The 144,179-nt window shown below is 32.1% G+C and overlaps 9 protein-coding genes and 1 long non-coding RNA gene across 19 annotated transcripts; 5 read left to right on the top strand and 5 right to left on the bottom strand.

Annotated features, from left to right (window-relative positions):
* Positions 1-49,200: 49,200 nt before the first annotated feature.
* Positions 49,201-50,858, bottom strand: LOC139905840 (uncharacterized). Its single transcript, XR_011780920.1, has 3 exons — positions 50,169-50,858; positions 49,976-50,115; positions 49,201-49,913 (listed from the first exon to the last, which is right to left on the bottom strand). It is a non-coding gene; the product is annotated as an uncharacterized lncRNA (long non-coding RNA).
* A 4,382-nt stretch (positions 50,859-55,240) lies between these two features.
* LOC121120338 (endoprotease bli-4) lies at positions 55,241-59,211 on the top strand. Its single transcript, XM_040715190.2, has 2 exons — positions 55,241-55,453; positions 55,525-59,211. The coding sequence occupies exons 1-2, from the start codon at positions 55,383-55,385 to the stop codon at positions 56,933-56,935; spliced, it is 1,482 nt and encodes a 493-aa protein (XP_040571124.1). The 5' UTR covers positions 55,241-55,382; the 3' UTR covers positions 56,936-59,211.
* Positions 56,916-111,163, bottom strand: rg (A kinase anchor protein rugose). 9 transcript variants are annotated; one of them, XR_011780503.1, is made up of 21 exons: positions 110,663-111,163; positions 108,728-109,278; positions 108,417-108,663; positions 108,214-108,360; positions 107,803-108,140; positions 107,298-107,734; positions 106,884-107,217; positions 106,630-106,820; positions 104,699-106,554; positions 103,715-104,630; positions 102,981-103,090; positions 101,710-102,302; positions 100,877-101,627; positions 69,204-69,321; positions 67,937-68,755; positions 63,067-63,251; positions 61,441-61,675; positions 60,092-60,622; positions 59,675-60,023; positions 59,039-59,601; positions 56,916-57,407 (listed from the first exon to the last, which is right to left on the bottom strand). XR_011780503.1 is itself a non-coding variant. In XM_071889021.1 (21 exons), the coding sequence occupies exons 1-21, from the start codon at positions 110,759-110,761 to the stop codon at positions 59,511-59,513; spliced, it is 8,844 nt and encodes a 2,947-aa protein (XP_071745122.1). In that variant the 5' UTR covers positions 110,762-111,163; the 3' UTR covers positions 56,916-59,510. The 9 variants fall into 9 exon arrangements, 7 of the variants coding, with proteins under 7 accessions (XP_071745122.1, XP_071745124.1, XP_040571118.1 ...); XR_011780502.1 differs by having other exon boundaries at positions 59,058-59,601; XM_071889021.1 differs by having other exon boundaries at positions 56,916-59,601; positions 100,877-101,013; positions 101,068-101,627.
* On the top strand, positions 82,144-85,211 carry LOC121120341 (protein mab-21). Its single transcript, XM_040715192.2, has one exon. It carries the CDS (start codon positions 83,491-83,493, stop codon positions 84,586-84,588), a length of 1,098 nt encoding a protein of 365 aa, XP_040571126.1. The 5' UTR covers positions 82,144-83,490; the 3' UTR covers positions 84,589-85,211.
* Positions 111,164-111,308: 145 nt separating the features above from the next.
* On the top strand, positions 111,309-113,839 carry LOC121120340 (septin-2). The gene is made up of 5 exons (XM_040715191.2): positions 111,309-111,994; positions 112,086-112,379; positions 112,436-113,062; positions 113,139-113,306; positions 113,368-113,839. Exons 1-5 carry the CDS (start codon positions 111,977-111,979, stop codon positions 113,551-113,553), a joined length of 1,293 nt encoding a protein of 430 aa, XP_040571125.1. The 5' UTR covers positions 111,309-111,976; the 3' UTR covers positions 113,554-113,839.
* Positions 113,840-113,845: 6 nt separating this feature from the next.
* On the top strand, positions 113,846-116,261 carry LOC121120342 (rab-like protein 2A). The gene is made up of 4 exons (XM_040715193.2): positions 113,846-114,096; positions 114,811-115,112; positions 115,171-115,268; positions 115,323-116,261. Exons 1-4 carry the CDS (start codon positions 113,873-113,875, stop codon positions 115,413-115,415), a joined length of 717 nt encoding a protein of 238 aa, XP_040571127.1. The 5' UTR covers positions 113,846-113,872; the 3' UTR covers positions 115,416-116,261.
* LOC121120337 (anoctamin-1) lies at positions 116,255-121,359 on the bottom strand. 2 transcript variants are annotated; one of them, XM_040715189.2, is made up of 7 exons: positions 120,078-121,359; positions 119,338-119,918; positions 118,432-119,274; positions 118,105-118,310; positions 117,506-118,043; positions 116,698-116,781; positions 116,255-116,532 (listed from the first exon to the last, which is right to left on the bottom strand). In XM_040715189.2, the coding sequence occupies exons 1-6, from the start codon at positions 120,629-120,631 to the stop codon at positions 116,750-116,752; spliced, it is 2,754 nt and encodes a 917-aa protein (XP_040571123.1). In that variant the 5' UTR covers positions 120,632-121,359; the 3' UTR covers positions 116,255-116,532; positions 116,698-116,749. The 2 variants fall into 2 exon arrangements, with proteins under 2 accessions (XP_040571123.1, XP_040571122.1); XM_040715188.2 differs by lacking the exons at positions 116,255-116,532; positions 116,698-116,781 and having other exon boundaries at positions 117,119-118,043.
* A 3,334-nt stretch (positions 121,360-124,693) lies between these two features.
* LOC121120333 (NACHT and WD repeat domain-containing protein 2) lies at positions 124,694-130,610 on the top strand. Its single transcript, XM_040715181.2, has 3 exons — positions 124,694-124,962; positions 125,316-129,224; positions 129,658-130,610. Exons 1-3 carry the CDS (start codon positions 124,771-124,773, stop codon positions 130,477-130,479), a joined length of 4,923 nt encoding a protein of 1,640 aa, XP_040571115.2. The 5' UTR covers positions 124,694-124,770; the 3' UTR covers positions 130,480-130,610.
* On the bottom strand, positions 130,587-132,120 carry Hs6st (heparan sulfate 6-O-sulfotransferase). The gene is made up of 2 exons (XM_040715182.2): positions 131,339-132,120; positions 130,587-131,269 (listed from the first exon to the last, which is right to left on the bottom strand). The coding sequence occupies exons 1-2, from the start codon at positions 131,932-131,934 to the stop codon at positions 130,660-130,662; spliced, it is 1,206 nt and encodes a 401-aa protein (XP_040571116.1). The 5' UTR covers positions 131,935-132,120; the 3' UTR covers positions 130,587-130,659.
* Positions 132,121-137,399: 5,279 nt separating this feature from the next.
* On the bottom strand, positions 137,400-138,176 carry LOC121120887 (von Willebrand factor C and EGF domain-containing protein). Its single transcript, XM_040715786.2, has 2 exons — positions 137,933-138,176; positions 137,400-137,878 (listed from the first exon to the last, which is right to left on the bottom strand). Exons 1-2 carry the CDS (start codon positions 137,939-137,941, stop codon positions 137,507-137,509), a joined length of 381 nt encoding a protein of 126 aa, XP_040571720.1. The 5' UTR covers positions 137,942-138,176; the 3' UTR covers positions 137,400-137,506.
* Positions 138,177-144,179: the final 6,003 nt, after the last annotated feature.

Genomic DNA, 144,179 nt, shown 5'->3' with positions numbered 1-144,179 from the left:
GATATTTTGGCCGTACATAATAACGATTTATAAAATTTATAAATTTAATGTTCCTTTTATTGTTGAGATAGATGAGATAAATAGAGTTGTACTGATTAAGTATAAGTAAACATTATTGTAATATAATTACTCAATTTGACCAAGAAAATGTATTTCAAGTCCATATAAATAATGTATATTCAAGGACTTTGACTAGATTTGGCATATGAGTAAAAAATTAGCAGTATCAGGGTATTTTAACTCGTCAACAAATATAAAATCATTTTCTACAGTATTAGTTCTCTTCATCGAAACATATGTATCAATTTCCTTTTTAAACAATATAGTATGTATGAGACAAGTTTCAAACATATATAGAAGATCCTATAGAAATAAAAGCATTATTCGCCACTCATTATCCTCATCTCATATCAAGAGCATGGATATTCATCTATAAAATCAAGTTAATGATGAATACATCAAGTCAGACATTAACTCTGATCTCACAAAGATGCTTATTGGATGTAATATACCCTTATCCATTGATAATCATCTACGTTGAAAAAATTTATGTAGAAATACACGGGTAAACCCATCCCTTCCTGAGCAATCATCATTAAATTAATGGAGGATGTTGGTAATGATGTCATTTATGGAAATACCCCCATTGTAAATTGTGAAGTTGAGATCATTTTCAGCATGTTATGAGTAATCCACACCAAATGATGATCAAAGTTATCAGTAAAAAGTATAAACTATTTACTAATTTCGAAATGGAACTCCGAATTTTGTACCATCTAACAGTAAGTTTGTTTTTTTTTTTTTTTTTTTTTTTAATTTAACCATAAAATATGATTCTATTTTAGCTAAAAATATCAAGAATTATGATACACAGCTCATTAATGGAAAAAATAAGTGCTTAAATGGTCACAACAGCGGAGGTAGTAGCTTTGGATGGTTCGTAACTAGTTTGTCTGACACTCATTTCTTCACTTAAAGACTTGGGTATGATCATTATGATCATCGGTAGAGATATATCTATCCTGTGCACAATTGTATATAGCAACTTCCACATAAGGAAAAGGGGGTGATGATCTTTTTGATGAAACTCCACGTCTGGCCTGTGTTTTGCAACTTAACGTTTTGACATATTTAACTGAATTCCGATGTCAGACCAAGAAAATATTATTTGGATCAATCTATTATTTCAATATTCTGTATTTATAATTTATTGTTATTATTAGTTATATGATTACAATTGTTTAATTTTGTATATTTAACATAAATGTATTATGGTTTATTTTTTAGTATGTAGATTATATTAAATTTAAGCTTTCTTTTTTAAACTTGGAACTACAAATATATTTTGAAATGCTGTACATTGCCGTTCCATTAGTTATTATTCTGAGAATATGGTTCATAATAAATTACAATTTCATGGAGTGTGACGTTTTCAAATCTACTGTAACGGATAAAAAACGTCTAAGTCAATTATACGTAGCATATCTTCATTAAACATTTTGCTAATAAATAAATTTACTTTCGTTATACCCTCAAATATCATAATACAGCAGGCAGCTGATAATCCCATCAGTATTTTAAGCAATGATACCATAAGTCTTCCCCCCCCCCTTCTCCTTGCACGCATTTTTCTTTACAGGATTATCAACTTTGCGTGTTAGTCGTTATACTATTAAATTTATTGATTGAGTTCACACATAATTATGAAGTAATAATTAAGAATAATATATTTTTTCAGTTTTTAAAACTAAATATCCCTAAAAAAATTATTATAGAAGGAAATTATTTATTCTTAGAAAAAATAAAAAAATACATAAATTACTTCAAAACTTGCAATGAAACTAAATTAGAATAGGATAAAGATTTCATATTTAATTACTTTAAAAGTTAACAAACAAAATGTGTCATCTTTCTTATTTTCCTTGCTAATTTATTTTTTTATACGGCTCTTATTTAATTTCGAATTTATTCGACTACTTATATTTTTTTATAACTTCAGAAAGTTCATTAGGGTATTTACTTTCAATCATTCTTATCAGTCTATCCATAACAAATAGTAATTTATTACTTATTACTATTAAACAATGACTAAGCAATATATTATTATCCACTCTGACGTCACAAAAACAAGCCTTCTATTTATGTTGACTCAGAGCCCTATAAGAAGAGATCCTTGTGACAGATATCATTTGACCTAAAAAAGATCTTAATACAATAAATGAATACTAAAAAAATAATTTTATTAAGCTTAATTATTATGAAAAAATGGAATAATTACTTTAATAATAATTTCTTTAACTTACTTAATTTTGCATACACATTCTTCGTCTTCCGAAAGTAGAAGAAGCTATTTTCTTTTCTTTGATAATCGCAATTTGTATTCGTAAATGTATGTGCATAACTTAAACACAGTAAAAAATAGAATTTTATGACATTTGGCGATATTTATAGACTACTTCATTAATTACAACTTAACAAAAATAGTTGATTCAAATAATCAACGTTTAAATCACTGATAGAAAAGAAAGACTCAGAATAATCGACAAATAAATAGTGTCAATTTATTAAGAATTAAATCATTTTGTCTTTGAGCCCTAGAAGTTGTTTGATTAGAAGGGATCCTTATAGAAGGTGTGTTTTGTTTTTACAATAGTTTTTTTGTGGATAATTTGTTTTATAATTATGTAATATGGTTTAATATTTGTATGTAAATTGATTATTTAATTATAAATCTTTTAGTCTTAATTCATTTTGTCATTCGTTGTTCAATTGGATTTTTATAGAATTCGTATACTACTGAAGTAAGGAGGCCGTGAGTACCATATTATATGTATATCGTCCCAGATGGTGGAAATGATCCATTATTACCTTAACATAATTGAGCCTCATTCATCAAAATTAGATGCATAATTATATTTTTATTTCGAGAGACAGAGTCCTTTGTGAAGTAGGTTTTTTACTTGTTTCATTTGTGGCAGGTGCAAGATTTAAGGACGCCTCAATTCTTCACAAAAGAGAGATTATGGATATGTTATGACATTAAATAATGTACGAAAATAATGTTGGAGGTTACGACATAGAAAATATACATAAGAAGATTGACTACTTCTCCTCTTGACTGGCCTGTCATATATGAAAAATTGTTGACCTGGCTCGATTTGTTGGGGCAAGAGGAATTATTTTGAAACTACGTGCTTTAATAATCTATTGAGTATTTTACTATCGTGGAACAAGGCAAAATGGTTCGAAGTTGCTGTATAATAAAATGAAGTTATCGCCATGGCTCAAACTAGGTAAAGTTAAACCAAATTTTATTTCATCGAATTGTACAAGATCCTCAATAAAGAGTTGAATGGCTACGGGCAATTCACTCTGAAAATTTTTAGCCATCACTACATACACACCTATTAGTGTTCCGAACATTTTAATGAGTCGTACTTTGCTCCTGATTGTGTTGTACAAAATCATTATCTCAAAGAAGGAACTATTCTGTCAATGTTCCCAGAGATTCCAGATAGACCCTGTTCTCCTAGTCCAAAAAGACGCCTACTTCTTATTCTTAATGGTAATTTAATGTTATGTAAAGTAATATAATTGTCTATGTATGTATATTTTTATATATATATGGGTTACTCCACGTCAAGTGAACACACTTTTTTGCAATTTACGGCGTGATCATCACTGATTTTGATGACTTTTGGTGAGCTAGCTTTTCTCATATGAATAAGAGAGTTTGGGAAATATTAGGGTTCTCAGACTCACATGGGCCGTTCTAGGCCTCCTCAAAGTTGGACCTAATCCGTTGGACCGGTGTTGTTTTGAAGGCCATAATTCCATTCTTAGTAGCTCGATTTAAAAGATATATATCAAAAGATGCACAAGAATCAATTTAACTTACATTTAATCAGAATCTTATTTTAATCCAAAATAAAAGTTCGAGGCTCTGATGCAGCCTTCAAAATGTATATATGCGAACTCGTATACATGTGTACCATCAAGTGTCGGTCGGGCTTTCAGGAAGCATTTTTTCGTGAAATATTTTCACATAAGGGAAAGGATGTGTATAAAGATGCAGATTTTATTATTGATACGATACATTTGAAAGAAGCTGTCGAGTATGACAAGAATTTGGGCCGTGATTTTGGATTTGTTGATTACGGCGGACAATTGATTTGGGGTACGGGGAAGAGAAAGCAAACGAGGGTTTGATTTATATGCTTGTTGGTTATCAAGCTTATTGGAAACTACCAATCACTTATTTTCTTTGCGAGGGCATACAATCAGGTGTGAGCGCTGGAATAATACATGAATGCATTTTACGTGCATTTGAAGTTAGTATCACGGTCCGATCTCTTACAATGGATGGATCAAGAGTTAATATTTCTACTTTTTCTTCGCTTGGAGTTAATATTTTAACGAAGTCTATTCATGAGTAGTCGATGACTTTTTCTCATCCACATGAGGATTGCAAAAGTAATGTAGTTGCTATAGTCGATGTGCCTTATTGCTTTAAAAAATATCCATGGTGCTTTGGCACACTTCAACGAACTCCATTGGCCTGGGAGAGGAGCTTGATAATCAAACTCCATGAACTTCAAATTGAACACGGTCTTCGTTTGGGAAATAAATTAACTGAGAAGCACATCAAATTTCATGAGAATAAAATGAAAGTTTATTTAGTATTGTAAGCTATAGCAAGCCAACGTGAATTCCTGGATTTCAAACAGATCATACACTCGCTACAGCTGATTTTATTCTTCTTCATGATAATGTGTTTGACATTCTCCACAGTCGCTCAATGAAGGCTCCAAGGAATAAAAAGGGACTGAATAAGAAACACTTTCATTTTGCAGAAAGTATTTTTAATTATTTTGAAAATTTATACGAAAATCTCTTTGATCCAAGTGGGATGAAAGCAACACTTTCAATGAGAAAAACAGGCCCTTTTGGCATTCTTGGGGATACCAAATATATTCGTTTTTTATCTCCAATCTGAATTCAATTGAACTCTCGTACCTAGCACATGTGAACATTGCTAGGATCATTTGGAAATTTGGTTCTATGCTCTGAGATAACACAATGGATGGAGTTATAATTCAGACAATTCAGAAGTGCATATCGATCTCTAAATAATTCATGGAACATATTGTCGGAAATTCTTCTTCTTCTAACTGTACCGCTCTTAATGAAACTGCTCAATGAAATGTATCGTATAAGTCGCCCAATTAAATGACCTACTTGTAAGTTAGCACTTATACATTGGGAGGGAAATCCCTGCAAAGAATAATTGTTATTTCTTTTCAAAATTTATGTTGTTTTTTCTAAGATGAGTGATAAAGGACAAAGTTATCCTTCCGGAACTATGTGCCAATCACTCGGGGAAAATATTTCGACGCTATCAACATCTTGCATTTAACAAAATGTTCTTGACATTGTTGCAAAAGATTTTTTTGGCCTGAAACACTTTTCCCTTTACCAAATCATATAAAGTTAGATATTTCAGAAGCTGCAATAGGAGCAGCAGATAATCAAAATGAAGTGTTACTCATCTCTTCATAAAACTATATTTAAATGTACGCCTTAAGAGCTTTTTGAAAGAGTTTGGAAGCATTTAAAAACGTTCTGAGAACAATATTCACCGTTTAAGAAAATTCTCCAATATATAAAATAATTAGCTTTGGATTATTATTTAGGTATTTTAGAATGTTAAAATATAGTAAAATTATATATTATTAAATAATATTTTCTAATTATAAATATATTCTAAAGTTGATTATCAAAATATGTGTCGTATTCTCTAGAAAATTACAGGTTGAAATAGCATATATTACATATAAAAACATATATTAAGAAATTGCTACAATATTAAAAAGAATTGCTTTCAATTGAAACATTCACAAAAAATGTATAAAATAAACTCATCAAACCAATAGGATTTCCAATTGACGGTTTAGATTGTATTTTGTTCATAAATTAGTAAGATCAAAGCATCTTGCTCAGCAAATCCTATTTGCTGTTCTGATTCAGCTCTTAAAGTTTGCCCTTAATTAATTTATAACAATTTTATGTTCTTCTGAATTAATATTTAATGGATTCGTAATTGGCGAATCTCCTTTATAAATTACTAATTTAATACAAGCTTTTACTGTTAAAGGTTGCCCTTACTGAGCTAGGGACAATATTTACTGCAATATACTGGAATACTGTTTACCAGTTCTTTAAAGAGTCAATACGCTTTTGAGCATTGTTTGGATTTAGCGTTCATTTTAAAAGTTTTTTCAATTTGTATTCACCCTGACTTTATCAAAGAGAAATGAGGAATAAAAGTATCCTTTAACAATTGAAAAATGATTAGACTTCAAATAAAAAATATGCTCATAAAAGTACACACATGATATACAAATAAAGGTATCATCGAAAGATTAAAGAAAAACAACGAAAAATAACCAGGAATTAGTTATTAAATCTATTTCAATCTACATTTTTCATGTTTGAAGATTAAAAAATTGGTGACTTCTATAAGGTTTTTAGTGTTTTTAAAGTTTAAAATATATAATATTCTTTGTTAAATTAACAAAAAAAGATAAACTATATGCATACATTTATAAAAGTCTTCAAAAATCCCAATAAATTTATTTCTAGACAAACAAAAAAATATTGTCTACATGTTCTCTTCTTTCATTGACGTCATTAATTGCATCATCATTCATTTTACTACATAAAATTGAAAATTTCCCAATAAATCTTGATTTAACTCCATCAAATGGCTTTTTTAATAAAAAAATACTGTTTGTTGTCAATGATAAGTATATTTGAATTTAATTTAATGTAGTATGTCTTAAAAATAGCTTGATTTGTAGAATATTTTTTTCTATTATTGATTAGGGACGAGAAAAGTAAGAAAATTAGAATAAAATGTCTCCTAATTTCTATTTAATATTTAATCTTTATCTAAAACTTCCGGTAGTAACCGTCATTGACAAATTTCCCCCCACAAAATTTAGAAAATAACTACCCACGAAATCTTCAATATTGTCAGGCTTGGAAATTGAACGTAAAAACGAAAAGTGTTCACTCTATCCGGAAACGATTTCCGAAAAAAAAATTGAACGGCGTTCATTTTGACTTATTGTCCATAAGACTATTTTCTTCAAAGATTACTACACCTTTATTTCTTAATTATTGGTATAACTATAATAATTATCTTTGATGATGGCTAAAATATAGTTTATTTGGTCTAATTTGTTTCAATCGGTTGCATCGTTTAATTGCACCATTCACAGGAAAATAAGTCATGTAAAAATAGCCTTCAAAATTACTAATAAATTGTAATGAATTACATAAAAGGTAGTAATTTCAACCCGACATTAGCACTTTTAATCTTCATTACTATATTGTCATGTTAGAAAACTACATTAAGTCAAGAATGGTTGCCTAAACTGTCTTATTAGTTATAAAGGAGTCTTATTTTTATATCTAAGATAAGTAATTAAGTTTTAAAATTTGATTGCATGGACTAACTTTTCTTTTTTTAGATAAACATGAAATAAATGAAAGTACGATTCTCAAAGCTGTTCGTAATAAGATTGGAAGAAGAGATGGATTTTATTATAATATTTTTTTTATTAGTATATTTAGTGTCTAATTTTATGATTTTGACATTTTCTTTATTATTAATAATTATTTAGATCTCATCGGTAGAGATTTTTCTATCCTATGCACAATATATATATAGCAACTTACACATGAGGAAAAGGGGGGTGATTATCTTTTTGATTAAACTCCACGTCTGGTTCGTGTTTTGCAACCTAAGGTTATGACATATTTAACTGAATTCCGATGTCAGAACAAGAAAATATTATTTGGATCGATCTACTATTTCAATATCCCGTATTTATAATTTATTGTTTTTATTAGTTATATGATTCTAATTGTTTAATTTTGTATATTTATTATAAATCTATTATGGTTTATTTTTTAGTATGTAGATTATGTTAAATTTAAGCTTTCTTTTTTAAACTTGGAACTACAAATATATTTCGAAATGATGTACATTGCCGTTTCATTAGTTATTATTCTGAGAATATGGTTCATAATGAATTACAATTTTATGGAGTGTGACGTTTTCAAATCTACTGTAACGGCTAAAAAACGTCTAAATCAATTATACGTAGTATATCTTCATTAAACATTTTGCTAATAAATACTTTCGGTATACCCTCAAAAATCAAAAAAAAAAAGAATAAAGCAGGCAGTTGATAATTACATCAGTATTTCAAACAATGGTACCATAGTCCATAAGTCTTTGACTAGGCTTGGCAATTAAATAGCGACCAGACCACAGTTTTATGGGTGCAACTTTGCCAAATTATAATGCCGGACAAATTGAGCACGGCCTGAAAGTGGGTTAGGTTCGGGGTCACTTTTTTTTTCTTCAAGCCCATTATGACCCCCCTGAATGAATGGTACACTTAGTATTTGCCTATATTGTCTATGCCATGGGTCAAACTTTCCAGTAAATAAGATAACTCAAAAAAAAATATGTCGGCTCTTGAAAATGAATTGGGGGTTGCCTTCAATAATAGTACTAATATATTATTATAGTATATTGCGAAACAAAAGGGGATTTATATATTAATGAGTATTTTTAGGTTGGACTTTTTATACTTGATAAATCTTACATAAAAAAACATAAATTCAAAAATGAAGGGAAAAAAGTGAACGGGAACACGCTTGAGTATTACTCGCCATTTTTCAAGAGCACACGCACACGTAGTTACTCAATACATAGATGTTCTCTCCTGTGAGTGATGAGTACTTTAGCTTTATATTCATACAAACTTTATTTTATTAAAATAGATATAGAAACAAGGTATTTAACGCTGTAATAACATTTGCTTAAATGATATCAGTGCCTTATGCAATAAAAATAGACAATAGAGGGATAGATTTTTGAAAGAAAGTATGTTTTTATTCCTCCATTTGTTGCTTCCATTTTGACATCCCATAATTCACGATTTTCCTTAAAATTAAATGAAAAAGGGTTATTATTGTTATAAAACTGGGTAATTTAGACCCCCAAAATGCTCTACATCAACGTTGCTGACGTTGCATGAAAACGCTCTGTCATAACAAGACTCTTGGATATTTAAATCAGTTCATTGACCACGTGACGATATTAGTATAATGACGTCACACAAAAAAATATTTTCTCCACATTAAACTGTACTTTTTTTTAATGTTTGGTGTAGGTGGCTTCTACTTGAAGCATTGTGGTTTTAATTCAGATATTTCAAACTGTTTGGACTGGTTATACGTGAGAAATACAAGCTGTGGTGTGAGGTTGAGGATTGGAAATGCCTGAGTCTTTATGTCACTTATATTAATAAAGATTTGAACACTAGAGCTATGTGAATTGAATAACAACTACCCTAATTCAATTATCCTACAGAGCCTTCAAACAAAGGGGAATGACTGCATTGTGCTGCATTTAATGTATTGAATCAAAATAGTCTATAAATGTGTCAAAATATTATAAAATTATATAAAGATAAGAGAATAATCTTCATTAATTACAAATTACTTTATACTGTCCTACCGAGCTTTCGAAGGAGGGAACCTGTCGTGAGAATCCCCAAGGACGTGTTCCTTAGCCTTTATTTCCAAGATCTGTAAATAAAATCAATTAAGAAGGAGGAGCCAAACCCATAGGTTAATGGTATGCAACTAATTGAATCTGAGGTCCTTTGTTTGCAAAAAGCATCAATTAGATTTTTATAGTCTATTTAATTACAGGTGGGGAAGTGAATTAAACTCATAAATCTGCTACTTTTATAGCAGTTCATGGCATATTAGGTATCTATTATATTTAGGTAGAAAGGTAGGGTTCTAAATGCTTTATCGACCTATTTTAACCCTATCTATAATATTGTAAATGTGTTAGTTCTTACCCATTGCAGAATGGGTAAAAATTACATACTACCTATGTACATTGGATTTTTTAATGGTTTTGAAAAAAAATTGAAAAATTTAGTTTTTCTGAAAAAAAAAATGAAAATTTAAATATTTCTGAAAAAAAAATGAAAAATTTAATTTAATTTATGTAGGTAGTTAATTTAGTTATAATTTCCAAGCTCCGAGTTATTTATTTTTATCCATTTCAAGCACTATTCCCACACGAATGCTTCCCATAATTCAATGTATGCATACCTGTATTTGCTGGTCAATTATGAGTTAAATATGTTCTACATTTATGCAATTTTGGAGATACAAAAGAACCTGCAATTGTATGCAAAAGGTCAGATACAATAAGGGCTCCTTATGAAGGAAGTAGAAAGTAATCATATCATCTACACTCTTTTCTAACTATGTACTTTGTAAATATATGTATGCACTTAATACTAAATTGTTTGATTATACAAATGTTGGTAATTTTGGCATTCATGGATAAATTAGAAAAATATGGAAAATCTATATTAATAAGGTAAAATTTTGTTTGTCTGCTCGGTTGCCTAAAAAAGAACTCATTTTCAACAACAAGCGTGTATAGCTGTAGCCTCATAAATAAAAAAAAAGAGTAAATCTATTTAAGGCTGTAAATCCTTAGCATTTTTTGAGTGATATTGTTTCGTTTGTTCCTTAAATTTGTCATATTCGAGTTGCATTGATTAAGTATAAGTAAACATTATTGTATGTACTATCTGACCTAGGAATATTCTTGAAAGTCTACATATATTAAGTATATTTCCTACTCTAAGTTCCCACGAGCACGTTTTCCATCGAGCTATGTCACTCCATTGAGATGTTTTGTTGCTGTTGGTAACATAAAAAAAATTATTTTTATTAGCTCAAGTTAATATCATTTTTGAGGAAGAACATCTCAGTACTGAGTAACTACTAATGAGTATGCTCAAAAAAATTTAGAGTTATACGAAGGATTTCCTGATGTGTTATTTTATCATTACAGCAAAGCGTATCTGTTCATCGACGTCTAATAACTCTGATCAATGCCGGTTACTACCTCAAGACATGTCTACGTCCTTCACACTTCACACTCAATCCTTTTAATATTTATGCAAATGGACATCACGTATTATAATTAGACAATTCATTTCATAATTATTCTGGTGTTGGTTTATGCACATTATTTTTTTTTTTTGTGTGTGTGTGTGTAAGAAAAGAAAAGAAAAAAACTAAGTCATAAACGTGATCATTTGATTTCTATAAATGTCATTCATAAAAAGTATGTATATATGACGAAATCTATTAATTTTTTCCTGAAGAGCAAAAACGTGTATCTACATAAATAAAAATGCATAAAAAACCGATAAATAAGCAGTATAGAATTATTTGTGAGATTTAGCACATCAAGGGCCATAGAATTATGTACAAATACTTATTTTTATATTTGATGAATGTCTTGACCCTTTTTGTAGTAAATTTATACATTTATGAACATAAGTTTACTTTCTCAGTATATATATATATTGTATATAGAATGTACATTTGTTTGAATTGTGGCCAAAACCACCTCACCCGGGATCAAGGCTTTGAAAAGTCGATACCAAATAAAAGTCAAGACATTAAGTAGGGAAAATGAACAAATTAAATTTAAATTTTAACCTATTTTTCTAGTGACTAATCTTGGTAGTATTTCGGTTAAGAAAAAAAAATTAATATTACTTTTTCACATATGAATGCCCCTTTTATAAATTTATTTTCAAAGTAATGAGAAGAAGCTTGCAAATATTTTAATTATTAAAGACTTTTTACGCTTAAAGAAATAGTTATATAACATTTTAAATTAATAAAGTACAGTTTTAAGGTCATAAAAAGGGTAAACTTCTTATAAACAAAAATTAGCATTAGGGTGTAAAATTTTTAGGGTGACCTTTTAATTCAATCTTTAGTTGTAATTAATGAAAAAATTGTGTATGTTAAGTTTCAGCCTTCAAAGACTGGTATTGACCTCCATAGCCACTTGGAAATAACTTTTTAACGATATTTTCGATTTGTAAAGGGATTCAGAAGGTCCCTTCAATTTTAAAGTTATCTTGATGAATTTCAAAAGTGTCATTAAAGATCCTTTTTTCAAGTGATCCACAACTTTATGAATAATAATCCTTATTGTAGTCAAAAGAAATACTTTGGATACTAAAACGATCACTGTGATTAGTAACATCCACAAAAATGTTTGATACAATAAATTAGTACTTAGAATCAAAAAACTTTATCTTGATTTGAAAACAACTTTGGTCTTGTTCTTGACATCAAGACCAACATACAACTAATAAACTGAGATGTCAATACTAAGGTAACACCAAGACTTCAAGGGTCTAGACAGACCAGGGAATCCAACCTTTTAATATAATACGCTGCATCGCCACTTGAAATATTTTAATGGACCAGAGAACCTATTAAATTTCATGAAAAATGCCTTCATAAAACAAAACTATTAAATACATATTCATTTAATTAAGCCCAAATATAATGAAGGGTAAATCTTATTTTTCAAAGCCAATCGGGGGGGGCTACGCTGTATATTTTGATGGAATCAATTCTTTTTTTAAAGAAATGCTGAAAAAAAAATCTCATTTAATTTTATCTCCTCAGAAGAATAATTTTCAAAAGTTCCTTTATTTTCAAAATATTTTTCCATATTTGAACGTATTATGCACGTTGTACGTGTTTTGATGATATTGTGACAATTTTGCTACAAAATAATACATGGATCGAGAATAAGGAATGGGCGGCAATTAAACATTAAGCGCGACACAATGTAGCCCTCGGAACACGGGTTGGACGTCCCTGTTCTATGCCAACCCCAATCTCAAGTCCACAATTGGCTCTCAAATAAAGATATATGTACACTATTTTTCCGAAATTTAACACATACGATACATTCTCAAAAGGAAATACATTTCCACTTGAAATCTCGGATGTAATTATTTAATAATATAAGTTTCCTTTATGTAATTCATTCACTGAAAAGTTGCACAGATACATATGAAGGATTAACTTGAAATAAGGGTATTAACGATTTATTCTGAAATTTCGAAGAAAAAAAAAATAGTTTCCCGGAAAGTTACAGAAAATGAGAAACCCTAGTCCATATATAAATATATATTAATAAACCTTTCTTGATGTAGGAGACACACTTTGATTTTTGAATGAGCTGCAGCACAGATGTTTACGAATATGTAATTTCAGATCACGACTTGGTCATTCCTTTGGTGGAAATGGCATATACCTACATATATGATATAAGTATAACATGTCAGCTTTACAATGGATCATAAAATCTCTAGGAGAATAAATGCGCTAATATTGATCGTGATATTTTTTTTATTTTCATTTTTCTTTTTTTGATGCAAGGAAGCTTTAGGCCTGAGCCGTTTATTGAATAGAATAAAAGGCAATTTAACGAAAGAATGAGCAGTTAGTAAGAAAGAAAAAAATATTGTAGGTATGCACATAGACCTGTCGTGTCTATTATTATACATAATTTGAAGAGGCTTGATTCAAATTACTAACAATGTACACTCTACATACAAAATATATTAAGTATATCATGGATCAAATAACGTTATCAAAAAAAGAGAAATTTCAATTATCATTCATGGAAAGGATAGCATCAATTGATTTGAGTCTACCGGGCCGTGCAAAATTATTTACCAATGATGTAAATATACGTTTTAAGAGGTTTTGTGGTAACCAATCTGATTGTTTCGTATTTTCACTGTTCAAATAAACAAAAATCCTTCCTGCGAGAGCGTAACAACTTCCACACGTAAGACCATGTCCAATCAGGAAACAAAGAGGATCGAAATTGCAGCCCTTCTCCGAGCGGGAGTGCCTCATAACAACATTAAGGAACAGGTTGGGGCCTCGTTGAAGACAATTTTCAACGTTTCCAATCGCTTGGAGGCTGGGGGTGATCTCAAGCATTCCCCTGGGGCTGCCAGGAAGCCCACTGTCTCAACAAGGCAAGTAAAGGCAGTGTTCAAGAGGACTCCCAACAGGTACATTGCCGACATGCCCAGAAAGATGGGAACGTCGACATCAACTGTTTCAAGGGCATTGAAAAGGGCTGGAAGAAAGTCCCTGAGGTGTACTGAACGTCCTCTGCTAACTGAACGTCAGCGAGAAGTCAGACTTGAGCGTGCCAAGAAAATCTTGAATGATATCAAGAGCTCATCTGGACGCATCATCATTTTTTCAGATGAGAAAACTTTTACGGTCAATCCTGTTTTCAACAGGCAAAATGACCGTGTTGTGAGCTTTGGAGATGTGCAAGATAAGCACCGCTATGTGGCAAACAACAAAGCACCCTGCTTCGGTGAAGATGTTGGGTCTCGTGGCCTCCAACGGGAAGGCCATGAAGCCAAGGTCCTTCCGTGGATCAAATCCATAGTCGGCATCTCCCCTTGGGTTTTTCAACAAGATGGAGCACCCGCCCATGCTTCCAAGAAAGCTCAGGAGTGGCTCAAGGACAACATGAACTTTTGGCCAAGGACTACTGTCCCCCTCAGAGCCCAGATATGAGCCCAATAGGCTTCTCTATCTAGGCGCACGTGGAGACCAAGGCCTGCAAAAAACGACACAAGAACATAAATGCTTTAAAGGCTGCTGTCAACAAGGCATAGGCCTCCATGCACGCCGATTACATCTAGCAAGTCTATGGCAGCTTCAGACATCGCCTGACCAGTGTCATTGAGTCAAATGGTGGCTACAATGATTAAATTTGATCACAAACTACTTTATTATTCTAAAAATGTATGAATAAATTGTTTCTCAAGTCATTCGAAATGTCATTATTGTCCGCGATATGTTCTGAACAAAAATCGGTAAATAATTCTGCACGCCCCGGTAATATTCCCAATATCAGCAGGGCTAAATCAAACAAGCTTCCAGTAATAGAGCCAAAAGCAAAAGGTATTGCAAATGTCCACCGTGTCCGCGTTGTCACCCTTCCCAACTGTTGGAGTATTCCGTATTTAACACGGCTTTACCACACAACCACAAGAATTACATGGTATTTTGGTTTTAGCTCTGAATTTTATTACCTAGTTTTCTCATATCACCTTCTTGGACGCTGATTAGTTGAATTTTAATTAGCTCTTTTTAAGCTGTGAACAAGTTTCAACAATTATTGAATCACAATTCCAGTAAAAAAGAATTGGCTAAATACTAACTTATCTTGGAGAAGCTTCTGAGTTAGAACAGGGGCGTATAAAGATATTTATATTACTATTACAATTTTTTTTTTTTTTTAATTAAAAAAAAAGTTCAAAAATTAAATTTCCAGCGCACTTTTAATATTGACGTCATGGTTATGTGTTTGTTCAAAATCAGTTTTTCTTCCCCAGCAGTGTGTACCTTATATCAAATTAAAAATTATAGCAATAGTGACGTCATAGACTATGAGTAGTTGTGTGTTTTGTCAAAATCTGCCTGTCTTGCCCAGCACTCGGTACAATACATCAGATTGAAAATTCTAGCAATCCCGATTACATGATGGTATAAACTTGTATTTCTATTAACCTTGGTAAAAGGCAAAAAATTCCTTAATTTGGGAGGGACTACAGTCCCTCCACCCACACCCTTGGGACGCCCCTGTAGAATAAAGGTGACGAAGTGGTAATTGCGGGGAATTGATCATCGCTTAAGAAGTGCTAGTTTGAATTATATCTATTATCGCTCAAAACCCTAATAAGGGGCAAAATAGGGTCTGATAATTTTAAAAAATACAAGTAAATAGGAGTTGTTAACGTTTTGATGTTACCATTGTGAGAGAAATCCAGAGCGTGCAACATCAGCATCCCGATTGTATTATTTTTTGTCAGCTTTTGATCTCTCTGTTTTTACTTTTATTATTGTTCTGAACGTTTATTTATTGAACAAGGCGAATTAAACCTTTCAAATGGGTGAAAACGCTTACCTCTACCTATAAAATAGTTTAATAGTTGAGAAGAATGAGAACATTAGATTATTATCACAATAGTACCATTTCAGGCTGTTCTATCTTTCTGTCTTCGTATGGAAGGTTGAGAGATATAATGCCCTAGAATATATCCACAAAAGAAAAATTAGGATATATGTGTGTAGATTGTAAATATGTATTTTGTTAAAATCTAAATGTCAACTATCACAACTTTTATGCAAGTCATGCAAAAATATGCACAATAAAGGATTTGCAAAAATTCACAGAACCAATTTGTATTTATACATGCATGTTTTATATTATTAATTATCATGGTAATTAATTAATATTGAAAGAAGGAAGATACATCTCTGTGGTTGTAAATGGTAGTTGCCAGGGCACTGTAAAAGTTGTCAACACCTCAAACCTCTTATTTCTCATAACCACGAGTTGTTCTAACTTCTACATTATGTGTGGTGTTTGATTCTTATTTCAAATGTGAATTATGTGTGTATCATGAATTATCTACCTACAAAAATAGCTTTTACTAAGGACATAGTTCATGTGGAAGAAGCGTTTGTAAAAAAAAGACAATGCAATTCATTGGGGCTGTATCTTTAGAAACAGTGTTTTAAGTAATTTTACAGATAATCATTCCATGTTAGATGTACTTATTGTCGACTTTGACTCGAGTCCGTATTTTGAAGACTTGAGACTTAACTTGGAATACTACGAATAAATACTTTATTGGTTTTAAGACCGTTTTTTAACAAGCTTTCTACCAAAAAAAAATTACTGGATATAAATTACTTCTTAGAGCTAAAAAATCAATTTGATTCAAAATAACTAGCAAAATATTAAGGATAATGATACTACTTTTGAGTTTGAATATAATATATAGCTGAAATTTAATGACACATAAATCCGACTTGAGTACAAATTGTATATATTTTAAGTCATGCGTATACATGCAAATAATATGATAATGGAAGAGGGTGCTTTTTTGTAGTTGTTACTTGAAAAGTTGTTTTATTTTATCTTACAAAGCTGTTATTTTAATTTTTGAAATGACAACATATAAGCATAAAGTAATCCCTAGTGCGTGAAAAATCTGGATTTGTTGTAGTTTTATAAGTGTAAGTCCTTGTTGGTCACACTGAGGATCGACATAAGATCAATTTCTACCTATCTCCTTCCTAAATGCACAGTAGGGTTTGTGTATTTGTTCTTCATCTCATAGCTGTTCACAGCTAATTTAATAAAACATCAGGACAGCAATGCTGTTGTTCATCAAACATTATTCAAATTGTCAGAGTTACCACGTTAATTTTAGTTTTTTTGCATACTGACAAATCATTTTATTTTTATCTAGCTCTGAATCAGTCATGATTGGTCTGACCATATTTAATTTTCGAAAAAGAGGACAGGTTTTAGAAGTGTATAAAAGCAGAGAATGAAATATTAGTGATTTTGTTACTTTTTTTATAATTGATTATTATCTTGATTTTTTGAAGTACTCTTCTATTTGAAGAATATCTTAATTGGAGATCGGAATATAAGCGCATCATTAGTAAGGTTTGAGAAAATATGTAAACGATAAATATAATTCAAAAAGAAATTAGGAAGATACACTTAGTCCCCCCCATGGAAACTGAATACAAATTCCAAAATGCATATCTATTCTTCCAACTCAGTCTCGGCGAACAAAAAGAATGGAACAGATACTGTGAGGAAATGAAATCATCCATTTCATGGACTCCTTCAATTCATGCTTAGTTTCTTCTCTCTCTGGTTTGTAACTCTATCCAAGGGCCGTATGGAGTATTTCCAATACAGAGTCGAATCTCGAATTTGTTCACTTTGGAAATGAGTAGAATCTGAAGTCTACAGCGTCATAGACTTAAAAGTGACTCGAATTCGAGTCTTTTACGTAATTGATTCAATTATATATTGGCTAAGGAATTATATTCTTTAATTATGACTGTATTTTCCATTTGAGTTTGTATCTCATTTATCCAATATAAATCATTATATGAATCCCTGAGAGCTAGTTAATACTACTAGCCTCTCCCTTTGGCCCACAAAAACAACCTATAATACGTAATTATATAAGTATGTACCTACGTCAAATTGTTATTTTCCTTTCTTCAGATATCATTTCAAATATGGCCTGAAGGTAGTTAAGTAGTTAAAACATAGAGACTCACGATATTAAATTATATCAAATTAAATGAACTCATCATGGATTAATTATATTGATTTATGTGGCATTTGTTTACGTATTAGTTATTACATATATGTATATAAAGTAACAAAGTGATTAAGCACGCCTTTTAGCTTAAGGAGATTCCCTTAGCTATGCGAAAACTTTTCCTCTGTAGGATGTCCCTTTTGATATACCAACCACAGAGCATATACATAGAGAAGTCTAGTAAGACGATATTGTGACTAATGTTGATAGTGGCTCCCTTGTGTGCCAGTGTGTATAACTAATCTTATGAACAATCACAATGATGATATAAAGTATGACCTAAAATGATTATTATTATTGCAAATTTCTATGACATGATGTTAATATGAGACAACTTCCGAATGCTTATAATTTTTAGTTTCTCTTGGCTCTTTTTGATAATGTCGTTTAGCTCGTCATTTATACATTTGACTTTAAGGTGCAGCAAAGTACGGAGATTATTTAGAACTAACTTTTCACAAACGTAGTCCTGGCAAAATGTTGGAGGCCATATATATATATATAGTTAAGAATAGTGATTTTGAGGAGCTTAAAAATTCAATTGTATGATAAGTGATGGAAGGAGTACAAGTTGCTCTCAAATGAAATGTTCTTAACATATTTTGTCATGTCAGGTCCTGCACAGAAAAGGGTTGATGATTCTGTATTCTATCTTTTCAGGCACAAGAACATTTCACTGGAATTCCATATCAGTTGTAAACAGAGTTAGTTTTGTGCCTAGGTAACTGTATGCCGCTCAAGAAGCAACATCTAACTTGTTGAGATGGGCAATTCTATGCAAATTTCAAACCTAACCATGAAAAAATAAATTTGCCTTATTAATAACTAAATCTACATAAAATGTATCATCAAGGTCTATTCTTTTAAGTACAAAATACATTTGATCACAATATTCATGAAAAAACATGCATTTCTCACTAGAAGAATGAGATACAATACTCCATAACATTTTTTTAGCAAATATTGACATTAAACATGCATTTTGAAAGCAATATCAACAAAACTTTCCAATAAAAGCTACCTTATATAAAGATGCCATTTTTTTTTATAAATTATTTCTGAGAGTTAGGGACGTTATTTGTCGACACAGATATATTTATATAAGATGAAGCATTCTAAAATTTCTGTATTTATAAATAAATTTACAAATAGATAGAAATGTTACTTTATGGAATGTATCTTATGAATGGAGTAAAGAGCTAATAATGATTATTTCTTTTTCTTCTTTTCGAGGTGGAACAGTCGACGGTGTGGGAGGCACGGTGAATCCGGCTGTCAGCATGGCTGAGTTCAGCCAAAAGTAACAACTGCTGCCGATTTTTCCAGAGTCACTGAAAAGAGATGTCCAAACATCACATTCGAAGATGTAACTCCTGAGGAGACTAAGAGCTTCACAGACAAACAAGAGCTGGAGGGCTAATGGGAAGATGTGCCCACCCTTCATGCCACACAAGGAGTGCATATATATAATGCATAGTGATCAGGCATCATACCTACATAATTTTCTCTCTTCAACCACCAGAACCACGAAAAGACGACACAGGAACCGAAATTCAGTTCCTACGAAAAAATGAGATGTTGTTGGTTCCATTAATTTTTATTTTCACATTTAAAATATGATTATATGTTGTTAATAATTTATTTAATATGAATTTAATATGCTTTAAGGTCTAGATTTTTAGCATGTAAAAAAAAAAATCAATAAATAACACCAAATAATAAATTCATAAATGAGAGTGAGATAATATGTGTGGATATATGTATTTGGTTGATAGTTGTGTGTGTGATATAACTGTGTGATTTTGCAGGAAGGAATGAAAAGATAAGCATATATTGGATATGTGCATAGTCACTTACCATCAGCTCTCTCCAGAACTCTCTTTACCAACTGAACAGAAATAAGTACATCGAACATATTGGGAATTGCATTAGGTATCAAAAAATTTAAGGAAAACTAATAGTAATCAACCGTAGCTATAATTTTTTTGATGGGTCTTCTCTTGTTTTTCTTATTCATACCTTAACGGGTATAGTATGCAAATAAGATGTTTCCCCCTTTATATAGTCCCAGATCAGGAAAAAAATGGTTTGCAAGGTTTAGGAACACTTTAATGTAGGTACAAGATGGGCCTTCTATCCAATCAATTAGTAAAAACTCACAAAATCTCAAAATGTAAGTACTAAAGTCGAAATTTCGGTCAAAAACTACTCCGTCACTATCCAATAAATATAGGAAATCAATTAAATTTTAAAAAATTATGTTAATTATTGCCCTCAAATCTAAACTTTGTGGAATTATTTAACATATTTACCTATAGTAAAGATCGCTTCAAATATATTAGAATACAATTGGTTTTCAGTTGATTCTCTGCCCTAACTTAGCAAGGGTATGTATGATCCGAGATATTTAAAATAAGAAAAGGTTGTCTTCTCATTGTAACTAGCCATTTTTTTAATGTACAAGAAGTTTTCTTGGAGATATATTTGCCTTAGATTGAAGGAAAAAAAATCAGCCAGCACTTTTGTACTTGTTATCCATTTTTCAATAAAGACTTTTGTCATTTCAAAAGAACAAAAATAAATTTATATAAGTATTTTTATTATTTCTCATAACTCATAATCTGTTTCATTAGTTTCATAGTCACTTTCATTTTTAGGATGAGGAAAATAATTAATTGATTGTCCAAAAATAATAATAATTTTTATCAACTTTATTATTCAATGTATTCTCAAAGTAATTTAATTCAATCTTTGAACTCTCAGGGAGGCTATTTCATACAAAGTATCATTTCCTTGTGATACCTTTAAACTTTGCTTTGACCTTATATTTTTCACTTTTCATCATGTTTTCTCCCATAATTATTGTTTCAAATCCTCTGAGATACTAGCCCCTCATATCAGCTGAGAAGTTGTTAAACAGAGTTGGGTTGAGATAACCTTGTAAGTGTTTCTTTTTTGAACACACACTTCATCATTAGATGCCTACCTATTCAAATATCTATGTTTGTAATGCATAATAAATAGACATGATATGTTCTACCTAACACTTAACCTATTTTCAATATCTACATATTTACGTGTGAGTGATTGACTTCAATACCAAACATAATTACTTTTGTGAAGAGGCTATAATTATGGACTCTAAAAAAAGGATACAAATACATAAATAGGAAGTAATTTTTTTTTTTTTCTATGATAACTGCACATTAGGACAAAGGAAAATTACAAAGTAGATACATATTTAATAAAAAAAGTGTTCTTCTCGCCGCATTGGTAGTGGAGAGTCTTATTTATTATATAATACGAAATTGGGATCCTTGGAGCGATAGTTGATTAAATATGGAGCATTTTTCCGTAACGTCAATAATGCTGATTTCAGCCATCTTGATAGATAAATATATATATATATAACAACAAAACCTTTCTTTATTAACACTATGGAAAATATATTTACTATAACGAATATTTGATATGCTCGATTTTTATTTTTTTATGTTAGTACACTCGCCACGAACATATATTTACTGTTTCAGCTGTATAATATGTTTGTGAGAGGCATAACAGTTAGAAATATTTTGCGTGTTGTGCAGTTTTTTCCTATTAAAAAACATGGATCAAAGAATTTACATCAAATTTTGTGTAAAAAATGAAAGTATGTTCTCCAAAACATTTGAAATGTTGAGAATGACATACGGTGAAACTGTTTGAGTAAAAAAGAAAATATTTACCAGTGGTACAAACTCTTTCAAGATGGCCGGGAAGATACCAATGACGAGCCTCAATCTAAATACACATCAACAATATATGAAAACCGTGGCGTCAAGGGTTCATACCATATGGTGTTAAGGTCAATCCAGAGTATTATCTTGAAGTTAAGTGCCGCTTGCAAGAAGTAACGAAGAAAATGTACAGAGTTGTGGAAAAACAATTCATGGTTTTTGCTGGACGATAATGGATCTCCTCACTCATTTTACAGAAAAAAACCTGAACAGCTTTAGTACGCCACATTGTTTGAATGTAGTAAGAGCTTGATTTTAAAAAAAATGGCATGATGAGCCAGGCAGTACTTTAGTGGCTAAAGCGCTACCTAAATTAACTTTAGCTACACACGCTCGATGATAAAATTGAGTCCTCAACTCATATTTTGTATTGTAAAGTAGTATAAAAAATGAGTTGGCCTAAACAGCTGCAAGATATACATTGAACATTTATACTTTTTCTTAATATGGCATCAAGTTCGATGCTACATCCAGAACGCCTACATCATTTCCAATAATATGACTACATAATTATGTCATGGATGAAAAATAAATGTACGGATTATAAAAATGAAAACTTTACTTTAGTAATATAGATTTAAAAACATATATATTTACTTAATATATTAAGGATTTTTTATTTTTTTATTTACAACAAAGAAAGGGGACCGTTATTCTTTCAGAGGGAATACTTAAGAATGAACAAAATTGAAAAATGAGGACGTGCACAAACCATTTTCCTTTTCTATTCGCTAAACTGATTATTTTTCTACAAAAATCACATCACTTATTATGATATTGAGTTCTACTAATATTATCTGATGGAAATTTCTGGACATTAATTATTACTTTTAAGAGTTTGCTCCGTCACATTTATAAAATATAAACTACAACCCTAGAATTTAATTATTATTGAAACCAAAAAAATATTTTGCAACGTGTAGTTTGTTTCCTTTTACGTACATAGATTAGAACTTTTAATCAAAGGCTTAATAAAAGATAAAAATACGTCAATTACTACCAGACTTGGAAATGAGTGGTGTTTACTTACCGGGTCTAACGAAATAATTGAAACACTTTTGTTAGCAGATAATGTTATAATTTTGTGATTGTAAAATAAACATTGATAAATCAGCTAAATGCCAATTCTCTATCCTTGTTTACAAGAAAAACAAAGCTTGTTACATTAAAATTAACAGCAAGAGAGACAATTCTGTAAAATTAATAATTTTAACCGATGCAGGATTGACAATATGTCAGACAGCTTGGGATCCCTAGGTGGAGGGTCCACAAAACTAAAATGTCTATCGATTCCAGTAACAGCCTTGACAGAAAAACTAGAGGCAGTCACACCACCAAGGTTGACTCCAAGAACATCAAAAGGCAATGGAGGTCGTACGAAGAAGTCCAAGGAACGCCATGCTGAATACTTTGGCATGTCAGCCATAGCATTTTCCAAGGCCGTGAAGAAGAAGGGCAGGAAGAGCCTTGTGATAAAGAAGGAGCCATTGTTCACCTTTTGAAAAAAGCAGGAATATATCCTTCGTTGCAAGGTACTCCTGAAGGACTTAAAGTCATCCCCTAGTGGGCATGTCATCATCTCCACGATGAAAAATCATGAACTGAGGATCCAGTATTTAATCACAAAAAGTATACCTTCATTTCGTTTGGAACCACGAGTAAGAGGTGTATATCATCATTCTGACCAAACATCTAGCTTCAATGATGAGTCTTGGCTTTGTGGTCTCCTCTGGAATTGTCATGCCTATCATCTGATTCTGATGGGGTATCGACTATGTGGTAAAGATCAAGTCCGATCATCTTCTTTGTATCAATGAGAAGTTACCTGAGGAGATGATCATCAACAGCTGTAGGGCCTTCAGGAAACACATGGAGGCTATCATCAAGGTTGACGGAGCTTGCATTGATGATGGAGATGGAGGACGACCATGGAAAGATTTATCAGAAAGCTAAACAAATGAACGAAACATAATTAAAACAAATTAAATAAGGCTAAGTGATTCAATTATTTCATTAGACCGGGTAATAGTAGTTTATTTACATACCTGATAATAGTATTTCTACCTTGCATTTATTATTGTTTGTAAGTAGTTTGTAAATTAGTTTGTTCATTAAGACAACTTTGTACATCTGCGCCATCTTGAAGATATTTATGTTTTTGTTTTGTTTTTGTAGTTTCCTCAAGCCCTCTAGGATATGAACTTAAAGGATTTACTTTTTTGTTGACTTGTGTTTGAATATCGCGCCCTTTTTATTACTGTTCCTTATTCCTTTATTATAAATGGAGAATTTAGACAATTCCACCCCTATAGTAATGTCCCATTGTTTTTGGGCTTTTTTTCTTGAGGGTACTTGGTGGATCCCACTCTGAATAAACATTACATTCATACTGCTTACTCACTGTCTTCTAAAATATTATTTTTTTTTATTAACATGATGGGCCGGATCAAAAATTTATAAATGAACTTATGTTTTAAATTTGGGTGGGAAAAATGGTCGTTAAAAAATAGGTACGTTCTTTTCATAATGTATAAATAATATTGTTAACCCTCTTTTTTTTTTAATTTAAAAAATATACAATTAAAATAAAAATGGGTTGTAGGATGGTCGAGCTCTACTTAACATATTCAATACTTTTTTTAATTAATTATGTAAGGATTTTAAGACAATGTTATGTTAATTCATGATTTGACCCTTTTGTGAAGAATGTTCTCATTAACTAATGGTTGTTGGGTTTCTTTACCCTTCTTTTCTTTAAATAAGGTGGGGATCTCTGATAAGATCCTCATTAAATACGCATATAAATCAGAATAAAGAAACACGAAGATGTAATATAATGGACCAATTCATTTTAAATGGATGAAATTATTGAGTTGAATACCTGAATCTCTCTTTTGTAGTAAATAAATTGTTTAACACATTTTATCTTCAATTTTTATCACGTTCCGTTGTTAACTTTATTGTATCTCACAGCCTTTTCTCTAAAGGTAAAAGGGAAAAAGGCCCAAAATTAGTTGTTAGAGGGTAGCAAATTCTTCTCAACTAAAGAATTATATATCAATTCTTGATCACAGCTTAACTAAAGCTAATTCAAATAATCAAATTCTACTACACTCTTGAGGGGGAAAGAAGTGAAAAACCTGACACAAAATACAATGAAAATTTCAATACAATCAAAAACCTTTTCAAAGTCGACCTGAATTTATGTGTCAAATTTGTTTCCAAGTTTTCCATTATATTTTCCGAAAAATGGATCAGATAATGTAAAATTTCCTAAGGGAAAAGAGTAAAAATCCGCCCAACAATATCAACACAACCTGGTGCTTTTTTGCCTTTCATTTTTTTGGTAATGTAGAATTCTATCAATTTTTCTTGATTACTTTTCATGATCATCTTCTGAATCCTCAAGTATTCTAAAGCAGTACATTTAATAATGTGATCTAGCATTAAACTTACTTGAGGGGATGAATGAAAAGGATGAAATCCATCTAATAAATTTATTTTTAGTATTTCCCTGAATTTTTCTCCATTTAGAATGTAATTTGGGATTTTAAAATACCTGGGTTTGTAACAAACTTGAAATTTAAGTTTCACCTTATGATAATCTATAGATTTGATAGACCAAACCCCACAATCACAAAAAATTACATTCTGCTTCATATGCCCTTCTCAGATTTTTTAACATTGATTGGTTGAATTTCGTATTAACTCTTGATTAGCTTTGAACAATTCCGAACATTTAATATTGAATAACAGTTCCGAAGTGTGGAATAACTGGTTTTGGGCCTTTTTATATTCCTTTTTGAAAAAAGTTGCAACTGGAAATAAAAGTAACGACGTCATTAATTGAAGTAGGTGCTGCATTATTTTAGAGCGGTAAATTCAAACTTTGTAATAAGAGCCAATCATAGTTTATTTATTTTTAAAAGGAAAAGAGGCAATAGCTAATAAAATGAAAATATAAGGAAAAATTGTGTCCTGCCAATGCAATAATAAAAACGTGAATTTGAGAGTGATTTAAGGACGTATACCTATAGCAAGGTAGCACTCCTCTTTCCATTACTCAAATTTTCTAGGTTCAAATATATATTCAGTAGAAGTCGTTATATAACTAGATATATGATTAAATGTGCTTGTTGTGTCAAGAAACATTCCTGTGAAGTCATTAAAAGGAATTCCATAAATAAAAACACTGAAGTTAAACCATTGATGTGAGTTAAATGCATTCGGTTCGTTGTTTTGTCCCCCGTATAGACTCCATTTCCTGTATCTAGTTATATCTTTCATTGAGGAACCCATGATGGTTATAATAATTCATTCAGTTCATTAACGCATTTAATTAAGTCATGTAAATGTTAATTAATGAGGCATGTAACCCACAGTGTGTTATTTAAATAAGGGATTGTGTTCATGAAATAACCATATTCGTAAAACGGAACAATATATATATTAATAATTCTTCATAACCTCGCATTTCTTTTAAGATTTATAATCATAGTTATTGATGTAAACTATTTAATTTTTTAGCTGGACTGTTTTTCGGAATTGGTTATTTAAAAATGAACTTTCCTTTACTTAGCACTTGTCATTACCCTTTTATAAGTGAGAAATGAACTTCCTCTCGTAAATAGATTCAATTATATTCAAAACCTGATTGAGCATTCGTGAATGCTCTTAAAAGACCTTGAAGATTTGTTGTCGATTAAACTCAGAGTAGAAAATTGGGGATCGTAATTGGAGTAACTCTTGTCAATGCCCTTGTTTATTTCCTTCTCCTCCCTGTCACAGCTGATTGTAGCTGATCACCTCTAAAACATTCTTCAAATTGTCAGAGTTACCATAATGACATTCGATTTCTTTTTTTAACATGCCCATTATACACACAATTTTCATCACTAATCATAGTCTTCTTCCGGGAAGAGATGTAACTGTAGGCGTGTAGTCAATAAGCATATTTAATTCCATGATGAATTGATCATTAGATTCCAAAGACAAGTGTTTTATGCTCAACAAAATATATGTATATGCATGATATAACATCAATTCTTTTGTTGGCAATGGATACTTTGTTTTGGCACGAGTCATCCCCATTGGTGGGGGTAAGTGGAAAGGGTAGAAGGCAAACAAACGAACGGAAAGATTTATTCAAGGGTCACGAAAACAAGAAAAAAAGGAGGATTCGTGACCTCTTTGATAAATTAGAGTTTGTTTCCTTCAAGATTGATTATGAAGCATGAAATCAAATCATTTTAATTTTTTTTTTTTTGGGGTGGAGGGGGGATATTTATCAGTGAATACATACATATACATATATGATGTACAATATTAGTTTTGTGCAAATAAGAGGTTGCGTGGTGCTGGTATACAATAAAATCAATTTAAAAAAATATTTTGTGACCAATATTTTTTCTTCTTTTTTGTATATTTATGTATCTGACATGGTCCTTGGACTACACAAGAAGAAAAAGAAATAGAACAAGAGAAAATTCGTTGTATACATTATATACCTAATCTTTTCAATTGTACCATGAATGAATAAATTAATATTACATTTTTAAAAGCATTTTTTATTCATAAAATCTATTTAACTTTAGATTTTAATTTTAAGAGAATGCTAGATCGTTGTATTGATCCAGCTTGAAAAACAGTTATCTGGACTATGAAATTGGAGAATATATTATTTTCACATAAGTTCACGTAGAATCTCAAGGAGAGATACAAAGATAAAGGCTACCAAAAAAGTTAGCCCGGATTAGAGTTATCCTACATATAAACCCAAGACACCTCTAAAATTGAATTCTTAGAAATATGAAATGGAGATGAGTGGACTTAGTTACTCCATCAGAAATGTTATACATATAGGCATAGAAGTTTTATTTCTAAGCAATCTATAAGAAGACATTTGGAAAAATCAATGTATTATGAGAAAAGATCTGAGATACAAACCAGCATTGTGTAATCGAACTTCCACGGATAATTAAAAAGATTCGAGGGATTTTTCGGATATTAAAAAGCTTGTAGTATTGCTTAATACTTAACCTTAGTTATAAAAAAATATATTGTTAATATCGAAAATAGCATTTCGAATTATCTTAACCTTACAAGTCATTATTTTTATTGTATATCGCAACTTTTACTATGGAAAGACTGACAGATGACAACAAAGTACTTAAAAAGTAGCCTTGTACCCGTTCACTCTTTTTCTCTTCATTTTAGAACTTTTATTTATTCATTTAATATTTATCTAGTATAAAAAGTCCATCGTAAAAAAATACTTATTAATATATCAAGCCTTTTTTGTTTTGTAATACATAAAAAATGAGCCTCAAGGGTGTAGCTTTCTAAGAGAAAAACAGGCAATCCTAGGGGACCTAAAATGATACTCTCAATTTTTATAAAATGGTATCCAATTTCTTCTGATTATTTTTTTTTATAGTCTCAAAATAGAGGCAGTACTTTTATTCAACAAAACCTCCAATTTATTTTCAACAGCCTCCCTCCTTTTCAAAAATATCTGAAATGAGATATTTTTTCTGAGTTACCTTATTTACAGGAAAGGTTGACCCGTGGCATAGACAACATAGGCAAATGATAAGTGTGCCGTTCATTCAGGATATGCTATAATGTATGCGAAGAAGAAAAAAAATGACCCCGAAACTAACTTGTTCTTTTCCAACATTATAGTTGTGCCAAGTTGCACCCATAAAATTAGGTCTGGTTGGTCCTTAATTGTCAAGCCTGGTTGTTTCTCATTTTTTTTATTTTCTGCCTGATTTTTTTTTCGGAGAGGCCTCTGATTGGTTTTAAATTGCATTGTTTATTTTTTGTAAACTCCTCCATTGAGTTTATCTCTGATAAACTCACTGTGGTCTTGTTTGCCTATACGGTTAACCTCTCCAGACAGGTGGGTTCTGTTTTCATTATTACTATTTATTGTTAGAGACTTTGTATAAGACTTTGGGGTGGAGGGGAGGGGAGAGTGCTTGCCGTGTGAGAGGATAAAATTAGTCCCGAATCACTTGTCTATATATACAGCTTCAACCTGACTTGAATGGACCAGTTAATAACTGCATTTGTTAGTATGAACATAATAAGGGTATATCAACGGTATACACTATACATGTATTCGTGCAATTTTAATATTCTTATTTTGTAACACTTGACTAAAGTTTTCTTTTTGTACATAGTGCAATTGAATATTTTGCATTGGCTATGGATATAACATTTTTTAATTATTTATTAATTATTAGAATAGAATAAATGTCTAAGGTAATTAATATATTTCCCTTTGTGTAATAGTATAATATTAAATATACAGATTATTGCCTAATATTTTGTATAGGGCACCAAATTGATGCGGATCGGCCCTCTTCAATTGCATGGTTTATCTTAATACCATATAAAGGAAATTTAAATACAAGAAGAAAGAGTCGGAGAAGCATCAAACGTCATCCATTCTCATTTTTTTGATTTTTCACTGGCTTTGCATGAGGCCCATAAATGAGTAACTAAGTCGAACTAACTGAAGATAAAGCTATAAAATCGTCTATAATTAAGTACTCAAAGACTGGCAACAGCGAATTATAATTCAAGACAAATGGTTTGAATTTAATATCGCAATAATACATCCTCCACGGCTAGCTAGGCCCATTCATCAAGCTGTGGTTGCTACCGACCCTTAAAAACATATGCATTATTTAATCATTATTGTTGGGAAACTTCCCAAATATATGACAGTTTGATTTCATAGTGTTTTAAAGCTTCAGTAAATTAATTAACTTGGATTAAACTTCACAATGAGCGTGGGAAGATATTCGTTTACTCTAATTTCCTACACCAAAATCTGTGATTTACTAAAATAGGATATTTCAATAAAACAACACAACATTCTTAAACATCAAGAAAATTGAATTAAATTTTCAGGAATTACAGAATACACAGTATTCTCCAAAAGTTGATATTTTTATATCAGTAATGGAAACCTTTTATGAACAATAAGAAAATGAACGTCAAAATTGACGCCATCCATATTTTTCCCCGTTCATCGTTTGTTCTTTGAACGAATAAAAGACGTTCGGAGTTACAGTCATTCCTTTTTTGAAAAAGAATTGTCCAAGATTTATTAAAGTTAAAAACCATAATATTCATAATCTCAACAGAATTATGTCCTATAATAATTTCCAATATAGGAAAAATGTCCATGAGAGAGGTTTGGCAATAGAATAAAGTATCAAGGACTTGGTAAGTAGGAAATTATATGTAAATGCACACGAATGTTCATACCTATTAAAAATAGACAATCTAAAAAAGTCTTTTTAATCAGATAATAGTTATTTTCCCAGTTGATCATTTGGATTCAAGGGTCAAAAGGTATTTTTCAAATGGAATCTAATGCATATTTCCTTAAATGTATGTATACTATATAGTTTTTGATAAAAGAGTATAATATGTAAATTGATATAAAAGAAAGGGTTAAATAAGATGTAGGCACATTATGTACATATTTAATGCATCATAAATTTCATTGATTTACTGAAACACGTTATCATTTAACTTTGTATTACTGCATATTAAGAAAAAAAGGGATGTCTTATTTTAGGGGCAGCCTTCTCTAAAGACTCTCTAGCAGCAGTTTATGGGCTATGATAATCATTTTTTATTTATTAAAATACTTACCTACGCAATGACATAGCACTGGGAGTCTTTGATTATGTAGCAAGTCATTTAAAGAATTGAAATGAAAGTTTTTTTTAGATGTAGATAGAAATATTACTTTTTCAATGTCATCAAAGTAATTATTGACCAAGTCCTAGAAAAAAGGACCTAGAAGGTCAAAAAAAGATTCCACGTTATTTTCTTAAAAACCCATGGAAGTTGGATTATGAGACGTTCACAAACCACATGGCTACTTAAGGAGAAGAATAAAACCTAAAACCATTTCTATCTTAAGGATAAGACCGATCCACTTTCGGATCCGGGTCGGAATTGATCTTTAGACGAAAATATTTGAGTAAATTTTGGGTGCCTTAACTTTCCAATCCCGATCTGAAACCAAAGTAGACAAAAAGTTGTTGCGATCTTTATGATGAGCACTTTATCGAAGTTCTAACTAAAATAAAATTGGATCTGGATTAAGGTTACATATTTACTCATTACTAATGCTGAAACATTGTAAATCCTGTTCAGATTGAAATGGCAATAAGAGCACGAACCCCAATGTTCTTAAATTAAGAGCATAAATATTAGTTAATATTATAATTATTGTTTCAATAATATTGGAAAAAATATGCGATGCAAACTGTTAATGTAGATGTCGCTCCAAGTATTAATCAAGATAAATAGAGTTACTGCGTTTGTTATAGATTATATCTTTTTTTTAAACCAGGATTTAGTAAATAAGTAATACTATAAGGTTTTTAAGACCAGAAAAATCCTTTGAATCTTTTTTAAGATCGTAAAAGTTCGTGTACCTGTTTATTTATAGGTCAATACAAATTTGACGATACTACTGTACAGGGGCGTCCACAGGATTATATTGGGGGGTTACAGCATAAATTAATCGAATGACCAAACCCTGATCCCCCCCATAACCTTTTTTTTATACAGAAAAGAATCATAATTTTTTCCTTTAAAAACCTTTTTTTCAAGAAAAATATTTAAACTGATTTGGGAGGGAACCCCTTCAGTCCCTCTCCCGAGGAGACACCCCTGCTGCGCACAAGTAATCCGGATCCAAGATCTGTATTATTTATATTATGCAATAATATAAGCTTTTTAAGATCCGGAAAATCCCATAAACTCGAGCGTTTAAGGATCTTAAGAAAAATCCATAAACGCTCGGGTACCCTAACCCAGTTTGGGTTTTCGATAATTTTGAATAAAAAAAGTTTACCTTAATCCGTACTTCGAATCCAGGTCCAAGATCCGTCCGATCCTACGTTTATCCTCTTTAAGGAGAGGGAGGTTAACTTAAAACCACGTAGTCATGAATAATATGCGAGATGCAATAAATGACGTCATAGGAACACTGTGAATAGCTTAGGTTTAAAAATGCTTCTTAATTATACAAAAAACATTTTAAAAAAGTTTCAATAGTTTTTGAAAATATTTACAGGCCCTAAAGCTTCGAAAGTTTTCGTGAGTTTTTAAGAAAATACTCAGTTTTTTTCTTAAAAACTCACCATATACTTCAAATTAAAGCTTTTTTGAAAAAACAATAAATTAAGCTTACTAAATTTAAAATAAAATATATTTTATAATTATTTCAACAAAAATAATATTTGTATGTTCCAAATAACGTCAATTGAAGTTGATTGAAATTTAGCTCTTGACCCTTTTTTTTATTTCTGTAGCATATTACAACCCAACTGTGGATCTGATAAAAATTAAAATTTGCAATTACCTTTATATCACATTAAATTCTTAATTTTTCGTAAGCATTGCCTTGCCGACTTTTTAAATGACCTTTTTACAGAAATTGACCTTTTTAATTCAATTTTAAAACATTCCATTATACAAATGGTGTCTTCAAGCAAATGGTTGAAGTTTTTGCCTCAATTATTTTTGCCGGTATTAGAACTTATAGTGTTAAAAAACATTTCTTTATTTTACTAAATATGTATGCACTCTTTGCTCAATTTAGTACTCGCCCATAGTTTATTTGATGCATCATCAAGGGAAAAGAATAAAAATGTATCCTAAGGACTCTTTATTGTGTGTACCATGTTGGAGAAGGGTGACCCAGTTCTTATCGTTGGTTTTACGTGTTAAAATTGAATTAAACAAGTCAATTTCCGTGAAAAGTCATTAAAAAGTCACTAAGACAATGGTTATTAAAAATTTAAATTTTTTCGCTGAATTTAATGTGATTTAATTTTGCAAATTTTCATTTTTATCAGATCAACAGTAATTTAGTAAGCTTCAATTTCAACTATTGATATTTTCTAACCAAATAATCCGTTTTTTCTTTTAAAATGTGACTTTTCTAAACTTTTGGGCCATTGAGCAACCTCTAAATATTTGTGAAAACTATTGAAACTTTTTTTAATAGTTTTTTTATAATTAGAAACCATTTTATAACCTAAATCAAAATCAAAATCATCTTTATTTGGAAAAGTAAATGACTTTTCTAAAAAAATTGATTTTGTTGTCGTTCCCAGGAACAGGGTACAAAAATTTGCAAAAAGAAAAACAATCCTCCTTTTTCTTTCCAAAAAAAGAGTGATCTTGTCTAAAAAGAGTAACTTAAGGAATAAAAGAAATATTTTTTCCCAAAAAAACTTTGTTTCAGGAAAAAAGTTCAATTTGAAAATAAAAAAACACAGAATTGTAGGTGGGGTATATGAATTACCCCTTAAAGTACTATTTGATGTTACTTTAATAGGACAACAACGACAAAAATTCAATCTTATGATAATAAAAAATTAATATTAGTTTACAACAAAGTATAATTTTCTATAGAAATGATGTTTTCACCATAAAAGGGTGCAAGATTTTGCACGCAAGTTTTAAAATCATTTTTTGAAATTACACTTATAAAAACTAAAAGTAAATAAACATTATGGTAATTTAATGTTCTTTTTTTTAAATGAACATTAATGTAGCGAAATAAAAACATTTGTTTTTAAGTTAAAAATAGGTTCCTGTGATTTGTATTTTAAAAATATAAATTAATTGTCGGATCTTTTCATATTTTTATACCACGAAACCTTTATTTAATTCATACTCTTCATCATTAAGTGCTGGTTTAGACACGGAATTCTAGATACATGCAAGAATCACGTTTTATTTTTCCTTTTTTTCCTTACAGTTCATAGTTCACTTTTTCAGTTTGTTATATTTTTCTTATACGTAACATCGAAATTTGGTATTGTTCATCGAGTCGTTTTTATAATTTGGATTGAATCCTTGATTATTCACTCCGTATGACGGAATATTCTAATAATCGTAAAGCCAATATAGTCGAGGCTGGAATTAAAGGAAGCTAGTAAGAAAATTGATGTAATTTGATTAAACTGACTCCATAATAATAATTACTTTTTTGAACGATTATTACATTAATGATAATAATTAATTGAAGAGAGAATTATTTTGTCGTAGTTATATAATATATATACCTAATGAATTTGAAATCATGTTTCATATATTTTTTCATAATGCCAGCCTGCTGTTGTGTACCAAATTGTCACAGTGGATATAAAATGCACCAAAGGACCCTACTGTGTCTCTACTCTCTTTCCGTCAAGATGAATGCTTAAAAAGTGCCTGGCTTTGAGCGATTCCTAGGCTAGCTGGCGGAGTTTAGGCACCATCTAAGAATTCCCGAGTTTGCTCTCTTAATTTTCAACACGACAATTTTGTTACAGAAAGTCGAAATAAGCTCCGGAATAGTCGAAAAAAGCAGTTAAAATCGGTAAATATCAATCTCGAGAATCGATATTTGAAACCTTTTTCTATTCCGACACTTTTCCCAAATATTCCTAAGTACACCTAAGTCACAAACACGAGAGAACAACTAAAAAACCACTTCATTAGCAAGACTTGCAGCTGGAAATCTCAATATTCTTCAAAATGAAGAAACTTTTAGGAAAATGGACTCTGTGGGCGACTTTGATGATTTATGTTTAAAAGTTACTAGTGAAATACTTCCGGCTAATATCTATTATAGAAAAAAAGATAATTGTATTCAATTTAATAGCTTGGAAGGCTCACAACTCTGAAGAGAAGATTACTTCTATTAGTAAGCTTCAAAATATATTAGCTTATATGAAAACTCTTAATTCTCCGTCAATGCAAGATACCATTTGTAATGGCTTGAATGATTTTAATAACCTAATTAAAAATTTGTCATCGGATCTTGACTCACTTCAGCGAAAAAAAATGATATTTATGTATATGTGAACAGCTCAATCTGCTTAAATCTCCTGCAACCCTTACACGTTATTCACAAGGCTTTTTGGGATCATCCCTCGTTTGGCAATACACGAGACCTCCACTATATCGCCAGATGTCCATACAGTATGTCAAAAAAATTGATGGTGTTATTCAAAATATCCGTTTTATAAAATAAATAAAAAATATTTTTGGTCGGAATAAAATGAAATTTGGTTGATACAATCATTAGGCCATATTGAATTTTTCTGATGCAATAACTTTTGATGATTGCATCATAAATCAGTATAAAAGGGCTCAGAAAACACCACAGGATGTTAGTTGAAATTCAATACTACGAAATGGTGAGAGAGCACACTTTGGAGACTAGGACCAAGGCTATTGGCATGATAGAGCGTGGATCGAGCCATAGAGACGTTTCTCAAAGATTACAGATTCCTCTCAGGACCATTAAGAACTTGTGTAAGAGAATGAATGATGGACAACCCCTTGCAAATCAGAAGGGTCAAGAAAGGAAGAAAAAAATTAGTAAAGTTCCCAAACTGGTGATTTCAAAATCTTTGACCAAAAAGAGGCAATCCGCAAGGAAACTTGCTGCAAGATTGACTTCAAAGGGTTATCCACTATTCAAGTCATCTGTCCACAACTACCTGAGGCACTCTTTGAATGCTTTGCCATACAAACCTCGTCTGTACCCCAAACCTTCAGAAAACCAAAGGAAGGCCCGGCTTCAATTCTGTCGTGAGCGAAAACACTTGACTGCAGATGACTGGAAATGTATCCTCTTCAGTTATGAAAGTCCATTTGAGCTATTTCATGTCCCAAATCCCTAAACAGATGGGGTTTGGGTAAGAGATAAGGGAGATGCGGAACCCACTCCAACTGTGAAATTTCCTCTGAAAATTCAGGTTTGGGACGTTATCAGCCATCACGCAGTGTCAGATCTTCACCTGATTCCACGAAACCAAACTGTGACGGCCGAGTACTACGTAATGGAGATCCTCAGCAAGTCCCTAATGTCATCTTTACCTCGTACTGAAGAAACTGGACCTCCTTTGAAGAGAAAAATGTTGTCTGCCACATCACAAAACAAAAGACACATTGACAAAAGGCACAAAAGTGGTGTTCACACAACTTAGATTCTTTCTAGGGCAAATGCACATGGACTGCCAACAGTCCTGATTTGTCTCCCATTGAACATTTGTGAGCCTTGGTCCAGAGGGAACTCAATGCAAATGCGCCAGTAACTTCAGAGGATGAATTTTAAAAAAATTGACAAAAGCTTGGGTAAAAATGTCTCCAGATACTTTGAATAATCTGTATGAAGGGATGCCAAAACGCATAAAAAATGTATTAATCTTAAAGGTCGTCATAAGCTTAATGTAAATAAAGTTTTTACCCCAAAAAAATCACTTGTTTAGGTTATTTCATGATTTTTTTTTTTAAATCGCCATTTATTTTTCACCTTAATCACCTTAATAAACTGTCTTCTTCATTTACAATCAATGTGGGGTTATCATTTTCATCAAGAGAGTACTTGTCTACAATATATAAATAATTACCAGATGTCCAGAAGAAAATTGTTCTCTTAGTGGATTAAGTATATACTGCTCAAAGAGTCGAGTTTTTTGGAGGAAAATTGACGGGACAGGAAGGAGGTAAAATAACAAAAATTCTACTGGTATTCATGATAAAATCAATATGTTCAAATTATCGAGGCACTGTCACACTTTATCAAATTGTTACCCTCAACTCAGAAACGCTATATGATTTAATACAACAAACGCTCTGAGCTTTTTAAAATCGGATTTAATGTTATAGCTATTTCGATGGGCAATGCAAGTCCCAATAGGAAATGTTATTTAAACAAATTCTATTTAGGATCTTGGAAAACAAGTATACCAAATCCAACAGCTCCAGATTTTCCTCTCTTTGATAGTACCGACAATTTCAAAAACTTGTATAACTGTTTCCAAAGGAGAAAAATATTGATATGTCCTAATTTCGGTGAATTTGACCTCTCATCTCCAAATTTTCAACACGTCATTGACCCGTATGAGATGGGAAAACATAAGTCCGTCAAAATCGATCACAAGTTAACCTCAAAATCAGTATGTCCGACACCTATTGAAAAAAAAAAACGTTTTACTGGCTGGCAGCATTTTCCATGGGAGTACCATTGCTGCCCTGGAAAAGAACCGGAAACTTTCTCCCCATTGTAAGAACTTATTGAAACCTCGTCAATTGCAAAACACCTTCAGCGGGGATTAGAAAAAGAGATACTTATAAAGATCTGCTTAGTTCAGGACATGAAAATTTGGAGTATCTTGCGAAGTTTAATACCTGGGTGAAGCTTTGGCAGGAGGAAGCAGAAAATCGCAAAATGAGGCTCACAATAGAAACGTTCACTGCCGTAATACAGTCTACTAGTGCAGCATTAAGCCTTCCGAAATACCTCTTAACAAAGTGTAACTTTAAATACGTTCTTCTTGGGCAAGTACAGAGCGATTTTATTGAATCAAGGTTTACCTGGTACCCTCATCTCTCTGGAGCCAACTATTATGTTTCTGTTAGATGCTGAGAAGAAAATATGAATACTTTCACTTGCAAAATTTGATGGTCTTAATATGCGAGAAATACAGGGTATTCATTCAGCTAGTATGGAAGTCCAACATTTCCAAGATCCGTTCAAATCAAAAAATTTGGGATTCATGAATGAAGGCGAATTGGTTTATGAGGTAGAAAAAAGTGATGAAGCCCTTCGTTTTGTGATTTCTGGATATATTGCCAGGTCACAAACATCAAGGCTCAAATGCTATAATTGTTTGGCCTCCTTGTATCTTCAAAAGATTTTCCTTCAGTTACTTTCACTGAATTGATTAACAACAATTCCAAAGTCGAACTTCTTGAGCAGATAAAAAGAGGACTAATCTCCTACGGACTTCTGTTTTTCTCTAGTGATTAAAATGTACATTGTGTATAAATTTATAATGAAAAATCAAAATCATTGTTTTTCCAATACCAACATTTAGGAAGATTATTCTCTGTTATTTGTTCGGAAAAAAATTACGACTTCGATAATTACGTAGGTCCATCTAATCATTGCTTTAAAAGCTCATTTAATCACTTTTCCATTCAATTACTAAATATTTATTATGGCTAAAAATTATTCAACAAAACTTATGATGATATCAATAAGAAAAGGTCTACTGTAAACTCAAAAAAAGATTGTAAAAAAACTAGAAAAAACTATCTTCTAAACAATAAAATTTATACTAATATAAAATGCTAATTTATTTATTTTTATTGTTTTATTCCACATAAGGAACGCAACAAATAATAGTCATGTTCAATTACATAGAAGGTTGATTGTACTCATAAAATAATTATTGTTAACTTCTGAAAAAAAAAAAAAAAAAATATTACACCCATTCTGCAACATGAAAAAAAGTGTGATTCTTCCATGTGTCTAGAATTCCGTCGTTTAATTTATGTTTATGCATGAATTACTTGATACTTTGATGAGCGGAAATTTGAAAAGTCAAGGAAAACTAAAAACCTCTCCTTTTCATATTTATAATAACAAAGGACTTATATGTAAACCCTTTAGTAGGCATTCATAAAAACATTGATGAATGATATAAATAAATAGTTGTACTTGTTTTTAAACAGGCAGTGAGCTACAAGTCTTAAATTGGAATATTTTTGAATTAAAAGATTAATGTAATAACTAATAAAAATAATATATATATATATCCAATCCCGTTTCCATAATGTCTAGGGGCACATAGAATAAACTCCACCATAAGACTGAGGTCTGGCGATGGGTCTGACTATATGTCACGTTGTTATCTTTATTGTATCACGCAACCTTTCTTCCAAAAACAAACCGAAAAAAGACCCGAAATCATCTGTTAGGTAGCCAAATAAGTCAATCATACCACCAATATTTATATCTTATATACTCGCAGACAGCCTATCTCTGCCATATTATTTCTTTACCATTTTTAAAATAAGTTACATCATATTATATTCGATACTGTATGATAATATTACTTAGTAATGTTTGATTGAAAGATTAGTCTTTATATTATTATTAGTAATCATATTATTTCCATGAAGAAATAGCCAAAAGACTTCTTCATAGCAATAATAAAATGACCAATATATTTACTTTATAAATGACAAGGGGTTTACAAGAAATTATATTCCTGTTCTTCCTGAAACGGAGCAAATGTATAGAATAACTTATTACTTTGTGTATTTATGACAACGAATAAATTATGAAATAGCCACAAAGGGAGAATAGGAAATCGACAGCTGACAACGAAAGACATAGGGTATTTCTGTATTAGCGATATAAAGCCGTGATGTATTTGTATATAAATGTTCTCAAAAAATTATTATAATAATATGGAAACAACTTATTTGATATAAAAAATTAAATTTGCGAATATTTTTAAATAAATTTAAAAAACCTCATCCGTGAATTCGTTGTAATATTTTACAGGCTGGGAAATTTGATTCAAAATATCCTTCTGTATAAATTTTATTTCATGAAGAAAAATGCTCAATAAACAAACAATCTTTTTTCCTCAATCATATTTTCAAAATTTATTGTCATTTTTAGTCGGTACAAAACAAATTATGTAGATTGTATATCTGTATGAGCTATAAGTCACTATTTTTCACAAGTTTAAATACATAAAAATTACAAAAAAAGGAACTCAAATTTACTTAGTTTAGAGATACTTTTTTGAAGCTGATTCTAGTTATTAACCCATAAAAACCAGTAAAAATAATATAATTTATAAAAATGAGATTACAATTTGTTGACATCATAGCATACAAATTTTCATTGTTACTGTTTTTCAAAAACAAGAAGACGAACAATGGTTTCTTGGTCCTCTCCCTTTAGTTTTGATGCCATTGACTGATCGTCAAGGTCATCAGCAGTGATGCTAATCGTAAGGATTTTTAGCTCGCCTCTTTTGTTTTTATATTGATGTTTTCATTTTATATACACACATTACATAAGAATTAAATTAGATAAGAAGTATTATGTAAAAAGATCCCATAAATATACATTTTAGCTTATAATAATCTCTTTTAAAAATAAAAATAAACCCTACCTAAATTTATCAATATAGATCATAATTTGTAATTTTGCCGGCAATAAGGGGTTTGGAATTCAATAACGCTAATTCCAACCCCTTCACCTTTCCTGCGGATCCCTTTCATTTTGAAAGCCGAAACAAACCATAACTTTTGTGAATTGATATTCTTGGTCCTCTAGTCCATTAACATTTAAGGGAATAAATACTTTAAGAATTCAAACATTGGGACAATCTACAAAAGCGTGAATGGAGGAATTAAAAGTTTAAAAGTTATGGAGCATTATAAAAATAAGGACAGCCGAGATTTGAGACTGCGCAGGAAATTTTTTATCACCATAAATATGGTCATGATCTCTCTATTTTTTTTTTTTTTTTATCCCAAGATTTCGGGAGATCTACAAAATAAAATTTGACCATATCTCAGTAATATTAATCTTCAAATCTCTCGAATATAACATTTTCAAATGCTATGCTGTTGGAAGAATATGGTTTTTACCACTCCTAAAAAGCAGAAAACAAAATTTACCCTTCACAAATACCAAATCAAGATATTTTGGAAGGTCATGAATAGTATAAATAGATTATGTATAGTCATAACTTCTATGTAGCTCGCAAAACTGTATTGTTAAAAAAATGTTTTTTCGCTACGTTTTGATGAACTATATCGATATCGATTATTCGACTGATACTTTGGCGTTTCATACCATATAACACGATAAGCAGCACCCCATGAAAATGAGATTTTCGTGATAGATCCGTTTGATAAAATAGTATCCATCATCAGAAGCATACATATACCTGATACAGTAACTCTCCATTCACAGAGGGGATTCTTCGTTATATCAATAAAAATCTTCTGGTATATCTTGGGGAAATAGAAACTTCCTATAAATTTTTTGGCCCTTTTGAGAAAGAGGAGGTACTTTGAATAAAAAAGGGTCTTCAGCTACAAATTTTCTTCATTAATTACCCTTTAACCTAAAAGAGGCAGAGAATGCAACATATATAAAACCAGAGAACTATTTCAGCAACATAGCATTCAACTTTTGTCAGAAGATTGTATTTCCTTAATTTTCTTACTTTTTTATATACCAAATTACACAGTCCTGTCCAATTGATGTAAGTTTCACCGTGTCTTTGTCATTCTATCCCTAAAGTTTTAACCCTATTTTTGACATTACAATCTAGAGTTTAGTCGAAGAGTATGGCTTCCACTTTCCTGCTGGGAGAACAGCAGTTTTACATTTATTAATTATCAAGCCAGACCTGTAGGAATATTTTTCAAAAAAAACTTTAGAATGGCTTCAATTCTCCTATCTAACTGACGTTCCGTGTTGGCTTCGACAAATAATGTGACATAGTCTGCATTTTTATTTTTTTTTATTTTTTGAGTTTGCACACGAAGAGTGTCGTTTCTTCTCTACAGCTGTTATCATTATTATTTAATTCTTGATTATTGAACTTTATTTTTCTATTGCATACAGCTGTATACAAAACCGTATTGATTATTTGTGTGTACCCTTATAAGACGGAGATTAACCTAAAGGATTTGTTACTGAGTGATAATTTTAAGTCTATGTTAGACACAGAGTAAGATTGATGATCACATTGAAATAATTATTGCCTATATCCTTCTGTACCTCAACACAACTCCATATTAGTGTTTTGAGCATGGATTAGTTGAAATCGAACTTACTCTTGTTAAACTATGAACAATCCCCCCTATGATACAATCTTGTAAGCGTACTGCTTTTTTGGTGTTTCGTTCAGTGTTCCACTTTTTTGGCGTTCTGTTGAATATATTTTGTGAGCGTTCACTCTACCCCCGTTTTTAGCGTTCAGTTCAGCGTTTAGTTCATTAAGTATACAAAATAAATTGGGGTTAGAAGCTATCTATAAGGCTGAATTGGTAGGTTAAGGTATATTCTCAAATAAAATCTTAGTTAAATAAAACTATACAGCTGATTTGAGTTTTTATTTTAGAAATAGACATAGTTTGAAACAATTTTTGAACTATTCAAACAAATCCTAGTGTCTATGATTTTATCTTATGAGCTTTTATTCATTTGGTTCAAATAGGGTTTTAGGAAAGAGGAGTCATACTTCTAAATGCAAGGTAGATTGATAATAAAGATTTTAACATAAACTAATTTCATATGTTACGACTTAAACCTATTTGACCCGAGCCAAACTCCAGCAAATAAAGTTTTTAACTCCAAATACCAACTTTAGCGTTCAGCGTTAAAAGTTTAAGAAAATTTAGCGTTCCGTTCATAGAACCTGCGTTCCGTTAAACGTCAGTAATTTTTGAGTTCTGTTCAACAGATTGATATTATATAAGTAGTAGTTTCACAAAGTAACTAGCTACAGTTTCTGAAATACTTTTTTTTTCTTTTTTAAGAGGAAAGGTTGAGAGATATAATCTAACTACAAGTTGCATAACTCAAAAAACTCTATATTACGATTTAAAAAATCTTTCATTTAATAAAGTATTATTTTTTTTTTTGTGAAATGACGATCTAATTTGTAAAGGAAAATTTTCTTATTGCACTTAATGTAGTAATCTTTTCCCAGAAACAATTAACTTTCTTCTACAAAAGATCCTGTTTTGAAAAGGAAGGAATGTTTGATTTTTAGATTCGTAGAATGAGCATATATCACGACTCGAATGTTGCTTTTTAAATATTTAATCAGATTTCTTCCCATAAAAGCTCATTTTCTAATATGGATTCCCTCACAACATCTATATAACTGACAAAATATGCAAAAGATTTGACTCTTTACGAATTTTAATGTCCTGAATACGATAGAAGGTTATTAATATATATCTTACCAGTGTCGCAAAAAATGTATTATATATTTATATATAATATTGAAAAAATAAACCTACTAGAAATAAACATATTGTATTTATATCTCTTCAATTTAATGAGAGATGTTTTGTTTTTCATCAATTGCATTTCCATTATTTCCAAAAACACAATTTTTTTCTATAAATAAAATACAATGGTTCTTTTGCGTTGGGTTAAAACAAGTTAGAGTTTGGAACACATTTTAATTCCATTTAGCGTCATTATTGTTTTTGGATAAACGATTCTAGAAAAATTGCCCGTCATTCGCTAAACGTTTAAGATTTGATAATCAATATTAATCAAACAAAGTTTACATGTTCGTCTGTTTATGTCTCGGATATAGACTCCTTTTTAACAACGAGTTCTTTAAAAAAATAAAATAGTGAATGTGAATTTAGATTCTGTTTAGCAACGAACATATTTAGGTAAAGCACAGCCAGTGAGCGCTCTAGAGACAAAAGTACTTCTTGGCTCATCGCATAATATAAACAAATTCTAAATTCTGATATAATTCTTTTTTCATTCTTGAGGAGAGAACAACTAAGTATTGAGTAGCTACATATGAGTGTGCTCAGGAAAAACAGAGAGTAATGCAGAGGATTTGTTCAAAAGGATCCAATATTGCTTTTACTTTTGTGATGAATTTGAAATACCTTGAAATGTACTTTTGAGTGCAATTTGAATATAACCTCATTTTCTTCTTAAATCATGTTACATTTTACTCATTTATTTCTAGTATTTGATTAATTACTATACTTAAAGTAACTCATGTTTACATCAAGGATTTCCGAATGTAAGGCTCATGTTATGCAATTATAAGTTCATTTTTATTTTATGAGTTACATTGCGAATATTCTTAACAAAGGGTACTATTTATAAAGAAATATTTTATCCTTCTATGCTGAGAGTTAAAAAATATATTTTATTCCCAATTCAATTTGAACATTTGAAATGTAAGTCTGAGAAAAATATTTGGCAATATATTCAAATAGCACTCAAAAGTGCTTATATTGAAGGGTATTATTTCCCCATCAGTATTACCTAATAAAGAAACACAACATCTTTATTCGATGTTTGTCTTCTCAAATTTACCATATAAGCAAATGCAATGTTGGATCTTTTTTTTTCCTTTTTCGATGTTGATATATTGAGGGGCAGTCAAGCCTGTATTAAGAAGTCTAGCAAGGTAAACTGAAAAAAGTAACCCCTTTATGCATGTAACCTCTTAAGCCAGGTTTCCAATTTAGTAGCTATTATAAATTTGAAAACTATAGAGGTTTGACTATATATCTAATTTGAAATATTTAGTAAAGGACATGGATTTTTCCGTGTATGAGTACAAGGAATCTAAATTCAAACAGATAAAAACCCTTTTCTCTTCGATATGCAAGAATTTAGTGTTTTTTTTTGTTTTTTTTCAAATTTATAGCCATTAGATGAATAGTTATGTACATGTTAGTTCATTCAGCTAGTAAATGTCAACGTTTGTCTATCGTAAAAAAAGGTAATTTTTTGCCATCATGTACATATTCATTACTGATGGGAAATTCTGTGTATTTTGGGTATTTAAACAACGAAAATCAACATGGTAACCCTGACAATTTGAAGAATGTTTAGGAGGAGAGCAGCTTAGCCCTCATGACGTTTTATTAGATCAGCTACAATCATCTGTGGAGTGGAAGGAGTGGGAGAAGGATATAAGCAAGTACACTCGCAAGAATTGATCCGAGATCGATCTTCTATTCTATTCGGAGTCCAACAAGGAGTTACAATTATCACTCTGCAACAAATACTCAGGATTACACGCCCTCCGTCTTTTATGAGCACACAGTTTTGAATATAAATATATTCTTTATGTTACCAATTCCAAGAAAACCGGCAAGCTAAAAAAATACACACGATTGACATCACTAATTGTAATTCTAACATGGAGTGAAATGAAAGAAAATGTTGGAATTGAATTTCATCACGTCTAATTGTTATTTATTTATATATTCTTTAATAACTCCTTCGCGTGCTCAAACTCATTTAAAAATAAATATACTCTATACTATAGTATGTAGTTGAAATATGAAACTGTTGAAATGTATATTGATTTATGATAATATGTCAACGAAGAATATTCTATCGGATCAATTACATACTCAAAACCCTTGAGAGATTCAACCCTCCCCCTATTATTGGATAATGAGATGTATGCATAATTTGATGATAAATATAGCAACTCAACACTTCTAAACCTCAGGTCAGGGGAATTTCAAAATAATTTTGTACATAATTTACAATTATGAAAGTATCAATGGCCGAGTAACAAGGAGATGCATTTTTAAAGGGCGCCAAAAGTAAAAGGGGGTATCAAATTCAGAATAATGAATTAAGAAGTTTGTAAAAGTCGAAATGAAAAAAAAAAGTCTTGAAAAAATATAGACGTTTTCCGCCTTTTTTTTTTGGATTTAAATTTTTTTTTTTAAATTAACATAAATCTTCTTTAAGCATAACCTAGTTTTATGAAAGAAGAAAACGTAATTTTAGTTTTCAAATAATATTCTAGTTTTGGAACAATAATCAAAACTCATCCTTAAAATTAAAATATTTTTTTGAGATGGGACTTGGTTTTTAGATTTTTTTCAAAAAAAATCAAGTTTTAACTTTACTAAAAAAAATTAAAAAAAATTTTTTTTTTTAATTTTTTTTTTTAAATATTACATTTTTGGGGAAATAATTTAAAAACCCTAGATTTTCAAATTTCAAATTTTAAATTTTTTTCCAAAAATTCACAACTAAATACAAAAAATTTAATTTTTTGGATTTTTTGTTCCAAAATCCACGTGTCCACAAAAAATGAAAAATTTATGATTTTTTTCCCTTATATAACCAGCTGTTTTAAAAAAATTCCAAAAATTAAACTTCTAATATAAAATTTTTCGAAAGTTTAATTCAAATGTTTGGAGAAAAATTTCAAAATTGCATACTTATTCACAAAAAATTTAATTTAATTTAAAATATTAATTTTTTAGAAAAAAAATTTCAAAAATCAACAACTATTCACAAAAATTTCAAATCTTCAATTTTTTGTTTTTAATTTTTGCTGCCTAGTGAGAATAAATACTTGTATGTAAAAAAATAAATATTATTAATATTTTTATCACTATCACTACTTTTCCCAATAAAGTTATTTTCATTATTTTTTCCAGGAACCACCAAAACCACTACAGTCAAAGAAACGACGTGATATTAGTGCTACGTGTGCCATGGCCTCTTGTCCATCCCCATCTGATACATCCTATCACAATTTTCCAAATGATCCTGCAATGCTCCCAAATTGGGTGAAGGCCCACAAAAGAAAAGACAATTTCAATCCAAAAAAATCTCACATCTACAGCAATCATTTCAGCCAAGACTTTCGTGAAAGATATCTCCGTAAGGAGTTACTTGGACTAGAATCACGAAAGTTACTCATGAAAATATCTCTTTCATCTTTAAATGTATACACCTCCAGCATTTCAAACTTAACCATACCTTTTGAGCGGGCAAAAAGATCTTGGAAAAGGGGGATTCACCTAACTATTGAACCTTTATTGGCAGTGGAACATCTAAATTCGAGTATTCTCAAGTTGTAGAAATTCCTCAAGTTCAAGTCTCTAATGTCAGTGTTCGTCTTGAGTGTGACAGGTTCTCAGATGCAAAGTCGACAATCTGTTGATACGTGTACCGAAGGTTTTACTGTTGTCCCTGGAATTAAGAAAGACTGCTTACGAATTCTTCAAGAAATGTATCTTAATTTTAAAAATGAAGAAAACTGCTACGGAGCTTTCTCTCTTTTGACGAGGTTTACATATATATTAAGAACCAGTTTGAAATTGAAACTAAAACTCAAATTATATATGGTGACTGCAGAATGTCCAAGCTGCAATGGCCAAAGTCTTTTTCAGTCTTAAGTTTCTAGCTCCAATGAGAAAGGAGAGACTATTCGAAATTATTAATATAATTGAAGTATGAGGAATCAAGATCTTTGCCGTCATTTCTGATCTTGGAACTAAGACCTTCTTCAGTCAGTTACGGCTCCTCAAAGCTGGTAAGTTTACTTTTCCAAAACTACATGATCCAAATCGCCCCATTTTTGGATTTCCGGATGATTCACATTCTATTAAACGAAAATGAAACCCCTTTCTCGACAAGGGATATATTATTCCCAATTGTAATGTGAAATCTATGATTTTTGGAAAAGAACACATTGAAGAACTCATGCATATTGATTGTGGTGAATTTAAAGTTGCATGGAAATTGACAGAATATCATATTGAGTGCACAAGGATTGCTCGCCAAAGGGTAAGGCTTGCTTGTCAAATATTGTCCAAGACAACTGCATAAGCTTTCACTTTGGGAGAGGAAAATGAATAGGCCAAAATGGCTGAAAATACTTTCTTATTGTGTAATAGGTGGTTTGACGTAAGGAATTCACGAATCTCTGTGGTCTCTAAAAATCCACTTAAGGGAGTGTTTGGTTTGCACCATGAAGAGCATCTGGAAATCCTGGATGAGATGTTGGATTTCATGAACTCCACGTAGCTTGATGATCCACCTCTATCTTCAAAAGCAGTGGATGATCGAAATTCTAATTAACATGCAGAACCTGTGGAGCAATTAAAGAAGAAAAATGCCAAACTGCCTAGGCAACTTGGATTAATTGCTTCAATCCACTCGATGTAATGCCTTTACAAATACTTTAAAAACAATTGTAATATGAGTTTCATTTTAACAGCAAGGTTGAATCAAGATTGCCTCTCAATCTTTTTTCAAGATTAAGAGGAATACCAGATTAGTTGGTAACATGATTTTTTCATAATTTTTTGAAGTACGGGTTAAATTTTTCGATTTAAACTCAATTTAACTTTTTTTTTTAATATTCATGTGATAATTACCATAGCAGTCCTGTAGAGGTATTGCATCGATTTCGAACTCTACTTTGGTCAACATCATGATCCATTGATTCAGAATCCGTCCGTAGAGATGAAAAACTTTGAAAAGGTACTTCAAGCCTCATGATTCGATGCGTCCTCAGAAATTATCAGAGAGTTTGCTCCTCCACGATATCAATCAAATACAAAGCAACAATTGAATCAGCATGCACATCCCAGAATCAGGAGATCTTCAAATAAAGGACTAAGCAGTACTTCTACAGCCACTAATCAATTAGAGAAGGATTTCAACCAATATGTTCTGGACTGGATTGATAGTTAGGAAGAGAGTCTGATGGCTTTGAATTGGTAGACAATTCAAATTCCTTCCCTTCTTCGAATAATGAATGGGACAGCAACTACCAAGGAATGGCTTATGTTACACGGTATTGTATGGAAGTTCAAAATAATCCTATCTAGGGACTTACATCTACAACATCGATGATAAATGGTCTACCCAAATACCTTGGATTCTTCATCTTTCCCGAAGAGATTTTATTGCTCCCTCAGATGCATTCCTAGAAGATATTGCTATGTTTGAAGAGGTAATTTGTGGCATGCGCAAGGAGAATGTGGACAAAAACCCTTGAATGTTTGATAGATTAATCGAAGCTTTAAATCTCTAGTTTGGAGATAAATATCCGATAGAAATTATTAAATGCTAGGCATAAACACGTACAGGAATTAAAAGAAAAATTTTGAAGATTAAATTGCCGAGCAAGAAGAAAATTCGTAGTTTAAAGTAGCTTGGACAGTTAAAAAATTAATAAAATATTGCTCGCATAAACCTGTTCTACCATTATTTATTTGCATTAGTGCATACATATGATTTTGATTTTAAAGTCATGCTCCAACCAAAATAGAACTCTGTATAAAATGATGTTCTAGATATGATAGATCTGGACATTTTAAATTATTAAGTTGTCTTCATACAAGTTGTTTCTGCTCAGTTTACAAGTAGCAAATTTTTACATTTTGAATTAGATTCCTTTTAATCTTAGGCCAAAATACAAGTTCGGGCCAGCGTTTTCCACAAGTTTGTTACGTCATTAAAATAGGCTGGCTTACTTATGTCAAATTATAAACACACCTTTTTTATCTACTACCTTGATTTGAACCTATTATCACACATTATTATGACTATAGTTGATAATATTGTAGAGAAAAACGCGTGCAAGGAGGAGAGGGGAAAAAAGACATATGGTATCATTGTTTAAAATACTGATATGATTATCATCTGCCTGCTTTATTATGATTTTTGAGGGTATAACGAATGTATTTATTAGCAAAATGTTTAATGAAGATATACTACGTATAATTGACTTCGACGTTTTTTATCCGTTACAGTAGATTTGAAAACGTCACACTCCATGAAATTGTAATTCATTATGAACCTTATTCTCAGAATAATAGCTAATGAAACGACAAAGTAGAGTATTTGAAATATATTTGAAGCTCAAAGTTTAAAAAAGAAGGCTTTAATTAAATATAATCTACATACTAAAAAAATAAACCATTAAACATTTAAGTTAAATATACAAAATTAAACAATTAAAATCATATAACTATTAATAATAATAAATTATAAATACAGAATATTGAAATAATAGATTGATCCAGATATTTTTTTCTTGTTCTAACATCGGAATTCAGTTAAATATGTCATAACTATAGGTTGCAATACACAAGCGAGACGTGGAGTTTAATCAAAAAGATAATCACCCCTCTTCTTCATGTGGAAGTTGCTATATACAATTGTGCACAGGATAGATATATCTCTACCGATGAGATCTAACTAATTATTAATAATAAAGTAAATGTCAAAATCATAAAATTAGACAATAAATATATTAATAAAAAAATGTTAGAAATGAATTAATCGTAAAGATTTAGAGCAAAGCTAATTATGTAGTAATGTCCGGCGATATTACTCCCTATTAAGAGCATCAAAAAAGATTTTCCCCGTTATTTAGGTATGCTTATATAACAACATACTATTATCATGAAGGATATACACAATTGTTAATTATAATGCAACACCCAATGTAACTACCCTCGTTGTTGTGACCATTTAAACAGTTGTTTTTGCCTTTTATGAGTTTTCTGAACACCACTTCTTGGAGCCCATCAACCATAGCTAAGCCTTAAGTGATAAAAAAGTAATATTTATTGACTATGTAATATTGGAAAACCTAATTATCATACCCAAGTCTTAAAGCGAGGTAAGTAGTCTCAGACAAACTAGTTGCAAACCATCCAAAGCTACTACCCCCGTTGTTGTGACCATTTAAGCAGTTGTTTTTGCCCTTTACTGAGTTGTGTATCATAATTCTTGATATGTTTAGCTAAAATAGAATCATATTTTATGGTTAGATTTTTAAAAAATTTGAATACTTACTGTGAGATAGTACAAAATTCAGAGTTCCATTTCGATATTCGTAAATACTTTTTACTGATAACTTGATCGTCATTTGGTGTGGATGACTCAAAACATTTTTATATGTATTTCTATATATGACATCAGTACCAACATCCTCCATTAATTTAATGATGGTTCCTCGGGAAGGGATAGGTTTACCCGTGTATTTCTCCATAAATTTTTTGAACGTAGATGATTAGCAATGGATAAGGTTATATTACATGCAATAAGCATCGTTGTGAGATCAGAGTTAAAGTCTGACTTGATGTATTCATCGTTAAATTGATTTTATAGATGAATATCGATACTCTTATTATGAGATGAGGATAATGAGTGGCGTGTAATTCTAGACAGGGGACTAAAGGCACATTTATATCGACAAATCCGACAAACCATCTGTTTCTCATCCGGTAAGTATTTTCCAAATTCCTAGGCCTCCATTTTCAGAAATCCAGACAGAAGGCGACGTTATTTTTTGCATTTTATTCAGTTCTCTATCGACTATCCCTATCTAATATTATTATATTAATATTGAATAATAAAGGCGGGAATGATAACGTTCATGATTGATAGAAGAAGATGTATATTATTTAATCAATGATGCCATAAGTATTTCTTCTCTTCTCCTCGCACGCTTTTCTATTCTTACCAAAATTATCACCCTTAATTATGACATATGACTCATTTATAGTTAGATCTATACTGATTCTATAGGTTGAGTTGTTGATGACGTCATGTATTTCAAAGTTGTGCAGATAGTAACAAAACGTCATATGATTATATGTGTTGCATAAATCATATTTGTACAACTTACAAAACTGGATAGGGGAGAAAAACGGTTTATATATGAGAGAGAAAAAATTGGTTAACGTTTGTAAAGACGATTAAACTTCAGACTGAGATCGTAGTTTGCACAAGCATGCCCGCCTAATTCGAAAAAAATTGTGTTGATTTGAGTCTCACCACTAATAAATACATAATAACGCATCGTAAATAAGTTTTGATGATCAGTTCTCAAAATAAACTGCTGCTAATGTGTTTCTAGATATTTAAATTCTGATCTAAATCACCAGACCGATTTTGAAGTTTTCGTCTTCCCTAGACTCCTCAAAGTCTTGGTATTGTCTTTTCATTGACGTAGACGATTGAAAGTGAATATTAAATAAGTAGACAAGGAAAAGATGAAAACATTGGCTAACAATGTTTTAAAGCTCCAATTCCTAGCACTATTGATGACCAATACTCAAGGAACTAGATTAAAATTATTTACAAAAAAATGGAAAATCAACCTTTTTCCCCTTCACCTTGTCTAATAGACAATGTCTATGTATCGGATAAGATGATCTTTAACACAACAGTACAAGAAACAATATTATTAATATTTAGAAACTGGAAAACCCTTAACCTCTCATAATTTCATGATAGATTTAGTCAAAATTTTAGATACGCAATTACTCACGATCAGCTTTTTGAAATAATCCAAGATGGGGTGTATTTTTCTTTCTATTATTTACAATGATTGTCATGAGTGGTATCTTGAACGATTTAAAAAAACTGACTCTGCGTATTGTGAACTCAAAAAAGCTACTATATAGAATTTGGATTTATATCAATCTTGGACTTAAAGATTGGTGAGCTATTCATTGATTTTTACACCCTTCTTCGAATTAGTATCATAGGTTTTGATTACGGAACACTTGGTCTAAAACTCTCGCAACCTCTTACAACTAATTCTTGAATTAGTTGAATGCCTGGTGTTGTTTGTGTAAATTTTTTTGTCTCTAGGATTTTTGAAAAGGGAAGTTTTCCTTCCAAGATAATAGTACCAAATTATAAAATAAATCAGTATTTCTGTTCAAGCACGTAAACAGGTAGGGGCCTGAAGTAAAAAAAATAATGGATGCCCCTAGAAAGATAATTTAATTTTCATTTAAAGTAAGTTGCTTGAGGTAAGAATTTTTTTTGACAAAAAATATGATCTTTTGTATTGCCTATAACTGGTATATTTTCTCTTTTGTTTCAAATTATGTAGATTATTTCATTTTTCATTTGCAACATTCTAAAACAATTTTTAGTGTCAATAGGAGTTTAGTTGATATTTATTACTCAAGAGAAGCTACTTCTTAGTGAGTAATAACTAGGGGTATACCAATTCCTTTTTTCAAGTATCGAAATCGGTAGTTTCAATACTGCCGATTCCACCAATACCTATGCGAAATTATTTATATGGATAATATTACTTATTTGAGTTCATTTTTGTAGACAAAATGAAGGTTACCAATCACTAAAATAGCTCAACTAGGCAACGTTGAGAGGAGAGAAGTAGATAGAGAGATTATACATAATATAAATTATAATTTGCAGGTTACTACAAGTATTTACTTGAAAGTAACAATTTAGAAATAACCACATTGTTAGGGATCCATACTTTTAAATAGTACCCTGAGTCGTTATCAAAAAACTTTAACGGTAGGAGTTGGGTTAAGCAGCTTATTCTGAAACCATTAAGTAACTTTCTCACTAAATATTTCTTCTTTTTTTTTACATTTTGATGAAATAATATTGTATATAACAGGACTGAAATTGAGTCCTTATTTTTTGAGTAAAGTTCGAGTCATCAGTAACCGTCACAGGTCTATTAAAAAATACACAAGTCCCGACTTGAGCAATGGTTTATATATATTTCAATTCTTTGGACAAACATATATACCTATATCTGAATTTTGTCGTTAAGAATGTCCTTGCTCTTCTCATGTCCTAGATGAAAAATATATTCTTACATTCTGATTTCAAGAAATAAAATTCAGTGCATATTACAAAATTCCCTGATCTCCAGCACCAATTACTACACGTTAGGGAATTTTGTTAAAAGTAGTGGATTATTATGTTAAACAACTCGATAAAGTAAAGGAATTCATTAATTGTCTTAGTGACAACAATATTTATATTATATTCGTTAATGTAATTTTCATTTTTTACTCTACTTATACTTTTCTTAATATTTAATTTTTTTACAATATATCGTTGCTCAAAATAATTAAATTTGTCATTCCTACATTATTATCAACATTTTTTATTAGAAAAATATACCTAAAATCAAGACTATGTTAATGTTAAGCAATAAAATTGAAATGATCATTTAAAAAATGTAACAAACTTAGATCTTAATTTGTCACTTATCTTAGAGTTCAATGTAATTATCTTGCTCTTAGTACGGAATATGATAATTGACAGATTTCAAAACCTCTACACGGCTGACAAAAATTACAATTTTGAAAAAGCATTTGCATTTCCGAAACAAAGTGGAAGGAATCAATAATAAAAAAAATATATTAAAGAAAACGTAAATGATAAATCTCCATTTTTATAATAAGTATTTTTATAAAAAATATTAATTTCTATTATAAAATGTCAGCAATAGTATGCCTTATTTCAAAATAAGAACAATTTCCCTCTAGAAACTATTATTTTTAAGCTACCTATATTTTGTTTTAAGAACTGAAAAGCATATTGTCTAAATATGTCAGATCAGTCACAAAATTATCGTATGTTTAAATCAATCCATGAATTTATTACTATACCGGCTCTGACGTCACACTCTATCGATAGTGAAAAAAGGGAAAACGCGTGGTGGAAAACACACATCAGTCCAAAAAATGTTATAAGCACACTTTTTTTTCAAGTTACCTTGATCCCTCCCTATTTTTAGGACCATGAACAAATAATAATACTACTTTCGTCAAATTTAGAACAACCTTGTGGACACTTTTTAGCAGAGCATTAGTCCGCTCAAGAAATCCTGAGCACGTATAGGAGTATTTGAATTTGACAACTCTTTATGATTGCAATTTAATTACTGATATTTATATATATAATTTATTCCAAAAAAGGATGAGAAATAACGGTATAAGAATACCATTTACTTAAAGATCTAAAATTAAATTGAACGTAACAAAAATCCATAAAATGATTAATCCAATGTTTTAAATATTAAATATTTGATTCATTGACAAAAAGAAAAAAAAAATCTTCAAATTTTCACCCTTTAAACTCTGGCATCTATCCTTGAATAATTGACCACCTTAGAAAATACTCTCTCAACTTTACCTGAGGACAGCAGTGTAAAATCAGTAGTTAATATTTGTGCTTTATTAATTCTGCCAAATATTCAAATTACTTTTAATAACAATTATTAAATTGATATTTTAATTGATATATAATTCACATAACCATATATGCAAATCAGATAATATTAAGTGCTAATGGATAGTGGTACCCAAACACTGTGTCTTGAGTGAAGTTCAAGTGTGCCGTACGATTTGTGAGAATCAATCATTATTTGCAATAGCTTATAATAATCAAAATAATTGGTTTAATTAAAATAGGTGTGTCAAGAAATTTTGATTCGTCTTTTGGTGTACCTTGGGCACAAAAAGTTTGGGGCCACTGTCTTAGGGGACATGTTATTACAAGCTTTCGTGCAATATCCTCTAGTTCAGCCTAAAAAAAATTTGAGATTATACACGGGGTTTTCAAGTTTTTGAACTTATGGCTGTGTTATATTTTGAGATCTATGTAATTTACCACATTTAAAAAAAGATTATAGCTTATCCTGAGACATAACACGTCAACAGTCTTTCCTTGAAATGTTCAAAATTATTCTTTAACTCTTAAAAATTTTGATATTGTTTCATATGAGGTAGAAACGGAAAAAGTAATACAAATTTATTTAAATGAGCGAGGAGTCGAGCGATTTTATCGCTCTTCTCAAATGACGAGTGCGCTCTCGCTCTCGTTCATTATTCAAAACAATGAGCACACTCCCGATCACTAATACTTTGCCCATTAGTCATTACTAATGACTAATGAGGCACCACCAGTAGTATTCATTGATGATGAAATGAAAAGAAAATATTTTTTTCCTTAACGCATGCAGTGATTCAGGGGTTTTGTGCATATAATATCCATACATTTGAATGGAGTTTACACAATTTTATGCATTCCTTCTATGGGTATTTATGTATTTACTATATAAACGTAGATGTTAACTTACTTCATAATGTCCTTTTAGTATTCCGGATTGCCAAAAGAAAATTAGTTGCTTCATAAATTTCCATCTTGACTCAATTACATATTAATATTGATATATCCATATCAAAAGGTCATAAAGGATTCAACACTTGAAGGAATAACATGCTATTTCTCAGCATTGCTATTCTATCTCTATGGTTTGATGTATCTATTCAAACCTTTATGGATCCACTGTGAGTTAATGTATAGTTATAACTTATTAGGGGGTCATACCATACACATTTTTTGTTTCCTCTCTATTTAGTTGGAAGGATTCCTGGCATTTACGCAATGACAATATAAGTATGAACATTCAAGATGCATGGAGTAGAGGACTGAGTGGGAAAGGTGTTCGTGTCCTGTTTCTAGATGATGGCATTGATCGCTATCATCCGGATTTGTATACCAACTATAAACCGGAGCTAAGTTATGATTTCGTTGATAATGACGATGATCCAATTTGGAATAGAACACTCAAAAACTCCCATGGTACAAAAATGAGTGGGATAGTTGGAAGTGAAGGGAATAATTCCTTTTGCGGTCTTGGGATCGCCTTTCATGCTCAATTAGGAATGGCACGTATCTTTAATAAAAATGTGAGATTTGAACACTTAAATGTGGTCCGTGCTCTAACCTACAAAAAGGATCTGATTGATATCTATACCATTGCTGTTGGGCCCCAAAATATGGGAGTAACCCTTGACAATGTTCCTGAGGAAATAAATGAGGCACTCAAAGAGACTGAAAATGGTCGAGGAGGGAAAGGGAGTGTTGTTTTATTGGCCGTAGGGAATGGTGGAGCTAATAACGAGGCCTGTTCCTTTGGGTCAAATGTACAGTCCATTCATACAATAGCCGTGAATGCTGTGGGAGAAGGAGGAGATATTCCAGACTATGCAGAGCCTTGTGGAGCAGTCATGACCTCTGCATTTGGATCCTCTAAACCCAGGGGGAGAGGCATTGTCACCACTACCGTAGGAGGAAATTGTGTTGGGAATTTCAGTGGGACATCAAGCAGTACAGCCGTTGCAACAGGGGTCATAGCTTTAGTTTTGGAGGCGAATCCCAACCTCACATGGAGGGATGTACAGCATTTGGTTATGAGCTCTGTGGTTGATAGGGATGTCCTGGATGATAAGGCAAACTGGAAAAGGAATGCCGCGGGAATATATTTCTCCGAATTTTTTGGCTTTGGTCTAATGGATGCAGGTCTCATGACTCGAAGAGCGAATGAATGGATCCAAGTTCCAACTCAAATAATTTGTGAATACAAAGACCCTCAAGAAAATAAAATCATTTCTGAAGAAGTAGTAGAATTATCCCTCTCTACAGACTCATGCGATATCCAGTATTTAGAACATGTCCAACTCCAGTTCACTGCATACTCTCTATGTCGAGGAAATATAAATTTAAGATTGGAATCTCCCAGTGGAACTCTTTCAAATATCCTTCGAGGACGAGAAACGGATTTTAGTACCACAGGATTCAATGATTGGAGACTTCTTTCATTGCAGTATTGGGGAGAAAGCTCGAAAGGGAAATGGAGACTCAGAGTATTCAAGTCCCCTTGTATCAATAGAGCCGCAAAAATAATCGCTTTCAAGTCCTGGAAGTTGATTTTATATGGAACAAAAGAAATGCCAGCCTCACTACCAATTTCGAATAATAATCACTAGCAACTTTTTTTATTAAATATATCTAAAATATCAATATGATTATAATTAATTAATAATGATAGTACTTGAAATAATAATTACAATTATAAATCAATCATCACAACAAGCTTTTTGTGGAAAATAGGGTTAAAAATGTTCATATGATGTAAAAAAGAATAAACCTTTTAAATAAAGATAAAAAAAATAAACAAACTAAAGAAACACACATATGAATGAAATAATTAAGTACAAGGAAAATGGATACTAATAGATAATTCATTCATTTCTTATAAATACAATATAAAAATCCAATAAGTCATAGTAAGGAAAGTGACTGTAAGTTTTGTATCTACAACTCAGGGAGACAAGAAAAAAAGGAACATATAAAAATAAGTTCGGAAGAGAAAAGTGCATGCGTAGACGGGGAACAAAAACTCAAAAATGTATTATTTGAATAGGGGAGTAGCTGAATATTAATGATCTCTGCAAAGAGCTGAACAAAAAAAAAGCTTTATAATTAGATGTAATAATAATAACGTGAAAATAAATGCAAAAAGTTGTTTCTTTATTCAAATAAAATAAAAATGCTATTCAAAATACTCAAAAATGGAATGTACATACAAAAAAAGAAAAAAAAACCTTGAGCAACCTCACTCAAATTTCTCCTTGGCTTTCTGTGAATTTTTATTGAATAAGCAACATTTTCCTACAATAACTTGTGATGTGTTTTTTTTTGTCGTTGTTTTTTGCAATTGACAAATTCAACAACATGGAAGTGATATCATTTTTTATTTTGTATATACACACATAAAAAGTATGTATTTCTATTCGTGGATATCCTGCAAATTTCTCTATTAATTTTTATAACATAACCATGGAGTCTATGAACAACAAACTACTCGTATGCGTTGCAATTTTTTTTTTAGTAAAATACCTTTAAAAGTAAAATCTAAGTACTATGTGACACAACTCACACCACCAAAAAAAGGAGGGAGGGAGGGAAATGGGAGATTTGAAACCATTATGCTTTAAGAAAATATATGATAACTATGATCATGCAGTAATTTGATTGTCCATTTTTGACAAGAAGATCGAAGAAAATTAAATTAATTAAATCTATTATTACTATAACTCTAAATGAATAGGAACTTCTCATATGAAGTTATTATTTGTGTGTGACCTTTTTCGGCACTTTTCATGTGCGTTTATGAATTTGTATACTTTGTCATTACAATCCCATGTTTATTTGCTTTCTATTTGTTGAAAAAAAAAAAAAAAAAACTATTTAAAATATACATATATGTTTCCAAAACGAACTGAAGTCCTCACATACCATGGTTATGAAATAGATAACTAATTATCAATGCTTTGCCTATTTGTGAAGAATATATCTATTAAAAAAGTATTGTATTTACGTTTAAAGCTTTTCTTTTTAAATTACACACACATAGATTTCTTAACACAGGGGTTTCGAGATCAAATCACTTCCGGAAAAATCAATATGTGTGAATAATAATTTGAAGGAGCTGCAAGAACTATCAATTGAAAATATCTACAAAAACCATTTCTTTACTTATAGTTGTAAACAAAAAACAGGAGAGTCCTGGAATGGAGTCGATATAACTTTAATTAGATTGTCATATAAATGGGAATCAAATATGTGGCCTGAGAAAAATGTTTCATCCTTGCAGGACTCTCTAAATCCCTTTGATTATTATTAAGTCTAGAGCAAATAAGAGACAATGAGAGGCTGTAAATAATCTCGGTAGGGAATGATGGTAACTCTGATATTATAAAGCACCGACAGATGAAACAGTAAGAACCTTTCAGTCATATCTCGCTTGCCTTGAGCAGATCCTAATTCAAAATGTTATTGCTCAGGATTCAAATAAAATTTGTTTAATAGAGTGTATGTAAATTTAAAGTCAAAAGCTCTTCATATATATATACATATGTATAAATAAACACACAATTTTATATTCAAAGCTTGCTATGTATGTATATACTAGTATAGGTTGCCTATAGGTGTCTAAATGCCTTTACTACTCTTCAAATCTTTTATTAATTCGGTTTTTTATGTTTTGTTTTTGTAATTTTTTTTTGTTCAGCTTCAATTATTATCACAAGTGTATTAATTCATTACAAAGACTAATATCGGTATGTATGTAGTAGGTAATTATGGGAGAAAGAGAGAGAGAGAGGGAAAGAGGTAATAATAATTATTATTATAATAGAAAAAGTAAATGAATGTCTTCTAAAAACAAAAACAACGAAAAATAAGATTCTCAATAAAACATGGGGGAAAAAAGGGGGGGAGGGTGGTGTAAAGATGATTCTTTGTTTCTTCAAATTACTCTTTCTGTTTTTATTTATTTTTTTGACTAGAAAGGATATTTTTTTCTTATTTTTTTGTATACAATAAAGTAGTAGAATAGAAAATGATGAAAACGGATGGAATGTGTTTAGGGTGGTAGGAATCGTAGTATAAGTATCATTAACAGCAATTAGTATAACATGATCATTGATCCTCTATGTTCTTTTTCCCCATGTTAAAAAGGTCTTCTCATCATCATCAACATAAGTATAATAATAGTTCTTAATATCTTTGTTGAAATTCATGGTGCCAACGATTAAAGTCAATGTGAAAAACAACGACGGATCCAGTGGACAAACCTCCCAACAGGAACCTGTAATAATAGTAACAAAAGCATATGTACTTTATAGTTTAGAGAAGATGGACAAGGAGGGTTTTTAACTTACTTTTGGTCATGAGACAAAGTAAGGGAACGAACACTTGTGTCACAAGCAGGAAAAGCATATAGAAGAGCTAAATTAAAGGTTCTCCAGACCTCTACAATGCCTCGATCTCCTCCTGTAATAAGATATTCACCATCTCGAGATAAAAGGATACAGTGGAGTGTATCGTTGTGCGTTTCATGTCGAAGCTTTTTTCCATTTGAAGTGAATGAAACAATGTGTCCATTGGGATAATGGGCAACGACAAGTCCCTCTCGGGATAATGCTATATTGGAGGGGCAAGATAAACCGGACGGAGAATCCAAAGACCTGAGAAGATCCCCAAATGTTGTGTGCACTAAGATGGGGCCATCTAAAAGGAATGTGTGTAATGAAGAACAACATAGATAATTAATAATGGAATTTGAAATGCTACTGTACCTTTTGACCCAGAGATGACGAGACCCAGCTCTGCAGAAATGACAACACAAGTAACAGCTTGATCATGGCCAGTCAGAATAGCTCTAGGCGTTGGTTGCTCTCCTTCTCCCACAATGCTTTGAAGTCGTGCGTTCCAATGCCAGAGAAGAACTGTACAGTCCTCAGAGCCAGATGCAATATAATAGTCTGAAGTGATGTTACACTCAGAGCGAGCAAGGCACGTTACAACACCATAGTGTCCAAAGATAATTTGTACGATCTTAGCTGACTCAGTGGAAAAGACACGGAAGGAATTGTCCCAAAAGCCGCAGGCAATCAGAAAAGTAGAGTCCACAGTCACAACAAAGCAATTACTTCTCATTGTGATCTTTTGACTAAAGTTATCTCCTACGAGGTGTCGTTTCACCTGATGCCCAATCGAGTTGGACACGACAGCCAGTACAGGATCCATTGACAAAGGAAGGTTTGAGCCCCCATTGGCATTGGCTTGACTCTGACTGTCGACGGCATAGCTTGGACTTTGAGTTGGAGCTGGAAATTAAATGTGTGTAAGGTATTCATCACTAAGAGATTAAATCATAATTTAAAGTTATCTTGAGAATGAATAGACTCTAGATGTAACAAAAACTGATCTACCTACATACTAATATGTATGATATTGATTAATAGCTTAGAATTTTGTACAAGTGACACATAAATAGAAGAGTGCATACCTTTCCGTGATTGGTGCGATGCTTAAGTTTATTGTAAGAATGAATTAAAGTCATACATGCAGGTATTAAGGTACATAAATATTATGTAATAATGTGAATAGAAGTTATTAATGCGAATAATAATAATAGTAATAAATCCATGATTAAAGGACATCAAAGCAGACCAAAAACCCATCACCAATAAAAATAAGTAATATGCAATAGAATAAGAAAAAATGAGGAAAGGCCAAAGTTAAACCAAGATTTTAGTTTTGTTTGTTTGAATGGTTGTTGTTTTTTCACGAAATAGAGTGTTAATTAAAAAATAGCCGGAAATTATAAATGTGCCATTGCTAATTAAAAGTGTAATTAATAATAATGAAACCAATATATGGTTGAAGCAGCAGTTGGAAATATTAAAGAAAGAAGTGCAAAGAAAGGATCAGAATATTACATACATGCATTTGTATGTAGTGAGATAAGTAAATTATTATTATTATTTATTTTTTTACAAAAAAGAAAACCACAATATTAAGTATTTAATGCCATGATTTGCCGTCTACTTTTTCATATGTATAAGTATTATTTTTTTTCAATTATAATTTTATTTTTTGAGTACGACTTGGATATGATGATGAATTATGATTATTTATTTACCTTGACTATTATTATTGCTATTGGTGGGTAAAGTGTTCTTGTTGCTAATCTGGGTACCTGTGTAATTAACGTTCCATCTATTAACCGCAAAATGTTGATTCGCAGTCACAGTGACAACCGAGGGCATTGGGAGTTGAGGATAAGTATTAGCAGTGATGTGACAAATGGGGGAGTTGGAGAGAAACTTCATGACCATACAAATGTCATCAGGGATGGAGGAGAACATCATGGGAGACTATAAAAAAGATACACATATATTGCATTATTTAGTATTACTCCATTGAGTAGGGATGTGAAAATTGTCGAAATCCTCAAGAGCATGTAATCATATTAGCGAGTAGAAAGCACTACATTTTATACAGTGATCTCTGTTAGTAAGATAATATGTAGTCCATCAAAGTTGCTAACATATGTCAACTTTTCTTTTTGAGTTACACTCGAGGATTTAGGCAATTTTCAAATCCCCATAAATGATATCTTTTCCCAAGTTATTGTGCATGTTTTGATACCTATATCTATACATAGAACACATACTCTTCTTCTTTCTTACTTTTTTACCAACTAAGGGTCATTTTTTAGAGTATAACTGTTATTAAATTAAAGATAAAATTGAATTAAAACAATCGTGTAATAATGAATGTCTTCTGAGGGATTTCTTTTTTTTTTTGTTTCATTTATTTATTTTATATTATTATCAGAATAATAATATAAAATAAATTAAAATTAAGTTTGTCTGTCTGTCTGAGGAGACTTATTTTTAGTGTGTACTTCAACTCTTAAAACTGTTTGAATACTTGATCTTAGAAATAAAATAACAAACAATGTAGGAAGTGCATAGGTAAAGCTAACTGCCTCATCTTAAAAATGAAATGAAAGGAGAAGTTCATATCTATATTAATAAAGTAAGATTTGTCTTTCTCTTTGTTGACGCCTAATAACTCCGAGCAATGCGGGTACTCCCACTTGTTAATAAATAAAGGTATTTTCATTTCTTAAGAAATTCATTACACGATTGATTTATGTGTATAACAATACTTTTCTGAAGATGAGAGCTTAATTAGATATTAATAGTCAAAGTTGATTGTTTGCATTAAATTGAAGGATTAATTAGTGATATGGAGACTTAAAAGTGAATAAAAATTTAGCCATGTAAACCAAGATAATGAGAATAGAAAAAATCATTGCTATCCTGGAATTTACCGTTACAAACATAAGTAGAAAACAAAGGACTTTAGCAAACATTGTCATTTGGACTGAGACCCTTCAGTCAATGTAAAGAGCCTCAAATCAATGACGACAGTGGGGTAATGTTGGTAAGGAATGACCTGATGAAAAGATTTTAATATGGACAAGTATGAAAACAGACACAATAGTAATTAATAAATTGAAGTAGATGGACCCTTCCACCAGGTATGCAACCCAACAAAAGCTGTGAATGTCCATCAACATTTTTTGTTTTTCTGATCTTCTCGTTTTTATTTGGTTATTTGTGTTTCAAATAAATTCGTAGATTATATGAAACTTTTGAATTATCAAAATCTATGTACGCCCTTCAAATATGATAAATTGAAGTATGCACAAATACATGCACAAGGACTTATGGATTGAGCCGGTATAAGAAATTACAAGATGCATGGCAGAGCTCCGTGGAGGATGTGGCTCCATGAGGAGTTGTGAAGGGGTTTGTCCAAAGTTTTTGATTTGATTCTCAATGGCCTCTCTCATAAAGGGATCTGTCATAGACTCTAAATCCACACTTCCCTCATATGTTAAGTAATAATAGACATTTGTAGCACGAACAGCCTCGGGTCCTAATTAAAGAATGAAAAAAAGAAAAGAAAAAAAAACATATTTAATATTGGTAGAATCAATAAACATAAACATAGAAGTGATTATTATCTTTTATTATTATTTATTTTTTTCAGGGATGATTAGAGAAAAAGAAATAAATGTAACAAATTTGATTCCCATGGAAGGAAATAGGTATGTAAGTAAGTACATGAATTCATAAATAAATGTAAAGTATACATACAAACATACATATATCAAGATGGTACCTACATACCTACATACTACATAATCATTTGAAGACAAAACAAAAAACGATCAATATTTTGTTTTTCTTTGTTTTTAGAGAGGGACATGGAAATTCCTTGGAGTGAGGAGTTTTGTTTCTCTACATACATACATAATAGGTATATAAAATGTATGTGCATTCTAGTACACAAATACAATAATATCCTTCTTACCTCAAGCTCTACCACAGATTATGTATGTATGACTATTGTGAATATCTATAAAGGAGAAACATACAATAGATTAGTTATTATGTTGTAGGTACATACTAACAGAGTGCACACGTACGTACACATCTTTTTCATTTTCCTCATTCTCCTCATACCACCACATAGCACAAATGCCGCCCTTACTATAGGTAATAGAGTCTTTCGTCATTATCATAATAGAAGAAGAATAAGATATTCTTTTCATTTTGTCTTATTAAACTGTCATTGCCTGCTTGTTGTGCAAGACGGTGGATAAATAAGTCGTATACATCATAATTAGACATGAGTACCCACTATTAATTATGTATATTGTACATATATAAGTTAGGTAGCGTCTCCCGCTTGTTTGTTTTTTGACCACATTATGGTAATTCGTGCTAGAGGGCATCAAGATAGCCCTCTATTCTCAACATTTATGGCTCATTATTTCCTTTTTTTATATACATAGTACTATCAATTTAAAAATGTAAAAATGGGGTTGGTATTAAAATTTGTACACATTAAACATATTGTTCCATGCAAATATTAAAACTATGGGCCAAATATTATGATTTCATTGTTGAATAAGTTTTAATCGAAAAAAAAATATACTAAATATAGTGCCCCTAGACTAGGGGCATCTGCAGGATTATATATACATATATTTTTTTTTTAAATTAAAAAAAAAATTGCTGCTTAATTTGCTCGAATGACTTTTTATGAAAATAAATCCTTGAAAAAATTTTATTCCGCTTTCATCATTATTATTTTTTTTTTTCGATAGCCATAATTTTTTCAGGCCTGAAACAAAAATTACTTCATTTCGCACCATAAATAATCAACACCTTTATATGATTACTGATATATATACATATATATGATAAACATTTTGCCTCAACACTAATGATTGAGCCCCCGAAAAGGAACTAGAAAATCCACTGTTTTAAAGTATACATATGTTGCTTAAAATATTGTTGAATGCAAGATTTTCATCTCTTTTCCTCCTTTTAGATTGTCATTATCAAATTAACGGTTTTTGACTTGAAACAATAACAATTATAAAACTGTATTCAACAATTGGTATAGCACTGAGACTCACATTCCCATTGTAACACATTGTACTGTTTGTCAATCCAAGAAAATGACTTTCAGTCAGCTCCAGCGTCAGGATTTAAAAAAAAAAGAGGTTTCATTATCTTGAGAGTGGGAGAAGGAGTTGTCGAAATATAACTGAGCCACTATTTGAGAAACACTAATTTACTAGTGAACATATAAATATATGTACTATACTGAACAAAGTATTTTGCCCCTACCCTTTCTACTTTAACTATTATGTAAATGCCCTTAGAGAAGAAGAAAACAAGAACATGAGACGATAAGTAAGGTAAGTAGGTAGAAGCATCTAATTATTATGATTATTAATTAATTAGAGAAGCTAAGAGAGAGAGAGAGAGGAGAGTAATAACTAATAAACATCTTCAATTTGTCAGATGGAACTTAAACACAAAGGAAAAATGAATCCCACACACACTCACATAAATGTTGACCAGATACATATAATGAACCTATATTTAACTAAATACATAACAATAATATTATTCAGGTATGAAAATACCGCTACTGATTCTTCAATCCTTATTCACCCCCAAAAGAAGAAAAAGAAATATCTCAAATATTTAAACAACATAGTTAGCTATGTGATTAATTGTCTTATCTTTGTGGGAACGACTTTCTTTCCGCAACTTAAAAAAAAGAAGATACTTAATTATGTTATTATTATCAAACTTTGTACATAACCTAGGAAATCATTTTTTTTTTTTTTTTTATCAAATTTGGTTTTTGCAAGGGGATTGGGATTATTCCGTTTTAATTTATAATTATTTTAGCATTTTCTTTGTATGACAGCCTTAGTATAAAAATATCCTATCTAGTCACTTTTCAAAAATTGAGTTATGACAACTGTTATCATGTTCAGTTTCTCCTGGACAGAATTGAAGAGTTGTTGTTTTTAAAATTCTACTCTTATTATTGTGGCTTTTAACATATGAATGTAATAATTTCCCCTTTAATTTGGCAAATATTTTATTTACTAGTTATAGCATATATTTTAAAGAGCTAAATATTACATATTATCACTTTTGAACAATTGCGAAATGTCAAAGTATGAGATTTTTATTATTAGACAGCGGTCAATTTAACACACTTTTTAAGGACTTTTGCAAAATGCTTCTAACATATAGATTATATATATATATATGTAGAATCAACTCAACCCTTAGTACAATAAAGGAAATTGTCAAAAATTCCACCTTTTAAATCTAATGGTTAGCTTTTCTTCTTTTAGAGCTTATTCTAAAACATAATAGGTTGAAATTATTGAAGACAAATAATTATCTTTCGACCCATCTTCCAACACTTAACCAATAATTTAAATTTTTTTTGGATATTTGCACCTGTCTTCCAAAAAAATATGGTTATCAGGCAGAAGGGATTTCAACCTATTTTTAAAAAATAAACATTTTCTAGAGGATAAGGAGTTTATTAATGGTTTGTGATTTTTTAAATAAATAATTATGGAGTTTAGAGAAAACACCGCGGCTCAGTATTTGTTTTTAAGCATTAAATGATATTCAATGGAAACGTAAATACTAGTGTCGGGTCCGGGTCTGAAAATCCTAGACCAGTCTGATACCGATATGATTTATAGAGAGCTGCACTCATTCCGTCCTCTAGAGAAGTTCGGTCTATATCTGTCCGAAAGAAAAATGCGGTTTGGATCGGTCTTGTAAAAAATCAATATGGAAAGGTCTCAATTAAAATTCAGTCTAGAGCCATTCTATAGAAAAATTGTTGATGACGCCATGTGTTTTTCAAAATTCTGAGCATCAACACACTAACGTCATATATGGTTCAATGTTTTGCATAAATTGCATTTGTACAGCTCATAAATTAGGATAGGAGATAAAATCGGTCCATAGATAGAGACCAAAAATCGGTCAACGATTTGAAAACGATTAAAGCTCGGTCTAAGTTCTAAAATCGCCGTCTGGTCCGAAATATCAGTCCAAATAAGTCTAGAAAAATCACTAATGACAAAAATGGAAAAAAATCATGTCTTTGACCAAATCTCAACACTAGTGATAATTGATCTTGTATTTACAAAAGAATATTTGTGTTTAAAAGGTATAATTCAACGGCAATGTTAATTGGATTTTAATTTATTTTTTTTATGCAAAAATGGCTAAAATGTACATAATTACGTAATAATGGAAAATATTGTATTAAGTGAATAAGAAACTATTTATCATCATATCATCTATTTGAAATTATTTTTGCCTCAACAAAAAAATTATATTCAAAATGGATCCGAAAAAACTAATGACAGATTTGTAATCAACGTGTCATGTTGTACTACAAGATTAAGATATGGAACTGAATATATATATTTGTTGTTGAGTTATGTGAGTAATTGACAATAGATACGTCAAATATAATACTTTTAATATATGGATCATCTATTGAAATTCCTATCATTGCATTTAACTCATCACAAGTATGTAGATGCCTTAAATACATCCTTTAAAATGTATCTTCATCTCATTTGTTCATTACAATTTAGACACGTTACAACTTGCACAAAATCCAACATAATAAAAAGTAAAATTTTGAAGACTTGTGCAATTTAAATTTGCAATTGTACATATAGTATGGAAATATTTGATCCTTTCCTTCCTTCATTCATTCCCTCAAAATCTATAAATGAATCATGGATTCCCAAGTCAATTATAATTTATTTCATTTCCATTATTTCAAATATGAGTGGTATTGGAAATATGAAAAAAGAAAATATGTCTCTTAAATGTATGTATTTGAAGATATGTAGTATTACTATTATTATTCTTATTGAGAATATTGTTTATCCCTCGAGAGAAGAGAATTTTAACCTTTTACTTGACCTCCCATTTACAAAAAGTTAAGTTTCTTTTTTTCCCCTCATTTTTTAGTTATTGTTATTATTTTGTTTTAGCTATGTAATGAATGATACCGGGGTCTTTGGCGACAGAGTTTCCTTCCTGCCTGACTCAAATCACTTACACACATACACTAAGTAAGTATGTTATGTCTAGATAATAGCTGAGAGAGAGAGAATAAAGAAATGTTATCGCCTTTTTCTCAAACAAAGCATTTCAAATATGCGCCTGAATTCGCCCACTCCCATCATAACAACTTACCTCGTTGTTTGTAGCCAAAGATGAGATCAATCCATTGATGGATTTGACAAGAGACAAATTCAGATTCTAGTGCTTGACGATTGATCCGTACAAATTCATGTGGAGTAGAGGCCCATGGAGGAAGGTCTACGTCGCCCACATCTACACCATCATCCAGAGATCCTAGTTTGTAGCCATTCATGTTAACAAACATTTCCGGTAGACTAAAGAACTCTGGGATGAGTTCTTTAACATCTGAGGTGTCCCTTTGACAGTTTTGCCAAGAGGTTTTGATGGAACTGAATATCCTATTGGGATGATCAAATTTTCCCCCCTGGAGCGCCAGAAAGAGGGAAGTGAAGGGCTCTAAACGAATAAGGTAGTTGAGAACAAAGGCAGAGGTGGAATAGTGTGTTCCATAGTGGAAGGGCGGGATTTGATCACTTTCCCAAGAGTTGTAGCGTTCCTCAAAGTATTGTTTTCTAGCGGGATTGAGAGCACCAATGGGCTTACTCAAGTCTCTGTAATTGTTGGGAGAGCTGAGATCAATTTCGGAGTCTTCATAATTGGTGAGGACCCAAGGGAAAACGGGGTATTGATTCAAGTCATTATAGGTTCTTCCCGCGATGGTATTGAGGAAAATGAGATACTCAAAGTTAGATATTTCTCTTCGTTGCCACTTTTGTGTCATGTTGGAGGCTCTAAAGAGTTGTCGAGCAGACATTAGGCTGGCACGCCGTGTCTGTGGTATTCCGTACTTGATCCCCACTCCGACTCGGGGAAGGACTTTGATGACTTTTTTGACTGTGGTTTGATCTCCAAATGCAAACATGATTGAAGCTGAGAAACAAGGAAGAGAGAGAGAGAGAGAGAGGAAAATACGAATTAAATTATGTTCGATATTAAAATAGAAACATCAAGTATGAAAAATGAGTTTTAGTAGAGGTAGTCAGTCCTATATGTATGACTGAGTATATACATATATAAATGTATGTATAACAAATGTTTGAAGAGGGAATTGTGTAATGATCAAATGGAATATACGGGGATAAATGCGTACATGTAAAAACATTTATAAAGGAATAAAAAACAATAAATATCAATTTCTGTCTTTTTATCATCTTAGAGTGGATAGGGAAAGAAAAGGCGAATGTTGCTGTTGTTGTTGTTGTTTTGGAAGGAGTTGTACAATTTACACACACGCATACATACATTTATATATATTACATATATAAAACATTAATTTTTGAAGAGGGAGAAAGTTAATGCAATTATCTTAGTCACTTACTCCTCGATGCTAGGAATATCTCTATAGCTGTGTTTTGTAGAAGGTATCTCCTTGAAAAAATGGCTCTTATTTCGCTGAAATACCATTTCCCATGTAAATGATCCGTGTACCTCAATACCTGCAAGCATAAAAAAAACTCATTAGAGAATCTAAACGATGGGTACCTATTCCTTCCCCCTCTTTCATGAGAAGGAGGCGGCTGGTCATTATGCAAAACAAAATGGTCATTTATTAAACATATACAATATACATACATAATATTAGTGTTGTACCAACTCGGTTTTACTCCGATTTGAGTCCTTTTTTTTTTTTACTCAACGAAATTGATAGCCGATTTCAAATCTTAAAAAACCGTTCAGTTTAATCATTTTTTGCGAGTCTTGGTTTAACTACGCAAAATATTTTATTACCTAATCATTTATAACGAAGATCCAACCTCATCTTTTAGTTAAAACTGTGATTCAGTCTTTGTTTCTTTTTTATTTATAATATGTAGACTAATGTATGTAGGTACATTAGTCTACACCTAGGAGAGTGAAGAAAATAAAAACATAGCAAGGATCGACTAATGAATATTTAGGACCGTTGAATGGTAAAAGAGATAGGACGGATCACGTACTAATAAATATTAATGCTATTCTGAAGCCATCAAATTGAAGGTGGAGGACGAGACGACTCGCTGCTCCATTTCTAATTTATTGACTAAAGGACGGACGGATCCACCCGACTTGATTCGAATCGCCACAACACTACATATTAATATTGGGACTACATACAAGCACACATGAAAATCAACATGGAGAAAGAGAGAGAGAAAGGAAGGGAACAAAAAATAGTGAGATTGACCCCCTAAAGGTAAATAGTTTTAAATCTATTATATCTATAAGTACCTACATATATATGTATGTATTTCAATAACAACAAGAATAAGAATAATAAAAAGAAGAGGAAACCTTATTGAAAATGAAAAAAAAGGAAAATAGCTTATTAATTTAAAACATACACACACAATGGTTGTTGGTTTATTTGTTTTTGTTATGAGAGAAGAAGAGACCCACCGCAATGAATTATTATGATGAACATGGAACATACTTAAAGCACCATGCGGTCAATATTATTATCATTATGATTATCGTTTATTTTGTTTATTGTTTTTATTTTACTGCATAGATACTAGTGGGTACACCACCCATCAGTGTGATGAAGCATCTACGTACAATGAAAGGATGGGGTGTTAAACAGTACGATGAAGATGATGATGACATGATGGTGAAATCTATTTCTAACCAAAAAGAAAGAGAAGAAGAATGAATCAAAGTTGGAATGAGTCTAGACGGACATAAGAGCCACAAATGAGTGGATATTTTAAGGAGGAATATATGTAGTATGTAGTATGTAGTAGTACCTACAATTAGGGCATCATCCACATATATATTGACGAGGGTCGGAAAGAAGTAAAGAAAGAAAGCGGGTGGTTTCATATGGATTTGAATGGGGTGAGCAAAGTACCTAGATATTATTTATCTCTTTTCTTTCATTTTTCATTTTTTTTCTTTTTTTTTCTTTTCTTTCAAGAGTAGGAAATTCTAATTAAAAAAACTATCGGAGGAAGAAGAATGCCCATGATTCATTCATTCATTCATTTGTCGAGTAATGGGGGATAAATGAAAAATGTTGAGGTATAGTTACCTCATACATAAACAGAAAAATATCACCAAACTTCATTACAAAATCAGTAATTAACAAAATAGTAGGAATCGTAATTTACAGGATATGTAGATCGAAATTTGTATTACGCAAAGGACTCTTCAAGAGATACTGAACCCCTGGCTCCATATACATACACTATGATGCATTAATTGTTTACTTTTTATCATTTTTTTTTTTTGCTTAAATCATATTATCTTTTCATTTCAGTTTAATAATCTGTAATCAAACTCAAAGGTAGTTTCCTTATAAAGACTAACCAATCCAGGACACTGACACAAAATATTTAAATAATATGACTTAAACTATTCTTAATACTTTGGATAATGTCTATGGTGGGTAGAAAACTTCTTAGCTTTAGACATTCTTCCAAAAAGGTTAACAGAGTTTCTATTCTTACTTAGACTAGGACTTATATATAAAAATTAACATCAAATGATTGGCCATATATTTGATAAAAAAACATATTTACAAATGGACATAAATTAATTTTGCCTGACTTATGCAATTATCCCTACTTGAGAATAAAAATGTCCCATAAGGTCATATTTCAAAAAATTGAGTCACACTTACTGTTCTCTTACAATTTATCTTGAACAGTATGTATAAAGTGGTTTTTCTTAAATCCATCTCTTACTAATGTGATTTTAATATATCAATAACATAATGTCCCTGATATATTACTGCAAATCTATTACCCAATAAATATAAAATAAATTGTAAAAAGATACATAAGATTATATTTCGCCTCTCTTGAATAATTGTGAAATGTCCAGGTATGACATTTTTATTCTAAGGCAGCATTATACAAATATCTAAATATTTTTTTAGGAAAATTAATGCTGCAAAAAAGAGTTGGGATATTTTAAAAGGTTATTTTAAGACAATTTGTTATTCTAAAAATTTGAGTAAGGCTAATGAAGTAATGTCAACAAACTACATAGGTACTGCTGAATAAGTAGATTAGAAGCAAACTCTCAACCAGTTTGGGAGCAGAATATAATACTCTAAGCAAGTAAGATTTTGCATATAATCAGTGGTAAAGCTAAGGTGAGGAAGCTAGCAGTGAGAGGTGACAAAAGGCACCTTTTATATTATATAAAATAGACACAAAAATGAGTCCTTGGATAGTGGTGGTCCCACAATGCCCCCACTGGCTCCAATATGGCTCCTCATTTAAAGTTTTACTCCTATTATTGATAAACGTATCTAGTTTCTGCAATTTGCATACTTATTAGGAAAAAGGGGCCTTTAAAATACAAATATAATAAACTATATATATATATATGTGTATCCCCTTTTTTAACTTAAGAGTAATTTGATTCGAAATAAAGAAAACTATGGATTTCTTTTAAAGAGCATATGCCTTTACATAAGAGAAGGAAATTCTAATTGGAATAGTATTGGAGTAAAAAAAGTATGTATTTCCTCAATCATTCAGCCATCCTAAGCGGAGGGAGAGAGATAATGATTTGTTAGAGAGTCCTAATAGAGTTTACATTGTACATACAAAAACAGATACGATGGTGATGATGCCGTGATCAGAGACCATTCAAACAAATATGTAGGTGATGTAAGAGAGAATTATTGAATTTTCTTTCATTTTTAAAGAAATAATAAATAAATAAAAAAGAGATGAGATGTGAACAGGTGTAACAATATATAATAATGTATTTGGAGATAGACTACATACATAGTAAAATGATTCCTTTTTTATTTTATTTCTACCCTCCTCACCCCTAGTATGTATGTATGTATGTATGAATATCTCAACAACAAAGTACATACATTAAAAAAATAAATCAAATAATATGTGTTTCATATGAGGGAGACCCTTGGAGTGATGGTGTGGATCTTATGGTGGATACATGTAGGAGAATCACATCATCACTTTATTGAGAGAGATAGAATATGTACAACTTATTGAAGTGCATCATCATCTGATGTTTCTTCATCACAAATATATGTAGAATTTGTACATATTTGTGCCCTTTGGGAATAGTCTTAGTCTTTCTCCTCCTTTTTTGAAGAGTTGGATGGATCATCATCATCATCCATGTTTTTGAATGTGTTGTTTTACGTATGGCATGTTGAATGTACATTTGTGACAAATGAACATGTGTATTAATGTAGTTATTATTGGATACATTGAAAAATTAAAGAGTTATAAAAATTGAATACATTAGTTAGTATTGTGTTGGTTCTTATTCACTGGTCCATTCAGTCCTTGGAACGAGTCCTTAAGACCTTCGGTCTAAGTATAAGTTTGCAGGACTGATAAATAGGACCCGTCCCGTCTTCAGTCCTAATTAAGGACCGACATAACACTACATTATATAGTGTATACTATATAATGTAGTGATATTGACGCATTTAAAACGATGCTATACTAAATTGGTAATGGAACCGGTACTTGCAATGGAGTTATGTTATATATATATATATATAACATAATTCCACATAATAAAATAAACTAGGATGGAAATATTGAAAAAGAATCCAATTATCTTTGGTACCTGAATCGCTACAAAATGTACAAGTGGCCATAAGTCCTTATACTGCAAGTCCAAGTCGAGTCTCAAGTATTTAAATATTTTCATCGAGTCCACTTCAAGTCCCCAGAAAATAAAAAATACTTAAAAAAATATTTTATATCCAGTGACAAAATTGAAATGACTTTCGAGTACAAGTAGAGTCGCAAGTATGGAGTTAAAGAACCCACAACACATACCAAAACTTGACCAAAATAATTTACATATAATTGACACAGGATATCAATTGGTCCCTTAATAACAACAAAAAACCAAGCTTAAACAAAATCAAGATATGTATTTATTTAGCCAACATTTCATAGAACTGAGTATAAAGTAGCGTTGTACTCGTGACGATACTTTGATGGATAGTACAAAGACCTTTCTCAAGAATCACATCACCAATATAGCACGTCAATTATGGACTTAGTTTTTAAATTTATGAGATGCGTTCGGAATCCCACGATTGGTATCTATAGTTTATATAGTTCTCAAAGGGGTCGATATCAAACCTCTTTGAAACAAAAGGTGGTGGTGGGTTAATGATTCTGAAAGGAACTTTGAAGCCTCCAGCAATAAATTTATGATAATAACAATTTATAAGCAAATATTTGGTCTGCAGTGTAAATAAAGTGATGCACATAAGTGGAACCAATTGCACCTGCACACATTGATGTAATGTGGTTGTTTAGGCTGTCAGAATTTGCAAAGACTTGTTAATTTGTAGAGCTCGACTCCTCTCTTTCTGTCAGTAACGTGTCTTGTCAGGTTATCCCCATGAAAAAAGCAGTATTGTTCCTTTTTTTTTTTTTAAAAGATTGATAAAAAAAATTGGAGGCGGTAAACAACTCATTGACCCCTCTTGTGATTACGCCAAAAATTCATTGACAATGAGTTTATAAAGCTTGATCATCCCTCACCTAGAGCCTCAATTTAATGTATGATACTTTATTTGGCTCCAATATACCCTTTCAAATACGTTATTAATTTTCCTTAATTATAACATAGTAAAAAGGTAGCTATGTAGGTACCTGCAAGATGCAGAATAGTCAAAGTGTCAATAAATTATATATAACTTTTAAATACCATACACAGTTTAATATAAAATACAATACATTGAACATACATTCCCCACCATCCCTCCCACTAACATGAAAGCCCATACTTGTTCTTTTGTTTCGTATGCTGTTTACCATTTTATGTATACCTCTTAAAAGGTATATATATATATATATATTTACTAGGTATAATCAATTAGAAACTACGACATTTCCTTCTTAGCAAGTCCTTGACAGAAGAAACATCATAATCATTTTGAGAGAGCATGATTGCAATATTGCTTTCCCCTTGGGTCTCATTACATATCATGAGTATTTTATTTATATATATATATGTAAAACTCATTTGTTAAAAAGGAGTCTCCGCGATCAGATATATATACCTATAGATAGATATATATATATATAAACAGATGTACGCACAGACTAGCAAGATGATGTGGGCGCAGAGCTGTGAAATTAAATTTCATGTATAGTCTATACATAGTTATAAAAAGACACATTTTGAAGGATTTGCTCTATCGAACTGGAAAGAAGTTTTCTTTCTATTTTTCTTTATAACATTTGGAATGAGTTTACGTCGCCTTTATCCATACAACTTACAAGGTAGAGGGGGAATTGTACATAGTAGTAGTAGTAGGAATCTCTTCATTTTCTCCATGGATTTTTGGTTGATGGAGGAGGGGGAATACGTAGTATAGATATATATGTAGGAGGGAAGGAAATGGGGTTATAATGAGATTAAAGATACATCAAATTACAGAGGACTGAAGACTAAATATATACATATCTCTACATATAGTTATGTTATTGTTGTTGTTTTTGCTCACACAACTCAGATTTATAAATGTTTTATAAATCAAAATATCTATTGAATAAAAGCCCCTTGTTTTCTTCTAATGATCCATCAAATTTCTTATTTAGTTATTGGAGCTTTGATTTCTTTATTTCTTCCTTTCTCTTCTCTTTTCCTTTTTTAGCAATGTTTAGCAAACGTAGGTGCATGTATCGATCATGTTTCATTATTAAAAGAGAGTAGATACAATCCATTTTATAGCAAGTATTCTCTTTATATATATAACCTGTATTATATTCGTAGTAATATATTAATAATATGTCATAAAAATATTCACCTCATTGCATTTTCCATGCTTTTTTTGCTTTGTTTTTAACAGGTATACATATATTTTCCTTTATATTTATTACATATGTTGTGTACAAGTTGCAACCAAAAAATGAGATGAGTTATTTTAAAAGAAGGATACACGGTTCTTGGAATGAGGGTCATACAATAATTGAATATTTGATGGATGATTGACATACTAAAGGTGTCATTTTTGACTATTTCATTGAAAATTTCTAAACTATAAGTATTCTGTCAAATGCCCAGAGTTATAAGACTCATAAAATACATAATAACCATGTAGTTTTAATAAATCAAAATGAAAATATAGTATTAATAAATCGTTGGTAGTTAGACTGACCAATGTTGTAATTCAATAATGCCTTTTAACTTTAGGACAACTTGTACAAGTGACATATATATGTACAAATACAATAATTAAAAAAAACATCATCATCAAATTTCTCAATTCACCCAAATAAAAATCATGCGTGCAAGTAACTGTAAATGAACTTTAACGATATTCTTTGAATGTATTGCAATACTTTTACTCATTTCGGTACCTGAAGCGCTACGAAAATATTGGTGTCAAGACAAAAATATATTGCACAAAGAGCATATTAGTGAATTCTCTAAAAATCCAGATAAGCGAATGTGGAAGAGAATTTCATCTTTCAGAAACTTTCAGATGAGTACAATTATCTGTTGCAAATGAGAGAGTATTATGTTATACCATCATATGTATCCCTCAGTGATATATCGAGACGGATATATGGACGTCAATATAAACATTTATGAACTTGCGAAAATTGATGCAAATAATCAGCGGATCCAAGTAGTTTTTCTAATAATAATGAATATGCATGAGTCATGTATCCAGTGTTTAAAAATGGGATATTAAGTCAGAGATACTTTACTTATGATATAATTACTTACGGGCTAATGGTTAGTGATGGATCATGTTCACAAAGAAGTATGTGTGATCCATATTACACAAAGTATTGTAGCTACAATCTACATAGGAGTATATAGATACTTATTATTTAGGATAAACAAATTCCTCATTCTTAAAAGAAAGAAAAGGAAAAAATTACGTACACTGTACATACAGAGGTACTTACTTATATTATTGGCGAAGGTAATGTCAAAACAAACAAATAACAACAACATTGCACCCCCGATCACCACCCACCCACCCACAAAATAGATAGAAATATTCAAGACAAGATTTATATAGAACGTGGTTCATTCTCGTCTACACCTGTCGGTCCTTATAAAAAAGGGGAAATGGATCCCTCGTGACGTCAATGAAGATTTTATTTCATTTGTAATTATTCAATTATATTTAATATAATAAAGTATGTAACAAATGAATGTGTTCCTATTTATTTGTATTATAATGATGAACGGATTATTTTTTTGCATAGGTAGTACATATGTATTTGATATTAATTATATGGCTTACGATATTTTAAGGGAAATTTAAAGGACGGAGAGTTGTAAGATTCTAAGATTGGACTGGACCAAAGAAATCGTGTCCCATACAACACAAACTGCATCATCATTCATGCTTCCGTATGAAACCCCTTCTCTTTGAGATGTCTCGTGAGGGAAAAGAAAGACTGAGTGAATAATGAGTGGGTGGGTGGTCGAGTAGAGTTGACAATCCCCCAGATGAAGATGAAAAGGAACAATGTTCCAGACCTCTTTTTAATTACTATTACAATTATAATAAATAATTGTTCATTAAAGCTATATATATATGTATTGTAGGTATTCGTTAGCAATCCTCCCTCACCAAAAGAAAGGCTTTACTCCTTCTTAATTTCTTCCTTCCTTCCTTCCGTCTCTGCTCTTCTATGTGGAGAATGTATCTACTAGTGTTGAGACTCGTTCCAAGACAGAATTTGCCCCCTGGTTCGGTCTTACATAATTTTTCTGTACCGTTTTGAACCCATATTTCGGTACAGACCATAGACAGAAATTGAATGGTTGTCAAAATATGGACCTTTTTTTTTGTCTCAATAAATATACTGATTTTCCCCCTATCCAGTTCTATGAGTTGTACAAATAAGAACTTTGCAACATATTTAACTTCATATGTCTTCATTCTAACGAACTTGACAATTTGGAAAGATAGATAACGTCATCCACAATTCATTTATAGAATTGCTTTTTAGTGGTTTAGACATATTTCTTGTTGTTTTTATTTTTGAGGACCGAGTTAGTTGCATCCCCTCAAAATCAAAAGGATAAAAATGTTTTTCAGATCGAACCCCAAGCCTAGTATGTTGTATCTACCTATGGCTACGTAAGTGGAATCTACTTTTATGATGGGAGAAGAGGATGGATAAGAAGAACAGTCAGAATAATAACTGATGACAAGTATGTCGTCTTGGCTCTTAAAACAAAACAAAACAAAACATAGAAAAAGAGACAAAGATTGAAAGTGGAGATAGGCAACAGCTAAGACAAAAAACGAAACGAAATGAAACAAAACAAGGTTAATTTACGACTCCTCTCCTCTTAGTTCAAAGATGGAAAAAGATACAACTTACACATACTCAAAAGAAGAAGAATAAAAAAACAAAACAAATATTTGAAGAAGAAGAAGAAGGGGGAAGCAATAAGCCTCCTAATGCAAAAATCATGACTCTACTATGTACCACTAATTCATTATAGGTTATAGCATAACTCTATAGTCTATAGAAGTAAATACTAAAATACCCAACATCAGTGGGAGGCACTCAAAACACAAGAAGGGAACCACCACGAGAGGGAAAAGCTGAAGGGTGGTCGGAAGAGTCTTTCTTCCTTCTTCATTCCTCATTATCAAACCACCTAGGGATCAACTTGTGTCTTTGAAGAAAAGAATACATAGTAGGCAAGAGAAACGGGTTTGTTGTTATTATTATGGTTAATGGTGGTTTAGAGAACTAGAGAAGAGGAAAACGACATGATGGACGACTTCATGAGTTTCTTCATCTGGAAAATAAATACATAAAATGATCTTAGATCTCTCTCTCTCTCTCTCTCTCTATTTCAAAGTCATCATTTTGATGACGACGAGAAAAATAAAAGTAAAGAAATGAAGATTGAGGTAGACAAAAACAAAAGAAGGATGACCAAAAAGAATAAGTTTATGTCGATAACATCAAACGGAGGGTGATGATGATGATAATAATAATAGGTGATAGCCAATATTAAAACAAGGCAGTATAGTATGGAAGAAGAATAAGTTTCGGATCTCTACATTCCAATGAGCTCGTGTTGGGGATTGGTCTAAGATTTAAATTTCAGTCCACAGTTTCTGGATCGACATACCTATCTAAATCCCTAATTATAAAAAAAAAAAACTTACGACCAAACCGGGGACAATATTCATGCTCGGGACAGGTTTCAAAAGTTATATATGTATATATATAAAGAGAGAAACACGACTAGGTATATAAAATATATACACATATTTGTAAATAATATGTGTAGAGAGGAGAGTATCAAATGTTTCTTTTATTTTTCATTCTTTTAAATAGTTGTATATATATATATAATATAATACCACTACTAACGTATATCTACAACACGTTATCAATCCCCTCAATCTCTTGGTTTTATTTTGTTAGTAGTAAGACTACTAAATAAATACATGGCATAGTCCTCCTTGTGAATGACGAAGAAAAAGAGAGACAAGACAAGGGAAATGTCGGGAGTAATTTAAAACTTGAAGAGAGTAAAAATAAAAAATAGAATAAAAAGGAAACATGATCAAATAATGGTCTTATTTTTGAAATGCACAGTCAAACCTCAATGTCAGTGTCCCTCCCTGTTTCCCTCTTCAACATGTAAATAGGAAAAAACATAGGCGAACGACATCATACACGTACATCGACAAAAAAGGAGAAAAATGGATTTATATGCAATGTTTTTTATAATTAAATATAAAAACCAAGAGAAACACTGCTGAAATACGTACAAAATTTATAATACTCCAACAAAGTCCTTTCCCGCCTTTTCAATATCTGCAAATCCCATCAATGTATTTAGGGGGTGAAACAACAACTAATTTTGGCCTAATATTTGGGTCGGAGATTTTTTTTTAATATAAATATTGGGAATCACTGCCCCATTAGATCAGATTCCCCACATAACAACACTTGATACACCTATAAATAAGAGTAAATCCTACTCAATTTACTCAATCATAAGTTAATCAAAAAAATTATTTAATATAAAAAAACATAAAAGAGGATTTGATAAACAGTAAGAATCAGCAAAGGACATTCCATTTTAAAAAATATAAGTGATTGTATGTTTCTTCACCACATAAATTGTACTCAAGAATAATCAAAATATATGTATATGTACAGAGTTAATTAAAACATCTGGTATTAATTAGATGTTCTTAGACATGAGTAGAATTCGTCAATGAAAGGGAGTGGGGAAATACAAAACAAAACAAAAAAACACACACATTCAATTCCAATTAATCAATTGAACCCATCCAACTGCATTAACAAAATCGAACTCCCAAAACTCTTGAGGCAGTTTCAAATGGATATGTACAAGGTAGAAATCGTTACAAAAGAGTATCTCTTTCATTCTTCTTTTCTTTGTCGTCATATTTAATTAAATAATAATAACAATTAACTTGAAGCTTATTCAAAAAAAAAAAAAAAAAACTATTTAAGAAGTTTTTGGCTTCCTTTCTTCCTCAACTAATAATAAGTAATAACTAAGTAATAGGTAACCAGAGCGACCAAAAGGAATGAACAGACTATATACACTGTACTACTTGACATAAATTCCTAAAGAAGATTAAACTTAATTCCTAGGAACTTATGTTCTTATGATTCAATAGACATGTTTTTTTAAGGCAGATGTGAGTGTGTGTGTACTTGAAACATTTCGTTGTTATAACATTATGTAGTCGTCGTTCCTTCCCTAGTTGTTCTGGTTATACTATAAAAATATGCATTTGAATGAGGGGGTGAGACCCTCTAATTACATGTAAAAATATTGGATATTATATGTATAACTATATAGTAGTATATTAGGTTGGTCCTTACAAATCAATATTTTACTTTTACTTATATTTTGTTACCATCATAATACAAATCAGCTGTCCAAAGACTTTATCAAGAAAACGAACCATCATTTGATGCTGGACTCTTCTCCTCTCGGTAGTTTCATTTTATATATATATATATATATAAAAACGTTATGAAATGTAGAGAAATATATAATTTTAATCAAAAATTTAAGAGCCAACGCTGACTGTCAGACTATCGCTCAAATATTAACATTTTTGGCAGAGGAATATATTTCCCCTATTAGAACCAATTGAGAGGATGAGTGAGAGAATGAAAATAAAAATATTGATTTTATATATATGTCTTGTACCGGTTTAAATTAGTAAGCACATCTTATTTATATAACTACTTATTTCTATCTATATAGATGCTATTCAAATTACGTATTTACAATTTCTGAAAATGTGGGTCTTTTCGAATAAGTATCTACTTACTTATTAATTAGAAATTCAATGGTCATTGGAAGGCCAAAAATTACACTCTAAATATTACATATGTGGTTTATTAATAAATAAAAAATCTTGAAAAAAATCAAAAAACATTTTTTTTTAAATTCATACATAAATTAGACATAGACCTAAAACCCAATCATTCATAGATATATTTGAATCAATTATATGCTTATTGTTCAAATTGTGGGATAGATAAAGGTACTTAATAATTTTGGCTATGGTTTAGAACCTTTAAGTAATTAAAAGACTTAAATTTTTCATTTGATATTGTCACGATTAATTTTGGTTACTTTTAGTACAAAGGTCTAATAAGAATCATTTAGCTTGTTTTTGTGTAAGGGGTCACTCACATAGGTCATTATAGATTCAGTAGAATTTCAATAATTGCATTATCCTCATCACAAGTATTCTGAAATCTTTATTTAAAATGAATCTTCATATTTTTTGGTCTCAACTTGACATATCTGCTTGTACATATTCTAACTTGTACCTATATAAGTCGAAATATTATTCAAGTTGCAATAAATAAAAAATGACCAGGAAATATTAAGAAAACTTAAAAGTGTATTTATGGGATGGTGTAATTTTTGACTTTTTGATTGAAAATGACAAATTATTAGGACGTATTCTGCGCACATTATAAAGTTAAAATGCCTATAATTCGGTTTTTACTCGATAATATATACCCTACAAAATAAGTTAATTCAATCGAAATCAATTTAAATTATAGTACGAATTAATGGTTGCTACTATATAATTAAATAAGGATTTTGAGACGTAGAAATTTCAACTTGTACACAAGATATAGGTTTCTAAAGCCTAAATGTATGTACATATGTATGTAAGTAGTAATTCAATAATATGTCATTGGAATGAATGTCTTTTAAAATATTTAATTTAAGTATGTACATATAATAAGTCTTAATTAAAGTAATTATTAAATATTTACCATCATTCCATTTTAATTATTTACTTTTTTTTTTTTTGCAAATAGTGAAGGAATTTATGTCTCCTAATGCAGTAGGTAGGTATTTGAAAGTAATTAAAATTATTAATAAATACAAATTTCCCAAATTTCATTTATTTTTTATTCGATTATTTTTGTAAAAAAAAAAGAACTCGCAATAAATAAATAAATCGAAAAGTATGTACGTATTTTAAATTTACTCAAAAATGACATTCCAAATAAGTGGATGGATTATATAAACATTGGTCAATGGGCATAGCAAGTATGAAATTGGATACGCCATGAATTTAATCTGCGTAAGACAATATCTTATATTTTTTGATCTTCATGAATTGAGACACTACACCCCACATCCTTTTCCACCTATATCAAATTTGTTTTCAAATCCATTTCGAATCTCGATGGGATGATATGATAACGATTACTTTGGATTAATATATTTAATTTGATCATCTCTCTTCATAAAATGAATCCGAGTCTTTCTCAACAACCCTTGGCCATATTTATTGAGATTCTTGAGAACTACATCACTCTACCAAATGAGATTATCACAAATAGAATAGAATGGGGTGTCATTCTATTTTGAAAACTTGTACAAATCAGAGTCTTTCTCAATCATTATCATTATCCAAGGGTTTGCATGACCAAAAGGACATTCTCATGATCCACCACCGATTGTCCTCACAATTGAAGTCGTCGTTCCTCATCTTCAAACCATGCCATACGAAGTGAAGAGGGAGGGAAGGAGGGAGGGAGGAGAACAACTAAATGAACCAAGAAAGCGCTATGGCACTTATACAATGTATGAATATAAAAAGTAATGTAAGAGAAACACGGACACAATAAAAGGAAAACCCCGCCTTAGATCCGTCGACTGTCGACCAATGGAGCGCTAGAAGAATTCATTTTCTTTCTTTCTCTCTCTGCCTATTTAGGAGAAGCAGAGCACTCCACTCTCTTCTCTGTGAGGAGTGATTCAAAGTTGTATTTTTTTTTTCCTTTTTTTGCTTGCAAGTAATTGCTGCTTGCTTGCTTGCTTCCTAGGGGAGAAAGAAAAGAAAAGAAGAGAGAGAGAGAGATGTATGTATTTATGGTGAATGTACAAAGTATGACTTGATCATGCTCAGACTTGGAAGAGAAAGGTGGGAGGATGATGATGACGACAACGACAAGTGGCACTGGTTCCTTGGAAGTGAAGACGTAAATATCTCCTCAAATATCAAGCAGGAGCATAATAGCTAACTACACAAGTCAAAACTACTAAAAACAAGTAGACGTAATTAGACTCTTAAGAAGTTGCATACGTACAAACTGACTTTAAAGCTGAAGGCGGCGGAGGTCGTAATTGAGACACATAACATGTTGGTTCCAGCGGATATGATTGGGCCTCAGAGTAAGCTCCTGTTCCAAGTGAATAAATTTTATGGGGAGCGAGTAACGAATCGTAAAATAGCCATTAACAAAGTGATTCGAGAGATTTGTAAAGTCGTTCAAGATGTGCTCAAAGAGGTTGAGGTGCAAGAGCCCCGATTCATCTCCTCTCTGACAGAAATCAATGGCCGCTATGATGGTCTGGATGTCGTTTCCCCCTCAGAGTTTGAAGTGATTCTCTACTTGAATCAGATGGGAGTCTTTAACTTTGTGGATGACGGATCCCTTCCCGGATGTGCGGTCCTTAAGCTATCTGACGGAAGGAAGCGCTCCATGTCTCTATGGGTGGAGTTCATCACAGCATCTGGCTATCTCTCAGCTCGTAAAATACGATCCCGTTTTCAGACACTAGTGGCTCAGGCCTGTGACAAATCCATGTATAGGGACATTTTAAAGATGGTGAGTGATACTAGTGAGGTGAAGCTTCGGATCCGTGAGCGCTATGTGGTTCAAATCACACCTGCCTTCAAGTGTTCAGGAGTATGGCCCCGCTCAGCAGCACATTGGCCTCTTCCAGGGATATCTTGGCCTCATCCCAATCTTGTGGCCGAAGTCAAAACAGAGGGATTTGATCTCCTCTCCAAGGAATGTCTGGCTCTCCAAGGGAAACAGTCAGCCATGGAGGGAGATGCCTGGGTTGTCTCCTTTCTAGAGGCGGAGAATCGACTCCTTGTGGGAGGCTGTCGCCGTCGATGTCTCTCCATCATCAAAACACTCAGAGATCAACACTTGGACCTTGCTGGAAACCCCGTCAACAACTATGTCATGAAAACCCTTCTGCTCTTTGAATGTGAAAAGCATCCACGGGAAGTGGACTGGGAAGAGGCCTCCATAGGAGATCGGATCAACGGAATCCTTCTCCAATTGATTTCATGCCTACAGTCAAAGAGATGCCCCCATTACTTTCTACCCGCATTAAATCTCTTCAAGGGACGCTCCCCTACGGCTCTTGAGAATGCGGCTAAACAAACATGGAGATTAACTCGAGAGCTTTTGATTAACTCTAGGGCTCTTGAGAAGCTCTAAAGTGAGATAATATCTATCTAGTATGTGAATTCTATATAGTTCATAATTTATTAACAATCAAGCAAACAAGCAATTAATGTATCCTGAGTGAGTGAAAGAGTGTGAAAAATAGTGAAACTATACTACATACATAAATATCTTTGGTTTATGTAATCTAGTTCTTCGTGTTATTATGTTTGTTTTTATATTTTTTTTTTGTTTGGTTGGTTTTTGTTGTTGATTTTTTTTGATGATTTTTTTGTCTTTTTGCCAAAAGAGATTATTGCTCAAATGATAAAAGGAAGAAGGTAGGAGGGGCTCTGTCATATCTTGTACAAATAACTATATTTAATCACATTAATATATCCAATATACCATATAATAAATAAATTATACTTGTGTATGATTTGAAGTACTTGGACTTGATGTGTAAAGGAAAAAAGGAGAAGAAAGAAGCGAAGAAAATGCGCTGACGGAGAGCGAGCGCAGAATTAATCATTTTCTATATAAATATATAAAACTATTATTTATGTAAATATTCATGTATTCACATATTAATATCTGTACTATGATGAAGTTATAACAGCAAAAAATTTTAAATGGTTTGTGTAATATAAAAATTCATTCAGCGTGATATACTCGTAGATAAGCACTTTTTATTTCATACAACTGAGTTTGACCCCCACTATTCTATCCATCAATCAATACATCTTAATTTCATACTACTAAATACTGAATACTGAGTTATCCAAATCGGATTGGGACAACTAGGTATTATTACTTGTAAATAATAGAAGTATAATTTGAGCGCCTCACCCGACTACATTGTTATGGCGCAAGGAACACTGCACTAAATCCTATCTTCTATCATTTTTTAACACTTTTAACATACAACTCAAATACTTCGTCACTATCAATAGCATAGTTTAAAGACATACAATATATATATTCACCAAGATAAGATTAAAATATATAAGTATACAATTAAAATGAGCAATAGACTAAGAGGGAAAGATAACCCCAATTAAATTCGTTCTAAATATCTATGTTATATATATCTCTCTAATGTATTTATATTTATCATGTCTGCTCATTTCAGCGAGTATATTTGTAGGCAATTTTTTCATAGAATTTCAAGAAAATGAATGCTATAAAAATGAAAGTGTGTTTGAACTCTCTTAATAGTTACTCTTAGCGGCAATTATGGCGTCCCAGTACTGGCTGACAGTAAACTTTGAGGGCATTGGTATTTGGATTATAGACACTGCGGACCTTCCTCTCGACAAACATACAAAATGTGAAGTCAAGGGGTTAGGCATCAGGCCTGTAGGGGCCAAAAGAGTTTATAAGAACTCAAAGAGTCTTGCAACGGAGAAGCTGGTGTCAATAGTTTCCTCTCCATCCTCACTAGGCTCTTTCCACCCGCTTTTTGGATAGCTCTCAGGACAATCTGGTGGAAAATTCCAAGATATTTTGTATGGGCCCTCATGAACTTGAGGGGATTTGCCTGGTCTGTTTTCATTAAATCATCCAGGTCAAGTTTGGCCTTTTTGACAGGGCCCTCTTCCCTCCCCAAAGTTTCAGACTTAACCTTCATTAATAATTAGATGAGTAAAGTGTTCCAATTTCAATGGCCCACCCGGTACAACCAAATCTATTTTTAACATTGGATGAACCCATAGGCCTCAAAACCAGTATCACGTCTTTCAAGATCGCTATTTTGAATTCAGAAATATTTATGTACTACTTGCAAATAGAATTTTATTCTTCCGTCTGCAGGAAAAATAGATAAATAAAGGATTTATTGAAAACGGCCCTGATGGATCGATAACGCATAGATTGTGGCCGTGGTGTTCATCGAATATCGGAAGGATGGTTAATCCCTTCAAAAACAAAAAACAAGAAAATAACATTTATAAAAGGTTATTAAGGATATCTAATAACGAAGTTACCTTAATTTTGTTATAATACTTATTATATAAAAAAATTTACTAAATATGAGTGGATATATTTTATATACATATATAGGGTTAAATTTTCAATACATGGTTGATATATGTATTTAAGTAATAAGTAATTCCGTACAATTATATTATACGTGATTATTAACTGAAGAGTAATCAGTGGGACATTTTAAATGTTCAAATGACTCATTTTTATTTTTCTTGTAGATATTAAGAACTTACTTCTAGTAATTTTAATCAATTAAGAACACTATTAAATATCTGGTATTATGTATATTTAAATAAGGTATTTTAAGAGGGAAAACTTGCAAATTTTATATTGTGCTTTTAAAAGTTGTATGTTTAAAAATATGAACTTGGACATAATATATGTATATATCAGGGCGCTATCTTGCTAAAGCAAAAATATACAGTGCATTTTTTTGTCAGCTACGTATGTGCCTGCTTCTTTTCTCCTAATCATTGTTCTGAACCTTGATTGGTTGAATTATTGTTACCGTCTTTTAACCATTATTGGCCAATGTCCAACTGATTTTGGGCCTTTTTTCTGGGTTTATCCCCGTATGGGATGTTGCCTGATACAATAAAGGTGATATACCCCAGTATTTCTAAGTTTGTTTATTTAAAGCAAGATGCAAGTCGCCGTTGAGAATAGGGGGACAAGGGCGCCACATTTATTATGATCAAAGTAGAGATAGGGATCATGTCTCTCTCGCTCTTATTCTTATTTCGTTGAGCCATCATCCATCTTAGGTGGTCGGTATTTCTGTTGGTCGTCAGGTATTATTTTAATAAAAGAAGACTTGAAAGATAAGCAAACACATTTGTATACCTATGTATATAAAGGTATAATAACTATGTGAAAAAGAGGAGACAAATGCTCAACTTTTACGTATGTACATATATATCTAATTAAAAAGCAAAAGACGAGGAAAAGTCGAGATTGGAAGTTGTAGCTACTCCCATTGTCCAAATAGGTTGAAGAAGATGAGGGTTCATCATTAATTATAGAATAATAAGTTACTACATAGTACAGACTCTTCTCCAAATACTAAATAGAGATGGATATTTAAGAGGGATTCAAAGAGGATTTACTTTTAATACACGTATATATATATATATATAGTCAGCCAGCCAAATACAAATTGAACTCTATTTTCCTCAAAAAAGAACAACATTTTACTACATGTAACTACATACTCCCCTTCTCTCTAAGATTGGAGAGAAAATACCATTACTTCCGAGTCGGTGATCAGGAGGGACAGGCAGGAATCACTATATATATATTTATTATATACATACACATAATGGAGAAATAATGTTTTCTTTAAAAAGCATAGAATTACAAAATAACCGGGAGAGTTTGAGTCACTTAGGGCCACCACCACACACCAGGAGGGTGGGTTATCAAACAATTTGCAGTTGCACTCATCAATCTGCGAATTAAACATTATGTACTTACTACATAAAATGCTTCAATATCCTTCCAATGGCTCCATCACCCGGCCCCCAAATGCAAATAGAGTTTATTTCTTTATAGATTAGAGTTCAAAAAGACTTTCTCAAACTGTGGGCCGCTCATGAAGCAGTTAGCGAAAATATTTGTATAAATTTAATGAAATAGAATTGCTTCTATACTTTTATAGATCAATACTTCTCTAACTTTTTTACCCAGGTCTCATTAATGAAATGCTCATTTACATAGATGGGGCATATCATTAAACATTCTTTTTGTTTTCATTTAATTAATAGAAAGATAAATTTTAGAACACAAGTAGCCTTTCCATAGGTCTATGTATAATGCTTATAAATTTAAACAAATCTTCATATCATGTTGCATACATTGCTTATTTATAATCCTGCTTAAATTTTATTCTATCAAACAAATATTATTCTAAGAACAAATGAAATCTCTCATATTTTTTTACCAATGAGATATGGGTTGTACCCCAAACCTGTAATTATTTGATCAAGAACAGTACAAACATCTTTTGAGATATTTAAGGTAAAGCACTTTTTTTTATAAAGCAGAACCAAAATAATTAGCAAATTAAATGATGAAATATAAAGACATTTTTTATACAAAAAACATTTGCATGAAGAGGAGATCAGAACTCAGAGTTAAACAGATCTGTGATTTCATTTTCGAGTTTTCTAAATGTAGTAGTGTAAATTTGGCCCTTATATAAATATGCGAGTTATTGTTGGATCAGAGTCGAGTCTGATTATTCCATCAGTTCATCACTTAATATATTGTGTTTTACTATGAATACATACATACATGTGTATCTATCTATAGAAGAAGAGGATGAGGAGAAAGAAAATTCATCTGTGAGAGAATTTACAGTGTACATAATATTCCAGGACTTTAATTTGATTAATATTACTATTCACAGACAAAACGAATATATATTGTATATAAAAATGAAATAATACATTTAGTTTGTTTCGTTTCTTCGCTCAATATTAATCTCATTAGTGTTTGAAGAGAAAGGGAGGAAAGAGCAACCAGATTACTGTCTATATTCTAGAAGAAGAAGAAAGGGGGAGGGGATATTCCTCTTTCTCATACACTTATACGTTATATCCCATCTTAGTCTACACAAAAATAACATAAAATAGCACGAGCACTTCATATCAATGATTCAAATTCAACAACAACTTTTATCAAATGAAAAAATCACAAACCCTTCATTCATTCATTCTATGACGTATCATTATTTAACACAAAACCAACAAAGTATTAGGCCTACTTAGATTCTGCTCAAGTAAACTAGGACTAATTGTTTGCCCAATTAAACGCTACTGGAAATAATGGATCTTAGATCAAAGTGTTATAAATGAAATGCTCTATAAATGCAGTTCAAAATTCAAGTATTAACCCAATGTATTTATACAAGTAGTAACCAAATCCATTCTGCAGTTTGAATAGAATAACATGCGGTAATATTTTAGTTACAGAACTGGAAGGAAGCATTAGTAGGATACATGTCGAGGAATTATTTGAATTTAGTCTCGATACAAGGAACTTATTCATGCCTTCTTCCTACACAACTAAATTCCATTTTAGAGGAAGTGTGCGAAAATCGTCTTTTTTTCTTCTTCATGTTAGACTTTGACTATATTGGAGCTGTATTGGAGACCCACCCTTTCCGAGTCCAAATTCTGAGTAGACAAAAATGAATATAATAAACGTAATTTCTAGAATTGATCACAGCATTTATCTGTTAAAATGAGAGACATTTAAAAACTACTTATAGCCCAAGAGCCAAATGTTTCCAGTATGGGTTCGGAGAATACAGCTCTGATAACTATGGTCAAATGATCATGGTTTAGACAAAACCATGAGCCTTCTTCAGTGATCCAAACAAAGACTTTAATTAAAAAAATAGTTTGAAACTCCCCCCGTCCGACAATCAAGGTTATTCAGGAGGTTTATTCAAATATATAAAATATTGGACTACCGATTGAGTCGGCCCATATTTGTTTTTACAAAACCATTTCAAAGTGTAAGAGCAGTCAAGAGATTGAAAGAGTTTTATCTACGCAATCTATTTACATAAACTATTTGTTTTTTGTCATCAAAATCACAAAGGCAGGCACAACTAATAGTAATAGCTAATACAATAAAAGTCTGATTTTTATGTACTAGGCTAATAAATAGTGTATGTGTATGTTGATTGTCAACAACAAACTGCAGTTATTACTAAATAAAATCCCAACTCGTAGTTAAGAAAACTTCTTAGCAGACCAGGCAACAAGGGACTTTGTGGGTAGATTATTAAATACACACTACATAAAGAGGTATGGATGAGTAAACCAGAGAGAGTCGGTCTTTAATATTAGATTAACGACTCTCATCTAATAAAAACAACAAAAAGATGATGAGGGGGTAAAAAACCAACAACGAAGAAGAGAAACATCACTTCGGGTTTTTTTTTTTTGGTTTTTTTCATAAAAGAAAAGATCCGATTACGTTTCTTCTTTATCGGGTCCAAGTCATGGAGAAGAAGATATGAATAATAATAACATGTACATACATATTACATATGTATGTATGTACAATTTAAAATTTAAAACAAAAAGACGACTTTTTGGGTATATGTACAATGTACTTAAAGAAATAATGATTATATTTTTATGGTGGGGTGCACACTGCACAATATTGTATGTATGTATATACACATTTATCAAGAGAGTCGGTAACGGCGGCGCCACTACGACCACTACACTACCATAAGAGTAACCTTCACAAAAAGAAAAGAAACAATAATCTTTCTCATATAGTCATATAGATAGATAGATAGATGATGATGATACCTGGGCTCTTTTATTCTTATTATTCCTTGGTTCATGAGAAGAAATTAAAATACATATTATGTATGTACAATGTACAGTGCGTTTGAGAAAATCGTGGACAACTTGTACACGAGAACAATCAGTACATCTTGGGAAATAATTAACTATTATGAGCAATTCAAAATCTATTTATCAAGAAATGTGGAATAACATTGACGTGAAAAAAACCCAGATATTTGTACCCCCAACTCAAATATAATATACAATATGCACAATAAATTGTCATCGAAAATGTCTTCTTCCTATACTACAACTGCAACATTTTGATATACATTACAATAGTTCTGACCACATCTTGATTATTTGTCTAAACAATACGGCATTTTTTTTATCTCCCTCGGAGTTTATTTCATAGTTCCAAATGATGGATCATTGCAGTATTCATACTGGCCTCGATGTGATGACTAAAGACTTAAATACCTTAAATCCAAAGTCCCCGAACAAAGCAATACACTCTTTATTAGTTGTTGATTCCAACTAATTTATGCATATTTATTTTAAAGGTTAAATCAGAACTCATCACCAAATTGATTGCCATCCTGAGATTCATGTGGCATTGCCACATAAGGGAAGGCCACTTATTCCACCATAAGTGGTATAAAATGATGTGTGAACAAATACCAAATTCTACTGGCATTGATTATACGGCAAAATTAGTTCAAGGAAGAGTGGTCGGTCGGTCGGTGGTGTTTGTCAATGTTCTCGGCTTGCAAAGATCAATTAAGAAGGCTTTTTGCCTGATGCACAATCTTTTTCTTGATATCCTACAATTTGACTTCTGTCCTCATCTTGTTTTCATCAAACACTCATTTATACTCTTAAAACAGTCTCTGATCTCCAAAAACTCATAGATACTCTATAATTTTATAGTTAAAGAAGCAGCGATTTTTTCCTTCTCTTTTTTGTCATGACTCAATATCTCTGCACTGAGAAGTGATAATACCAAAATGCAAATATATAAATATATATACAGTCCTATTACCATAAGCCTTTATAAAAATATAATATACGGTATTTTGATACCAATAAAATAATTTATTCCCACCACTTGTAAATTATGATCAAAGCTGGATTCAATTATATCCTTCTAATATAAATAGTTAGTAAATTAGTTAATCTGTAACGTTGTTGAACGTTATAAAAAATGAAATAAGCCTGCATTTATTGTACGGCGTTCAAGGGGATTTTTTTGCTAGGCCTAGACTCCGTCACGTAATAACTGAAGACTCTCAAAAAATAAACGTAAAAGATAACCGATTCTTCGTGAAAAACTGAGGTCATTTTGTATTCAGCAATGAAAAAATATTCACTATTGAAGCTGTCCTGAAACGAACTGAACCGAGCTTTGTTTCATAAAAAATACTACCAGGGAATTTAAAAAAATATTCCAGCAAGGTTATAACCCGAGCTGTGGTTGAAAGAAAATTCAACTGTGGTTAGCATCAAAGATCAAATTTTGGCCCAAGGAAATATAACTTTCCGAATATGGAACCCAATTCCGGAAATAATTATCCATGATTCCTGTAAATAATTAAAACAGCGATTGGAGACTCAAGATCAAAATGAAGGAGAATACAAAGAATAATCAATTAACATTGTATAGTCATTATCAAATTGAAATATGACTTATTTCTACTAAAATTAATTTTGTCTATTAATTGCACTAAACAAGACCGTTTCATATTGAAAACGGTCTTGTTAATCAGACTATATACGTATATTGCGATGTCAATAATAACCTTAAACCAAGTTTGAAAATATTGTTTTAAATTCACCTTGAAATTGTATTATCGTTTTGATGGCATCTGAAAGTTAATTATGGGTCAATTTAGACCAAACTAAAAGCAATCAGTCCCTGTTTGAACTGGTTTAATTAATATGTGTGTAAATATCATCAGCATGGACAGATTTTTTTAACTAACAAATACCAAAACATCAAAAACAGTTCCAAACTCAGAGATATCTGGATCGTAAAACAGTATTCACAGTAAAATGAAAACTATATTACCTGATATATTTTTTTCAGTATTTATTGGTACATATTTTACTTCATATCATATTATGAAGTTAAGGGTAAAAAATCACTTATTTGTTCATGTACTAAATGCCCACGTTCTGCTTGAACGCACTGTATGTATATAGACCCAAAAACTACAACAAAATAGATGATGATGAGAGGACATGAGTAAAAATGAAAAGAAAATAGAGAAAAAAAATGGAGCTCATTAAGGTATTAATGAAAAAAAAAACACAAAAAAAACGACAGAGTTCCTTCGTTACTTACAACATATTATGAAGGGTCAAGTCTCTTACTCGTACATTTATAATGTTAAATGTACATAGTATTTGTACTATGTACAAAAAAAATAAAATAATGAATGAAGGAAAGAACGAAAGGGTTTTAAGGTTCAATGATACCACTATACCAACATAAACACACAATAATATCAATATGTGGTAATCATAAAAAAATGAAGAAAAGCCGAAATATATATTTATACTTCTATAAAATAATCCTAACACATTTTTGACTTCAAATGTTGAAAACCAGAGTAAAAAATTTCATTGATATGCCGCGGAGACGCATATTTATAACTTATAACCAACTGATATTTTTTTGAGGAAGGTAACTTCAACATATAAGACCAAATATTGCTAGGTTTGTTAGACTTAAAGAGGAAATTGCTCTCCCTACCCTCTCCTACCCCTATGTGTATAGGTTATGAACAAAGGAAAATGAAGAACATTACTATGAATCCAAACAATTAATATTCAATTCGCAATGCCTTCATTTCTGCAAATTTTCTTTCTAAACTCAGTACTCAAACAGGTATTTATATAGGGATTTCTTATATCAATATAGCATTTGCTTGCAATATTATATTAAGAATGTTGGTTGCTTTTTTTTGCAAAATGTAGTATAAAATCGTCATCTTTACAAAAAATCTCAATTTTTGTAAATACAGTCAAATCCGAATAAGTGTAAAATTCCAAAAATATGAAATTAGAACAGTCAAAACCATAAGTATTTAACAATAACTTTAATTACATATTGTTATTCAGAACCTATTCCTTCCATGAATTTCTGTTCTGTATCACACATAATAATTAATCCTGCAGCATCTAAAGATGTGAATATTGACTAAATTGCTCTGAGTGTAAAAACCTTGCCTGAGAAAATTTCATCTTGCTCACTGGTATGTTATTATTTTTAAAATTAGGAGCAAAAATTATACAAACAGTCATATTTTGCACTTACAAAATTTACTTTCTTTGAAAAACTTAACTCTCGCCTAAATTTACCCAATATTCACATCCCTAAGCATATCCACAAACATGACTCACATAATTACATAGTTTATTGAGAAGGGAAATTTGCTTATTTGTAAAAATAAAGAATTACTGTATAGATTAAATATGCCTAAAATGTCCTTAAAAACAAAGTATTAACTAAATATAGCAAGACTAGTAATCTTATATTTTGCTGGTTTCAAAATATTTTGCGCTAATGGTTAACCCTATGGTTTTCAAATCAGTTGAAAATTGAAGTTGTACCATATACAATATTACCATATTTAGTGTTGAGACTCGACCCAAAGGAATTTTAATTTACAAACCAATTTTCTCTCCATCGCATCCCAGTTGTATGAGTTGTACACATATGAAAAGTGATGTAAATCCGGTGAATTTTTTAGGTGGCCCGTTTTTTATGGAATTGGTAATCTGCAGAATGAATTTTATTTTCCTTATCAGTCTTCATTATTATTTAATTCCTGATCTGAGCAGTGAACATCCTTTCCTAAATAAATCCAATAATATTCAAAACCTGATTGAACATTCGTGTGTACTCATAAAAAACGGAACATAGCCTTAAGGATTTCTTGCGGAGTTATAATTATAAGTCATTCTTGGACTCAGAGTAGAATTGGAGATCGACATAATTCTAGCAAATGACCTTGTCCTTTTCTCCTTCCTCCTTTGTCATAGCTGATTTAATGAAACGTCATGTGTATTATTCTTTTTTTCCTCCAAAACATTCTTCAAATTGTCAGGGTACCCATATTCATTTTCGGTTTATTTCATTTTTTTAATATACCCATTCCACACTGGATTTTCATCCCTACACTTTCAACTTTATATGAAATCACGGTATAGATCTTCACAATTCGGAAACACACTTGACGTCATCAACAATTTATATAAATAATTTGGTCTAGAGTAGACCAAATTGATTGTTTTTTCTTTTTTGCGGCCCGATCTACACCGAATTTTTCTATGAGAGCTGACTTAACCAAGCTTCTTTTAAGCTCCTAATTAGTTCAAATTATACCGAGTCAATGAAGTAAATATATCTTCCATTTTTGGGTAACAAATAGTTGCAATAATGATTTTCAACAAATAAATGTATAGCGTAATCTTGAGCAAGCAAAAAAACCCCCAATAATTATAAAGGAAGCGGATGATGAAGAGAAGGAAAATGATTATTAATTAGACAAACTCCTCCTTTCATCATTGTAATCGTACTATCACTATGTAGTGTATAAGTAGAAGATATTATGTTATGTACCTATTGAGTATGATTATAAATATCTCGAATCAGAGGGGTGGGCGAAGGGAGATGGAATGTGATGATATGTATGTACAACATATTTAATATAAAGAGATAATTACTATTTGCTTTACTTATTTTCTTGAAGGTATAATTGGTATAGCCATGTACTATTTAGTTCATGTTATGAAGGGTTCTTGATAATTTTGCTCCAAACATTCTCGCCGCCTTTTTATGTTTATACATTATAGAGTTGAACTTTACCTCGAGTCTTTAGAGTTGAAACATCCATGATGGAGTTTCTGACAGTTCTTCAAACATCAACTAAGATCATGACAAGGTTAAGGTGGCATTTTTTAATGAGTCCTTTTCAAAGAGACCCGTACTATAAACACTTTTCCTTCTTTATTTCCTCATTATTTTTCATTCATTTTTCTTATTCTTGTATCTCATCTATCGCTGAGATACAAGAATAAAAAATTAAGGTAAAGTTCGAACCGATAATATAAAAACATAAAAAGGCGGGGGGATGCGGCAAAAATGTTCGCGGCAAAACTACCGGTCCCGACTATGAAGGCGTCCCAATTATAAATGTAAACAATAGATAGATAAAAGAAAAAGAGACTTTCATCGACTATCGCAACATCGTTGTTCTTTCTCTAAGCGGAGAAGAAGAAAATAGAAATAATCGTTGTAACTTAATTATGACCCATCAATCACCTTAAAACAATAGATCCCCGTGACGAAATGACCCTATTATTATGCTTGCTATAGATTACACACACACATACACTAAATGAAAACGATACGCTTATTAACAGAGTAGAGAAAAAAGAACTCGCTTTAAAAAGACTCATTAAAAATGACAAATGGTCATATAAAAAAAAGAAGGAAAACAAAAAGATGGAGCCTTTTCTAATAAGACAAGAGATACTAGATAGTCACGGTCCCATGGATTCAAAATGTAATAATATATACAATATCAAGGAGAAGTGAAAAAATAAAAATTTAGGTACAGCAAGATGCACTCTTCAGATATCAATATTTGTACATTTATATGGTAGTAACCAGACCTGGAGGAAGAGAGTCTCAAGCGGGTAGAGAATCTTCTTTTTTTTTTATTACTTTTGAACAATATAGATCTTTGAATCATCTCGAATCAGGAGTTGTAGAAATTTTGAATATCGTGGTGATTGAACGATATTTTCAGATTCAGAAAGTAACTAAAATAAATTGGTTTTTTTAAAAGAAATATTTTACAATTGAAAGTGAATCATTCTAGTACTCCTTGCACACTGGCATGGGGGACTAAAACAAATATTAATAATAAAAAGAGTGTTACAGGACATACTATTATATAATTTGATGATTTTTTGTACATTAAAGCTCACATTCATTAGAAAATAAAGTTATATTTTATTTTTAAACTATGCGACAAGATAAATGGACATTAAGTGGTCTATAATTTGGAAAGATGTTGTTTGTCACACTATAATGGGCAAAATTGTAGGTAAATATATAAGTCGAAAGGCTAACAAATAATAAATACAATTTTAGAATTGAATTAAAAATGTAATAGACTATGATCCATTATCTTCAAATTTGGCATGGAGTCTAAAATGGTTACAAAAGAACTATATCTGAAGAGCGGAACCTTGACCAAAAAATGTCAGACCTCCCGTATTGTATGTATGTAAGTACATAAATATGAAAGAATTAGGATAGTGCAAGTCGTTTGAGAATGACCATTTTTTTTAATCCTTCAAGTATCACTTTCAAATGGCAAAAATTGCATGAGAGAGACCTGAAATTTTGCAAATAGCGTGCTCTTGATACTGATGCATAGTGCAGTAAACAGCCCATTTTACTCCAAAGACCTCATGTACAATATTGTACATAGATATGAATGGATGGGTAAAAACTCATAGTATACCCCATGTATTTGAATTTGCGTAAATATACATATGTATTATATAATAAAAAAGAAACATTTTATAAATGCTTCGCTCTCCATCTGACCATTTGAAATTTAATTAAAAGTATGTACCTATTATAATTTGGTTTTTGTTGATAAGCAAACTATGTACATAGTGATGGGAGATGATGGTAAGTAAATAAAAAACAAACAAACAACCAACCAAAGCTGCTATATTATAAACAATAACAACACTAGAGAATATCGTCATTGAATCTCTCTCCTGTCTCCATGTTTAATAATCATCAACTTTTTCGTAGTTGTTATTATTTTTTTGATTGACATGCTCTTCCCCAGGAAATTCATTATGATTATCATCTAGGGAATTACATACATACATGAGGACTGAAGAGCAAAAAAAATAAAAAAATAATGGTAGCGTTGAGTAGAAAATATAAATAATTAAGTCAGCTGCAAAAGAATTAAACATTTAATATCTACGTACAAAGGCAGGGGCGTTCGCAGGATTATATATATTTCCTTTAAGAGCGATAATTTTTCCTCTTCCAAGACAAAAATTATGTAGGCCCCTTCATCTCATACCCTTACATAACGTAATATTATCATGTAGAGAAACTTAAATTAATTTTAAAGTGATATGAAGAAATTTTCTGTAATCAAATAAATATAATTTGTATATATTATGCATAGTGTTGTGTGGGTAGTTATTTAGGACCAAGGACCGCGGTCACGGCTAATCCGTTTTCACTTGTTGGGGTCTTCCCATATTTTTTTCAAAAATCCAAAAAAGTTAAATACCTCCCTTGTGACGTCATTTTTTTTAATTATTCCGTTATCTAATAGAATACAACTAAGAAAAAATAGAGTATGTTTGTAAAATGATGCATTTGAATGAAAACTGTTATGCATGATGAATATATTTTGCAAGATATGTGCAATGTTCTTAATACATATCTAATAACTTATACTATTTGGCTTAATAAACCATCGACATATTTAGGAAAAAATTATAAGACGAACAATTTAGGAACAGTCCCAGGGACCGATCCTAAGATTGGACTGGATTGAATAAATAAGGACATACGCAATGCTAATTATGCAATGTGTAACTAGTAAGTATCTTCTACATTTTTATACTAATAGTAACAATGAAAGGATATATTTATATTGTAAAGTCCGTAGTTGTCATCACCCTAAATGATATTGGAGGTCATTTCTATAAAATTCACTACTATGAAATTTTCTGTAGAAAGTTTTTTTATAAAGCTTTTTGGTTTGTTTTATAATATTTGCTTATACACATATATGTATTTTTGCTTAAATAAAACTAATAAAAAAGCTCGTCAATGATATCAAAATTTGCACTATTTGCTTTAGATATATATAAAATCCTTTCATTTAAGAACAATCATTGTTTTTTGGACAGGTGCATACTAGATGCACATACATATTTAGAAAATACGTTTAATAGCCATTTTATTAGACTAATACGAAAAAGAGTATTAAAACCTTCAACTGCAATAGGTTTGACCTTTAAAATCTTTTTTTTTTTTTTTTGCGATGTGAAGAGTAGATAAATAAATTGTTTGTTTATTAAGTTAAAACGCCTAGTAATACATATTTTAAGGACTTCTGCCGAAAATAAGTAATCAGCTCTGTTTTTGGAAGAGAAAAAGGAAACAAATAATGACAAAAATTTATGCAAGAGCACGTGGTTAGTATTATCAGCAAGAACCAGACAACATTCATTATTTTGATCAAACAATATTAGAGCTCTGTTTTCCATCAAATACAACAGCACACGCACTGTGTTTTATATACTCGTATGTATGTGAGTATTTATGTAATGGTTTTTGTTATTTGTACAAACTTCCATTAAAAGGTCAATTTCAATGAGTTCAAACAACAACAAAAATAAGGACAAGACGACGTTAAAATTGTTTCTTCTCATCAGACAACAACCGCAGCAACTTATGAAAATGCTTTAAAACATAATAGCATCATCTATTTTGATTCCTTCAGAATTATATTAGAAGAGTTGACGTATGTTACTAATATCAAATATGTATCCATGTAATCTCTACCTACCTACATCCGTCATTTTTAAAACTTTTTTTATTCCAGGGCACATTAATGACTGGAACGTCCCTAGGATTTTTCTTTGGAAGGGTTAATAACTTTAAAATTTTATGTTCAACATTTTGATGACTTTTCTTATAAAAGACATTTCATTTTTTGTTTCTTTTAATAAATATTCTAAATTTGTGACAACAGCCCCAGTCTTTTGGGCAAAATATTACAAATCTTCCTTACATTTAATCAAATTTTACGACTGGTATTTCACAGGTCAATTAATACGATTTTGGGTCTTTTTTTACTTATAGATTAGAGCTTTAATCAACCTTCATTGTTTACATCCTGTCTAGAATGCCCAGAGACTTTTTTTTATAAATTCAAAAAATGTCGAGCTGTATACGGAACAACAAATGGTTGAAAATCGACTTAAAATTTAAAATAAAGCAAGACAAAAGATTAACTTTTTTTTTTGCCTTAAAAACCAAACAAGAATCAAAATATAGTCATATATATCCCCCTCCATCCAATGAAGGCACTGTTCCGGCCACTTGACCTCTTTATTGGACATCAAAATATTGTCACTCTATATTGTGTGGATCAAAGATGAATAAATTTTGGCTATTCTCTGGGGCTTACTATTGCTTCGTGGTGTACAGCTTAAGAAACACTGTATTACATTGTAAATATTATGTTAATATAAGTACTCCTCCTCCTACTTTTTGATGAATTATTAGGTATCATTATTATTATGACTATTATTTGGCCAACTCTTCATCAACTTGATTTTCAGATAGTCCGTCAGTCAATTATTTTGTTTATACTACTTATTATATATACCAACAACTCATATCGTGATGCTTTTTGAAGTGATGATGGCAGGTGGAATCACGCCTTCTTGCTAATTGAAAAGTCAGTTTTTTTAAAATATTTTGCTCCCAAATATACACACAAAATGTACCTATGTACATAACATATTTTTAGGACTTTTGGGATTTTTTTTAAATGAAAAAAATCCCAAAAATCATCATCATAGACTTCTTTTTCTCATTCTTATCGAACATTATCTTGGAAATATGTAGGTATATATATATACAAGTTCCCGTTCATTTTCATAATAATAATAATAAAACAATAGACGGAAGAAAAACTAATAAAGATTTTATCTCTCTTTTAAAACTATGCTTTAAAGAAATAAATAACAAGAAAAATATTGTACTATATGATCATCGATTTAGTGGGTACCTAAAAAGAATATACATATGTTCTTAGGAATGGATAAAAAAATGATCATGATGATAGCTCCACCTTCCTCAATAATTCATTGATAATTAAAAAAAACAAAAAACACACACAGAAGGGGTTAAATGAAGAAAAATTAAGAAAGAATGTATGTATGTACACAAAAAAATAAAAATTCCTCCCTACCTGAGGGTCTGCACTTCTAAATAAATCATGGTCCTCATCCACTTCAAAATAAAGCTCAGAAGATGTAATGGACAATGTTCCAACAAGGGATAATCCAGGAGATACCAATATTGCACTAGTGCTGATGTTAATAGGACCTAAAAAAATACAATCAAATAAATAGTAACAATAATGAGGAAAAAATAACTCACCGCTATTATCTGCATCAATTTCTCTATCCTCTGCAAGTAGTTCAGAGTCCTCAACTAGATCATGACTCGAAGCTGTTTGTTGAGCTCGATTAGCTGCCAAATGTGCATGAAAATCAGCTTTAGCTGCTTGAACAGCGTCTTCTGTGGCGCCATGCTCTAAACAGGCCTTCAGTGTTGCCTCAGGATGTGTGGATCCAATAGGATCACGAATCAGTCTCCTACGCCGACGGGCATCATCTTCCCATACATCCAGTTTCCAAAATATCCTCTTTCCGATTTCTTCTGCGTTTTTCCAATAGTTGTAACAATATTGGTTCGAGGAGAGAACATCCACAACTTTATCAACTAATCTGCTGGCTATAACTCCGTCTCTTCGGCGAGCTGCTGTAATGAGATGATCACACATCTTTTCCTCCTCGTTCCTTTCATTGAGATTTAAAGCACAAGATGATTCAAATTCTGCGTGTTTAAGCACATCGTCTGCTCGCATTCGATTCAAAATAAATTCCGCTTCGTTAGCTACTCGAACAATATGATCCTTCATGGCATGGGAAAGGAGTCTAGAATGAGAGTAATTACAACAAGATATGATTTTATAATCTTAAAAAAACAAACAAAAAAAAACATCTATAAATCCCTTACCTTCCTTCATTGATTAATTCAATGAAAGCAAGTCCTGCATGTTTTTGAAGTGAGTTTTGCCATTCTTGTGAACAAAGTAGCATGACCAGTTCCACGACAGAGGTAGAGTTTTTAAATGTAGTGATGGCCTTTCCTTCCATCAATAGATCTTGACCATGGGATCCAATCAGAGTTTTAGATAGAAAAGGAGCAAAGTCCACCATGATTTCCCGAAGCAATGGACAAACAGAGCCTAGGGCAACCTCCAATTTTTGAGTTAAAGTTGCTTCTCGTGATGGAGTTGGAATAATGAGGTCTTTTGATGGAACAAAGGACTTAATATTTAAATCTTCAGGTCGACTTTGAAGAGACTTTTCAGAGGGGGCGCCTGAGCTAATATTGCTTTTAGCTGATGACAACATGGAGATTTCTTGTTTGACACGAGCACCTCTTTCATCCTCTTCGTCATCAAAAAGTACTTCACCTCCATGTGGCATGATGCTGCCTCCTTCCAAACTGACCTCATGAAAATCTTTGTCCGTGTTCAAAATAGCAGGAGCTGAGTCATCATCATCATCTTCATCAATGGGAGGAGAAATCTCTGAACCATTGACCTATGTTACAAAAATGTAAGTATTACATATTAAAGAGCGTATACACAGAGTTTAAACGATAAATTGAAACAAATTTCGTGGCTGGCAACTTCAAGTTATAACCTATATAATTTTCAACATTTGCTGAGGCAAACCGACAGAACAGTCCCATAATTGCTCCCTCCCATATTTGAAAGCAAAAAAAAAAGTAGGTGTGATTGTATTTGGTCGTGTCGTAGTGATGAAACTTTGATGGGTCCTCATTTCATTTGAGCAGGACTTCGAATCAGAGCAAAATATTATGTGGAAATTTTTGTGAATTCTTTTTTGTTTTGGATGGACAGCCACTGAAGACGGAACCATTTTATTTGGTGTTCCTTCTAGATTCGTCTTCTCCAAGCATTAAGGACCTGAAGGGATTAAGAGATAGACTCACTGGCTCAATAAATATCATATTGTTTCAGTACTAAGTTCCGATGTCGTATTGAGGAATAGTCGGAGTTAACGGGAGGCCCGGGGCCAGGCCCTAACCTTCAATATTTATTATATGAAAAAAAGTCAAATCCAATTTTTTCATTTTAAATAGTAGATACTAACTGTATTAATGTCATATTTTATTAAAAGAGGAGCTACACATTTATTTCAATTTTTCGTTTAAATTTTGTACAATGGAGGTATATAATATAAAATCCAAATTACCTGAATTTCTCCATTACTTTTTGTTTCCTCAATAACGGGTGCATTTTCTTTGGCACAAGGATTATTTTGGCATTCACCAAAGGATTTGCTTCCTAATTTATTATCACAGCCTTTAAAAAAAATCAATCAATAAGAGGAATAAAGAAAAGAAAGAATATCTATAAAAAAACATGCAGATAACTAAATCTATGTTAAATTACTAAAAATAGATCCCTTTCCGGAGATCCCTATTCCTTAGATCAATTATGATTAGTGGATTGTTTAAATAGGTTCTCTGATTGTTTGAAAACTAAGGAGAGTGGAAATGTGTACCATATTGTATACCTTTTATTCCTAATATGGAAAAAAGCTTTTGTCCATTTAATGGAAAATGTATATACTTACGTTATTGATTAAAATCTAATTAACTATAATCATGCAATGCATCCAAGATGGATGTCATTTTTACACAAATGCAAATATGAAGCTGCATAGAAGGGAATGGAAGAATCTGTTTGACATGACTATATTGAGTGGGATCATATAATTCAATGATGATTCCCTATTCCTTAATCAATAATCATTGTCAATCCATTGGAGGAAAGGGAAGCAAAAAGATAAACTAAGATACACTTAAAAGATTAACCTTATAAATACTATGTATATAATGTACATGCAAGGCAAGATCAAAGTTAGGGATGTTCATGCATTTAAGTAGAAAAACATTGAGTAAGCCCTACACACAAACGTAATACCTTTGATACAACACTTTTGTTGATGCGTTTGCTGAGATTGACAAGGTAACCCCGTATTTGCAGAATGTCCATGATGATGGACATTATTGCTTAGGGGGCCTCCTCGTCTACGAACATGTAGATGATTTCCACCTATCCAGCCCGGAAATACAGGCTTAGAGCCGTTACTAGGAGCTACGTTATTGCATTCTGGACAATCGTTATGATAACGCTGATTCGCGTTATGAGCTATGGTTATATCATCATCTTCTTCCACCTCATCTTGTTGACGGAGACAAACCTCTAGAGTGTCATCAGAATCGCCCGTAAGTGTAACCGAACTCACCTCAAACCCCTTATTTTTGGGTTTCATCTCTTGACAAGTAGATGAATTGCCATTTGTGCCACAGGCACAACATTGGCAGCAAATATCCACAGAATTACCCAGATTTCGACAAGAGGAACAATCACATACATAATAATCACCGCCAATATCCTCTGAGGGAGGATTATTGGCATGATTGTACCAGTGGCTATTACAAGTGCAACAATTATCGTGACTGTGCGAAATATTTTGACTATTGCGACTACAGTGCTGTGCATTAATGTTTGATGAAGGAGAAATAATTCTGTTGTAATGACCAACACCACCAATGCCACCGTTACCCGGTTTATAAATCCCACTATTCGAGTGTTGAATACCTGAGAATGTTGCATTCGAAATTCGCTGAGTTGGAGGCTCAAGAATATCTCGATACTTTGACACCATTAACACAGAGATGAAGTACACAACTGCTAGTGATAAAAACTGAGCCTGTTTTGTTTCCTCTACATCTCGGTAAATGACAGCACGAAGGCGATTGACATCCATGTCTTGAAGGAGTCTTTCAAAATCCTTCACTGCACTATTTTGAAGTTTGAAATTTTCAGAAGGGCCCTAGGATTGTGAAAAATTATTTACAATAAATATGTAACAAAAATGTATATATAATATAAAAATATAACCTTTTGAGAGGGCAAATTCCTTACGATAACTTTAGCCTCTTCATACAAATTGGAATTCATATCCGAGCCAACATCCATCAATCCGTTCTTTTCTTTACATTCTAAGCAATTTTTAACAGCACAGGTACAAACTAATCTTAAACATTGCCTCAGAATCCCACCAGACGACATGTTTTTTTCCGCTTCAAGGTCCGCAAAGTTTAAACTAGAGGCAAATATTAATATGTCAGCCATCATCACTAGTCTTTGTAAAAAGGAAATGGCAACATCAATGGTCATTCCTTGAGTTGATTCCAGCACATCCAATTCATTATTTGGAGATGTGGCTGAGGCTAAAAGAGGCAAAAGGCCACCACAAGCAATAATCAAATTATCAGCTAACTGAGAAATCAAATGAACTGTATTAACCACAAATATGGCATTATCCGTACTATTAACAAAGTCCAAAACAGATTTAGTTGAATGGGATCGCCAAACTTGTATGTCTGTCTCGAGAGAAAACAGCACATCCGATAAAAGTCTTTGATGTATATGAGACCAACGAAATTCAGGTATTCGAAAAGGAGGTCGAGCTGGTCCTGGACTAAATGTAGGAGGCTTATTTGATTCCTCCTTTAGGGTGGCCTCTGGAAGGTTTTTAGGCATTTCAACTACTTCTTTTGGTAGAATAGGAGGAGGAGGAGGAGTAAGTTCACTTTCTTCTTTGACGACACTTTCAGTATTACTGATAGGACTAACATTTTTATTACTTATGGATGGAGTTATCTCTCCAGCGCTACAATGGGGTTCATCAACAGTACTAATCCCTTCAGGAGTTGTGGCTTGTGAAACAGAATCCTGTTTAATATCATGAGGACTTAATCCCCGTACAATGTCTGTCTCAGAATCAATAGTTTGGAGAGAATCCTCTTTATCAGTAGCACTACTTGTTCTGCTCTTTTCTTCCACTTCTGGTTTATCACTTTCAAATTGATTTTCTTCGATTGAAGCACTCTTATGTTCTCCATTTGTCAGAGGGATTTTAGCACCTTCCACTAGTTGGGAAGAAGATGCTTCTTCTTCCTCTTCTTCTTGAGTATCCTCACTATCGTCACCATCAAGATCATCGTGTATTTCTTTCACAGCCTTCTTTGATTCATTATTATTATTTCCTTCTTCCACATCACCCGCATTTTTCTCACTCTGTTGATTCTCATTCGACTTTTCTTGAAATTTTTCGTCAGTCTCAATACTATCTTCCTCTTCTTCTTCCACCTCCTCTTCCCTTTGACTTCCATCATCATCTTCTTCAACACCCGTCAGAGAATCTTCGACATCAGACTTTTCTAGTGCTTTAATTTCAGAAGTACTTTCATCCTCTTCGATATCTTCTTCGCCTTCCTCATCCTCCTCACTTTCTTCTTCGTCCTCATTCAACCCAGAAATGGTAGAAATAGGCTTTTGAGAACGAACTTCTGGATCTGTAATATTGTCAGCACGTCTTCTCTCATAAGATTCATACATTTGACTAAATTGTAAACGAAATTCTTCATATGACACTTTCGAATGAACAATGGCCAATGTATCCACCCAAACACGCCATCCACCGAATTCATACTTGATAGCATGATGTAATAACATTCGGAAGAGAGCAAATACCATGTCAGAAATCTTTTCTTCATCCGAATCCTTTGGATGTATATAGGCAAGGGAAATGAGCCACTCTTGCCAAACGGACATTTGTAGTACTGTTCGTCTATTCTCTCGATTATTGTTGCATAAAAGCGTCATATCAGACAAAAATAACTTTTTTACTTCTTCCAGATTTAGACAAGGCTTAGACTGACGAATCAAGGAAGCAACAACTTTCAGAATCACTAAAAATACATAATAAAAAGTTACTCAGTTACAGAAATGTATATATACATAACTCAAATGATAATACGACTTACTTGGGTTCTCTAGTCTAAAATGATTTTCTGGCTCAGGATGTTTTTGGTAAAGAACAGGTTGACTTACATTTTCCGTCAATATTTCATACAAAACATTATAAGTAGCTATAGACAGTGTTTCTTCTTTCAAAAGTAATTTTTCGATGAGTAGAGTGTACAAATTATTAGGATTCATAACATCATATTTTCTCCTAAGGTAAATAAATACCAATAAATATCGCTAAATATGACATGTAAATGGATAAACGACTTACTTATGAGTTGAACGAGAGAGGAAGAATCCTAGTAGTTTTAAAGCTTGAAGTCGAATCAACTGTGAGTTGGAGGACAGCATTTTAAAAACTGTCTTGACTCCTCCTTTTAGATCGAAGGCGGGTATTAAGCTCGATGGATGGTCGCACATGAGAGACATTAGCATTTGGAGTACATCATGCAAGTTATCATCTTCATGAACAGTGGTTAAATAATTGAGAATAGATTGAAGCTCATCTTCTTTAACTCCATTCCCAATCAATATCAATTGTTTTACAAACAAAAGCATGTACGAGCGAATTGTCATAATTTCATTTTTATTCGGACGGGGACCATCTGCGAAAAAAGAATATAATTAATCTATCGTTTAGTTAATGAATAAACAAAGCATAAAAAACAACTATAAATGAATTTACCAAGGCCCTTTGGTGTAATTCCAGTTTGTTCCGATGGATCGACCACCCAATAGTAGTACTTCAGAGTATGCATTGTTTGAAGAACAGTGGATACCCTTCGTACGTTGCTATAAATTTGTGTATCTGATAGGAAATCTGTTGCTAAATAGGAATAAAGTTTTGTTTGAACAAGCGCTGGAGTGTGGATCCAAAGGGTAGGATTGAACAAACAATGATCCAAGAGTTGTTTAAGTAATGAATCAGAATTATTGGATTGACAAGTAACTAAATATTTTGTGAGCTTTAAAAATGTCAATAATAATTCAACTGTCAGATGCTCTCTAGAAGATCGATTCAAGAGATGCGATATAACTAAAAATCCTCTCCCCGAGATAACTTGTTGTTGAATACTAGGTGAGCTCTCAACCAATTCACAAATAAAACTCATTAATTTTGAACTATATTTAAGAAGAAATGAATATATGATTAGAGATGACTGAGAGTTCAGAGAAAGCATCAAACTTACCAAAGGGTTTGATCAGATGTTCCTGTTATGGCAGACTCCTCGGAGGGTAAATCTAACTGAGCAAATAGTGGAAATAATACTTGAATTCCACCTATTGAATTTAGAGTAGTGTGAACGGAGTGCGTAACAACTGCTTTTACATCCTTCATCATTAATGCGTGTGGAGAATGAACAAAGTACCCTCCAGAGCCTTTTGGAGCACACTGAAGAATGAGTTGACTATCTGTTGATACAGGATTGTATAGGAAAACTATTGCATTTGAAAGTCGTCCATCATAAAGGACTTTTTTGTGGATTTCACTCAATTGACCTCCTTCTGTTTCAAATCGAAATTGATTCTTTGACATAGAAAGTAAAAGGAATATATCTTAAGTATAGAAGATATGCATTCACTTAAAAAAATGTTATTACTTTATATCCAGGGCCCAATCTATGCATGGCACAAACTTGTTGAGGACTGAGTGCATTGTCGAAAAGATAGATTGCTGACATTTGACCACGGAATACTCGCTGCTCATCTACATCTGGTGTAGCACCAATATAACACTTATCAAAAGGCTTAAAAAATAAAAAATGAGTGAGGGGTAAAGATTGAGTGTTGCATAAAAGTCTACCTCATTCGTTGAGACAAACCATGCCATCTCAGTGGATGAAGCTAGCTGCCCATTCACAAAACATTTAATTTCTGACTTGGTCCATCGATAATAAATGTACACAATGGCAATCATATACCATTTCCTGGGTTGAAATTCATATTTGACACAGTGTTGGTAGCCTTTTCCTTTTACTTTCATGGAAGTAAGAACAAGACAATTACCCACAAAATGTGCAGAGTATCCGACCCCTTTGGCTGTTTTAAAGCTATAATTAAAAGGAATAGGTACAAATGAGAACCATATTTTTATGATAATTATCAAATACGAACCAGTATAAATAAGGTTTCTCTCTCTCAATATTCACAGCATTCAAAGGGTCTAATCGGAACCAAGTTGTAAAAGTAAACCCATTTTCATAAGGCCATCGAGATAAAGGAGGAAGGATGATAGCTGAACCTTTCACTCCAGGAAAGCTAAAAAAGACATCGGGTCCAGTTCGATTCGGCATTTGTTTTAAAACATTTAATAATTTCTTGGAATGTCTGGGCCATTTCCCTTTATCCGACTTCATAGCAGCAAAAAGAAGTTTAAGCTCTTTTACTGTTATTGAATAGGATGCTAAAATCCCCATTAAATCAACTAAAAGATCGGTCACAACTGGTGGAGCTTTCGGCAAACGTTTGAGAAGGTATTCCATGAGCTTTGCTTCTGTGCATGCTTGTAAATTACGAACAGACTTACGAAGAATAGCTGTAAACACGGATGAAATTTCTGCTTGTTGTGAAGGGTCAGAATGATCCAACAAATCCATCATATGACTAATATGGTCTGGATCAGCAATGACAAAATTTTGTTCAAGGTCAAATTCTCCACCAACCAACTAGGAAAAGTAAAGATATTTGCATTAGAAATTAGTTGTTTGTGATTCTGTATATTATAATAATTATTTTTATCATAATCCAATAAATTAATTCATTCCGCTATCTTTAAATGAATTACTAAGAGGATCTACTTCTATAATTTAAATAAATATATATATATATATATATTCACTGAAGCATTCGACCAAATGGGTTTGATGTAATAATTAAAACAGTGTGCCGTTGAATGAGGAGAAGTCTTCATTTAAAACATTTCTACGAAAGATGAAGTGGTTAAAATTTTCAGCCTTATTTGCAATACTATGTCCCAGTTTACTGATCAAAAGAGCACAGTGTGAAAAAGTATTACGGATTAAACCTTTTGAGGCTACTGAGGTAAGTTGAGCCACTCATATTTTTATGCATAATCTAGTTTGTTTGAATATACATATGTGTATCAAGAAACCATCGGCATAAATGAAATGATGGGATTATCATCCTCCAAGGATGGTATAAAAATCTTCACAATCTGTCTTAATGTATTTATAAATAAATGCAATTTGAAACATCTATAAAAGTCATATTTATAACTTATTTATGTACCCTTAAATGTTTTATGTTAGAAAAATGCAACATTCCAATAAATGCCTTTTTATTTGATATTCAACGAAAATGTGTCAAACTGCATTTTACATCTGCAATAACCCTGTCGGTAAGTGCGAGTAGATATTAGTATGATGTTACATGAACAAAAACGCTAAGTAGAAGATGATTAATTAGTAATTAGAAGGAAAGAAATCAAAAAATATTTATATGTATATATTACTTCGATGATATGTTTTTGACAAGATGAAATTATTTTCAAGCAAGAAAAAACATTTAAGAGTTAATAAATGACAAGTTAAGTTGTCCAGTCATATTGAGCAAATAGAAGACGTAGCGTTTGAATCAAGAATGAAATGATTTCAAGTGAATATATAAATGATAATAAGAAGTATTTCCTATTTCAGGAAGAAAGAGAGTCGAGTTTTCTAGGAAAGCATTTAGAATGCGACGGATGTCATGTCATGTCTTATCAGATAATAACAACGTGGAACAAATTAAAGAGCAAGAAGTCATCAAAGGAATACGATTATTTCGAGGCTTTGGAGGAACTGTGTGAACCAAAGAGATTCAAGTCCTATGGACTAGTATCTGTCAATGACCAAACTCGAATAACCGGGCCTGGAACAGAGAGTGATGGCTTTTTCGTACAGATGGGCGGCGCTTTGCTTCACCAATTGAGCACCTTTTGTTGGTCATGGATCCAGAAGGAGGAGGAATTGTACAAGATTTGGGGAAAAGATCCTTCTCCTTTGGGACTACGCTCATGGATGTGCGACTCCTTTTGCAAAAGGGACTTACAAGATTTAAAACAGAATTAACCACTTCCTTGTTCGAAGCAGATCCGTCAATGACGCGATCCTTGAGGAGGGCGAAGGCGCTATAAGACTCCGACTCCATCTTAGGGATCCCTTTAAATCCATCCACACATAATACTACAAGAATAGCTGCGGCTTCCAAGTCCCTTTTTTTCTTCTTTTTTTTTTTTTGATTTAATTTATCTTTCTATTTCTTTTCATTTGTAACTCTATCTCTCTCCCTCTCTCTCTCTGTCTATGTATGTATCTATGAGGGTTCTCTACTCTCTGGCAGCGATATTTAATATTATGGAATGAATCCTCTTTCTCTCTTCTCTCTATCCCTCCAGCTATGTGTCTAAGTGTGTGTGTATCTCTCTCTTTTCCTCGCACTCTCTCTTTCCCTCTTCAGCAGTATTACACTCCACTCCACTCAGCTCTTCTATTTCTTTTTATCATCATCAGCAGCAGCTACATCTAACATCATCTTATCATCATGACACTCAAAGGCCCTCCTATTTTTTATATTATAAAGACAATATTGAATGAAATTCCATCATTCGGTCATTTTCTCCTTCCTCTCTTTCTGTTTTTCTTTTCAACTACTTGCCCTGTTTATTTCTCTTTTCCAGCAGATGATGAGGGGAAACACACTGTTACTCGTTAGAATAGAAAGAGGAGTTTCTATAAATATGTATACTAATTTAATGTATTTTATTTGGAATAAATCTTTTGATTGGGGATAAATGAGTGTTGTTAATTATAAAATACTTTATTGAGGGACTCGAAGTAGTATAAGATGAAAGGATAATAATTAATAAAATGGCAAATAGGAGTCGCCACATTAGTTCACAAACATTATATCAATGATACATAAATGATATCTACATTATGATTATATAATATGATGTTTATCTATTCCATTACTACTACAAATATATCTTCCAGAGGGTTAATATAAATAATGATTAATGGTATTAGGGAAGACATTGAGAGGCTACAATATGTATTAATATCATTTATCCAAAAATTAGTGAACGGAAAAAGAGTTTCGCACTCCTTTATAAAATATTGTATTGAATTAATTAATAATATTACATATAGAATTGTAATTGTATCAGATCTGAGGCCGGCTCCTCTTTTTTTCTATTCCTTCGTCTATACTCAATAGATATCGTCTCCTCTCAGCTCAGCTTCAGCTAAATTCACTCTTTTCTACGTATTTCTATTCTCCTTCTTCTTTTTGTGAATTCTTAAATTTGATAGTCAGTATTACTATTTGATTTACTCTTGTCAAGGTGTGCGAAGGAGTTAGGCGATGGCGGTTGGAAAAGCGGTAGGAGTTGTTCCATGATTTCTCGTTATTCAGATCCTCAACTGAATGATGAATTAATCTATTTCCTCTCATTCCCCTCATTCACTTGCAGGCCCCTTCAAGTCAATCTGGAACGAAAGTGAGTGTTGGAAATGGCGTTCGCACCTGTCCCCTCTCAGGACATGTGGGCTTCGACTCTCTCCCATACCAACTGGTCCATCAAAACGTCAATGCTGGATTCACATTTAATATTTTGTGCATTGGAGAGACGGGATTAGGGAAATCGACTCTGATGGACTCTTTGTTCAATACATCTTTTAAGGCGGGACCCTCCACTCATCGAGTTCCTTCCGTCAAACTCAGGTCCAACACTTATTATTTAGAGGAAAAAAACGTGAAACTCAAGGTACAAAAGAAAATGGATTCATTCGCGATTTTTAATTGATATTTAATATATTACAGTTAACGCTTTGTGACACGGAGGGCTATGGAGATCAAATCAACAAAGAAGACAGCTTTAAAACCATTGTCGAGTACATTGATGCCCAATTTGAGTCCTACCTTCAAGAAGAACTCAAGATCAAGCGGAATATGAGAGATTATCACGATACTCGAATCCATGTTTGTCTTTATTTCATCACGCCCAATGGGCACGGTCTCAAGTCCATTGATCTCGTTTGTATGAAGAAATTAGACTCCAAAGTCAATATCATTCCCATTATTGCTAAAGCAGATACTATTAATAAAGCAGAGCTCTCTAAGTTTAAACTTAAAATCATCTCAGAGCTCGAAAACAATGGTGTTCAAATCTACAAATTCCCTGTCAATAACGATGAGGATAGTGAGGTAAATAAGGAAATGAATGAGAATGTGCCGTTTGCCGTTGTTGGATCCACGGACTTTGTTAAAGTGGGCAATGAAAATGTTCGTGCTCGACAATATCCTTGGGGTGTCGTTCAAGTAGAAAATAAAAATCATTGTGATTTTGTTAAATTAAAAGAAATGCTCATTAGAACCAATATGGAGGATCTAAGAGATACGACCCATAGTAAACTCTATGAAATTTATCGTAAAGACAGACTTCAACAAGTAGGAAATATTGTTAATTAATTCAAAGCTTGTTGATTGATACTGATCTGCTTTTTCTTTTCCATTCAAAATTTAGATGGGATTTTCAGATTCCAATGGAGATGGTTCTAGCTTTACAGAACAATATAATGCTCGTTTGGAGAACCACAAAAATAATCTCCAAGTAAAAGAGGAAGAAATGCGTCAAAAGTTCGTACTGCGCGTCAAAGAAAAGGAAGGAGAACTAAAAGAGGCCGAAAAAGAGGTAAGAGATCATTCTTAATATAACTTCTTTATCATTTATTCACTTTTGTAAATCTTTTTAGCTCCATATCAAATATGAAGGAATGAAAATAAGTGTTGCTGATGAGAAGAGAAAAGTAGAAGAGCAAAGACGAGACTTGGAAGATGAAATAACGGACTTTCATCGCCGAAAAGCGCAATTTGAAGCTGAAAAGATGAACTCTGGTCATCACACTTTAACCCTTGGTAAAATTGGTAAAAAGAAATAATATGTGGTTTGCAGCAGTACTTAAAACTTGCTTTGAATTTGAAAACTATATTTTTTTAAATTATTTTATAAGCAATCGCATTTATGTTTTTTTTTTTTTTATTAATTTATTTTGTGTCAGTGTATATAATTATACTCATATTAATGCAGCCTCCATTTCTCGTCGCGATTCTTGGAATTCATTTATCAAATTTATGAAACCTTTGTTTAAGTAATTACAAGCCTAATACAAAATGTATCTGTATATCTCGTTTGCTATGGTTTGAATACAAATATTATATTTATAATCACTGAGTTATCTGTATTATTTCGATTCATTCATGCGCAAGGTGTTGAAAGAAAGCCGTTGTCGCATATGTACAGGATCATTTTCATACCTGTACAGTGAACGCTGTTTTAAATTAATATCAATAATTATCGTTTTGCCAAAAATGACGGATGCAGAAGGGGAAAAGATTGAATTGGACTATGACGAGGCAACTGTAAAGGGAGAATTGGCTGTCAAAGTTATTTGTTTAGGTGATAGTGCGGTTGGGAAATCCAAGTAAGATAAATTGATTCAGTTAGACCAGGGTTCTGGAGCCATAAAGACCACATATTTTAACATGTAATTCCGTAAGAGGAGTACAATAAATGCAAGTTAATGTGTTCATTTTAGGATGTTGTTTTTTGTGGGGTGGGGGGGATTTTTTTGAAACTGTTCTAAAAAATTTCAAAAAATTAAATTTTTTGCTCTGCTACATAATTTGCCCTAATGACCTATTTTCTGATGAGTTTCTTTTCTTTCTGCCAAATAACTTAATAAAAACCAAAAATTATATTATTTGGGGGAGGGGGCTACAGCCTACTCCTGCGGACGCCCTTGATAGTGTTGTGCCACACTGAAGATAACAGCGGTCAGCAGGGTTGCAATAATAATGTTTAACGTTATCATTATTTTATTAAAGATTTGTCTGCGAGCCAGATGCAGTCATCAAAAGAGCAACATCTGGCTCGCGAGCCATGAGTTCCTGACCCATGAGTAAGACGAAATAAGTAATTTTACATAAAAACTCTGTATATGTATAGGTAGAACAATCGAGTTGAAATTAGATTCTCTTAGCATAATTGCTATAATAAATAATAATTATTGTTTTAAAAGTACGTACGTTTGTCAAAAATCTAAATATGTGCCTTTGACAACAAAAACGATTTAATTAATCATATATAATTCAATAGAAAACGTACTATGAACGTTTTGATATTATTTATTTCTTAGACTTGTGGAGCGTTATCTAGTAAATGGCTACAAACCACAACAACTATCCACTTATGCACTGTCATTGTTTCGACATCGACTTAATGTTGAAAATGAGGAAGTATTAACAGATTTTTGGGACACTGCGGGTCAGGAGAGATTTCAATCCATGCACCGATCTTATTACCATCAGGCACATGCCTGTATTTTAGTATTTGACTCTACACGAAAAAGTACTTACAAAAGTCTAACAAAGTGGTATTCTGAACTACGGAAATACAGGCCATACATTCCATGTCTATGTGCTGTGAATAAAATCGATGGTAATTTTGTGTAACAGATAATTATTTATTTAATTACATCAATGTAATTATTTTGCAGAAAATATGGAGATTACGAAAAAATCATTTACTTTCGCGACCAGGAATGATATTCCTTTATACTACGTATCAGCTTCTGATGGAACCAATGTTGTAAAGGTAGATCGGTGACATTTAATATGCATATTAATATGTATATATTTTTTCCTCCAGCTTTTTACAGATGCTGTTCACAAGGCTATAGAATATAAGAAAAATCCAATTGATATGGAAGATCAAATCCTTGAAGAATTAGATCGAATGTAAAGAAATTTTGAGTAACTCATATATATAGGAATATAATATTATGTCGGTCACTTTTTATCCTATATTGAATAATATCCTTTCAATGATAGTGTGCAATTCACATACAATTATTTATTTTTCTCTCACCATTGTCTTGTGATATTTTGCGAATAGGAATTTATCCTTCTCTGTAAAACACTTATTCGCAAGGATGTAAATATAGACAAGTACCATTGAGTTTTTTTACCTTGCAAAAAAACAAAAAAAAACGAAAAAATCAATTCATTTTCTCACGAACCAGGAATTTACACAAGACTTTATTTATTCAAAAAAGTAAATTATAGATAAAAACAATGGACATATTATCATATTAATCTGCAAAAAGACCAATAAATGTATCTGATATCTGATTTATCAGATATCTAATATAAAAATGATATCAACACACAATATCACAACTAATCATTATATGAGGTGGCCGGGCCTTTGATGAAAAATAAATATAATATAAACAAGTCTGGTCCATGAGATGCCTAGACAGATATTATATAAATAACAGGGGGATATGTCTCTTATGAAAGAAAATTATCTTCCTTGAATAGTTTGATACACTATTAAGAACAAACTGAAGATTTTTTTAGCTAAAATTGTAATGTTTATTATCTACCTCAACCCATCTCTAAATAATCCCTATCAAATGAGATTTCTGTTCTGACTCCAAGACTGACACCCAAATCCTTATGAAGTAGCATCAAAGAAAATATTGATAATAATTAACTAAACGCTTTTTTAATTGAACATGTGATTTAAAAAAATATATAACTTATAAGAATCCAATTGAAAAGAATAAAACAACATCATTAATTATTATAGTTCACAAATTTATTTCTATTCTAAAATTGATGATCAATTAAGGCATGAATCATGATATTCCACGACTTTGCACTAATTAACGATAGGGAAAACTTTTATACATTACCTAGGTTTATCCGTAGTAATGTACATTTTCATAAATTGCGTAGTTAAATAATAAAGTCTAACAAAATTTAACCAACCTAAAATGACTATTACTGAAAGAATATACTTGTTCTTTGATGAGCTAGATACTTTGAATCCATCTCCGTATCAGAATCAACATCTGAAAGGGAATAAAGACAGGTAAAAAAATGCTGCCCACAAAATTTATTATAATTTAAAAAAACAAACATCAAATTATAGTGTAAAGACGTCATAATTTACGTTGTTTCCTGAATAAATCATTAGTCTAATCTAACGATTTACAAATACAGCTCTAAAGGCTCACCTCAGACTATTTTTGAAATGTGATCAAAGAAACACTATTCCGTGGGATTGATTCATACTTTAGGTGTGGTTGAATGGCCATTGGCTGCAAAAAGGTAAATACAAGATTAGTTTTTTTATCAACTCAAACAGAAAAGCGTTAAACTCTTACAAAACAATTCCACCAAAATGTCTAGTTGGTTAGCTACTTTCTAGATTAAAATGTACAAAACAAAAACACTCATAAGTAGTAAGTAAAATTAGAAATCCGTTATGCGATCTATAAGGGGAGGTTTACACTATTGATCTCAAGGAAAGTATTATTAGTGATCACAACGAAGACTACATACAAAGTGATAAGTTAATGCAATATACAAATCGAATAATTTCAGTACATTTAGCAATGGCATGCTCAGAAATGAATGCAGCATAAGTCAAACACATTAGCAATTTAACTTGTATTTATCAAAGGGAACAATTTTTTTTATATGAACAAACATTGGAGAAGCAAATAAGCTGGGGCACAATATTTAAAAGGTTATAGATAAATCAATAACGTATTTGATTTTGTAAATAAATAAATAAAAGTATTATGATTTAATTGAAATATATATTATATATCATGAGCAATAGTAGTCTAACGTGTGTTGAGATGAATCTTCGGTTGAGTAACAAGGGAATTATATTTTTTGTTTTGTTCTTTCATTTGAATTTAAAGATTTTGAGGGAATTTCTATATAAGGATTGTATATTGTGTACATGAAGGACTGAATTTATTCGGATTTATACAATAATTTGTCCATCAGTGATATCGCCAGTTTCCGCTCTACCTATAATATTTAAATCTGGTCTGGAATCAGATGACTTTTGACAACGTTTATTGGATCTTATCTCTGAATTTTGCGCTTCAACCACATGTATTTCTTCCTCCAATGTATTCGCATCGAGTTCCCCCTTGGCTTTGAGTAATTCTGTTCGTATGATTATTTCATTTGTGAGATACGCTTCCCTCCTAATCTTCTCCTTAAGTCCTGTGTTGAAGTTAGGAATGATCCAACGGATAGCCATAACGGACATATTGACGAAATTTTGGTATACTACCACGGTACAGAGTCGGGCAGCCATGACGTGCCAAAATACTTGAGTTACTTCATATTCCTTCTCGTGCCCAGGGGGATAGCGGTAGCCATGGTAGAAACAATACTCAGGTGTTAAGGATGTTTGAGGCATTGATGTCGTACTAAAATCGTTGGGATTGAATTTTGATAGAGTAAAATTGAGATAACCTTTCAATGTTTGGTCTTCACTATATCGTAACTTGTAAAGCATTCGTGGAACGAAATCAGAAGTGAATGCAATAATTAACCCCTAAATGAGAATACATAACATAAAAGTCTGATTTTCAATGAAGAAAAAATGAGAGACTCACATTAGTCAAAACTGCTATTCGACCAACACTATCCAGAATGTTTAACCACACTCCAATATCCTTAACTCGTTGTGCAACTGGGCGTCGATGATGTACTAACAGTTTTTTGGCGTCAAGACGAAGTTCGAATAAGTTATTTAAGAGTGCAAAAAGTGGAGCCAAGGGAAAAGCAGTCACAAAGATTGTGATGAAACCATATTGAATCACTGCAAGGAGATGAAGTTAGTATGTAGATTGAGTATATTATGTATGCAGTATGATATATAATTGAATGCACAAAACGACGAGGAGAAAATGAAAAAATATTGACTTATTAGAATGACTCACCCATTTCCAAGTACTCATAAAATAAACCTTGATTGCCATATTCAACCAATTTATAATCTTGAATCCATTGAGGATAAACACATTTTTCCTCCTTATTTATACCAGCCATGACTGTTAGAGTATTTAAGATTTTCCAAATCCTTGGCAATTGGTACTCAACTACCGAGAGTAAAAACTGTTTCCCAACGAAAATAATAGCCATTTGAAGGCAGACCTCCATATAGCAACCACCCGGAGAGCATTCCTCTTGACGATGCCCAAAGATACGAATGTAATTCCCGGGGTATCCAACAAATCGGCCTTTGAAAAAGGCAATGTAAAAAATAGAAGCGTAGTAATTAACAAATTGAAGCAAATAGATTTTCAAACTCAAAGAATCATCAAACTGTGTTTGAGTTCGATGAAGTTCTAACTCTGTAAGCTGTATAGCGACGTATCCATAAACCTGGTTAAAGATAAGAATACAAACCAGATTGATGGATGCGCCCGTAGAGGATATGAACAGACTAGCATGGCTCTTAATTGTCTCTTCATTTACCAAACTAAGTGCAACAACCATTGACATTCTATACAAAATAACACCCACGACAGCAACAAAGCCTAAACATATCATAAAAATCACTGTCGAAACAGACAACAGTAATCCGGGAAATTTCCTTTTCCAAAATGGTAGTCTAGGTTCTGTTGTTTGAGTTACAAAGTTAATAGTTCTTTCTTTGACGTCCTTCAGTTGAGCTAAATATTTAGGCCGTGGATGTTCTTCTTCAGGATCATATCCCCGAACATTCCAACGATGAGTAATTTCCTCTGAGTATCGTCGCCAAAACTCCAAAAAAAGAGCGGCTTCAATAAAGAGTAAACATAAAAGTTTTGCAACTAAATTAACATTTGATCACTCTAACTTACCCCAAAATGACATAAAAATAGCGAAAACAATAGTCATTTCATTGTCAAATAAGTACATGATTTTGGAATGAAGGCAACTTTCCCGTAGATCCCAATAATCACAGAATACATCACAGGCAGGGCACATATACAGCGTTTGGTTACGTGTCTCAGGTAACTCTCTGCATAAGGATTGACTTGGAATATCATATGATAAAGATAAAACACCATATATGAATACAATAAAACCAAATATTGCTGGAGGAATGAGTAAGTTCGTATAGAACCCGAGCCATGCGAAATAAATTGCAATCTTAACACCATAGTAATCTCTAACTGCATCGATAGGTTGATACTTTAATATTTTAGAAAATGAGGCCCATTCCTCATAGAGTAATTTTCTTGTGCCTGTGGAAAATTTTTTAAGGCCCCCATCGTGAAGTGGATAAGATGCCGTGTAGGTTCCATCAGATAAACAACGGTCGATACCAAAAGCAAATTCATCATAAATATCATCGGAGATTCGTTTCCTTTTTAGTATAAATTCTACGATACGTGATCGCATATAAGGAGCAAAGAAATCCGGATCGTCTGTATCGAATCTGGAATAAATAATGTATAACTCTTATACTTAATGATATGATACAATATAATAATATTAATAAATGAAATAATAGTTAATATCTAATTTAAAAAATATCAAATATCAAAAAAGTTCCATTCAATTAAATAAGTTACTAATAGTAAAAAGAATGAATTACAGGTATTCCTTGTCCCTAGAGAATGTAGCTGTGAGTTCATTGGCTTTTGACTTGAACAACTTTTGGTCGACTCGAAAGGACTGCAAAAATTGATCCAACGTTGTTTGAACGCCTTCAACCACATCAGTAAATATTGGAACACGAAATGAGTCCATTTTTATTTCGGTAATGTGATCAAATTTTTTCATAGGAAGTCTAAGCTTGAGTATTTCAGCATAGCGCTTCAAAACAGTATCGGGAGCATGAATTTTGATGAAATGAAGGCCACTTGGCTCTCGAGGCAAGTGCTCTAATACAAGTCCTTCTTTTTGAAGGTTAGACTCAAAGACTCTTCGACGCTCTGCACTAGCAATTTTAGCATTCCCACTCTCATTCCAAACGAGGATGAAATCGATCCGCATTCCTTCAAAGTCTGCACATTCCATTGTATCCAATGCAAGATCATCGGCTCTTGGTGTATCACTATCATTTTCATTTTGAATTTGATTTAAATCAGTAAACTCTGAGCGGATTGAAGAACCCTCCTCATTGATCATAAGCACTTCCTCTCCCATCGAAATACTGAACACAACATATATTTATATATGAGCCCTTCACTAATCAACACCCAAAACCGAACGTCAATCAGCTGTCCTAGCTGTTGCCTACTACAATGTAAATGTAGCACACGCTTTTTGCCAATTCTGCTACTCCCCTCTCGCAGAGACAGTTCTGTACTTAGTCTTGCTTTTCTTTTCAAAATGAAATCTTTGTAGTCACTACTCACTTTTCATTAGAAATAGAAAATCAATAGAATATGAATATCTGATTTGATTGCAGATTTCACTATCATTATGCAGCATTAGTCATTGACTGCATATTTCCCGAGTCACACAATATTTATCTACTCAAATTCTCTTGATTACCTAATCACTTCCTTATTTTATGACATAGCGTAGTTATACATAAGGATTTAAACTGATAGGCACAAGAGTTCACATTTCCATATATATATTATTTGAAGGATATTGATAATATCAATTTCATTGTATGAAACTTTCTCTAACGCTCCCAAATGATTTTATTTTACGCAGGTATAATTACGTATCGTTCAGTCATTATTTGATTGAAATTAAATGTAGATCCATATTCGTACTATTAAACCAATCTAATTAAATTTGTTTATTTACTTAATAAAAAATACGTTAAGATGAAGGTTAAAATAAATAGTAAATACATTATATTATGATTTATTTATTTCTACTAACCTTGGTTGCGATCTGTTTCATTATTAAGGTGGGTTACCACATCTATCGAGAGTTTGTAAATAAACGTGTGTAAGTTTGGAACGGACCAATAGGCTATATATTTTGAGGACTTTTCATATTATAATCTTTAAATCTCAACAATTCTTCATATCAAAATAAGGAGGTTTTGTGATTTAAAATGAACTCTGTTTTGAGGAAAGAAAATGCAACAAAAAAATTTTTTTGGAACCATTTTAGTTACTCATCAAGGCGTTATCTCGCAAACGCAAAATACCCTACGTAAATTTATGTCAGCTGTCGATTCCCTCTACTCCCTTAATACGTCATGGCTATTTCATAATCTATTATTTTTTTATAAATACACCAAGTAATAAGTAATAAATATTCTATACATTATGCTCTGTTTCCAAAAGAACAGGAATACAATTTCTTGTTCATCCCTCGTCGTTTGTATAATACATATATATTATTGGTCATTTTGTTATTTCTATGAAGAAATTTTGCTTATTTGTTCATAGAAATAATATATCCTAATATAAATACTCTTTTAATCAGATATTACTAAGTAATATTATAATACAGTATTGAATAAAATACTATGTAGATTTTAATAATATGAAATTTATTTTAAAAATGGTGAAGGTATAATATGACAGTGATAGTCTGCGAGTATATAAGATTTAAATAGAAGTGGTATGATTGACTTATTTGGCTAACTACCAAATCCATTCGGGCTTTTTCCTGTTTCTTTTTTGGGGAGAGGTTGCGTATTACAAAACAGATAACGACGTGTCATATGTACAAAGATTATAATATAGAAAATCCTTAAAAATTCATGTTGTATTGGTCCGTTCCAAACTTACACACGTATATTTACAAAATCTCGATAGATGTGGTAACCCCCATTCAAACCAAGTAGCGAAACGGGACAGTTAGGCTGAGGTGATACAATTGTGCAGCATTTCAACAATTTTTTGCAAAATGTCGCTTTCATATGACGTCACTCTGTGATTTTTTTTACTACTGTCGTAGGCTGATATGTCTTAAAAAGAGTGATTAATGTAGCACGGCCAGCTCACCCCCTAAAATTGTTGTTGGTAAATAAGTATAACTAATAACTTATTACTAATAAGATATTTCCCAACAAATATTTCCAATAATAAAATATTTTATTCATTGATTTTTCCTTTTTTGAATTTCCCACCAAAGAGAAGAGGCCGGTATTTTCAATGGGGTGCGAGCAAGCTAATAAAAAAAATTATACCGCTAGATGACGTGTCATACTTCGGCCTTGTTCATATAATTGAAAGAAAGAAAAACTACGCTGAATGGCATTTACATATCTCAGTATACACCTCTAAATCAAAGTCGATTTATGTTAAAGGGTTTTTTAATGTCAATTTTTAATAAATTATTAAATTAATTAATTAAACAGTTAAATTTGTCCTTCAAAAATAAAGTATTATTTTCAGTTCGTGTTTGCACAAGATCATTATGTAGTATGTTTCATTTAATAATTAATTAATATGAAATATTATTCTTTGATTGATCATTCAATAAAAATATGATTCATTCATAAGGTCAGTATAGCCGATAGTACTTGCACAATTAGTCAAATAGATTTGGAGTGGCATAATTCTAATGTCTGGATTCAGAACCAATATCACAAAATATTATTACAAACTATAAATCAAGAACTATTAAGAATGATTGATTCTTAGATGTGTGTAGTTTTAATAAAAAAAAATTATGTTGATTTATTATTTTAGGATCTGATAATTTAATTTCTAGGGTCAGATTTAAATAGATTCTTGAGGTTGGATTTATGATACTTAGAGAGCCCAGCTCCCAATCTGCAGCTGTTTTAAAATTTGCAACTTCAAATCATAGGTAAATATACATATTTTCTGTGTTACAAACCGACTCTGTAAGTAAATACATGTGACTTTCCTGACTCCCGGCTAACTCATCAGTGATAATTATTACTTCATGGGAATTATATGTACCCAGTTACATTATTTTGATCCTGTTAAGTACATAAAAGGTGATATTGTAATTGATACTGTCGCCCTGATGTTTCCAGTTGGTTCTATTTCGGCACCAAATATAAGAATCTGATTTATCCCAATAAATTAATTACATTTATATATGCAACATTAATGGGTGAATATTTCATATTATTGGAATAAAACTTATTCTAATATCAAATCCGTGCGTAAACATAAAGCTTTACAAACTCCTGGCTCAATTAAATGTAATTACTCAAAATAATATTACTTTGATCCTTCTAAACTTATGATTTGAGGATATGAGTAATAGATACATTGCCTATGAAGTTTTTAATCCCTTACTGTTCAGCAACTAACATATAATACTTTATCATCATTATGAATTAATTATAGTATTATTCGAAGTTCAATGGAGGATATAATATTTAATATTATTTGAATGAAACATACTATATAATCTTGTACAAACCCGATCTGAAGTTGACACTTTATTTTTGAATAGCAAATTCATCAGTTTACATAATTAGTTCAATTATTTTTTGACGATTTACTTTAGAAAACCTTTTAACAAATATCTACTTTGATTTTGAGCTGTGAACGTGAAGAGAGTACAAAATTATCGCCACAAAAACAATTTTTGGGGATTTAATATGATACTCCAAAATGGAAAAATTAAATAAAATACAAATTGATGGTGATATAAAACTACAACAACGACTAACTATTACTCTTTTATAATTGGCAAAGATCATATGAGGAATTTGTCATAAAAAAATGAGGGTTTTCAACATAACAGGTTGCGTTAATGAAATTGATTAAATGTTTAACCAAAAAAATTTTTTTGTATTACATTTAATATTATAAATTATCCAAGATTAATAGAAATACATATTAATCTAAATATTAAATTGTATAAGAATCAACGGCTGATCTACTTCTTATTTATTTTAAGATATTTTCCGACTTGTCGCCTCTGTATATTTTTCCTCTATGGTTTGAATTTTTAAAAAAGGAATAATTAATATTAATAGGAAGACTGATATATTGCAGGTTTTCATATATACATTTTTTTAAATTTATGTTCTTGAGGATTTTGACAATTTTGACACCCTTATTGATGTATTTTATAACCCATATTTATTAATAATTGTATACATATTATTTCTGATGAGGAAAAATGTATTTCCATAGGGTCCGATATCCAACGCTTTTCTTATTTTTACGTTATGACCACACCTCATAAATACTATATTTAACTAATTAATATAAGTACATTCTAATAAAGGATTTAAGTTTCTATCCGATACCAAGTTCTAAGTAATGTCAAACGTAATTGTGACGTATGTATTGTTTAATCAATAGTATCATTTTTATAAATGACACTCACCATAAACTATCAAAAACACTTTTGGTGGAGGACATTATATAATTATCATCATGGATGAAAAAACAGTGGATCGTATTTTTGCAGGAAGCCTAGTTGATCTACCCCCTGTTAGTTCAAAAATTGTTCGAATATTCACATCTTCTACTTTTACGGACATGTTAATGGAGAGGAATACGCTTATGGAGTATGTTTATCCAAAAATCAAAGAATATTGTCGGGAGAAACACGGTCTTGAATTCCAGGTTATAAGTCTTCAATTGTTACTTTAATACATTTTGTAGTCAATAGTTGTGAGTGGTAAAATAAAAGATTTGTTGACCTTTAGACTACAACCGTACTATTTATTCAAATTTTGTTAGGGGAATAAATGAACGGAAATTCAATCAAAGATGAGACATGAGGGTGATATGTATAAACAAACACATTTACACTGACACATTTAGTATAAATTGGCATTTACAATATTTTAAGGAAGAAAAGGAACTCCAATCCTATAACTGACTACTGTAGATTTAAACTTATGTAGATTTATTACTTTAAAAAAGGGATGGCAATTTTCGACAACTTTCTAAATTGTTAAATGTATATATTTTAGGTAGTAGACATGAGATGGGGTGTAAGAGATGAAATGACAAACGAACACATGACTACAGATCTTTGTATGACAGAGCTCTGTAATTGTCAACGACTCTCCATGGGCCCCAATTTTATTTACTTTGGTGCGCAAAAGTATGGATATCGTCCTATTCCCACGACCATTGTTTCCAGCGAATTAGCGCAATTGAGAGAAGTTCTTGTCACCATGGGAAATGACGTTAGTCTTCTCGATAAATGGTATCGAACAGACTACAATGCAGTTCCTCCAATTTCAATTCTTCAACCTATTGATACGCATTTGATTCATTTCTTGAACAAAAGGGTCCCTAAATTACAAGCAAGGGATGCGGGTATTTGGTGGGGAACATTACCCAAAATGCAACTTATGCTTCGAAAAGCCTCTCATACTCTCTATGTGAATGGTAAGATGAATCACGAGGAAATGCACAATTATCATATGGCTGTCACGGAAAGAGAGGTCATCAATGGATGCTTGAGTGTCCTCAATGTGAAGGATCATGTCATCATTTATACTCGAATAATAAACAATATCAATCTTCAAAATATCAAGAGAGCATCAGCCTTTATCGACATTCAGGATCGTAAAGTGGATCAAGAGGCCATCAAACTCTTGGCTCACTATAGGGACGAGCTCTTACCAAAGAAAATGAAAGATAACAATGGTATATACAAAAGATATAACGTAGAATGGATAGGAAGGGAGGGATTGGCCCCGGAAACGCATGAGGAATATCTCAATGATTTCATCAATCATTTTTATAAGAATGTGCTCAAACTAGTTAATCGAGCCATGAGGAAAGAAGATACTTCCGCTCAAGGAAAAATAGTGACAGAGATCCTGCAACACTTACATGCATGTAATAACTCTGTTAAGGTTTTCTATGGAAGAACTCAGGAATTAGAACAATTGAGAGAATATATAACAGGAAAATCCACAAAGCCGTTTGTACTTTACGGTGCTGGGGGATCAGGAAAAACAGCCATGCTCTCCATGGCAGCCTGCAAAAGTGTACAAGAATGGCTCCAGCCTGCAAAACCCTTATTAATTGTTAGATATTTAGGAACAACGCCAGATTCTAGCTCCTTAGCCCCTTTATTAACTTCAACTTGCCAGCAACTTTCCTACACATTCATGCTACCCTTTGAAATGATCCCAGATGACCTGGTTCCACTGACAGCACATATGAAGGAACTGTTGAATCAAGCAACAGCCAATCAGCCCTTGTTAATTTGTCTTGATTCTGTTGATCAACTGGTAGGATCACAAGATGGCAATAAAATGTCCTGGTTACCAACCAAATTACCACCCCATTGTAAAATAATTGTTTCATGTACTAAAGAGGATAACAATCCAGCGCTCTGCCAAGACTATGAATTATTAACTAAAATGATTGATGAACCGCAAAATTTCTTGGAAGTTACTTCACTAGGAGAGGAATTGGCATGGAAAGTTATAAAATTATGGATGAAAACAGCTGGAAGAGATTTAAACAACTATCAATGGAGAGTTGTTGCAAATGCTGTAGCACGGTGCTCCTTACCTATATTCTGTAAACTTGTATTTGCTGAAATTTGTCGTTGGAAGAGTTATTCTAAGCCAACGGATACTTATTTGGCTCATAGTGTTATGGATTCCATTTTCTTACTCTTTGAAAAGGTTGAAACAAAGCATGGTTGGCTCTTAGTATCACATGCTTTAGCATATGTAACTGCAGCTAAATCTGGTGTGTCTGAAACAGAGGTTGAGGATCTCATATCCTTGGATGATAAAGTACTTGATGATATTTACCAGTACCATTTACCCCCTGTAAGAAGAATCCCTCCACTTTTGTGGACCAGAGTCAGAAGTGATTTACCCGGATATTTATCTGACTCAGAAGCAGATGGAGTGAGTGTAATTAATTGGTACCATAGACAATTTTGTGATGCAGCAAGGGACCGCTATTTTAAAACAGAGGAAGATACTCTTTACTTTCATTCTATGATGTCCGATTTCTTCCTTGGAAAATGGGGTGGTGGCACTCCCAAGCCATTCAAGTTTACAGAAATTCAAAAACATCGCTTTGGCTTAAAATCCAAGGATTCTGAAGCGGATCGACAAGTTCCAGCCATGCCACTTGTTTTTTATACAAAAGATGGTAAAATTTCTAGGTATAATTTGAGAAAATTTGGAGAATTACCCTATCATCTCATACGAGCTAAGCAATTTGAAGATTTATATTCAAATGTTTTATTCAATTATCAATGGTTATATGCTAAGATGTCAACTTGTCCACTTCAAGCTGTACTCAGTGATTTTGAAGATGCTTGTTCATTCGTTGAGGATAAGGATGTAAAAAGAGAAATCATGTTGGTCGCTGACTCATTAAGACTTGGTGGAGCTATTTTGGGACAATATCCAGATATGTTAGCCCCTCAACTCGTAGGTCGCTTACTCAGTGAGGTGGAAAATAACAGAAATATTGCTAGTCTTTTACGCCAATGTGATGAACAAGGACTGATACAAAATGCTTTGGTTCCTACATACCATTGCATGCATACTCCAGGAGGACCTCTCAAATATTCGTTAGAGGGCCATCAGTTTGCCATTTTTAGCTTTAAGCTTACATCGGACTCACGCTATATTGTAAGTGTTTCGAATAAGTTTATAACGTGGGACGTATCTACGAGTGACTTGGCAAGACAAGTTCACCCTGGAGTTGAAGGTCTTATGATGGAATTGGAAATAAGTCCTGATAATAGATATGTATCCGCTTATACCAACAATAATCAAACAATCTTGCTTAACACTCTTATTTCGGAATTTATAATAATTGATAATCCTCTGGGAAATACTGAGACAGTACAGGGACTCTGTTTACTAGATACAAATCTCATCATTTATGGACAGTATACCTATGTGACTTTTGATCTAACAGGAAAAGAAATTTGTAATAAAAAAGTTGTAATTGATGCGCCAATACTCAAGATGTCAATGATTTCAAATGAAGAATTTTCAATATTTTATTGGTCTGGGGAAATGAACGACCCTTCAATGTCATTAGAAACTTATAAGAATGGAAAAGGAAGCAAGGTTCTTCAGTTTTCAAATGGAATTGCAATTAACAAAGACCAATCACGTTGTTGGGTCTGCGACTGCTCAAATGGCTCGTTCGATGTTTCAGGTTATATAAACAAAAACGATAAATGGATTAAAGAAAAATCTTTTTCAAAGAATAAGTATCCTTTACTTCAAATAGAGTTGTCACAAGACGAGAGGATTGTGATTGGAACATTTATGACTGGATTTCAAATTTGGATGAGATTTTCGAATGAGTCTTCGACCTTATTTCTACCCTCTGGAGTTCGAAATATATCAACAAAAATGAACAAATCCAGTTCATGTGTCCTATCATCCAATCATACCTATGCTATAACGGGTATAAGAAAAGAGCTTTATATTTGGACAGTCAAGGATGCAAAATTAGTCAAGTGCCTTGATGCTCATTTTGCACGAATCATAGATATCCAGCAACTAACAGTTGGAGCATGGAATTGTGTTATCACTTCATCCATAGATAGAACTGTGAAAGTATGGAATATGAATTACATATTTGAGCAGGTTCATCACATAGATCGTCATGAGCTTCAAATTGATTCAGTAAGCTTAAGCACCATGGCCGGCATAGCTATTGTCGTAACACGTAATTGTATTGGAATTTGGGATATACTTACAGGGAAATTAAAGAGTAAACTTGCAGACTCTGCATTAGGAGCTATTGTGACACATGCACTAGTTTCCTTCGATGGAAATTACATAGTGTCAGCAGAGTCTGGTTTTGTCATTTATTGGAATGTTTTGGAGGAATCCGTGATTTTTAAAGAGGAACAAAAAAATATATTGCAGGTAATATTGTGCTCTTATAATTTTTTAAATTAGGGATTCAATATTCCTCCTTTGAAATTGCTCATTTTTTAAAGTAAATTACATCAAAACCTGAGCAATTTCTTTAACGACTACTCGTTATATAAACTGGTATAGGTACATCTAATCCAATTACATTAAAAAAAAAAAACTTTGTTACTCTTGTAAATGAGATGACTTTGATAGAAAAGTTGAGGAATAGAGCGGTATTCATATACCTCACTACAATTTGTCATTCTCCGTTAACTAATTGAATAAATATGTATCATCCACGTTTATCAATATGGGTTCTACAAAGTGTGTTGAACAATCATTAGATAATCATTTTTCTTCTACTGACATTGATGTAATACACTTATGTTTGTCACTTAACTATTATCCTTCAATCCAATTATGTAATTAAATCTATTTGTAGGTTATGTTCTATGCTGATGAAAAAAAATGTTTTATTGTTTCCAAAACTGGTACAGTTGGAGAATACAAGGCACTCTGTGTTTCTCGAAAGTTTCCCGAAGGAGATACCTTATTTAAATTTGAATTTCCGTACAAGCAATTCAAAAGTGTCATTTTAACTTCAGATTCTCAGAATTTCGTTGCTTATGGCTATGACAAATTAAAGGATACCCTCTTTATTTACCATGCAGATGCCGGAGAATTTCTCCACAAAATCCTCGTAAAATATCCCAATTTCAAGGAAGTCACAAGTATTGTGTCCATTCCAGATAAAGGAGGCCAAGTGGCTCTTATTGATCTGGATAAAGGTAACATCATGGATGTAAAGAACAAAAAATTTATGAGGTCAATTCCACAATGGGGAGGCCAGGTTAGCAAGGATGGAAAGTATGGACTGTATGCTCCATCTAGAGGAGGACTTGACATGCTGGATATCCGCCATGGAAACGTGATTAAAACTCTTATTCCAAAAATAGCTGAAGGGATATTTAACGTCATTTGTAAGTTTAACGAAACAAATGAGTATGTGTTATATTATCACAGTGGACGAAAGACCCTTCGTGTTTTTCGTGTCTCCGATGGAGTCATGATCGCAAATTATAGAGTACCTTCTGATTTGAGTTCCCTGGAGAGTACTAATGATGGAAATAGCGTAGTTTTGGGAATGGTAGATGGGAATCTAACCGTTCTAACAATTGCTGATCCCCTTAAAACACACATAAAAGAGTATTTAAAGGCTTTGCCTTCTAGAAATGGAAGGATTAAAAATCAACTTCCACATTAGAAACAGCAAATAATGAATAAATTGCATGATATTTGCGGTAATTGATAATATGTTATTTTTATAAATAGTCAAATTGAAATAACTAATTCATTGAGGCACACTCATAGTTAATTAATAAAAAATTAGAAGTATATTTATAGATATATATATATAACTATATATGCGTTAAGTAATTCCTGCTTAGTAATCCCCATCTTCAGGGTCTTTATCGGACTCGGAGTAGTTATCCTCTTCGTTCTGTTTTTTAAAAGCTCGATATCTTTTCATCATAAGTTCTTTAGCATAAGCATAGAGTTTAATATCTAAATGATTCAGTTGTTCTATTCTCGATAAAACCTCTGGACTCAGCTCTTCCAAAGTACTATCTCCCTGAACCCTTTGATACTGAGTAAAATTGACCTTGAAATTAAGATTGAATATTTTTTGGAATAAATATTGAGAAGCAATTTGCTCTTCAGTGAGGCCAAAGAAGGTCATAATCTCTAGATTACGCTTAGCACTTTCAAACAGTATGGTGTCTCTTTCTCTGAAAGACATGGATAACTTATCATAACAATTGACTAGAGTGAGATCTGCAAGCATCCTAGTCATACGATTCACTGCCAAATTACTAGAACAATCCATGAAATCCCTTAAAGAAACATCTTCCCAGTTTTCCTCGGGTGGTTTGTAGCAAGGAGGTATTTCAATAGATGTTGCTCGGCGTCCGTTGCAAGTATGTTTAGAATCTTTCCAAGTGGCTCCACGTTGTACATGTCGAAACTCTGAGAGGTAACGACTCACAGGCTCTCTGAAATTGATTTTTTTTTTAAATGATGAAAGGCAATTTAAATAATATTCATTTATATGTAATTATCACCTTAAAAAAGTAATGTAGAAATAACGCCTCGTTCCGGGCCCTTCCGTTTTGCTTAAATAGGGATCTACACATGCAGTAAGCTCAGTCCAGTCTGCATGGAGTCCGCATTTCCATCCTGTAGAATATCTACTAAAAAGCCAAGTTTTGTTGGATCCCCCTGGTCTAAAGCAATTGCATTTTAACTTTTTCTTCCTTCTCTTTTTAGGCCTTTTTCTGGAGCTATAATTATTTTTAAAGCATGAGCACGGGGACTCTAAATTAATGTCCTGAACAAGATGTTTCCCAAAAGTGGTTCCTCCTGTCTTTTGAATATGTAGAAAAATCATGACATCACTTCCATTGAAATGGAAGATAAAATTGTCCCGTTGAGTAGATTCAAAGTCTATGACATTGGGAGGGGTTGGGAGGATATTGAGATGGGGAGTGAATGGAGAGGAGGAGGACTCATTCCCTGAAGATGAGAGCCATAAAATTCCCAAAAGACATGTGCATAAAATGACAAAAAACACATATCGTTTATTCAACCATCGCGATCTTCCTCTCTTCAATAATCCCTCCGATAAAAGCATTTCGGATGACTCTTCCTCCACATTCATTTTCCATTGCTCATTCTTCTATCACTATCCAAAAGTCATTGATATAATAATATAAATCTCTTAATCATTAATTAATCCAGCAGTGAGTAGTAAATACTAAATTAAAATAAGTTAACTACATATAACCATTGGCATTTCAACTAATCAACAAAAAATATATGAGGAATAAATAAAAATACAGACTGAGGTAGCGACATCTACGAATTAATTTTAATTTACAATAACTAGCTACGAACATACATACACGCTCTCAAAGCTAAATAATAACACTGAGACTTGTGAGAACTAAGAGCTCCTTCTCTCCCCTCTGCTCCACAAGCTCTTTGTCTTTTCCATTATCAGCATTCAGCACCCATTCCAAACTGACATCATCTTCATCTCCTTTCTCCATCCTTAATTCTCAGTCATGAACTCGCATTCTATCATGTACTTATATCTTTTGCATGAAATTAAATTACTATTTACATCTTGTGATCTCATCTTTGCATTCAATTCTCAGATTAACCACCCAATAATGCAGGGGGGCTAGTTATTACTTATCATATATTATTATTTATTATTTGATATACTGTTGTGTTTGACGTCGAACCTGAAGGTGTTTAGCCCTCTATTTTATGATCTTGGAAGTATACTTAATGGAAAGCCATCGTATGTAGAGAATTGATCCATTAGTTTAATTATATATATATATATTGTTTTATTGATCGATCCCCTAAATATCATATATGTACCTGGGGTGAGTGCCAAATTGTCGTAATTGAGAGGTAACGACTCATTCTAATGTTTACTTTACATAATGAAGCTTAGAAAATCCATTATTTCATCATGAATTACTGTGTTTTCTATTTTTTACAATAAAATGGATCTGATAAATTCATTTTAGCAGTCTTTTTGAATATTAACCTTAAATAATAGACTTCTAAGATGTCATATAGCCAATAACACTATTATTTGCAATTTTGAGCTTTTTTAATTTGGCACTCAACCCTCGTACTCCCTCGTGGCTTATGAATAGAATGTATGGAGGACTCAGAGTGCTTGGTTACTATATTCTTTTCTTTAAAAAGTGCAATTTATTATAAATTATCTACTGTAGCTCTCGTTTAAACCATGTCCTATTTTTTTTTTTTGCGTAATATCACCAGACACCAGAAACAAAAATTTAGGTTTTACTAGAACAAAGGTCTTATAAATGGTTCACATATAAATCTTTTTTGTATCATTCTACCTATCCTCTGATAAGAGGAAGAAAAAAGACACGAAATTATATTTTGACAGGTAATTAGTCAATTGAAGAGCTTAGAGTTAATGCTAAAAGTACTTAAGTCACAAAATAATCCTTATGCAGGAGAAGAATTTAAAATTCCAATTTATTTCTTGAAGCACAAATGTTTTCAATTCCAACTGTAATTTGGCTAAGGGACCGTGTTATTTAAGGAAAATATTACATTTAGTTTAAATTTTGGCATTTTGAAGACTTGATTTAAATATTGAGTATTTTTAATTTTAGAAAAATTTCGCCCAAATCCCCGTATTAAGACAGGTTTTAGTAAATTCAAAAATATATTGTTAGTATAGGATTATATTATATTTTATTTGGAATAGAGTATTTTTGTATGACGTCATCATTGTTGACATCAGACATATTGGGGGTCTAAACAACCAAACTTTGTAAGAATAAAGCCCCGGTTTTATTACAATTAATGAAAATGGTGAATTATTGTACTATATTGGTCAGTCAAAATGAGGCTGACAAATAAATTGACTTAAGCTTTCACTGTCTATCAAAAATATATATCTTTAACAGCTACGTTTATTATATAATAGCCATAGTACCCGGCATTGTCCGGTTTTATCGGGCGTAAAAAAACAACAACTTTGCTTTAATAATATCGTAGATAACTCTCCTTTACATTCTCAGCGTTACATTGCGTCTTTCAAGGGCACACAAACACGTAGTTACTCAAAACTTAAATATTATCTCCTCAAGAATGAAAAAATAATGAGAAAAACTTGAGAGATAAAAAAATTTGTTCATGTTGCCAACAACAACGACTCACACACTAAAAAATGCTTGGGATTTACAACCCTAAATAAATATACTCACTCCTAACCTTTTCTTTTTTTAAGATGACGCGGAGAGGAATAGCTATACATGCTCGTGCCTACATTTCTTGATTAAGTAGTAACACTCAATAATGATCATTTCTAAATAGAAACAGACTTTGTTTTATTAATATAGATTAAAAACTAATAGTAACATCTACTAAAACATTCTTATTACATAATGTAGACAATAAATCAGCAATTACATATGCAAGTATTTTCTCCAATTAATTATCGTACTTTTATCAACCACATTTTTTTTTTTTTTTTTTTTTAAAGTTACCCATTTTATAAGGATATTAATAGTGTTTATTAATTTAGGTACGATACAAACATAAAGTGTCCCTCTTTTTTCTTTTTTTTTTTTTTTTAAATAAATAAATTGGTATTTACGCTGCGAATTTTAATTTTGTATGATTTTTCTTTCGGAGTTGACTATTCTTCATGAGTTGTACTATAACTCGGCTTATAAACTTTTTGAGCTTTAATAGCTTAATACATTCAAAATCGACTATTAACTTAAAAAAATATTGATTTTCGTCAACTTCTAGACATATCCAGTCAACTAAATTAGGGTTTTGTAAACTTTTGTCTATCAACTAGAAAAATTGGAATATATTACATAAGTCACAAAATTTTTTTACACTTGCAAAATGTAAAATTTTCTAATGACAAATTTAGTTGGCTACGATACATTGATCTGTGCTTATGTACAGAAAAAAGTCAATTTCACCAACTTCCGGACATCTTCAGTCAACTAAAGGTAAGATTTGGTAAACTTTAGGCTTTTGTCTATCAACTTGCAATATTTCATAAAACTATGTCAGCCAAAAGAACCATTATTGGAAAATAAAAATTGTGTTTCTTACTCACAAATGCATTTAGTTGGCTATGAGCAATGGAGAATACATACATATATCTATGTCTAAGAGAACACTTTTTTGCCAGCTATAACTCTGTGGAAAAAAAAAGTTTAAATAGCTCAATAAATTCAAAATTAACCTTTTAAAAAGTAAAAACAAATATTACTGGCCAAATTCTCCCCTCTCCCCCATTATCAGTTATCCCACTGTCATAGTTTTTATGTTACAAACATAGATGGCACATCTTTATAAACATAACTTTTAATTAAACATTTGCTGTCATATTATAAGAATTTTCGAGGATTTGTTTGTGATAGTTTTGTTTAGTTTTAGTTAAGAAAACGTGCAATAATTTAGCGTTAACCCTCCAACAAATATAGATGATTTCGGTTTCAATGAAATTCTATTCACGATATACATCGAAGGAAACTATTTACAGCCTTTGATTAAGTAATTTTTGACTTTGTGTAACATACCGGGCCGTGCCGAATTATTTACCGATTTTTGTTCAGAACATATAGCGGACAATAATGACATTTGAATGACTTGAGAAACAATTTATTCATACATTTTTAGAATAATAAAATAGTTTGTGATAAAATTTAATCAATGTAGCCACCATTTGACTCAATGACACTGGTCAGGCGACGTCTGAAGCTGCCACAGACTTGCTGGATGTAATCGGCGTCCATGGAGGCCCAGGCCTTGTTGACAGCAGCCTTTAAGGCATGTATGTTCTTGTGTCGTTTTTTGCAGGCCTTGGTCTCCACGTGCGCCTAGATAGGGAAGTCTAGTGGGTTAAGATCTGGGCTCTGAGGGGGCCAGTAGTTCTTGGCCAAAAGTTCATGTTGTCCTTGAGCCACTCCTGAGCTTTCTTGGAAGCGTGGGCGGGTGCTCCATCTTGTTGAAAAACAAAACCCAAGGAGAGTTGCCGACTATGGATTTGATCCACGGAAGGACCTTGGATGCCAGAATCTTCACATAATCCTATAATCCTCCGCTGTTAATCTGAGCCAGTGGAGAACCATACCGGCTTCATGACCTTCCCGTTAGATCTCCAAACATCTCCAAAGCTCACAACACGGTCATTTTGCCTGTTGAAGACAGGATCAACCGTAAAAGTTTTCTCATCTGAAAAAAGGATGATGCGTCCAGATGAGCTCTTGATATCATTCAAGATTTTCTTGGCACGCTTAAGTCTGACTTTTCGCTGACGTTCAGTTAGCAGAGGGCGTTCAGTACGCCTCAAGGACTTTCCTCCAGCCCTTTTCAATGTCCTTGAAACAGTTGATGTCGACGTTCCCATCTTTCTGGCCATGTCGGCAAAGGACCTGTTGGGAATCCTCTTGAATACTGCTTTTACTTGCCTTGATGAGACAATGGGCTTCCTGCCAGCCCAAGAGGAATGCTTGAGATCACCCCCAGCCTCCAAGCGCTTGGAAACATTGTAAATTGTCTTCAACGAGGCCCCAACCTGTTCCTTAATGTTGTTATGAGGCAATTGTAGTCGGTTATACAGTCTTAGCTAGTACTGCAGAAAATAATAAATTATTGTTGGACCATTTAATACTAGAGCTTTATATGGCTAGATAGATTCAAAATTATTTCAAGAACTTATTATAAATCAATGGTCTTGTAATGATTTATGATCACAGCTATTTATGCATACTTCAACAGCTCAAACGACGTAGTACTAAAAGATGGATAAAGATTGGTTCTAGGAGGATTTTAATTTTTATAGTTATTTTAGACCTATTCATAACTATTTACCAGTGCTATTGTGATACTTACGTGTCAGAACGGATACTGTGGTATTGACACATTTAAAACAGTAATCTATAAAGAGGATATTGGAACGGATACTTTATAGCACCATTATGTAGCTTAAAAAAAAAGCTCTCCAATGACGTAATCACCTTAATTTTTAAGTTGGGTGCTCCTAAGAAAGCAAGATTGAAAATTGTCTTTGAAAAAAAAAAAAAAATTATGTACTAACTCATCCCTTCCCATACCCAAACAAAAGATTTCCTATATGTGATTTCGAATTACCCTTAACAACATTTTTGATCGTAAAAGTATTGAAATACTGATTTTGGTACTCGAATCGTAGTAAAAATGGGGTTTGGACACTTTTTGTCACTGGAGGAGACATGGTAAAGTAGTTATAATTTGTCTTTTATTAATTGCTTCTCAAATTATTATTGGAGGAAAATTTTTTCTGAGAGAGGGGATTGCCCCTCCCTTTTAGACCCCAGAGATTCCTGCCAATAGTTGATTGAAATGACATGAGTAACAACATTGGACATTCAGAAAACAGCAGTTGAAGAGGCCTAACAATTATGTAACCTACCTTGTGATTACATTGTTTGAATTAACAGGTCTTGAGCAATAATAATTATCTCCCTACCTCTAATTCGAAAAATCAAGTGATATATATTAGCACTGACATGAGATACTATTTATGGATCCCATTAAAATAAAAAATTATACAATTCATTATTTAAATGATTAAATATATGAAACGTAATTTATTTATTAAGATGGCTTTACAATCATAATTATTAAATGGATAGTTTTTGTAAATATTTTTTTATTACTCGAAGCTAGCCATTCAAGGATCGTCTTCGAATCATGTTACCTAAACAATCCAAAGAAAATTCACAGCTCACTTCACCATCAAAGCAATAACATTTATTGCAATCATCTGATGCAATAAACTCCTCGCCATTTAATTTGACTTCTTTATCAAACTCGCAAGAGCCTTTAGGAGACTCTGTGGTTTGACTTACATGATAAATGCAGTCCTCTTTTATGCTCCCTGTACAAGAAACGATTCCATCGATGCATCGACATAGGTTACAACCATCATCAAAGGTTGAGTCTGATACAAAAGTTCTTCCATTGAGGACACATTTGTTTCCTATGAGCTTTTGCGTCAAAGAGCAAGATACGAAAAGAGTGACGAGAAAAAAGGTCTGGATGGATTGAAAAGGTGTTTAATCATATAAATAGGTAGATACAAAACTTACTTTCATCATGTTTCATGAGACGATATGGGATTTGATTCACTATTAAGTGGTTGTTGTACATAAGTAGACTACGCAGTAATTCTGGAGATCTGAGCTATTTATGTTTACCAACAAAATGATAACAATAAAAATACCATGTGGGCAATTATAAATTATCCTTTAAACAAATTTAATAGAACAGGTTTATGGAGTGGAACTAGGGATTTCACTTTGATCAAACCAAGTGAAATATTTTTCTATAACTAATATTGTTATCAGTACAGTCTGACATAATATGAGGCCCCATGCCTATTTAATGGCTCCTGTATGTTTGTCTTACAAGGCGTATGAGTATAATTCAAAAAAGGCCCATCACTTAAAGCATCGTTTTAAAACTCATGTATGTTCAATATATCAAGTAATTTTAGCAGTGCCGGTTTTAGAGGGGGGAGGGGTATTAGGTGCACTTAGCCTAGGCTTCACACTTTTTCGTAAAAAATAGGACCCCTATTCCTCAAGCTATTCTATCTTTTTTCAAAAAAAAAAAATCATGATGGATTATGTCTTCCGAAGATGGCTGCATCAAATGTGTGTCTTCTTTTTTTTTAAATTTTGTATAGTACACCACGGATTATGGTAGGACTCCTTGACCCTGAAGTCACTCAATCGCAGCTTCCTCAGATGTAAAGAACGTTGATACTTGATGATATCTGCACTCAACCAAATTTTTAGAATATTAGCATTTCAGACATATTAATAGTTGATGTACTTTTAAGTTTGTATAATCATGATTATGGGTTTTTTTTTAAGCTTAAAAAGTTGTTGTCATACAACAAATATAGTGTCCAGAGGAGTGTTACCTTAGTCAGCTATTTTCAGTTTCGTCTCGTCTTCGTCACTCATTAGTCTTCATCATCATTTCGTTTGTTTTTGTCTTCGTTAGAGTTTCGTCTGTCATAATAATTATCTATTATTTGGTCTTCGTCAGAGTTTTGTCTTCGTCAAAGTCATGATTTTTGTCAGATTTTGTCTTCGTCAAAGTCATGATTTTTGTCAGATTTTGTCTTTGTCAGAGTTTACTCTGCATTGGAAACAATTTTTCTAATTTAATTTATATTTTCTCAGTAATTAATCATCCTTGAAAAATAGGGTCTTAAAGTACAAAAAAATATGTCAGTATGGCCCGGAGTAGGTTCACAACCCAGAGGCAAATCATTGTCATTGGCAAAGGAAACCCTTATTCGAGACTACATTTACTTTTCCCACCCACAAGTTGTGCAATATACTAACGGTGCACGTAGTGTGCTCAGTCATAACCCAACCCTAGAGTATGACTAAAATTTTTGTTGATATGATTCATTTGATTTCCTACTGGGGTTAAAAAGGCAGTCAGCATCCAGAATGGGGGACTCAGGCTTAGAAACGTTTAAGAGGCATAAATATAAATTGCAAAGAAGCATTTGTTGAAGTTAAAAAGAAAAATATTCAAAATCCGTTAAATTTTAATCCCTTGTGAATCATTTATGAATCTGTGAGAAAAATAATCGAACTTTTAAATGAACAGACATTCTCATCTACAAGAACGGAAACAGGAACTACTTCAATGTCTATCTTCAATACTACCTACTCTGAACCCAACCAGGATAACTATAATTTATAAGCCCCCAAACCCATCCACTGTGTAACAACCCCCCTCCCATTCTTTGTCACCAATATTCCTTTTTCTTTGAATTAATTCATTGAAGGGCCAGATCTTTTATAACATTGACATTATGACCACATAAAATTTTGTTCTACTGACGAGAGAATATTTGGTAATGGGTCTGCATTATATACCTTTCATTTAAGTAAGTAGGTACTAAATACACTGGCATCCAAGGTTACCATAAATACAAGTTTATAACAAAACGCTTTTTCGACTAATGTTTGACTTCCACTACGCTTTTTAATAGTAACGTCAAAGCTTATATATATTTACTATTAATCAAATCATTTCTAGTATTATATGGTGTTAATATACCGTTGTTATTCTCTATGACATCAAAAATATATCTGTCTTGTTCAACAGTCGTTACGGTACATCAAATTGAAAATTCTAACAAGCCCGATTACATGATGGTCTAACCATGTATTTTTATAACCTTGACCGGCACCAATATCTTTATCCTCTTTTTTTGTAAAATCCTTACGTCTTAAAATTATAGAACACCAAACACTGTTTATTATGAATTGAATATCAATAACCATCAAGTTTATCAAGAAGCTGAATCAGTGTCAGACACAAAGTAACTTTTTGATCAAGCATAAAACATATACTTAAAGTATAAGTCGAACTAATTCAATAAATTTAGAAATTATTGGATTCAGTTTTAACTACATTCCTACATACTTTACTGAATAATAAACGTTAATTCAGTTTATTTGGACCCCTCCCCCCCCGATCTTCGTCAGACATGGTCATTCTTTTGTCATAGTTATTTTTTATTTCATTTGCGTCGGAGTTTCAAATTTACGCCTTCGTCATGAAAAAAAGTTTACTTGACGAAATGATTTCGTCTCGCCAGGCTTGAAGAAGTTAACACTGGTCCAGAGGGAGGGATGCAAGAGAAGTTCTTGCAATAGAAAGAGAGAGAAGGGGGGAAAGGAAAATAGATAAAAGGTTTTGAGACCTGAAACTCTCACCCGAAATATATTGACAAGGTTACTTTTTAAAACTGTCCCACAAATAATTGGCTCTGAATCAAAAACTACAAGTCAAATTTTATTAAAATCTTTTTAATCATTTAATTTAACTATTATAAATATTTTATTCAATTTAGCCACATTCGGCCCTTTTACAACAAACCTTCCAAACTACATTATAATTCGCACGTCCTAAATGATCTGAAATTTGGTTGCATTTCTTTTCAAAGGGTTGCCATGAGAGCATCCTTTTCTCAAAGGATAAGCACCTCTCTAACATGACATTCTTATGTCCTGCGTACCAGTTGAGCAAAACTTTGCGTCTATGCTAATTTTTTTGGGGAAAAAAATCTAAAATCCAGAGCTATTCATAAAAAATTTAATTTTTTCCCGAAAACTTTTAAAATAACTATATTTATTCTCAGAAAATTAAATTTTTTAGAAATAAATTTGAAATATTAAATTTTTTCGAAAAAAAATCAAAATCCACAGCTTTTCACTAAAAAATGAATTTCAAATATTAAACTTTTTTGGAAAAATATTTCAAAAATTTCTAGTAAAAATTCCTTAATTTGGGAAGGGAGTTACCGCCCCCCCCCTTGTGGACGCCCCTGCAAAGGTAGCTAAAAATATATAAATAATATTTTTATAAAAAAAAATCCCTAAAAGTTCAATTTGACATTTCCTTTTCTTTTTTTATATGATAAGTCTAGAAATGGGGAAAAAGTATATAAAAATAGTAGTTTTGAGGTTAGAAAAGGAAAAAACAGTTGGTGATATTGTTCTTTTTTGCTTAGTTTTCTATAGATCGCCCTAGTTTTTAGCATCTCCATCGGAATGATGAACTTTCTCCTAGTGTTTATGTAATGTTTTTTGAAATGCATATTTTAATAATAATATACATAATTAAATATATGTTTACACTACCTTCCACACGCTAATACTAGAATAAATGTTGAAAGTTCTCTTCTCTACGGGTGTCCACGATAAATTGGAACTACTTTAAACTTCATCCAGATCCATAATGTGGATATTCGGGGTTAAATCATACTAATATAAAAGGTTGCGTGAACAATACACTATAACTTCCACCACAATCGTTTTGACAACTAACAATAGTCATCATGGAACAAGCAAGGAGAGACGCCATCCTCGAATTGGTTCGCGCAGGACACAAGCCCTCTGCTATCTACAAGCTTCTTAACTACCCCAAGACCACGGTGTACCGGGTCTTCAATGCCTGGGAGGCCGAGGGGAAGGTCTGCCGCAAGGCCCACAATATGAGAAGTGACCGAATCCGCACTCCCCACTTCCTTGAAGGCCTCCAGAAGTCCATGAAGGCTTCGCCGGGGACTTCCTATTCCAGGTTGGCCAAGAACCGTGGAATGAGCAAGCAGCTGGTCTCCAAGGCTGTGATTGAGGACCTCGGGTACAGGTCATACCGAATATCCAAACAACACATCCTCACGGCATCCATGAAGGCCACCAGGCGCACCAACGGTAAGCGTCTCCTCAATGACCTGAAGAGCCATGGAATCATCTTCTTCTCCGACGAGAAGAACTGGACTGTCGACAGTAGCTACAGCGTCCAGAATGACAGGTGGCTTGCCAAGGAGAGAGAAGAGGTCCCTGCGGTATTCACCACAAAGTTTCCGGCCTCCGTGATGACCCTGGGTGTCATCTGCAGCACCGGTGAGGTGATGCATCCTTTCTTCTTCAATCCCAAGGAAAGGGTTAACGCGATAAGGTACTGCGAAGTCATGGAGGAGTTCGTCATCCCCTGGATGAAGGATACGGCCGCTCATATCGCCATGAGGACCACTAACCTCATCTACTCCCATGACATCACTTTCTGGGATCGCAACACCTGGCCCTCCAACTCACCCGACCTCAGTCCGTGTGATTACTGCTGGTAGGAGAAGTTGGAGAGGGAGGTGTGCAAAGTCAGCTACATGAGCATTGCGGCCCTGAAGGGCTCCATTACGAGGTAGTGGAATGCTGTCGATTCCGCAGAAGTCATCAGGGCATTCAAATCCTTTAGGGGTAGGATGGAGAAGATGGTGGCTGCTGAGGGAGGACATGTTGAATAAATTAATTGTTTAATATGATGTCTAACTTTTCCATATTAACAAATACACTCCAAATTCCATTTTTATCAAGCAGGTTGAATTTTAAGATAATTCCAATTTATGGTGTACACCCTGTATACTACCCATGTCTGACAAAAAAATGTATTTTTCAGTTTTTCTCGTAAACTGGATATTCTTGTGGAGTTTCTTTTGAAAAATATTTTCTAAGAAAATAATTAGATATATAATTTTTTTGATGTCTAAAACAATGCATCTGAATAGTATTTTCCCTACTAGTAAAAAAATAAACACAATTTTACCTTTGAATCATTAAAAATCATGGATAAATTTTTATTCTTATATCTGCCTTTTTGGCTCAGAAAAAATTGATTAAAGTCAGATACATTGTTTTGGCAGGCCAGACCAGTATAGACGTATTTTATACCCCCTTCCCCCCCAAATCAAATTGTACTTTAGGCAGCTTATGTTAAGATGGTTTTTCAGTAGTACCATATCTTTATCTCCCGCCTTCTCTTCCACTCTCAGAAATACCAATCTATATCGACTATAATAACTCCATAATCATTTTTAAGCTCTTGAAGTAAATAAACAAAACAGACATTGAGCTCTATCTACAACCGGCTTTCGGAAAAAATGATTCATAACAAAGAATTTCCATGTCTTAAAATTTAGTAGGCTTATAATTTATAAATCAAAATCATATTATGTTCCAATTAGTTTGCTTTTTTAACTCTGAAGTCTAGATTGGATTATTATACCCCCACTTTCCCCATCTGAAACGCTGCAGATATCATTTATTAAATTTAAAAAAATTATTTAAACCTATTAATATCCATAAATAATTAATTAATTATTAAACTATCAATTTGTAGATACGACATAAAAGTATCACTTTAGATTAAATGCTGGTTATAACAAATCATGGCCATACTCATTAAAAATTATATATCCTAATCAATTCCAACCTATCTTACCTAACATACCTTCAGACAAAGTGTATTTAAGTATTTTGATCTTACCTATACCAAAGGAATACATAGTCAAAATACTTTATACAATTTTCATGTCGTTGAATATCAAAAGGGATTTTATTCGGATCTTCTTTTCTGCTTCCATCATTTGCTTGACACTGATGTAGTAGTTGGCTCCGCTGAGTTGTCTGTACCAACCGAATCTTTCTTCAATGTTGTTGGACTTGAACATTCCAAGCAATATGAAGATGAAGTCTTTAGCTGCTCGTTAGTATTCGGTAAGATCGGCTACAGCAAGACATGTATGTCGGTTTAGTTGGTGCGCATGTTCATGTTGTTTTTCAACCGACTTGGACATGAAATCATCATCTGTAAAAGGGAGGCTGCAGATTCTTGAAATCTTAGTTATTGTCTAAATTGTATCTATAGTTTTTTTTTTTTTTTTTTTTTTTTTTGCTAACTTTTGATCTTGGAATGGATCTTTTCCATTTTGATTGGAGCTCTTGAATAGGGGGCACATTGAAG

This window comes from Lepeophtheirus salmonis, chromosome 6 (assembly GCF_016086655.4).
Source record: "Lepeophtheirus salmonis chromosome 6, UVic_Lsal_1.4, whole genome shotgun sequence".
Taxonomy (NCBI): Eukaryota; Metazoa; Arthropoda; class Copepoda; order Siphonostomatoida; family Caligidae; genus Lepeophtheirus; species Lepeophtheirus salmonis.
The sequence above is the reverse complement of the archived record's forward strand: the minus strand, read 5'-3'. Positions and strand labels throughout refer to the sequence as shown.

Excerpts from the sequence above, each read along its gene's own strand:
- LOC121120338 (XM_040715190.2), top strand. The coding sequence starts at position 55,383 with ATGCTATTTCTCAGCATTGCTATTCTATCTCTATGGTTTGATGTATCT. Across the intron at positions 55,454-55,524 it reads CAAACCTTTATGGATCCACT|TTGGAAGGATTCCTGGCATT; the intron begins GTGAGTTAATGT and ends CTCTCTATTTAG.
- LOC121120341 (XM_040715192.2), top strand. The coding sequence starts at position 83,491 with ATGTTGGTTCCAGCGGATATGATTGGGCCTCAGAGTAAGCTCCTGTTC.
- rg (XM_071889020.1), bottom strand. The coding sequence starts at position 110,761 with ATGGAGTCGGAGTCTTATAGCGCCTTCGCCCTCCTCAAGGATCGCGTC. Across the intron at positions 101,628-101,709 it reads GAATTAATCAATGAAGGAAG|ACTCCTTTCCCATGCCATGA; the intron begins GTAAGGGATTTA and ends CTCTCATTCTAG. Across the intron at positions 60,623-61,440 it reads TAGCAATAATAATAGTCAAG|CTCCAACTCAAAGTCCAAGC; the intron begins GTAAATAAATAA and ends TTTAATTTCCAG.
- LOC121120340 (XM_040715191.2), top strand. Across the intron at positions 112,380-112,435 it reads AAAAAAACGTGAAACTCAAG|TTAACGCTTTGTGACACGGA; the intron begins GTACAAAAGAAA and ends AATATATTACAG. Across the intron at positions 113,063-113,138 it reads GTAAAGACAGACTTCAACAA|ATGGGATTTTCAGATTCCAA; the intron begins GTAGGAAATATT and ends TTCAAAATTTAG.
- LOC121120342 (XM_040715193.2), top strand. The coding sequence starts at position 113,873 with ATGCGCAAGGTGTTGAAAGAAAGCCGTTGTCGCATATGTACAGGATCA. Across the intron at positions 115,113-115,170 it reads TGCTGTGAATAAAATCGATG|AAAATATGGAGATTACGAAA; the intron begins GTAATTTTGTGT and ends ATTATTTTGCAG. Across the intron at positions 115,269-115,322 it reads ATGGAACCAATGTTGTAAAG|CTTTTTACAGATGCTGTTCA; the intron begins GTAGATCGGTGA and ends TTTTTCCTCCAG.
- LOC121120337 (XM_040715188.2), bottom strand. The coding sequence starts at position 120,631 with ATGGGAGAGGAAGTGCTTATGATCAATGAGGAGGGTTCTTCAATCCGC. Across the intron at positions 119,919-120,077 it reads TCTAGGGACAAGGAATACCT|ATTCGATACAGACGATCCGG; the intron begins GTAATTCATTCT and ends TATTTATTCCAG. Across the intron at positions 119,275-119,337 it reads TATTTTTATGTCATTTTGGG|CCGCTCTTTTTTTGGAGTTT; the intron begins GTAAGTTAGAGT and ends TCTTTATTGAAG.
- LOC121120333 (XM_040715181.2), top strand. The coding sequence starts at position 124,771 with ATGGATGAAAAAACAGTGGATCGTATTTTTGCAGGAAGCCTAGTTGAT. Across the intron at positions 124,963-125,315 it reads AACACGGTCTTGAATTCCAG|GTAGTAGACATGAGATGGGG; the intron begins GTTATAAGTCTT and ends TATATATTTTAG. Across the intron at positions 129,225-129,657 it reads AACAAAAAAATATATTGCAG|GTTATGTTCTATGCTGATGA; the intron begins GTAATATTGTGC and ends ATCTATTTGTAG.
- Hs6st (XM_040715182.2), bottom strand. The coding sequence starts at position 131,934 with ATGAATGTGGAGGAAGAGTCATCCGAAATGCTTTTATCGGAGGGATTA. Across the intron at positions 131,270-131,338 it reads TTCTACATTACTTTTTTAAG|AGAGCCTGTGAGTCGTTACC; the intron begins GTGATAATTACA and ends AATCAATTTCAG.